Source organism: Rattus norvegicus, chromosome 3 (genome assembly GCF_036323735.1).
Source record: "Rattus norvegicus strain BN/NHsdMcwi chromosome 3, GRCr8, whole genome shotgun sequence".
Classification (NCBI taxonomy): domain Eukaryota; kingdom Metazoa; phylum Chordata; class Mammalia; order Rodentia; family Muridae; genus Rattus; species Rattus norvegicus.
This window is the reverse complement of record NC_086021.1, coordinates 92,493,290-92,637,468: the sequence shown is the minus strand read 5'-3', so window position 1 is coordinate 92,637,468 and position 144,179 is coordinate 92,493,290. Positions and strand designations below refer to the sequence as shown.

The window sequence follows — 144,179 nt, the reverse complement described above, 5'->3', positions numbered from 1 at the left end:
CTAACTCTTTGAAGAATTGGATTGGTATTTTGATGGGGATTGCATTGAATCTGTAGATTGCTTTTGGTAAAATGGCCATTTTTACTATATTAATCCTGCCAATCCATGAGCATGGGAGATCTTTCCATCTTCTGAGGTCTTCTTCAATTTCTTTCCTCAGTGTCTTGAAGTTCTTATTGTACAGATCTTTTACTTGCTTGGTTAAAGTCACACCAAGGTACTTTATATTATTTGGGTCTATTATGAAGGGTGTCGTTTCCCTAATTTCTTTCTCGGCTTGTTTCTCTTTTGTATAGAGTAAGGCAACTGATTTATTTGAGTTAATTTTATACCCAGCCACTTTGCTGAAGTTGTTTATCAGCTTTAGTAGTTCTCTGGTGGAACTTTTGGGATCACTTAAATATACTATCATGTCATCTGCAAATAGTGATATTTTGACCTCTTCTTTTCCGATCTGTATCCCCTTGATCTCCTTTTGTTGTCTGATTGCTCTGGCTAGAACTTCAAGAACTATATTGAATAAGTAGGGAGAGAGTGGGCAGCCTTGTCTAGTCCCTGATTTTAGTGGGATTGCTTCAAGTTTCTCTCCATTTAGTTTAATGTTAGCAACTGGTTTGCTGTATATGGCTTTTACTATGTTTAGGTATGGGCCTTGAATTCCTATTCTTTCCAGGACTTTTATCATGAAGGGGTGTTGAATTTTGTCAAATGCTTTCTCAGCATCTAATGAAATGATCATGTGGTTCTGTTCTTTCAGTTTGTTCATATAATGGATCACGTTGATGGTTTTCCGTATATTAAACCATCCCTGCATGCCTGGGATGAAGCCTACTTGATCATGGTGGATGATTGTTTTGATGTGCTCTTGAATTCGGTTTGCCAGAATTTTATTGAGTATTTTTGCGTCGATATTCATAAGGGAAATTGGTCTGAAGTTCTCTTTCTTTGTTGTGTCTTTGTGTGGTTTAGGTATAAGAGTAATTGTGGCTTCGTTGAAGGAATTCGGTAGGGCTCCATCTGTTTCAATTTTGTGGAATAGTTTGGATAATATTGGTATGAGGTCTTCTATGAAGGTTTGATAGAATTCTGCACTAAACCCATCTGGACCTGGGCTCTTTTTGGTTGGGAGACCTTTAATGACTGCTTCTATTTCCTTAGGAGTTATGGGGTTGTTTAACTGGTTTATCTGTTCCTGATTTAACTTCGATACCTGGTATCTGTCTAGGAAATTATCCATTTCCTGAAGATTTTCAAATTTTGTTGAATATAGGTTTTTATAGTAAGATCTGATGATTTTTTGAATTTCCTCTGAATCTGTAGTTATGTCTCCCTTTTCATTTCTGATTTTGTTATTTTGGACGCACTCTCTGTGTCCTCTCGTTAGTCTGGCTAAGGGCTTATCTATCTTGTTGATTTTCTCAAAGAACCAACTTTTGGTTCTGTTGATTCTTTCTATGGTCCTTTTTGTTTCTACTTGGTTGATTTGAGCTCTGAGTTTGATTATTTCCTGCCTTCTACTACTCCTGGGTGTATTTGCTTCTTTTTGTTCTAGAGCTTTTAGGTGTGCTGTCAAGCTGCTGACATATGCTCTTTCCAGTTTCTTTCTGCAGGCACTCAGCGCTATGAGTTTTCCTCTTAGCACAGCTTTCATTGTGTCCCATAAGTTTGAGTATGTTGTATCTTCATTTTCATTAAATTCTAAAAAGTTTTTAATTTCTTTCTTTATTTCTTCCTTGACGAGGTTATCATTGAGTAGAGCATTGTTCAATTTCCATGTATAAGTGGGCATTCTTCCCTTATTGTTATTGAAGACCAGTTTTAGGCCGTGGTGTTCCGATAGCACCCATGGGATTATTTCTATCTTTCTGTACCTGTTGAGGCCCGTTTTTTGACCAATTATATGGTCAATTTTGGAGAAAGTACCATGAGGAGCTGAGAAGAAGGTATATCCTTTTGCTTTAGGATAGAATGTTCTATAAATATCCGTTAAGTCCATTTGGCTCATGACTTCTCTTAGTCTGTCGACATCACTGTTTAATTTCTGTTTCCATGATCTGTCCATTGATGAGAGTGGGGTGTTGAAATCTCCCACTATTATTGTGTGAGGTGCAATGTGTGTTTTGAGCTTTAGTAAGGTTACTTTTACGTATGTAGGTGCCCTTGTATTTGGGGCATAGATATTTAGGATTGAGAGTTCATCTTGGTGGATTTTTCCTTTGATGAATATGAAGTGTCCTTCCTTATCTTTTTTGATGACTTTTAGTTGGAAATTGATTTTATTTGATATTAGAATGGCTACTCCAGCTTGCTTCTTCTGACCATTTGCTTGGAAAGTTGTTTTCCAGCCTTTCACTCTGAGGTAGTGTCTGTCTTTGTCTCTGAGGTGTGTTTCCTGTAGGCAGCAGAATGCAGGGTCCTCGTTGCGTATCCAGTTTGTTAATCTATGTCTTTTTATTGGGGAGTTGAGGCCATTGATATTGAGAGATATTAAGGAATAGTGATTATTGTTTCCCTTTATATTCATATTTGGATGTGAGGTTATGTTTGTGTGCTTTCATTCTCTTTGTTTTGTTGCCAAGACGATTAGTTTCTTGCTTCTTCTAGGGTATAGCTTGCCTCCTTATGTTGGGCTTTACCATTTATTATCCTTTGTAGTGCTGGATTTGTAGAAAGATATTGTGTAAATTTGGTTTTGTCATGGAATATCTTGGTTTCTCCATCAATGTTAATTGAGAGTTTTGCTGGATACAGTAACCTGGGCTGGCATTTGTGTTCTCTTAGGGTCTGTATAACATCAGTCCAGGATCTTCTGGCCTTCATAGTTTCTGGCGAGAAGTCTGGTGTGATTCTGATAGGTCTCCCTTTATATGTTACTTGACCTTTTTCCCTTACTGCTTTTAATATTCTTTCTTTATTTTGTGCGTTTGGTGTTTTGACAATTATGTGACGGGAGGTGTTTCTTTTCTGGTCCAATCTATTCGGAGTTCTGTAGGCTTCTTGTATGTCTATGGGTATCTCTTTTTTTAGGTTAGGGAAGTTTTCTTCTATGATTTTGTTGAAGATATTTACTGGTCCTTTGAGCTGGGAGTCTTCACTCTCTTCTATACCTATTATCCTTAGGTTTGATCTTCTCATTGAGTCCTGGATTTCCTGTATGTTTTGGACCAGTAGCTTTTTCCGCTTTACATTATCTTTGACAGTTGAGTCAATGATTTCTATGGAATCTTCTGCTCCTGAGATTCTCTCTTCCATCTCTTGTATTCTGTTGGTGAAGCTTGTATCTACAGCTCCTTGTCTCTTCTTTTGGTTTTCTATATCCAGGGTTGTTTCCATGTGTTCTTTCTTGATTGCTTCTATTTCCATTTTTAATCCCTTCAACTGTTTGATTGTGTTTTCCTGGAATTCTTTCAGGGATTTTTGCGATTCCTCTCTGTAGGCTTTTACTTGTTTATTAATGTTTTCCTGTGCTTCCCTAAGTATTTTCATGTCTTTCTTGAAGTCCTGCAGCATCATGATCAAATATGATTTTGAAACTAGATCTTGCTTTTCTGGTGTGTTTGGATATTCCGTGTTTGCTTTGGTGGGAGAATTGGGCTCCGATGATGCCATGTAGTCTTGGTTTCTGTTGCTTGGATTCCTGCGCTTGCCTCTCGCCATCAGATTATCTCTAGTGTTACTTTGTTCTGCTATTTCTGACAGTGGCTAGACTGTCCTATAAGCCTGTGTGTCCGGAGTGCTGTAGACCTGTTTTCCTCTCTTTCAGTCAGTTATGGGGACAGAGTGTTCTGCTTTCGGGCGTGTAGTTTTTCCTCTCTACAGGTCTTCAGCTGTTCCTGTGGGCCTGTGTCTTGAGTTCACCAGGCAGCTTTCTTGCAGCAGAAAATTTGGTCTTACCTGTGGTCCTGAGGCTCAAGTTTGCTCATGGGGTGCTGCCCACGGGCTCTCTGCAGCGGCAGCAATCAGGAAGACCTGTGCCGCCCCTTCCGGGAGCTTCAGTGCACCAGGGTTCCAGATGGTCTTTGGCTTTTTCCTCTGGCGTCCGAGATGTGTGTGCAGGGAGCAGTCTCTTCTGGTTTCCCAGGCTTGTCTGCCTCTCTGAAGGTTTAGCTCTCCCTCCCACGGGATTTGGGTGCAGAGAACTGTTTATCCGGTCTGTTTCCTTCAGGGTCCGGCGGTGTCTCTGGCAGGGGTCCTGCCGCTCCTGGGCCCTCCCCCACGGGAGCCCAGAGGCCTTATACAGTTTCCTCTTGGGCCAGGGATGTGGGCAGGGGTGAGCAGTGTTGGTGGTCTCTTCTGCTCTGCAGCCTCAGGAGTGCCCACCTGACCAGGCGGTTGGGTCTCTCTCTCACCGGGTCTGGGAGCAGAGAGCTGCTGCGGGCCGGGATCCGCGGGTGTGGGACTTCTGCTATACACAGAATGTGCCCAGTCCTAGAGAAATTCTGCTTCCGTGTGTCCCAAGCTCGCCAGGCAGCTTTCTTGCAGCAGAAATTTTGGTCTTACCTGTTGTCCTGAGGCTCAGGTTCGCTCGTGGGGTGCTGCCCAGGGGCTCTCTGCAGTGGCAGCAACCAGGCGGTCATTACTTTCTTAATTCCATTTTATATCTTCAAACAGGATTTAGTTCCATTACATATTCTGGTGTCCCTTTAATCCTTTAATCCTTTTTTTTTTTTTACACTCCAGATTTTATACCCCTCCTGGTCTATTCTCTGACTCTTCCACATCCTGTACCTCCTCCCCCAACCCCTATCTGCACCAGGATGTCCCCACTCCACCCACCCCACCAGCCCTCCCTACTCCCTGGGGCCTCCAGTCCCTTGAGGGTTAGGTGCATCTTCTCTGACTCTACTCATACCCCGAAGTCCTTTGCTGTATATGTGTTGGGCGCCTTGTATCAGCTGCTCTATGCTGCTTGTTTGGTGGTCCAGTGTCTGAGATATCTCTGGGGTCCAGGTTAGTTGAGACTGCTAGTCTTCTTAGAGGTATCCCTCCTCAGCTTCTTCCAGCTTTTTCCTAATTCAACCACAGGGGTGAGCAGCTTCCCTTCATTAGTTGGGTATAAATATCTGTATCTGATTCTTTCAGCTGCTTGGTGAGTCTTTTGTAGGGCAGTCATGTTGGTCCCCTTTTTGTGAATACTCGATAGCCTCAGTAATACTATCAGGCCTTGGGACCTCCCCTTGAGTTGGATCTCACTTTGGGTCTGTCACTGGACCTTCTTTTCCTCAGGCTATTCTCCATTTTTTTCCTCAGGCTATTCTTTCACACAGGAACAATTCTAGGTCAGAGTTTTTGACTATAGGATGGCAACCCCATCCCTCACTTGATGCCCTGTATTGTGCTGGAGTTGGGCTCTACTAGTCCCCTCTCACTACTGTAGAGCATTTCATGTAAGGTCCCTCCCTTTGAGTCCTGAGATTCACTCACCATGCTTGAACAATGCATCTTATAGTTTTCTTCCTAAGCTTGCTAAGGTTGATCAAAATGATCTTCATAATAGTGGACCACAGGACATATTCTATGCTGGACTTTTCCTTTATCAATGCAATTAATCTAAATTTCTTTAATTTAACCTCAGCAGGCTCTTCAGAGAAGGGCAAAAATAGCCTTGTTCTTCACTGCAATATCACAAGAAAGATTTCGAGTCAACATACAAAAGTTCTTCCATAATACCTCTTGTTCTAGGTATGCCCCACAGTTTAAATCACTGTCAGCACCACTGTCTTCCATAGTATTACTAGGATGGCTATTAAGCGGTGCTTAACACATTCTATTGCTTTCTAAATCAAAACTCCCAAGTCCACATTCTTCCAAACAAAACCATTGTCAGACCTATTATAATGATACCCTATTCCATGGTACCAATTTCTACCATGGAAAGTTTTATTGCTATGAAGAGACATTTTGCAAAGGGTAATTCTGAACTCATATAAAGGGAAACATTTGATTAACATACACAAAACTATTTGCAATAAACTGCTTGAAAATTCAAGAAGACATCAAAAAGTTATCCACCATGATCAAGCCTATGTCATTCTAGGATGTTGTCATAGACAGGGTTTGTACTCTAGCACAAAACATCATAATCAAGAAGCAAGTTGGGGAGGAAAGGGTTTATTCAGCTTACACTGCTGTTCATCAGCAAAGGAAGCCAAGACTGGAACTCAAGCAGGTCTGAAAGCAGGGGCTGATGCAGAGGTCGTGAAGGGATATTACTGCTTCCCCTGGCTTGCTTAGCTTGCTTTCTTGTAGAACCCAAAACTACCAGGGGTAGCACACTCACGATGGGCCCTCCCACCCTTTATCACTAATTGAGAAAATACCTTACAATTGGATCTCATGGAGGCATTCTCTCAAGGGAGGCTCCTTTCTCTGAGATAACTCCAGCTTTTTTCACGTTGACCCAAAAACCATCCAGTACAATTGACCGCTTGTCAACTTGACACACAAACACATCACTATTAAGCTTCAATTCTTATTTTCTTATTCATCCCCTAGATCTAAATATCTTTAAAAGTCCCACAGTCTTTACATATTCTTACATATTAGAATGCCATTCCCTTTAAAATATACAATCTCTTTTAAAATTCAAATTCTTTTTATTATTCAAAGTATCTTAACTGTGCGCTCCACTAAAATACTTTCTTATTTCAAGTGGGAAAAATATCAGGGCACAGTCACAATCAAAAGCAAAACCAAACTCAATGTGTGGAATGCACTCAAGATCTTCTGGGCTCTTCCAAAAAGCTGCTGTCACTTCTTCAGCTCTGCACTCTGTAGTACTCTAAGCTCAGTTTGATCCACTCCACTGACACTTCTCTTCTACATGATCATCTTATGATACTGGCATCTCTAAAACACTGGAGACCTTTGCTCTAAGAAGGCTGAACCAACAGCTGCTCATAGGTACTCTTCATGGTACCACCCTCAATACTTTGCATAACCCCTTTGGTCCTGGACTATTAACTAGAATTGAGGATGGATCTTTACCAATGGCATTCACTGAAATCTCACAGTGCCAAGACTCAGTTGCTATTTAGGACCCCTTCAAGTCCTCAACACCAGTACTATGTGAGTGATTATTTCTCATTACCTAGTCCAGTTGCTATCTCGAGAACACAGCTTCTTTGTGCTGTCAGAAAATAATATTTCATCTTAGTGATGCTGTTCTCTCCTTAATCACTGCTAATTTTTTAACCCCAGCTAACCAGCAATTATTGTCTCAGTAACACAGAGGTTTCATTTTTGTAGGTCTGGTACCTTGATAATCACACCTGATTCTTCATTCCCAGCTAACCAAAAGCACATAATCTTTACAAACAAAAAAGCAATGGCCCCGATAAGTGTCTTTAAGCATCCCTCTGAAGTTGTGAAAGCCAGGCCTCCATCTTCTGCACTGTTCTCAATATTGTTTTCCAAGCTCCTACAGAACATCCCACATAGCTCTTAATACGCAGTGGCACGTCTAGCCCAAAGTTTCAAAGTCATTCCACAATCCTCCCCAAAACACAGTCAGGCTGTCACAGGAATACCCCACTATGCTGGTACCAATTTGTCTTAGTCAGGGTTTGTATTCCTGCACAAAACATCATGACCAAGAAGCAAGTTGGGGAGGAAAGCATTTGTTCAGCTAACATTTCCACATAGCTGTTCATAACCTAAGGAAGTCAGGACTGAAACTCAAACAGGTCAGAAACCAGGAGCTGATGCAGATGTCATGGAGGAATATTAATTACTGGCTTGATTCCCCTGGCTTACTAAGTTATTTTTATTTTATTGGATAGGTTATGTATTTACATTTCAAATGTTATCCCCTTTCCTGGTTTCCGATTCTCCCATTCCCCCTCCCTGTGCTTCAAGGAGGTTGCTCTTCCTCACACACACCCACCTATTCCCCCATCACCACGATGTCATTCCTCTACATTGGGGAAATGAGCCTTCAGAGGACCAAGGGCTTCTCTTATTGATGCCAGACAATGTCATCATCTGCTACATAGGCAACTGGAACAATGAGTCCCCCCATGTGAATTCTGTTGATGGAAGTTTAGTCCCTGGTAGCTCAGGGTGTCTGGTTGGTTGACAGTTTTGTTCTTCCTATGGGGATGCAAACACCTTCAGCACCTTTAGTCCTTTTACTACTCCACAAGAGTCCCTGTGCACAGTGTGATTGATAGCTGCAAGCATCTTAATCTGTATCAGTAAGGCTCTACTAGAGACTCTCAGGAAACATCCATATCAGGCTACTGTCAGCATGCAGCTCTGGGAATCAGGAATAGTGACTGGGTTTAGTAGCTTCATATGGGATGAATCAACAGGTGGGGAAGTCTCTGGATAGCCTTTCCTTCAATCGGTTCCACTGTAGGTCCCCGTATCTCCTCCCATGAGAATTTTGTTCCCAATTCTAGGAAGGATTGATGCACCCACATTTTGACCTTCCTTCTTCTTGAGCTTCATGGGGTTCATGATTTGGATCATGGGTCCTCAGGTAGTACAATGCCCAATTTTCTGAGGAAACTCTAGACTGACTTCCAGAGTAGTTGTACCAGTTTGCAATCCCACCAACAAAGATGAGTGGTCCTCTTTATTCACATCCTCAAAAGCATCTGCTGTCACCTGAGTTTTTGATCTTAGCCTTTATGACTGGTGTGAGGTGGAATCTCAGGGTTGTTTTGATTTACATTTCCCTGATGACTGAGGATGTTGAACATTTCTTTATGTACTTCTAGACATTTGCTATTTCCTAGCTGAGAATTCTTTGTTTAGCTCTGTACCCCATTTTTAATATGGTTATTTTGCTCTCTGGAGTCTAACTTTTTGAGTCCTTTGTATATATTGGATATTAGCCCTCTATTGGATGTATGATTAGGAAAGATCTTTTCCCTATCTGTTGTTTGCTGTTTTGTCCTAATGAGAGTGTCCTTTACCTACAGAAGCTTTGCAATTTTATGAAGTCCAATTTATCGATTCTTTTTTTTAATGCTAATGCTAAGTTACTCTTTAATACAAAACAAAACATCAACAATTTTTGTTATCCCTTAAGTAAGGGATTTTCATGCATAGCCAATTAAAATTTCCCCAACAATCTTCTAGAGTAACATATTCCCTGGACCTACTAAAGGTTCCACTAATCCAACAAAAAGCAAAACTCCTGTTAAGAGATTCCAAAGCACTACTTAAAAATACTTAATATATTGTTGGATGCTTAAGAAACCAATGTGAGAAAAATGTCATTACAAGGTAGTCATTTTAGCATGATTGTCTTTGAATGGCCTGTCTGAAACTATAGTGCAAAGCAAAAGTCATATCTATCTTGCAAAACACATCAGAATGGGGTAAAAAGAAATCATATCTCATTGGAACATTAGCAACCTGTAATTTTTTTATACAACAGAACAAAATAAAGATTTTTTCTTCTTTTGGAAGATGTTTGCAGATAGAATAAACCCATGGTTTATGTTCTTCCTCAGAATTCCCAGCCTTGTTTTTGGGTTCTGCTTACACACTGCTTCTAGTGCATAAGAAGTGATTGTTCCTTTTCTCACAAACCAGAAATGCCTGGGATTATTAAAGTCATTAATATGCAGTCCAAGATCCACTAAGTGGCAGTTGGGATGTTTTATAGCATCATATAGCAGCTTCACACCAGCATCTTCTAGCTTATTATTTGAAATTTGTAGACCCTTCAGGTTCTGGTTATTCCTTAAGACTTCAGCCTGGTCCTGGCAGCCACTAGAGGTGATGAGACAATGTGTCATACATAGTGACTTCAGAACACAGCTTGGGAGAGTCAGAGCCTTACAGAGAATCTTCAATCCTTTATCCTTCAGGTCATTATTGCTGATATATAGATGGCCCAGAATTTTGTTCTGCCAAAGACCATTAGAACAATTTATCGATTCTTGATCTTAGAACATAAGCCATTGGTGTTCTGTTCAGGAAATTTTCCCCAGTGACCTTGTGTTCGAGACTCTTCCCCACATTTTCTTCTATTAGCTTGACTGTATTTGCTTTTATGTGGAGGTCCTTGATCCACTTGGACTTGGGCTTTGTACAGGGTAATAAGAATGCATTGATGTGCATTCTTCTACATACTAACCTGCAGTTGAACCAGCACCATTTGTTGAACATGCTATCTTCTTTCCACTGGATAGTTTTTGCTCCTTTATCAAAGATCAAGTGACCATAAGTGTGTGGGTTCATTTCTGGGTCTTCAATTCTATTCCACTGATCTACCTGCCTGTCTCTATATCAGTAGAGATACAGAGACAGATGTATAGATGTATAGATGTCTTAGCATCTAATGAGATGATTGTGTCATTTTTTTTCTTTGACTTTGTTTATATAGTGGATTAAGTTGATAGATTTCCGCATATTGAACCATCCCTGCATCACTGGGATGAAACCTACTTGATCATTATGGATAGTCATTTTGATGTGTTCATGGATTTGGTTTGCTAGAATTTTATTGAGTATGTTTTGCATCAATATTCATAAGGAAAATTGGTCTGAAGTTCTCTTTTTTGTTGAGTCTTTCCGTGGTTTAGTTATAAGCATAATTGTGGCTTCAGAGAAGGAATTGGGTAGTGTTCCTTCTCCTTCGATTCTGTGGAATAGTCAGGACAGTATTGATATTAGGTCTTCTATGAAGGTCTGATAGAATTCTGCACTAAACCTATCTGGTCCTGGGTTCTGTTTGGTTGGGAGACTTTTGATAACTTCTACTATTTCCTTAGGAGTTATGGGAATGTTTGGATGGTTTATCTGATTCCGTTTTAACTTTGATACTGGTATCTGACTAGAAATATTCCATTTCCTCCAGATTTTCTAGTTTTGTTGAATATAGGCTTTTGTTGTAGGATCTGATGATTTTTTTTTTTATTTCCTCAGATTCTGTTGTTACATTTCCCTTTTCATTTCTGATTTTGTTAATTTGAGTACTCTCTCTGTACCCTCTGTTGACTCTGGCTTCTATCCTGTTGATTTCTTCAAAGAACCAGCTCCTGGATCTGTTGATCCTTTGTATAGTTCTTTTTGTTTCTACTTGATTAATTTCAGACCTGCATTTGAGTTTTTCCTACCTTTTACTCCTCTTGGGTGTATTAGCTTCTTTTTGTTCTACACCTTTTAGTGGCGCTGTCAAGCTGCTAGTGTATGCTCTCTCCAATTTATTTTTGGAGGCACTCAGAGCTATGAGTTTTCTACTAGCACTGCTTTCATTGTGTCCCATAAGTTTGGGTATGTTGTACCTTCATTTCCATTACATTGTAAAACATCTTTAATTTCTTTCTTTTATTCTTCCTCGACCAAATTATCTTTGAGTAGAATGTCATTCAACTTCCATGTGCCTGTGGACTTTCTGTTGTTTTTATTGTTATTGTAGGCTAGCCTTAGTCCGTGGTGATCTGATAGGATGCATAGGATTAGTGCAATCTTCTTGTACCTGTTGAAGCCTGTTTTGTGATAGATTAAATGGTCAATTTTGGAGAAAGTACCATGAGTTACTGAAAATAATATATATATATATATATATATATAATTTTTAAGGATGAAATGATCTATAGGTATCTGTTAAATTCATTTTGTTCATAACTTCTGTTAATTTCTCTGTCTCTGTGTAGTTTTTGCTTCCATGATCTGCCCATTGCTGAGAATGAGGTGTTGAAAACTCCCATTATTATTGTGTGAGGTGCAATGAATGCTTTGGGCTTTAGTATGGTTTCTTTTATAAATGTAGGTGCGCTTAAATTTGGAGTGTAGATACTCAGGATTGAGAGTTCATCTTGGTGTATTTTTCCTTTAATGAACATGAAGTATCTTTCCTTATCTCTTTTGATACCTTTTGGTTTAAAGTCTATGTCATTTGATATTAGATTGGTTACTCTAGCTTGTTGCTTAGGACCATTTGCTTGTAAAAATTTTTACAGCATTTTCCTCTGAGGTAGATTCTATCTTTGTCACTGAAGAGTGTTTCGTGTAAGCAGCAAAATGCTAGGTCCTCTTTATTTACTCAGTCTGTTAGGCTATGTCTTTTTATTAGGGAATTGAGCTCTCTAATGTTTAGAGATATTAAGTAATAATGATTGTTGTTTCCTGTTATTTTTGATGTTAGAGGTGGAATTCTCTTTCTTTGGCTCTCTTTTTTGAGTTTGTTGCAACAAATTTACTTTCTTGCTTTTTCTATGTGTACTTTTTCTTTTTGTGTATGAATTTTCCAACTATTATCCTTTTTATGGCTGGATTTGTGGAAAGATATTATGTGAATTCTTCCTATAATATCTTGGTTTCTCTATCTATGTTAATTGAGAGTTTTTCTGGATTTAGTAGCTTCGACTGGCATTTCTGTTCGATTAGGGTCTGTAAGACATCTGCCTGGGGTTTTTTGGCTTTCATAGTCTCTGGTGAGAAGTGTGGTATAATTCTTGCAGGTCTGTCTGTATATGTTACTTGATCTTTTTCTCGTACTACTTTTAATATTCTTTGTTTTGTGCATTTGGCTCAAAATACAGGCAGAAACAGGATGCATCTTCTCCCTGACTGCTCCCAGTTTTCTGTATTCAGAGACCTCTAGTCGGGTTCCTCTTGGGTCAGAAATATGAGCAGAAGTGGTGGTCTCTTCTGAGCTCTCAGGATTGTGTGCTCTTCTGAGTGTCTAGCTCTCTCCCCCATTGGATTTGGGTATAGATAGCTGTGAGACCAGAACAGCTCCAGGCATAGCAACACTTTTTCTTTATTTTGTTTATTATATTCTTTAATCTTTTTTTGTGCCTCCATCTTTTCTTTTTCCCCCTTTTTCTTTTACATCTTTATTAACTTGGGTATTTCTTATTTACATTTCGATTGTTATTCCCTTTCCGGTTTCCAGGCCAACATCCCCCTAACCCCTCCCCCTCCCCTTCTATATGGTTGTTCCCCTCCCCATCCTCCCCCCATTACTGCCCTCCCCACAACAATCACGTTCACTGGGTGTTCAGTCTTGGCAGGACCAAGGGCTTCCCCTTCCACTGGTGCCCTTACTAGGCTATTCATTGCTACCTATGAAGTTGGAGCCCAGGGTCAGTCCATGTATAGTCTTTGTGGAGTGGCTTAGTCCCTGGAAGCTCTGGTTGGTTGGCATTTTTCTTCATATGGGGTCTCAAGCCCCTTCAAGCTTTTTCAGTCCTTTCTAGGATTCCTTCAACAGGGGTCCTGTTCTCAATTCAGTGGTTTAATGCTGGCATTTGCCTATGTATTTGCTGTATTCAGGCTGTGTCTCTCAGGAGAGATCTACATCCGGTTCCTGTCAGCCTGCACTTCTTTGCTTCATCCATCTTATCTAGTTTGGTGGCTGTATATGTATGGGCCACATATGGGGCAGGCTCTGAATGGGTGTTTCTTCTGCCTCTGTTCTAAACTTTGCCTCCCTATTCCCTCCCAAGGGTATTCTTGTTCCCCTTTTAAAGAAGGAGTGAAGAAGGTCATCCTTCTTGAGTTTCATGTGTTCTGTGCATCTAGGGTAATTCGAGCATTTGGGCTAATATCTACTTACCAATGAGTGCATACCATGTTTGTTTTTCTGTGATTGGGTTACCTCACTCAAGATGGTATTTTCCAGTTCCATCCATTTGGCTATGAATTTCATAAAGTCATTGTTTTTGATCGCTGAGTAATATTCCATTGTGTAGATGTACCACATTTTCTGTATCCATTCCTCTGTTGAAGGACATCTGGGTTCTTTACAGTCCAGTTCTTACCTACTTCAGATTTTTCCTCTGAAAGTTCCTCATTCTAATCCTCCTACCTCATCTGAAAGAGGATATCATCACAAACCACATCCACTTCCACCATCTCCCAACCAGTTCTTCCTACTCTCTGTGACCTCAAGTTTCTCCAGGCTTAGGTACATCCTCTCTCACTGAGGCCTGACCAGGCAGACATCTGCTGTACATGTGTCTGGGACCTCATAACGGGTAGTGTATGCTGTCAGGTTGGCTCACTGTCTTAGTGATCTTAGGGGTCTAGGTTAATTGAGACTGTTAGTATTCCTATGGGACCCCCCTCCTCCTCAGCTTCTTTCAGCCTTTCCATAATTCAACTACACGGGTCCTTGGCTTCTATCTCTTAGTTGGATATAAGTATTTGCTTCTGAATCAGCTGCTTATTTAGCCTCTCAGAGGGCAGTCATGATAGGCCCCTTTCGGTGAGCACACAATAACATTAGTAATAGTGTCAAGCCTTGGGACCTCCCCTTGAGCCGGATTCCAGTTTGGACCTGTCACTGGACCTGCTTTTCCTCGTTTTTTTTTCTCCATTTTTATCTTTCCATTTCATTCAGACTAGAACAATTATGTGTCAGAGTTTTTGACTGTGCGATGGCAACCCATACCTCCAATCGATGTTCTGAATCTTTACTAGAGATAGGCTCTACAAGTTCAATCTCCCTACTGTAGGTCATTTCATATAAGTCCCTCCCTTTGAGTTCTGAGCATCTCTTACTTCTTAGGACTCTGGTACATTCTACAGTGTTACCTCACTCCTACCTTCTGAGGTTGCCTGTTTCCTTCCTTTTTTGAGGGACTCTAAGTTCTTGTATACAGAGTTTTCATTTGTATCATTAGAATAACCCCAGGATATTTTATATTATTTGTGACTATTTTGAAGGGTGTTCTTTTCCTAATTTCTTGCTCGGGCAGTTTATCATTCAAATAAAGAAAAGACACTGATATGTTTGACTTAATTTTATATCCAGCCACTTTGTTGAAGTTCTTTATCAGCTGTAGTTCTCTGGTAGACTTTTTGAGCTTGCTTATGTGCACTATCATATCATCTGCCAATAGCAGTACCTTGACATTTCTTTGTCAATTTGTATCCCCTTGATTTATTTTTATTGTATCATTGCTGTAGCTAGAACTTCTAGTACGATATTGAATAGATAAGGAGGGAGTGGGCATCCTTGTCTTGTCCTCAATTTTAATGGGATTGCTTCAAGTATCTGTGCATTTAATTTGATATCAGTGTATACTGCTTTTATTATGTTTAGATATGAGTATTGAATTCCTGATCTCTCTAACACTTTTTTTATTTATTATTTTGATTTTACAAAATTTATTATGGTATAGTCAATAAATAGAACTACATTCTTAGGTAAGAAAGGCATTTGCTAAAACAACTTAATTTCCTTCTTTTCTTCCTTCCTTCCTTCTTCCCTGCCTTCTTTCCTTTCTTCCTGTTTCTTTTTCTTTTCTAAATAATTCTATTTTTCTTGGATACTTATATATATATATATATATATATATATATATATATATATATATATATATATTTCAAATGTTATCACCTCTCCCTCCCCCTCCTTCTGTGAAAATGCTCCCGTTCCCACCACCTCACTCCAAACTCAACACCCTGGGATTACCCTACATTGGAGAAACAAGCCTTCACATGACCAAAAGCTTTTTCTCCCATTGATGCTGGACATTGTCATCCTCTGCCACATATGTGACTGGAGTCATGGGTCCCTCCATGTGTACTCATTAATTGGTAGTTAGTCCCAGGGAGTACTGATAGGGTTTGGTTGGTTGATACTGTTTTTCATACTATGGTGTTTAAAACCCCATCTGCTCCTTCAGTCATCTCTTTATCTCCTCCATTGGAGTCCCCTTGTTCAGCGCAATGGATAGCAGCAAGCACCTTTATCTGTGTCATTGCTTTTAATAGCTGAGTAGTACTCCATTGTGTGAATATAACAAAATTTCTGTATCCATTCCTCTGTTGAAGAACATCTGAGCTCTTTCCAGATTCTGGCTATTATAAATAAGGCTACTAGGAACGTAGAGGAATATATGTCCTTGTTATATGTTGGAGAACCTTTTGGTATATGCCCAGGATGGTGTAACTATATTCTACTCAGGTAATACTATGTTCAACTTTCTGAAGAAGTGGTAGATTGATTTCCAAAGTGGTTGGACCAGTTTGCAATCCCACCACAATGGAGCAGTGTTCCCCTTTCCTACTTCCTTGCCAGCATCTGCTGTCACATGAGTTTTTGATCTTAGCCATTCTGACTTGTGTGAGGTGGAATCTCAGAGTTGTTTTGATTTACATTTCCTGGATGTTGAACATTTCTTTAGGTACTTCTCATCTATTCTCTATTCCTCAGCTCAGAATTCTTTGTTTAACTCTGTATCCCATATTTTAATAGGGTTATTTGAATTTCTAGAGTCTAACTTCTAGAGTTCTTTGTATATATTAGGTATTAGCCCTTTGTTGGATGTAGGATTGCTAAAGATCTTTACCAATCTGTTTGTTGTCATTTTGTCTAGTTGACAGTGTCCTTTGCCTTACAGAAACTTTGCAATTTTATGAAGTCCTATTTGTTGATTCTTAATCTTAGAGCATAAGCCATTGGTATGTTGTTCAGGAAATTTTCCCCTGTGCTCATGTGCTCAGGGCTCTTCCCCACTTTCTCTTCTATTAGTTTGAGTATATCTGGTTTTATGTGGAGGTCTTTGAACCACTTGGACTTGAGCTTTCTACAATGAGGTGAGAATGGCTTAATTTGTAATCCTTTATAACCTGACCTCCAGTTGAACCAGCACCATTTGTTGAATACACTATCTTTTTTCAGTTGGATAGTTTTTGCTCCTTTTTCAAAGATCAAGTGACCATAGGTGTGTGGGTTCATTTCTGGGTCTTCAATTCCTTTCTATTGATTTACCTGCCTGTCTCTGTACCAATACCGTACAGTCATTATCATGATTTCTCTGTAATACAGTTTGAGGTCAGGGATGGTAATTCCCCTAGAAGTTCTTTAATTTTTGAGGATAGTTTTCACTATCCTGGGTTTTTTGCTTTTCCAAATGAATCTGAAAATTGGTCTTTATAATTCTATGAAGAATTGAGTTGGAACTTTGATTGGGGATTGCATTGATCTGTAGACTGCTTTTGGCAAGATGGTCATGATTACTATATTAATCCTGCCAATCTCTGAGCATGGGAGTTCTTTTCACCTTCTGAGACCTTCAATTTCTTTCTTCAGAGACTTGAAGTTCTTGTCACACAGACCTTTTACTTGCTTGATTAGTCACACACCCAAGGTATTTTATATTATTTCTGGCTATTTCGAAGGGTATCCGTTCCCTAATTTCTTTCCCAGCTTGTTTATCCTTTGAGTAGAAGATGGGTACTGATTTGTCTGAATTAATTTTATATCCAAACACTTTGCTGAAGTTATTTATCAGCTGTAGGAATTCTCTGGTAGAAGTTTGGAGTTTCTTAAGTATACTATCATAGCTTCTCCAAATAGTGATATTTTGACTTCTTCCTTTTTGCTTTGTATACCTTTGACCTCTTTTTTGTCTAATTGATCTGGCTAGGACTTCCAGTACAATATTGAATAAATAGGGAGAGAATGGGCAGCCCTGTCTATTTCCTAAATTTAGTGGGATTGCTTCAAGTTTCTCTCCATTTAGCTTGATGTCGGCTACTGGCTTACTTTTACTATTTTTATGTTTGAATTCTTGTTCTTCCCAGGACTTTTATCATGAAGGCGTGGTGTATTTTGTCAAATGCTTTTTCAGGATCTAATGAGATGATCATATGATATTTTCTTTGATTTTATTTAATAGTGGATTACATTAATGAATTTTCATATATTGGACCAACCTTGTTTCCCTGTGATGAATCCCATTATTTGTGGAGAATGATCGTTTTGATGTATTCTTGGATTTGGTTTGTGAATATTTTATTGAGTATTGTAGCAGCAATATTCATAAGGAAAATTGATCTGAAGTTCTCTTTGAGTGACTTAGGTTTCAGAGAAATTGTGGCTTCATAGAATGCATCAGGTTGTATTCCTTCTGTTTCTATTTTATGGAATATTTTGAGTTTTGGTATTAGCTCTTCTTTGAAGGTCTGATAGCATTCTGTACTAAAACCATTTCTTCTGAACTCTTTTTTGGTTGGGAGGCTTTCATCCCTTCTATTTTCTTAGGGGATATGGGCCTGTTTATGTAGTTTACTTGGTCTTGATTTAAATTTGTTACAAGTTATCTGTCTAGAAAATTATCAATTTCATCTAGATTATCCATTTTTGTTGAGAATAGCCTTTTGTAGTAGGATCTAATTTTTTTTAATTTCTTCATTTTCTGTTGTTATGTCTCCCTTTCTTTCCTTTTTGATTTTGTTAATTTGGATACTGTGACTTTGCCCTTACCCTAATTTGGCTAGGGGTTTATCTATCTTGTTGATTTTCTCAAAGAACCAGTTATTGGTTTTGTTGATTTCTTTGTATCTTTTCTTTGTTTATATTTGGTTGCTTTCAGTCCTGATTTTGACTATTTTCTGCTGTCTACTATTCATGTGTGCTTGCTTCATTTTCGTCTAGGGATTTTTGTTGTGCTATTCAATGGCTAGTGTAGGATCTTTCCAATTTCTTTCACAGGTTACTTAGTGCAATCAATTTTTATCTTAACTCTTTGTTCATTGTATCCCATAAGTTTAAGTATGCTGTGTCATCATTTTCTTTGAATTCCAGGAAGCCTTTAATTTCTTACCTCACCAGGCTATCATTGAATCAAGGGTTGTTCAGTTTTCATAGGTATGTGGTTTTTCTGTTGTTTTTGTTGTTATTGAAATCTAGCCTTAGTCTGTGATCTGATAGGATTTTTTCACCCTTTTTGTATCACTTGAGGTTTGTTTTCTAACTGATTTTATATGATCAGTTTTGAAGAAGGTACCATGAAATGCTGAGAAGAAAGTTTATTCTTTCGTTCTAGGGTGAAATATTCTATACATATCTGCTAATTCCATTTTGTTAATTACTTCTCTTCATTTCATTGAGTCTCTGTTTAGTTTCTGTTTCAATGACCAGCCCATTGGTGAAAGTGGGGTGTTGAAGTCTCCTACTATGACTGTGTGACATTCAGTGTGTGTTTTGAGCTTTAGTCAAGTTTCCTTTATGAATTCAGTTGCCCTTGCCTTTGGGACACATATGTTCACAACAAAGACATTCTGACAGCAGACTTTTCTTTTGATAAATATGAAGTTTTCTTCCCCATCTCAATTGATAACATTTGGTTGAAAGTCTATTTTATTGTATATTTGGATATCATCTCTAGCTTGTATCTTGGGACCATATGCTTGGAAGACCTTTTTCTAGCCTTTTACTCTGAGATAATTTCGGTCTTTGTTATTGAGGTATGTTTCTCATATGCTGGAAAATGCTGGATCTTTTTTGTGTATCCGGTGTGTTGGCTTATATGTTTTTATTTGGGAATTCACTCTGTTGATGTTGAGAGATATCATAGACAGGTAAGTGTTAGTTCCTCCTATGAGATTTTAGGTGGCATTATTTGCATGTGATTCTCTCCTTTTGGCTTTGTTGTGATATGATAAAGATTTTGTATTTTCTTTGGTATTTGTACCCTCCTTTTGTTGGAGTTTTGCTTCTACAATCTTTTGTAGAACTAAGTTGGTAAATAGATAATTGTTTACATTTGGTTTTGTTCTGTAATAATCTTGTTTTTTTCCATCGATGCTTATTGAGGTTTGCTGATTAAGGTAGCCTAGGCTGGCATTTTTGTTCTCTTAGCGTCTGCATCATCTCTGTCCAGGATTTTCTGGCTTTTTAGAGTGACTGTTGAAAAGTCTGGTGTAATTGTGATAGGTCTGCCTTTATATGTTAATTGTACTTTTTTCCTTGTAGCTTTTTATATTCTTTCTTTCATCTGTACATTTTGAGTTTTATTATTATGTGATGAGAGGAATTTTTTTTCAGGTCCATTTTATTTGGCAATCTATAGGCTTCTTGTACTTTTAGGGCCATCTCTTTCTTTAGCTTAAGGAAGTTTTCTTCTATGATTTAGTTGAAAGAGTCTTTAGGTCCTTTGACCTGAGACTCTTCCTTCTCATCAATTCCTAACATTCTTAGATTTTGTCTTTTCCTTGTGTCATGTATTTCCTGAATGTTTTGGGCTAGGAGGTTTGTTTTATTTTTATTTTGTTTATGTGTTGACTGTTTTGTTAATATCTTATAAACTACCTTCTACACTTGATATTCTCTCTTTTATTTCTTGTATTCTGTTTGTGGTACTTACATCTTTATATCCTGACCTCTTTACTAAGTTTTCCACATCCAGGGTTGTCTCCATTTATGTTTTCTTTCCTGTTTCTATTTTCACTTTAAGGTCTTGGACTACTTTGCTCAGTTCCGTTACCTGTTTCTGTTTTCCAGTATTTAAGGTATTTATTTGTTTGCTTTTTAAGGTCTTCTACATGTTTACCTGTGTTTTCTGATATTTATTTTAGTGAGTTATTTATATCCTCCTTAAGGGACTCTTCTTTCTTCATGAGATAATATTTTAGGTCAGCACCCTGATTTTCAGGTGTATTGGTGTCTCCAGAGCTTGCTGTGGTGAGAGTATTGGGTTATAATGATGTCAAAGTATATTGGCCTTGTTGCTTATATTCTTATGCTTGCCTCTCACCATCTGGTTATCTCTGTTGTTAGCTGGCCTGAGTATTTGTGTCTGGACCATGCCTCCTGTGTCTCTGGGTTGCTGAAGATCTTGTGGAGTCAGCCTTGTGGCTCTGGCTATAGCAGCCCTCCTGTGAGGCCTTCAGACCATAGGGTGTTCAGAGAGGCAGCCAAGCTGTTACCCTTAGTGCAGCAGAACTCCTGGGAGACCTTCAGACTCTTGAGCTTGTTGCCTTGTATGGGGCAAAACTCCTCAGACTGTTGGATCCTCTGAGGAGCAGACAAGCTGGAGATCTGCCCCAGAGGAAGACTCAGGCCAAAAGGAGAGTGGAGTTTGGTGTGAGGGTATGGGCCTGAGGGGTGTGGGTCTTAAGTTCACTGGGCTCCTAGGGGTTCCCAGCTGCTGCTTTTGTTTGAGAGAATACTTTACCAGTTGCCCTGCATGCAGCAAAACTCCTGGGAGTCCTTCAGACTGTGGAGTCTTTAGATGAGTAGACAAGCTGGTGATCCTCTCAGGTGGAAGGCCTAGTACACACTAAAATGAATTCTAATAAAGCGGCAAACATTGTGAAGGATATAGACTCAGGTCTATAGAGGGCAGACAAGCTGGTAATCTGCCCTAGAGGAAGGTGCAGGCTGGAAAGGGAGTGAGGTCCAGGTTGACTGGGGATGGCTGGGGGAATGAGGGGTCACACGTGATCTGGGCTCCTCAGCGCTCCCTGATGCTGCAGTTATTTGGGAGGATACCTTATCTTTTGCCCTGCATGCAGCAGAACACCTGGGAGTCCTTCAGACTGGGGACTTTAGAGGAGTAATCTTCCCAGGTAGAAGGTCTAAACACACTAAAATGAATTCTAAAACAGAGGAAAACATTCTGAAGGATTAGGGAAAGATTTGATAGAATGAGTCAGAGATAAGTTATTACCAGTTTTTATTAGGAAAGAGAGGTAACTTAGAAACCAATGAGGGAGGGGAGTCAGTCAATTCAGTTCAGTTGAATCTTATTGACCTCAGAGCAGTTGAGATGAATTGAAATCAGTTCATTTAGGAGAGTTAAAGTAAGTTCAGTTTGGTTTGGAGAAATTCAATTAATATAATTCAGAGCCAGTTTTTCCAAGCAGAGAGATTCAGTCAGAAGATGAGAGAAGCCAACTTGAATTAGTGAGCTTGGATAGCAATTTGGGCCAGAAAAGCTGAGTTGAAACAGCCAGCCAAAGTTCGGAAAGAAGTAGAAAAGGTGAATTTATATAGCAGTAAGTCTCAGAAGCTGACATATTATATGTCTAGGTTAGTAGAAACATCCAAGGACAAGCTTACAGAAGATTACGTTGTTTAGAGGCAAGAAGCTTCTAGGCCTTGGCCTAGGAATATTAAGTCTAAGTACTCTGGGTTCAGGCCATGTATTCATAAAGCTGTGTACAGCAGTCTCTCATTCCTTCAACTGAGGAAATAAAAGTGACACTTGCAATTACAGAAGATAATTCTAAAGATTTTTTAATATACTTAATATATTACCTACTAAAAATATATAGCATTGCTCTGATAAACATTCATCAGATAAATTATTTATCTGATTACTAAATTACATTTCATCAAACACAGAATGCCACATTTCCTAAAAGTGTTCTACATCTACTACGAGGGTTCTATAAGTAGATTAAGTAATCTGTTCTAACTCACAGTATTACCAAAGTCCATTGCCAAAAATTTGTCAGTGCTTTTTGTTGATTTGTTTGTTTGTTTCTGACTCAATTCATATAATAGATTTCTTAGATTACACAGTCATTTTCCTGTCTTGTATTTCCTATTGTCCATAGCTGGGATTACATTATAAAATACTTCCCATTGTTAGCTTTTAATATACGTAAGAGGACATTAATTCTTATTTGGTAAAAATGGCTATACATTTTTCATTCATACATATTCATTCAGATATATGAATATATATTATACATATATGAAGAGAGAGAGAGAGAGAGAGAGAGAGAGAGAGAGAGAGAGAGAGGGAGAGAGAGAGAGAAAGAGATGTACGTGAAGCACTATATTCAAATTCTGGATTAAGGTGATTGAAGATGAGAAATAAATACAAATTTGAGCATAGTAGGTACACGGTAGATAAGGAAACCACTAAGGCAACTAAATACCTGGCTATGCCTTTACTTGAAGTGATTTTTTTGTCATCCAATGAAGTCAAATATGAATGTACTTTATCCTGTCCTTCTATGCTGATGATAGCTCAGGGTCTTTTGGTATTTCTATTTGTATCTTTGGTTTATGATTACTTGTTTTGTTCAGAAACTATGCGTGCTTTTTTAAAAACTATATTATTGTTCATTACAAAACCTGGGAAAAGTAAGATCTTGAGGGATCCATTAATTGGTAGAGATTTTCTTAATTCCCTAGAGAAATGCAAAGAAACTTAATAATGAGCATATTACAATTTGAGTCAGAAATTTACTCTAGGGATGAATCATTTTTAATCAAGGCTAATATATAACAGAATGTGTTATATCAATCTGTCTTCTGACATGAATTTAATGTTTTATCTCATATTGACATTGCAAGGGCTTTATGCATTTTATTCTTTTATATGTACTGATAAGTTTCAATATCATCCCTTCTACATATCACTACTGTCATTTGCTGAATTTTTGCATCATTTCAAAAGTAAGAGACATTAGTATTTGCTTTTATTTATAGAATGTTACATACTGAATTATAGTAAAATCAAACAACAGGAGGTCGTAATGTTCCTAAATGTGTTGATGCATAATTATTATTTTATTAATAAGGAAAATTTTCTTATTTGGTAATTAAATACATAATTTTATGATTAAATTACTGATTTAGTGATTAAGAAAATATGTTCAAATTTTAAACTGATAAACTTTGCAACAAAAATAAAGAAATTAAGTTGTAAGTTACTCATTTAACTTCTTGTACAGAGATTTTCCTTTTACTACCTAAATATTATTTTTGCCTTGCAACCTCCAGTGATAAGATAAAGGACAAATGCAATCTACAGTATTTTTAAATCTAAAACTACCATTTGAATATCACTATAATCTAGTTTTGATATAATTATCTTGTGTGTCTTTTTCAAAAAAATTTACTGCGCTCACAGACAGTACATTTTCTGAGTATTATATATACTCTAAATTACAGTACTACACAATGAACAAATGATGAAGCCAGAGGTAGGAAGAGGCAGTTAAGTTCAATGGGTTCCTTCATTCTGGAAAAATTGATGAGAACTTTCTGGGTTGGTCTATATGACATAGTTTCAAAATATGGTGTGATTACTGCACTTAAGTGACAACACTCTCTCATGACACTGTTTCTAAATAAAGAAGATAGAGATAATAACAAAGTGCCACAATATTTGAGTTCATTTTAAGGTAGTACAAGGAAGTCACCCTACACATATTTCTGTGGACAAATGTACAGAATATGATTTAGTAAGTGTCACATGGCATGCTCATTTCTTTCTCATATTGTACATGACAGTTAAAATAAGAATCTCAACTATGTTAGCTAACAAAATGAAATTTATTTCTTATAACACATGTCTAATATGCACTTCATAGTCTATGGATTGGCAATGTAAGCGTAAAATAAAGTTAAATGTTTCACAGAAAGTACTGTATTTTTATGTAATAAAATTCTCCTTACTCTAGAAACTGGGTTGGTTTTCATAGCAAAGTCAATTTACTAATAATTATTGTAAGTGTTTAAATTCAAGAGTTAAAACCGATACCAAGTACACTAAAAATATATCTATTGAAAGTAATCAGCAATTTGAGTGGTTTCAAAATACTTTATATTTCACATCATATACACCCTTTAAAAGCACTCCCTGAAATACCTTTCAAACTGTCTAAGCATTATTATAGCAATCTTTTGTTTCTAGGTACTGTCAGTTTATAACAGGTAAACTCACATTCATGCATGCATGCCACTTGTATATACTCTTAAATAAATCATTTAGATGGCTCAATAGTACAAGGCTTAAATATCATGAACAAAAACCATTATTCAATAGCCATAAAAACAAACAGACAAACAAACAAAACCACATGAACAAACATTTGCTTATACAGGTAGAATAGGTAATGATTTTGAGGTCTTAAACAGAATGCAATCAAAAGACGAGAGAGAGAGAGAGAGAGAGAGAGAGAGAGAGAGCGCAAGAACAACAGAGAAAGAGAGAGTGAGCAAGAAAGAAAGAGCCCAATTGAGAGAGACAGAGAGAGCAAGAGAGAGAGAGAGAGAGAGAGAGAGAGAGAGAGAGAGAGAGAGAGAGAGAGAGAGAGTATGCATGTGTACAAGGTCTTGGGCTTTTTACTAAAGTGCACCTCTGTGACCTAACACTTCATGAGGGACTCTATTTTGTAAAAATAATTTTATTTCCCAGAAATGATTGTTTCCTAGGAGGCTTGTTACTGAATAAACTCATTCTTTCCACCATTTTCTGAACTTTGGATGGGTGGATCAACTTACCTGTTCTGGCCCAAACTCCTCTCTGAACTGACTGATTCAAACTGGCTCTTTTAGGCCTCTGACTAAATTGCTATCTTTAGCATCAAACTAACTCTGGCAATCTGTTTTAATCTTCTGGCTTCTTATTTTCTACTTTGTTCTGTCTTTACCTGTGTCTATCTTGTTCTCTTTCCAAACGGTCTCTATAAAAGATTCTCATTAAAACTCTCTCTCTCTCTCTCTCTCTCTCTCTCTCTCTCTCTCTCTCTCTCTCTCTCTCTCTCCCCCCCCGTTTGCTCCCTATGTCACCACTCTTTCAGTTCTGTTTTCAAGGGAATTGGAAAGATACCATCTCTGACTCATTCTGTCAAATTATTCTCTGATTTATCCCTTTCTCTGGTGCTCAACTAGATTTCACATTCAAACATGGCTGATTCTTTCCACAAACTAACTTCACCTTCATTGTTTATGATTAAAGGTGTATACTAAGGGAGTGTTCGTATTCCAGCTAGAGGGATTGAAGGTGTCTTAATACAGCCTGGTCACACAGGCTTAGAAGTCTTTGCATGTGTTATCTTGCCAGGGTAGTAATATTGCTAGACTAAATTCCTCAACAATATTTTATAAATTGTGGGTCTTTGTATATTTCACACCAGCTGCTTTAACATGATCAAAAAGTATTAAAAATACTTCAATGTAAACATAGATTATATTTCCACCATCAGTTCTTATGATCTTATAAACTAGAATTATAAATATTATACTTAAAGATAGCATTCTGCTAATAATTTAGCAGTTTTTTACTAATGGAACTTAATATTAAAAATCAAATGAACAGTGGTTTTAAAAAATCTGGACTTTTAATCTGTATGCTTATAAGCAGGACAATCAGGATAGAGAGTTTTACAGTTCACTAGTTGCAGATATTCTAATATTACTACAGATTTATCTGAATCTCCTATCATTAGCAGGTACCAAGGCATACAATTCCATGGCAAATGTCAACTTCACATTTGTTACTGAGTTTATCCTTTTGGGACTGACTGATCGTGGTGAAATCAAGGTGTTTCTCTTTATATTGTTCCTTTTGATCTACGTCATTTCCTTGGTGGGAAATCTGGGACTGTTTATGCTGATCCACATAACTCCCAAACTCCATACACCTATGTACCACTTCCTTCGCTCTCTGTCATTTGTTGATGCCTGTTATTCATCAGTATTTGCACCCACATTACTACTGAACTTCTTTGTTGAAAGAGAGAGAATCTCATTCTCTGCTTGCATCCTGCAATATTTCTTGTTTGCATCACTGCTTACTACAGAGGGCTTTCTCCTGGCCGCAATGGCTTTTGACCGTTACATGGCCATTGCAAACCCTCTAACTTACACAGTGGCTATGACAAAATTGATATGTGTTCTACTAGTGCTGGGTTCATGCTTAGGAGGGACTATCACATCATTAACACATACAATTGGCTTAATGAATCTGTGCTTTTGTGGCCCTAATGTCATCAGTCATTTCTTCTGTGACCTTCCTCCCCTGTTGAAGCTGTCCTGTTCTGACACCTCCATGAATGAACTGCTGCTTTTGGTATTCTCTGGAGTCATTGCCATGACTACACTTTTGACTGTGGTTCTCTCTTATATCTTCATTGTTGCTGCTATTCTGAGGATCCGTTCAGCAGCAGGCAGACACAAAGCCTTCTCTACCTGTGCATCCCATCTAACAGCTGTCACTTTATTTTATGGTTCTATCAGCTTCAGTTACATTCAACCAAGTTCTCAGTACTCCTTAGAGCAAGAGAAGGTGGTATCCATATTTTATACCCTGGTGATTCCTATGTTGAATCCACTGATTTACAGTTTAAGGAACAAAGATGTAAAAGATGCTGTGAAAAGAGTTATAGAGATCAAACATTCTCTGCATTAAAATATCACAGTGTGTTCCTGAGAATAGGACATGGGAAACTGATTCATGTAAGAATCCTTTTGATGATCAAATAAAGTTTCAAACAGGAACTATGGGTTTTGTTCACTTTCAGTACTGTTTGGTAATGATAAAAATATATATCAAAGAGCAATGTTTCATGATTACCGAAAGTGTATTGTATTTTCAATAAACCATATACTAAGACCTAAGTAAATTACTGAAACATTGGTAATATTTTATTCCTTTATGTGAAGTGAAATTGTATATAAACATAGAGAGACATCTATACATTTCTAAATAACCAATAAAATCAGAATAATTAATTTGAGAAAATGAACATGACTCTCAGCTTGTCCTTTCTTTGATGAATATAAACAAAGTATTCCTCAAAACAAAATTATCTGGGACTCTCATATTCAGCAAATGGATAAGCATGAGTTTACTTATTGGGGTAAATACACCTAATAGTTTAGATCTACTTTAGGCCCATTTTAAGAAATTTTGGCACTGAATCATGTAAATCTTTTTCTTGTTCAATTTCAGATATATTCCATTTAAATGATTTTAAACAGCTATATAATTTTGATATCTATAATGTACAAATCATTATTTAAAAATTAATGAGTTTGTGATAGCTATTCCTTATTGTTAACTTGATTGCATGTAGAATGAACTACAATCCACAAATGGAGGACACACCTGTGTTCTGATCTTGAGGCTGCAAGACCAGCTTATGACCTTGAGCTTGACCTGAAGTTCTTGTGTCATAGTGGCTGTGAAATGTTAGGCCCAGGCAAGGTAGTTGATGCCTTTAGTTGGAAGAGACTGAGACAAGCTGATCTCTGAGTTCAAGGTCAGCCTGGGACAAAGCAAGTTTTAGATCCATACCTGGATGGTGGTACATACCTTTCACCAGAGCCACAGTTTCTGCTGGAGGCCTATATAAAGATATTAGAAGGCAGATTTGCTCTTCTTCAACTGCTTGCACTTATTGCCAAAACCTCTGTAGGAAGCCACTCCTCCAGAAGATCTGCTTATGCTACTAGCCTTGTGGGACTGAGCAGCTACTAGATTCTTGGACTTCCCATTCACAGCTGCCCACTGTTGCATTAGTTGGGGTACAGACTCTAAGTCATTACAATAAGTTACCTTAACATATAGAGGCATTCTGTAAGTTCTCTGACTCTAGAAAACCCTAATACAAAGTTTCTATGTACTTGTGGTGAATGTAGCTGTGTGTGCATGTATGTCAGCAAACACCATTGGATACTAGAATTACCTTATAAAGCTTATGAATAAATACTAGTAGGAGGAACATAGCCAAGCAGGCCCAGCTGTTATGCTGGCATATGTGCCGCTGATATTTCCTCCTTGAACCAACCTAGAATTAGACAGCGCAGCTAGAGACCTCTGATGCTGGATCAAGTGATAGAGCAAACCACTGATTAAAAGACAACTTCATATCTGGCTACTTGAGCGCCAATGTTATGCTGGGAGTGAAGTATTAATGCTTATCCAGTTCCTGTAAAACAGTTTGCCTTTGCCATTTGCCCAGCTCCTGGAGACTGTGTTGTTGAATCTGTGCTTTCTTATCCCCTGTCCCCAATGGTCTTGGGGTCTCAAGTAACAAATATTTGTTTAAAGTCTTACAGAAATAATGAGAAAAATATGAAAATATACTTGGAATTAAAAGATATCTTGCAGCACATGCTAGAAATAGAATAATGAACTAGTTACTGTTTCTTTATATGACAATACACAAAACCAAAACTTTAGCAATCACTTCTTTCTTAGAAAGGGGAGCAACATATTCATAAGAGGAGACATGGAGACAAAGTTTGGACCAGAGACTGAAGGAAAGGCCATTCGGAGACTGCCCATCCTGGGAATCTAGCCCATATACATACAGCCACCAAATCCAAGAAGTGCCAAGAAGTGCATGCTGATAGGAGCCTAAAGCAGCTGTCTTCTGAGTGGATCTGCCAGGACATGTCAACTACAGAGGCGGAAGCTCACAGCCAACCTTTAAACTGAGAATAGGGTCCCTATTGGAAGAGTTAGAGAAAGGATTGAAGGAGCTGAAGGGGTTTGCAACACCATAAAAACAACAATAGCAACCAAAGCTCACAGGGACTGAACCACCATCCAAAGAAGACAGACCCATGGCTCCAGCTGCATAAGTAACAGAGAATGGTCTTGTAGGGCACTAATGGGAGGAGAAGCCCTTGGTCCTGCCAAAGCTCAACCACCCCAGTGTAGGGGAATGTCAGGGCAGGGAGGTTGGAAGGAGTGTATGAATGGGTGCAGGACTACCCTCATAGAAGAAGGGGAAAGAGGATTGGGATAGGAGGATTATGAATGGGAAACTGGGAAAGGTGATTTGAAATGTAAATAAAAATATCTAAAAAAAGAAATAGAATCAATGAAAATGAGAGATTAGTGTCAATGAATTGCAAAATTTCATTCTTCATCTTGTTTACAAAAGAATTACAGAATTGATTCTATGTTATCATGTGCTCCTATAATTATATCTGTTTTACTCCTTTCCTTGGCTGTATATACACTCTGCACAAAAGCTACACTTTCTAAGAGTAGATAGCAAAAAAAAATAGCACAAAAATAACTCACACCAGTATTTATAATGGTTTATTTTCATCTTCTTAATAGGTTGGAGGTTTCGATATTTAAAGAAGCAGACACAGGAGAGTTTTCCATATGTTTTGATTTGTATACCAGTGGGTTTAGTCAAATTTATATTAAGACAGTCTAAAAATTAAACACTACACTAAACATCAGTTATGCACACAAACAATTCTTCCTGTCATAATTTCTTTAACACTACAACCACTTGCAGTAGATAGGCATGGTCCCCAGTAGAGGGAGGGAGCCACTCATCCATCTCCAAGTTTTAAAACCAGAAATGTTCCTGCAAACAAAAGACAGGGACAAAAAATGAAGCAGATACTGAAGGAACACCCATCCTGGGACTGCCCCACCTGGGGATCCATCCTGCCATTATGTTCTTGACAGTGCTTTAAGTCCCTGAAGAAACAAAGAGAAACTTTTAGTATCTAGTACATTATAGTCTTTGAATACAAAGTTTACTCCAGGAATGGTTCCATTTTCTCCAAGGCAAATATATAACAAATTAAAATTATCTGAATTTGTCTCATAACACTATATTAATGATCCCACTCATATTTTCATTTAAGGGACTCTGTGACTGTGGTTTTCTTATATGTAAGGATAGATTTCAGTTTCAACCTTGCTACTTGAGATCTTTGTCATTTACTGAATTCAGGCATCATTTTAAATATAAGAACTTCTAGTGTTCTGTTTTAATTTTTGTTTGAGATAGTGATAGAGAAGCAATGGAATACATAATCCTAGGTCCTTACATGGGTTGAGATGTTGAATTGTTTTTTCTTCTTTTACGTGTAAGCTAAATTTACTTATCTGATTATTATATATACAATTCTATAGTTCAGATACAATTTTAAGAATTAAGATTATATGTTGAGATTTTAATCTGCTTGACTTATCAAATGGCAGAGGGAAGATAAGTTTTAAATTACCATCTACTTCTTTGCTTTAAGTACATTTTTTCTCTTTCTCTATATAAACATCAAATATGTTTTACAGTTACAAACACACACACACATATGCATGGACTCACACACATGAACTGCTCACACAACACACACACACACACACACACACACACACAAACCCCTGATGTGTTAAATTACATCTAATCTGCATTAAGGTCAATTCATATCATTAAGTAATAATTACTGTTTGAATAGAAATAGTTACTGTTTATAATTACATTATAGTTCATTGTAATATAGATATGATATAATCTATTTTAATTGTTTAATCCTCTTAAACTGTGGCACTTGTCTGAGTTTTAATCATAAGTGACAGGAACTGCAATATGATGACAGCAGTGTTCAAAATTAATTGCACTTTACATGATGTTATCAAGTTATCTACAAGAAGGACTACTAAGGTCCAATGAAATTTACTGTGTCACTTATGAAATACACCCTCTGCTCTGATAGAAATTGGTGAGAACAGCAGGGTTCAACTCCACCTGTGACTGGTATTTTTGCATAATTCCCTTTTTTGTAGTTTTATGGTTTCTAAATAAGCAAGATAAAAAAGACATAAATAAGTTAAACCAAAATTATATGTTGGAATTACTGGGACCCACTGTACTCAAAACATCACTTGCATTATAAATCCTGCAGAACAATTAATGGGAGACACTTGAATCAATTTTAAGACGTGTAAGGAAACAATCTATACATCCTACTATGGGATCAATAGTATGGAATGTCATTTAGAATAACTATAATGGCATATTTATTTGAATCTTCAAATTATACATAATACTTAAGACTATAATCTGCATTGTGGATATAGAAGTGTAAACAATCCAAAACAATCATCCAATCAACCAACCAAATCAAACCCAAGAATATTAAAGAGTATTCTTGATAATAAACAGCTAATACTTTATTTTATATATCTTTGTATTTGTGAGGTATACAGGAAGAAAAATTAAGTTTCATAGAAACACTGAACTAATTGTTCAAAATGTATTTGTAAAAATAATTGAGGCTTTTCCTATTGTAAAAATTTGGTTGCACAATAAATAAAGTTTGTAAAAATTGTGTTCAAATTTTAAGTATTTGAGTTAGTTTTAAACATTTATTTTGATATGAAAAATGAAAGTTCCTCAACATCAGAATCCTGAGTCTGTGTGTAAGAATGATTGCATACATGCTGAGTTCTAGATGTCTGCCTTTGACACAGTTAAAAGGGAAACAAACAAGTTCAAGGGACTTTGTAAAAGACTTAATTATCATTCACAAGGCACACAAACACACAGATATACATACAGGCGTGCATGTGTGCACACCTGCATGTGCACATATATATACACAAAGACAGAGAGACAGAGAGATTGAGACAGGGAAAGAGACAGACATAGAGAAGGAATTATTTATGAAAATCTAAGATTAATGTCGTTATAGGCAATACATCATTGAGTAAGCTTCATAATGATTGCAAACACGTTATTCCACTCAGCTTCTATCTGACTAAAATCTCTCACTTTTTGACATATAGTACGGTTATATGTATATTTTTGTTTAAGCCTATTAATGTCTATTAAAATGATAAGATGGGAATACCAAAATGGAAACCAGGATTAAATTTCCAAGATCACTTATTCATTTTTTACACAAGGCACTAACTCTCCTTAGTGGGAACTTTTCCTTAGTTTTTCTGTGACTAAAAATTGCATTTTAAGTATATTTAGCTAAAACACCTGCATTTACTTTATCTAATAATGGGTATTATTAACAGAAAGCAAACTTACAGCTTATTAAACACTATAAACTTTTAAACTTTATTTACATGGCAGATGTCAACATCACATTTGTTACTGATTTTTATCTTTTTGGGACTGACAGATCATGATGAACCCAAGATATTTCTATTTATATTGTTTCTTTTGACCCATATGATTTCATCATTGGATAATATATGAATGTTCTTTCTTATTCACACAACACACAAACTCCACATACTTATGTACCACTTTCTTAGCTGTTTGCCATTTGCTGATGCTTACTGTTTTCAGTATTTGCACCCAAATGCTACTGAACTTTTTTCATAAAAGAGAGATTACCACATCCTCTGCATTCACACTGCAATAATTTCTGTTTTTATCACTGCTTACAGAAAAGGGATTTTGCTTGTTGCAATGGCTTCTAACCAGTGTTTAGCCATCATGAATCAATTTCTCTATAGAGTGGCTATGGCTAAAATAATTTGGGTTGGGCTGGTGTTAGATTCGTGCAAAGAAAGTGTAATCAATTCAGTACACATACAATTGGTTTAATGAAGCTATTCTTCTGTGGGCCAAATATCATCAGGAACTTCTGCGATATTTCTCCACTGCTGAAGCTGTCCTGTTCACACCTCCATTAATTGTTGCTTTTGGTCTTCATGACCATAATTGTTATGAGTACATTCTTGACTGTGATGATCTCTTGCATCTTCATTGTTGCTGCTGTCCTGTGAATCCACTCAGCAGCAGGTGGAAACAAAGACTTCTCTCCCTGTGCCTCCCATCTTACAGCTGGGAATTTGCTCTATGGCTCTATCAGCTTCAGTTGCATTCAATTAAATTTTTGCTACACCTTAGAACAAGAGATGGCAGTGTCACTCTAGTGATTCCTATGTTGAACCAACTGATTTATAGATTTAGGATCAAGGAAGCAAATGACACTCTAAAATGGCTTGTGTTGATTTATAACAATGAGACAGAAAAAACTGATTTAAATAATATCGTTTATAAAAAATCAGTAAGGCTAAAAATAATGTATTTTAGTGTTTCTAGAAGTGTAATTCTATGTGCAAAATATATATTCAATAATATTATAGCATAAATGTATGGGTGGTATTTTGTTGTCTAACACTAAACTCTGACCTAGGGCACTTCTCCGAGATAATTGGTAATAGTTTCATTCTCCCACATGAATTCAAATTCATAAAAATATGTATATTTCTGATATATATACATACATATGCAATCATGTAAATATTCAGACATATTAGTAAGGATACTATAAAAGAAAACATAAAAATGAAAAATTACATTTACAAGAGCTATAGCATATTTACTTTTTGAAAAATATAATTTTCACACACCCAAAGTGTTGATATTTGATTTATCTAGAACATAACCAGATATGTGTTTAAAATCTTTCCTTGATTATTTATAGTCTAATATTTAAAGTAAATATGCTGCCTTAAAAGTACCTTCAAGATCCAAAGGCCATCTGATAAAACACTCAGTATCACACATAAAAAGCTATAGGATGATGTCATTATTCAGGTGAAGGCAGGTACAGGATAGAATGAGGTCTATCATTGGACGAGAAGGAAGGATGGGCAGAAGAAAAGTTTTAGAGGAGGAGGAGACTGGAGCGAGAAGAGGAGGAGGAGAAACCAAGAGAACTTGGAGGTAGACATTAAGATTTCTCTCTTCAGATTTATAGGTTGATATAAATATTCTTAAGAGATGGATATGTACAGGATTTTGTATATCTAGACAAGCCAACTGTATCTTACCTAGGTGGGCAATTATATCTTATCAACTGGATCAGAGGTTATTGTGTTTTATGTTCTTTCATGTGGCAATTTAATTGAGTTTAAGAGAGTGTGGTGGTTGGACATACTGGGCCACCATAGAATTGGGATGTTTATGTCTGGCATGGTGGCAACCTGCCTTTGGGACTAGATGGGTAGAGAGATTGTTGCTGGACTCAGAGAGTCACCATTAGCAGTGTGATATGATATGGATCTTAGTGGGTTAGATGCTTTCTTGACTGAAATGAAAATATCTAACAGATGCCATGTGACACTATGGTATGGCTCTAGTGCGAGTTAAAAGAAGTTTGGTGTGTGTGTGTGTGTGTGTGTGTGTGTGTGTGTGTGTGTGTCTGTCTGTCTGTCTGTCTGTCTGTGTATGTGTGTGTTTTACCACAACAAGAGGCTCTCTTTTGAGTTGTTGGCCAGAGCTTTCTAGAGGACACCCAAAACATCAATCCTATTGCTGTTGCTCTTGGTAATGGTCCAGAGGGACCTCTATATTGCTAAGGATTCAATAAACTTTAGGAACAGAATCCAAAGAGTTCTGAAATATAAGTGAACTGACTGCTTTTGCCTAAGGAATTGCTCCATGGTATCAAAGGCATTACGCATGCATCTATAGGGGGAGACACTAACAGTCTGATCTAACTAGGATGCTCATGAACCACATTGACAACAAGCATGGTACGGTAACCTTATACATCCAGTAATGGCTCAGAAAATTTGACAGTAACAGACATCCTTATACTGGACGTAATATCTCTTTAGTAAGAGAGATAAGTGCTTGATACTGGAAGCCTAATCATTCAGTAGTGGTATAATCATGGTTATTAGAAGAGAATATACAATGACTACTTTACTAAACTAATATAATGTCTAACAAAAATCTATTTAAGAGTTAAGTATAATCTTTAGCCCTCATCAAGGAAACTTCTCTTTGCAACAAAGGTAGATTGCTACAGAAAACCACAGCCAATCAATATGCAGAATTGTTGAGCCAAGTCCCAGTGGAACGTTGGGCAAGAATGCACAGAAAGTTTGTAAAAATCAGTGGATCAGAAATTTTGCTGAAATATTTTGTTTCCTAGGGGTCAGATGCTCCACCCATAAAATCTCAGTAATACGACTGCCTAAACATGAAAATAACAAGGACATTACTAATAAACATGCTGATCTGGTTGGAGAAACACCCATGATTCCTCAAATCAAAACAATTATTAGCAACTGAGAAAAGCTAGAGAGGGAGATATGGTCTAATGCTTTGAAGGGCACATCGATGAGTCTTCCACTACCAAATAGTCAGCCATGAAAACATACATAAAAATAACAATATATGGACTCACCAGGTGATATTTGAAAATATATATACATACATATATGTTTGTATGTATGTAAGTATTATAACAACAACAACTAATGGAAAAATAACAATAAAGGTGAAGGAGATCAGGGAAAGATGAAAAGGGAAAAGATGAAGTTTGTGAAGTAAGGAAAGGAAATGGAGTGATGTAATTTAAATATTAAAATAAAAATATGACAATTAAATTATATGGTGATTAAGGTCCTGTCCTTGAGATCACAGAATATTGCGAGCATTTATTAAATAAATAATTTTCCAGAAAAATACTGTATAACATTTTCCCTTGAAAATAATTATTTTAGCAAAACTGGTCATAATATGTATCTTATATTAATATGTTTAAATAATTATAGATATCGAAGTTGTTATTCTATTTTACTACACCTGCAGACCCTAAAATATACAGGTTAGCTTCTCTTTCCCAACCCATCTTGCCTGCTTGCTGAGCCCCTGGGAGAAGTCAAGCTGCCCTAAGTACCGTGCTATCAAGGGAGACCTACATTCTCCTGCCATCTCTCTTCTACCTTCATAAGACTCCTGAAATTTACAGGAAAGCTTCCTTTCTCCCATTTACAACTTCAATGATTTCTGAGTCTTCTGGGCCAAGGCCAAGCTGCTCTCAGTAGCCTGCTATCCCATAGTGACTTCCATTCTCCAACCACTTCTCTCTTCACCTTTATCAGACTTATTGCACCAGAACCATATAGACCTGCCATACTTGTCTCAAACATCCAAATACCAAAGCAATCCAAATAGCTAAAGGCCCTTGAAAGAACATAATCAGTGAAAGCAATGGCAACATATCACCTTCAGAACACAGGTATCAGACTACAGCATGCCCTAACACAACTGAAGAACAATTAAGTGATCTTAAATTCAATCTTACAAAGATGATAGAGGACTTTAATGAAGAAACAAATAAATGCCTTAAAGATGTACAAAGAAATATGATTAAAAGGTGACGGTGATAATTAAAACCACAAGACCTGAAAGTAGAAATAGAAGGAATAAAGAAAACACAAACTGAGTAAATTCTAGAGAAGAAAATCCAAGAGAAGAGAACAGGAACAACAGATACAAATATCACCAACAGAATACTGAAGATGGAAGAGAGAATCTCAGGTGTAGAAGATACAATAAAGAAATTGATGCATCCATCAACAAACTGATAAACCTCAAAAATTCCTGACATAAAGCATCCAGAAAATCTGGAATGTTATGAAAAGAACTAACCAAAGAATAATGGGATTAGAAGAAGGTGAAGGCCAGTTCCAAGGCCCAGGAAATATTTTCAACAAAATAGTAGAAGAAAATTTTACAAACTTAAAGAAAGATATGCCTATGGACATATAAGAAGCTTATAGAAAACCAATTAGAATGACCCAGAGAAGAAAGTCCTCCCTCAAATAACAATTAAAATACTAAATTTACATAACAAAGAATATTAAAATCAGCTAGGGAAAAAGGACAGGTAACATGTAAAGGGAGACCTATCAGAGTTACACCCTACATTTCAACAGACTATAAAAGCTAAAAGGGCCTGGATAGATATCTTGCAACCAATAAAAAACTCAGATGCCAACACAGACTACTCTGCTCATCAAAACTCTCAATCACCATAGATGGAAACACAAGATATTTCAAGACAAATCCAAATACAAACAATATCTATCCACAAATGCAGGTCTATAGAAAATACTAGAGGGAAAACTCTAACCAAAGATAGATTACTATATCTAAAAAGACACAGTAAATAAGTAAATAATTAATTACATACCAGCAAAATACGGGAAGCACACACAATTGAGCGTCTGACTGCTAACCACAAGTGCACACATGTGTACATACACACACACATACACACACACACACACACACACACACACACACACACACACACACACATCTCCAGCATAAACATAAGAGGAAATAACAATCATTGGTCATTAATACCTCTCAACATCAGTGAACTCAATTCCCCAATAGAAAGGCACAGACTAACAGAATGGATGGAAAAAGGCGATTCATCATTATTCTGCATACAGGAAGGACATTACAGCAAAAATGTAGCTATTACCTCAGAGTAAGGGTGTAGAAAAAATTTTTCCAAACAAATGGACCCAAGATGGAATCTGGAGTTGCCATTCTAATATCAATAAAACTGACTTTCAACCAAAATTAACCAAAGAGACAGGGAAAGACACTGCATACTTTTCAAAGGAAAAATCCACCAAGATGTTATCTCAATTCTAAATATCTATGTCATAAACACAGGGACATTCACATTTACAACAGAAACAATGTCAAAGTGAGATAGCAGGTCAAATCTCAAATATTAGTAGTCAGAGTATTCCACACCCACTATTACCAACTGACAGGTCACATAGACAAACACCAAACATAGAAATAATAAAACTAACACACATCAATCAAATGGACCTAATAAACATGTATAACATATTTCACCAAAAGACAAAAGAGTATACACTATTCTTAGTACCTCATGGATCCATCTAAAAAAGTGTCCATATACTTGCTCACAAATCAATCTTTGCAAATATGAATTAACCAAGACAAATCAAAATGAAGTTAATATTTTTAATTATTTATTTATTTTTACAACTCCAGATTTTATTCCCCTCCCGATTCACCGTTTGATTGTTCCACATTCTATAGCTCCTCCCTCCCACCCCCATCTCCACAAGGATGTCCTCACCCCACCAGACCTCTAAATTCCTGGGTCCTCCAATCTCTTGAGGTTTAGATGCAGCTTCTCTGACTGAACTCAGATCTAGAGGTCCTCTGATGTATATGTGTCAGGGGCCTTATCTCAGCTGGTGTATGTTGCTGGTTGGTGATCCAGTGTCTGAGAGATTTCAAGAGTCCAGTTTTATTGAGACTACTGGTCCTCCTACAGTATTGCCCTTCTCAGCTTCCTCCAACTTTTCCCTATTTCAACAGAGGAGTCAGCAGCTTCTGTTTATTGGTTGGGTGCACATATCTGCATTTGACTCTTTCAGCTGCTTGGTGGGTCTTTTTGAGGGCAGTCATGCTAGGTCCATTTTTGTGAGTACCATATAGTCTCAGTAGTGGTGTCAGGTCTTGGGGCCTCCAGCAGAAAGATAGGGCACTGAGTGAGGGATGGGGTTGCTCTCCCACAGTCAAAAGTCTGACTCATAATTCTCCCTGTCTGAAGAAAATTCAGGGATGGAAATGGAGAGGAGCCTGAGGAAAAGAAGGCCATGTGACAGGCCCAAAGTGGGATCCAGATCAAGAAAAACACTTTTTCAGTAGCTCTATCACCCCTAAAGAAATAGAAGCAGTCATTAAAAGTCTTCCGAGAGTAAAGATTCCAGGACCAGATGGGTTTAGTGAAAAATACTACCAGACTATTAAAGAATGGCTAATATCAATATTCCTCAAATTATTACAGAAAATGAAAACAAAAGGAAAATTACCAAACTCATTCTATGAAGCCACAATCACCCTGATACTTAAACCACCAAAAAGGAACAAAGAAGCAGAATTTCTATTTTTCTTGTGAATAATGATACAAAAAACTTAATAAAATTCTTGCAAACTGAGTCCAAGAACGTGTCAAAAACATAATACATAAAAATCAAGTAGACTTCCTGCCAGGAATGAAGAGATGGTACAATGGAAATCCATCAATATAATCCACTATATGAACAGAGTAAAGAAAAAAAATACATGATCACCTCATTAGTTGCTGAAAAAGCCTTTGACAAAGTCTAACATCACTTCATGTTAAAAGCAATAGAAAGATCAGGGTTACAAGGCACATATCTAAACATAATCAAAGCAATAAACATCAAGTCAATACCCAACATCAAATTAAATGGAGAGGAGCTTATAGCAATTCCACTAAAATCAGGGATAAAACTACCCATATACTATGTATTCAGTATACCACTTGAAGTTCGAGCCTGACCGATAGGAAAACTAAAGAAAATCAAGTGGATACAATTTGGAAAGGAAGAACTCAAAGTATTACTATTTGTAGACAATATGATAGTATACACAAGCTACCATCAAATATTTACCATTGCACTCCCCTAGTTGAAAAATATCTTCAGCAAAGTGGCTGTATACAAAATTAACTCAAATAAATCAGTAGCCCTGACAAAGGGTTAAAAAAGAAATTAGGGGAAACAAACCCTTTAAAATAGCCACAAATAATATAAAATATCTTGGTTTGATGCTAACCAAGCAAGTGAAAGAACTATATGATAAGAACTTCAAGTCTCTGAAGAAAGAAATTGAAGAAGACCTCAGAAAATGAAAAAATTTTCCATGCTCATGGATCAGCAAGATTAAGATAGTGAAAATGTCCAACTTAACAAAAGCAATCTACATATTCTATGCCAGCCCCATCAAAATTCCAAGTAAATTTTTTATAGATCTTGAAATAGCATTTAATGTCGTATGAAAAAAAAAAAACAAAACCGTATACTCAAGACAATCCTGTACAATAAAAGAAATTCATTAAGAATTAAGATCCCTTAGCTAAAACTATCCTCAACAATAAAAGGACTTCAGGGGGAATCACTATCCCTGAACTCAAGCAGTATTACAGAGCAACAGTGATAAAAACTGCATGGTATTGGTACAGAGACAGACAGATAGTCAAATGGAACAGAAGTGAAAACCCAGAAATGAACCCACACGCCTATGGGCACTTGATTTTTGACAAAGGAGCCAAAACATCAAATGGAAAAAAGATAGCATTTTCAGCAAATGGTGCTGGTTCAACTGGAGGTCAACATGTAGAAGAATGCAGATTGATCCATGCTTATCACCCTGTAAAAAGCTTAAGTCCAAGTGGATCAAGGACCTCCACATCAAACCAGATACACTCAAACTAATAGAAGAAAAACTAGGGAAGCATTTGGAGCAGATGGGCACTGGAAAAAAAATTCCTGTACAAAACACCAATGGCTTACGCTCTAAGATGAAGAATCGACAAATGGGATCTCATAAAACTGCAAAGCTTCTGTAAGGCAAAGGACACTGTGGTTAGGACAAAACGGCAACCAACAGATTGGGAAAAGATCTTTACCAATCCTACAACAGATAGAGGCCTTATATCCAAAATATACAAAGAACTCAAGAAGTTAGACCGCAGGGAGACAAATAATCCTATTAAAAAATGGGCTTGAGAGCTAAACAAAGAATTCACAGCTGAGGAATGCCAAATGGTTGAGAAACACCTAAAGAAATGTTCAACATCTTTAGTCATAAAGGAAATGCAAATCAAAACAACCCTGAGATTTCACCTCACACCAGTGAGAATGGCTAAGATCAAAAACTCAGGTGACAACAAATGCTGGCGAGGATGTGGAGAAAGAGAAACACTCCTCCATTGTTTGTGGGATTGCAGACTGGTACAAATATCCTGGAAATCAGTCGGGAGGTTCCTCAGAAAATTGGACATTGAACTGCCCCAGGATCCAGCTATACCTCTCTTGGGCATATACCCAAAAGATGCCCCAACATATAAAAAAGACACATGCTCCACTATGTTCATTGCAGCCTTATTTATAATAGCCAGAAGCTGGAAAGAACCCAGATGCCCTTCAACAGAGGAATGGATACAGAAAATTTGGTACATCTACACAACGGAATATTACTCAGCTATCAAAAACAATGACTTTACGAAATTCGTAGGCAAATGGTTGGAACTGGAAAATATCATCTTGAGTGAGGTAACCCAATCACAGAAAAACACACATTGTATGCACTCATTGATAAGTGGCTATTAGCCCAAATGCTTGAATTACCCTAGATGCCTAGAACAAATGAAACTCAAGACGGATGATCAAAATGTGAACGCTTCACTCCTTCTTTAAAAGGGGAACAAGAATACCCTTGGCAGCGAATAGAGAGGCAAAGATTAAAACAGACACAGAAGTAACACCCATTCAGAGCCTGCCCCACATGTGGCCCATACATATACAGCCATCCAATTAGACAAGATGGATGAAGCAAAGAAGTGCAGGCTGACAGGAGCCGGATGTAGATTGCTTCTGAGAGACACAGCCAGAATACAGCAAATACAGAGGCGAATGCCAGCAGCAAACCACTGAACTGAGAATAGGACCCCGTTGAAGGAATCAGAGAAAGAACTGGAAGAGCTTGAAGGGGCTCGAGACCCCATATGTACAGCAATGCCAAGCAACCAGAGCTTCCTGGGACTAAGCCACTACCTAAAGACTATACATGGACTGACCCTGGACTCTGACCTCATATGTAGCAATGAATATCCTAGTAAGATCACCAGTGGAAGGGGAAGCCCTGGGTCCTGCTAAGACTGAACCCCCAGTGAACTAGATTGTTGGGGGGAGGGCGGCATTGGGGGGAGGGTGGGGAGGGGAACACCCATAAAGAAGGAGAGGGGGAGGGATTAGGGGAATGTTTGCCCGGAAACCGGGAAAGGGAATAACACTCGAAATGTATATAAGAAATACTCAAATTAATAAAAAAAAAAAGAATTACCATCCCTGACCTTATTCAGTACTACAGAGCAATAGTGATAAAAACTGCATGGAAATGGTACAGAAACAGACATGTTGATCAATAAAACCAAAGACCCAGAAATAAACCCACCAAACTATGAACACTGAGTTTTCAATAAAGAAGCCAAAACCATACAATGAAAAACAGAAATCATCTTCAAAAAGTGGTGCTGGTATAACTGGATATCTAAATTCAAATAGATTTCATATTTATATCCCTGCACAAAAATCAAGTCTGAATGTGTCAACGACATAAACATAAAACCAGATACATTAAATCTCATTCAAGACAAACTGGAAAATAGTCTTGAATGCATTGGTATAGTATATAATTTCCTGTGTAGAACAGCAGCGCCTCAGGCTCAAAGATCAACAATTGATGAAACAACCTCATGAAGCTGACAGACTTCTGTAAGGCAACAGACACTCTCAATCAGACAAACTAGCAGGGTAAAAACTGGGAAGGAATCTTCACAGATCTGACAGAGGACTAATATCCAAAATTTATAAAGAAGTGAAGATGATAGACACTAACAACCCAAATAATCCAAATTAAAAAGGATGTACAGCTTCCAGTTTTCATTTGCACCTTAGAAATGAACCTGTGCCATAGCTATCCACACCCCTACTTCACCCAGAGAGAGCATGTCTCCCAGGATTTCTGACAAACCAAGACCACAGGCACATAGGCCCTCAGAGGGAAAAGTTCCTGATAAAAGTACAAGCTAACAACAGATAACCAGATAGTGAGAGGCAAGCACAAGAAACTAAGGAACAGAAAACAAGGCAACATGGCAACATCAGAACCCAGTTCTTCCAACACAGTAAGCCCTGAATATCACAGCAGATCTGAAAAACAAGATTGTGATTTAAAATCATATCTCATGATGAGAATAGAGGACTTTAAGAAGGACATAGATAACTCCCTTAAAGAAATACAGGAGAACACAGGTAAAAAGGTAGAAGCCCTCAAAGAAGAAACACATAAGCACCTTAAAGCAATTCAGGAAAACATAACCAAACAGGTGAAGGAATTGAAGAGAACTGTTCATGATCTAAAAATGGAAATAGAAAAAGTAAAGAAATCACAAAGGAAGATAACCCTAGATATCGAAAACCTAGAAAAGAAATCAGGAGTCATACATGCAAACAACACCAATAGAATTCAAGAGATAAAAGAGAGAATCTCAGGCATACAAGATACCATAGAAAACATTGACACAACAATCAAAGAAAATGCAAAATTCAAAAAAACTCATAACCTAAAACATTTAGAAAATCCACAATGAAAAGACCAAACCTAAGAATAATAGGCAATGAGGAGAGCAAATATTCCCAAGTAACAGGACTAGTAAACATTTTCAACAAAATTTTAAAAAAAAGTTCCCTAACCTAAAGAAAGAGATGCCCATAAACAAAGAAGAAGCTTACAGGACTCCAAATAAATTGGAGCAGAAAAGAAATTCCTTCCACACATAATAATCAAAACACCAAGTATACAAAACATGAAAGAATATTAAAAACAACATGTGAACAAAGGTTATGAAACATATAAAGTCAGACCTATGAGAATTACACCAGAGTTCTCAACAGACTCTAAAAGACAGAAGATCCTAGGCCGATATCATATGGACGCTAAGAGAACACAAATCCTAGCCCAGGCTACTATATGGAGCAGTACTCTCAATTACTATAGCACAACTAAAATCTTTACAACAAAAAGAAGCAAATACAAGATTAGACGGCAGGAAACAATCAAAACCAGGGATGAAAACAAACAAATAGAAACAAAGAGAACTATTCAAAGAATCAACAAAAGCAGGAGCTGGTTCTTTGAGAAAGTCAACAAAATAGACAAACCCTTAGTCAAATTAACCAGAGGGCACATAAATAGCATCCAAATTAATAAAAATCAGAAATGAAAAGTGAGACATGACAACTGATACCAAAGAAATTTATAAAAGAATTGAGATCCTATTACAAAAGCCTATAGTCAACAAAACTGGAAGATCTGGATGAAATGAATAATTTTCTAGACAGATACCATGCACCAAAGTTAAATCAGGATCAGATAAATGATCTAAACAGTCCCATATCCCCTAATGAAATAGAAGCAGTCATTGAAAGTCTCCTATCAAAAAAAAAATCCAGGACCAGATGGTTTTAGTGCAGATTTCTATCAGACCTTCAAAGAAGCTTCAATACCAATACTCTTCAAAATATTCCACAAAAGAGAAACAGAAGGAACACTACCTAATTCTTTTTATGAAGCCACAATTTTGCTGGTACCAAAATAACACAAAGACCCAAGAAAGAAAAAGAACTTCAGATGAATTTCCCTTATGAATATTGATGCAAAAATACTCAATAAAATTCCAGGAACTAAATCCAAGAATACATCAAAACCATCATTTACCATGATCAAGCAGGCTTTATTTAAGGGATACAGATATTGTCCAATATAGGGAAACCCATCAAAGTAATTCATTATATAAACAAACTCAAAGAAAAAAATAATTGTTTTATAAACGATTAAAAAGTATTTAACAAAATTCAATACTCCTTCATGGAAGAAGTCTTAGAAAGAACAGGAATTCAATTCCCATATCTAAACATAGTAAAAGTAATATTCAGCTAACCAGGAGTCAACATCAAACTAAATGGAAAGAAACTTGAAGTAATCCCACTAAAATCAGTGACTAGACAAGGCTACCTTCCACTCCCTACTTATTCAATGTGGTACTTTAAACCAGAGCAATTAGGCAACAAAAGGAGGCCAGTGGGATACAAATTGGACATGAAGAAGTCAAAATATCACTATTTGCGGATGATATTATAGAATACTTTAGTGACCCCAAAAATTCTACTGGAGAACTACTTCAGTTGAAAACTTTCAGCAAATTGACTGGATATAAAATTAACTCTAACAAAATGGTAACCTTCCTCCACTCAAAGGATTAACAGGTTGACAAAATATTAAGAAAACAACACTATTCACAATAGTCAAAAATAATATAAAAAATCTTGTTGTGACTCTAAACAAGCAAGTTAAAGATCTGTATGACAAGAACTTCAAGTCTCTGAAGAAAGAAACTGAAGATCTAAGAAGATGGAAAGATCTACCATGCTCATGGATTGGTATGATAAACATAGTAAAAATGACCATCTTACCCAAAACAATCTATAGATTCAATGCAATCTGCATCAAAATTCCAATTCACATCTTCACAGAAATAGAAAGAGTAATTCTCAAATGTATTTGGAACAACATACAATCCAGAATAGCAAAAGCCATTCTCAAGAAAAAATTAACCTCTAGGGGAATCATCATCCCTGAGCTCAAACTATACTACAGAGAAATAGTGATTAAAAACAACAACAAAAACCACGCGGTATTAGTACAGAGACAGGCAGGTAGATCAATGGAATAGAATTGAAAACCTAGGAAGGAACCCAAGTATTTATGGTCACTAGATCTTTGACAAAGAAACTAAAACCATCCAGTGGAAAAGAGACAATATGTTCAACAAATGCTGGCTTAAGTGGTGGTCAGCATGTATAAGAATGCAAATCCAACAATTGCTATCTCCTTATATAAGGATCAGGTCCATGTGAATCAAAGATCTCCAAATAAAACCAGACACACTGAATCTATTAGAAGAGTAAATATGAAAGATCCTGGAACATATTGGCACAGGTGAAAACTTCCTCAACAGAACACCAATGGCTAAGACTCTAAGATAAACTACCTCCAAATAGGATCTCTTAAAATTGCAAAAGCTTCTGTAAGACAAAGAACACTGTAAATATAACAAAATGGAAACCTACAGAATCAGAAAAGATCTTTACCAATTCTTCATCTGATAAAGGGCTAATATCCAGTATATACAAAAAACTCAAGAAGTTAGACTCCAGAGAATCAAATAACCATATTAAAAATGGAGTACAGAGATAAACAAAGAATTCTCAACTGGGGAATACCAAATGTCTGAGAAGCACCAAAGAAATGTTCAACACTCTTAGTCATCAGGAAAATGCAAATCAAAACGACCCTGAGATTCCTCCTCACTCTAGTCAGAATGGCTAACATCAAGAACTCAGGTAACAGCAGATGTTTGTGAGGATGTGGAGAAAGAAATAAGCTCCTCCATTGCTGGTGGGATTGCAAACTGGTACACCCTCTCTGGAAATCAGTCTCATGGTTCCTCAGAAAATTGGGCTTTGTACTTTTACTACCTGAGGACTCAGCTATACCAATCCTAGGCGTATACCCAAAAGATGTTCCAACATATAACAAGGACACATGATCCACTATGTTTATAGCAGCCTTGTATTTTAAGACAGAAGCTGAAACCCAGATGTCTTTCAACAAAGAAATGGATACAGAAAATATGGTACATTTACACAATTTAGTACTACTCAGCTATCAAAAACAATGACTCATGAAATTTATAGGCAAATGAATAGAATTAGAAAATATCATCCTGAGTGAGGTAACACAGATACAAAAGAACACACATGGTATGTACTTACTGATAATTGGATATTAGCCCTAAAACTCGGATTACTCAAGATTAAATCCACAGACCACATGAAGCTTCAAAAGAAGAAAGATCAAAGTGTGGATGCTTCAATCCTACTTATAAGGAGGAACAAAATAATCATGGGAGGTAGAGGGCATCAGGGATTTGTGAGGAAGAGAGGAGTGGGAGAGAAAAAAGGGGGGCAGGATCTAGTATGGGAAGAGACAAGATTGTTATACAGAGCGTTAGGAAATTCAACAGGGGTGTTTAGCAGTGGGGCAGGGGGAACCGGGGATAACTACCAGAAAGTTCCATATGCCAGAACACAAGAGGCTCCCAGCACCCAACATGGATGACACTAACTGAAATCCCCAACAAAGGGGAGAAAGAACCTGTAGAGACCGTACTCAGAGGTTTGGCACTGCTCCCATTTGAGGAATGGGCCCACCCACACTTCTTAAAATTTTAACCCAGAATTGATACTGTCTAAAGGAAATATAGGGACAAAGAGTGGATCAGAATCTGAAGAAAAGGCTGTCCAGAGACTGCCCGACCTTGAAGGAACTCCAGTGGAACAACTGGGACACAAACCCACCCACAGAAATTTTGAACCAAAATTAATGGTGTCTAAAACAAAAACAGGATGGGTGGTGGAACAGAAAGTAAAGGATAGCCCATCAATAACTGGCCTAACATGAGTCTATCCCATGGGCAATCACCAATTCCTGACTCTATTAATGTTACTCTGTTATACTTTCAGATAGAAGTTTAGGCTTTTCTGTGAGAGGCTCTACCCAGCAGCTGACTCAGACACATGCAGACACCCACATATAAGCAGTGGAGGGAATTTGGAAGAATGGGGGAAGGATTTCAGACTCCAATGAGGATAGGAACTCCTTAGGAAGACCAACAGTATCAACTAAGCTAGACCCTTGGGGCTTTCAGAGACTGAACCACCAATTAAAGAACATCCACAGACTGGCCCTAGGCCTCTGAACATACAGCATATGTGCAGTTTGGCCTCCATGTGGATCCAGAACAACTGAAATGTGGATTATCCTTAAAGCTGTTCCGTACATGTGGGATATGTTCTTCCAGGTGAGCTGCCTTGTCTGGCCTCATTGGGAGTGGACACATCTAGGCTCACAAAGACTTAAAGTATCACGGTCGGCAGATGTATCTAGCCTTGCAAAAGCATGAATTACCAAGGTAGGGGGAATACTCTGGAAGCCCCCACTTGCTCAGAGGAGAAGGGGAGGGAGGAGTGGGAAGAATGGTGAGAGAGGTTAGCTGGGAGGGTGCAGTGAGTGGGATATAAAGTGAGAAATTAAAAAAGAAAAATATATGCAAGTGACCCCTTTAGCCATATTACCAATACCACACACTATCTAGTGTATGCCTATATGCAGATGAAGATAAGTACACATATAGACTTCAAATTAAATCACCTCCATGTTTGTGTTTTCACTATATATATATGTATATATATATATATAATTATTACAAATAACAAATAACAATATAGTTATAGAATGAGTTTTCAGTAGGTGATATACACTAAAATCATGTATAACACATATAAAAGGATAAATAAATCAATGTTAAAATAGAAAATAATTTGATAGAAAATACATTTTCTTTCCATTATAGTATTTCATTTTGGAAGTACACCAAGGTCCTTAATTTCCTCAGGGCTAACTGTAGCATTTTTAATGAATCCCAGCATTTACAGTGCCCTGGAGATTCTATTCCCCCAAAGGCAAAAAGCCAAATATAAACTCAACAGTAAGGAAATTTAGACACAGACCAACTCTGATTCTTCACATCAGGTAGGCATCCTGCTTGTAGATTGCAACACAGCATTTATTAATATAATTGACTTCCCACGTCTTCAAACTGATCAATGTCCCTAAGCAGTAAAATAATGTGATGCAAAGTGTTGTCATTCTGAGCATGCAATTCAGGAAACGGATTCAGACAAATATCTCGGTCTGTGTTCACTTCGATGGCACACTGTAAGCTTATTCTACATTTCCTCAGACAGCTATGCTTAATGGTGTTTATCTTTCTTATTTGAAAGTTAAAAAGGGAATTTAGTGGAAGATATCATTTCTAATCAGGAAGGTTTCCTATTAACTACTTTTTTTTTCTGAATTTGAATAAGGAAACCATAAAATAAAATTTAGCTTCATTAGATCAACTAAGTATTAGACTGGGATTTTCATTTATTGAAATAAACTTACTCTAAGCAAAAGAAAAGAAAAAAACATAGTCCAGACAAAATAGAAATTTTGTAAATTAAATTATCCATTATGAAATCACTGAAATTGAACAAAACCAGAAAATATCACAAATTCAGTTTCCTTAAAATAAATCTCAATAAGGACAAATGCTGAAAACCATTAAACCAAAATTTATTTTAAAATACATTAATCTAAAATGTGATTGTGAAGTTACTCATCACACATTTATTTTGGATTTATTTTCCATAATTTTAGTCTTAGACCAGGAATGTATATGTTAAGTGTGACAGGTTTTCAGGATGCTTCCAGGTAAATCTACAACTTCCCTTTGTTTGAACAGAAAGCTGCTTAGTTGTAAAAGATGCAGAGAGCTTTGGTAGAAATAATCCATCATTATAGACTTGTGTTTTCAATAAAGTATAGAAAGTGAATACTAATTTGCAATATTTTACTAGTTATTTAATAGCTACAGAGAAATTTGAGCCTCTAATCATCCTTTACTATAAAGGTCAGGGAAATGTCTTTCTCAGGGTAATTCAGGTACATTGATTGTGAAATATTATATTTATTGTTGTTCAGCTAAAATGAAGTTTCCTGTCAAACTTACGTGAAATTCTCTAAATTCTCTAAATTTATCTTATTAAATCTCTGCTAGGCCAGCATATTATATATTCCTAGAATTATTTCATTTAGAATATTTCGTAAACATTAATTTCTCACGTATTTTTGAAATGTTACAAAAAGCCAGTGACACTGCATATTTGAGGCTATATTTTAAAATCAAGTTAGGCTAATGTTCTGTCTTTTGTGAACTGAAAGATGGATCTGAAAGTCATCAAGTACGTCAATAGAGTACACATTCTTGCTTAAATATATTTGTAGCAATTATTTCAGAGGTCAAAGGACAGAAGATAAAATCAGCACATTATAAAAATATCTGGTGCAGGCTAACCCACACTTAAAGAGTAAACGCTGTAGCAAATCAGAGCATTTATGGTAAGTTCTATTTATTGCATGAAAGCCAATTTTGTCCAGCACTGGAGCAAGATAATTTAAAGAGATAAAATTCATGGAAATTCCTTTTTATTTCATAGTGCTGATTCCCTGAATGTTATTTTCTTTTATTATATACTACAAATTGAATCACATTTTCTATATGTCTGTATATTTATGAAAACATACTTATGATTACAATCTACTTAATATATTTATATTATGTTTTACTCTTTAACTTTTCTAAATATGATACTGGATATTTTAGATGATTTTTATATTTAATATTTTAAATTTTATAAATTAAAAGGAAAGAAGTACAATTTCAGTCAAAAATACTATCTTAGTTACTTTTCTATTGCTGTGAGGAGACACCTGTCCAAGAGAACATTTTTAAAATTTTTTTTTCATATATTATATGCAGATCATGGCTCTCTTCCTTCCAATTCTCCAAATTGTTAATTGACAAGAGAACTTTTGTTTATTTGGATGTTTTATTCTTCACAGTAAATGTCCACTACTGGAAGGTGAAGTTCTTCTGACTTATTCTTGTAATTTAGAATATTCTCATATCAAGACACACTGGCTTAACTTTCTACCAGGAAACAAATTAGACTTGATTATTACTGTGTCTAACAAAGAGTGTTGCAGTTTCTGCAAGAATTTTCATTCATATAAGACACAATCCTATTTCCTTGATGTGAGCCAAGAAAAAAGTTTTTAAGAGCCAACTTTTCACACTTGGGTAATTTAAATATAATTTGGATTGTTTTATTTAATGATGAAAGCTTTGCAGATTTAAAAGATGCTAATTGAATGATTTCATGTCTATAAACTGTAATCTTTGGACATTTTTTCCCTCTTGTTACAGATCTCTTATAAAGGAGTCACATTAATGGCTGACAGAAATTTGACTGTGATAACTGAGTTTATCCTACTGGGCCTGACTGAGGACCCTCTACTGAATACTGTACTCTCTGTGCTGTTTCTCTTAATTTATGTCATTACTGTAGCAGGCAATTTCTGGATTATTGTGATAATTTTAGCTACTGCCCAGCTTCATTCCCCCAAATACTTTTTCCTTAGTCACTTGGCTTTCTTGGATTTCTCCTACTCATCAGTCTTTCTTCCCAAAATGCTGATAAACTACTTGGTAGGGCAAAACAGCATCTCGTACCAAGGCTGTCTTCTACAGTATTCCTGTGTCAACATGTTCCTGACTGCAGAATGCTTCCTCTTAGCTGCAATGGCCTATGATAGGTATCTTGCCATCTGCAGTCCACTTCACTACAGAGGTCTTATGACTCCCACGTTTTGCATCTACCTTGTATCAGCCTCTTATCTGCTAGGGTGTGCCAACTCCCTTACCCACTTGAGGAGCCTTCTCAATTTGACTTTTTGTGGGCCCAATGTCATTGACCATTATTTCTGTGACATTCCATTGCTCTTTCAGCTCTCCTGCTCTGATACCTATGCCAGTGAGGTTTTATTCGTTGTTCTTTCTGGTGCTACATCCATAACTACTTTTCTGATAGTAGTTAGTTCCTATTTGGGAATTCTTATCACTGTCCTAAAAACAAATTCTGCCAGGGGAAGTTATAAGGCCTTATCCACATGTGCCTCCCACCTAACTGTAGTAACTCTCTTCTATGGAACAGTGATATCTACTTACCTGGGAACCAGCTCAAGCTTCCCACAAGATACAGAAAAAATCTTATCTGTGTTTTACACACTTTTGCTGCCAGTACTGAATCTTTTAATATACAGTGTGAGAAACAAAGAGGCCAAAGAAGCCATGAGAAGGATGATTAAGAGAAAAATACTGTCTCAGTAAAATGGAGCTTATATGTTTAAGTCAAATTTATTAATTCTATAGACTATGTGTTTAAATGCCTAAATCAAGGTATTTTAAAAGACTTTTATGTTTAAACACACATTCATGTTAGAATTTTAATTTTAATGTTATTGAAAATATTATGTATTCACTATAATATTCATTATCACATATATTTGTGACATATATGCCACAATATATTATATATTATATTAATCTATTATAAATAATATATAATATTAAGTGATTGCAATTTCCTACTACATCCCTCAGCTACATTTCCTAGCTAGATCCCTCAGTTTGAAAGTTATTTTGAGGGCAGATTCAAATCACAAAAATTGCATTAATGTTACTGATGGAACATAGGTGAGGGCTTAAGTATGTCAAAAGAATATTGATGGAATAGAAAGCCAAGTTTGTTAATATTCATTGTGATCACATAAAGGATCCACTTTCTTAACAGTTACAGACACAATTACATATGTCTGTATATATAGTTTAATAGTAGAAGGGGAGACAGGGTAAATTTGCACAAAAAACAAATGATGTTTACTGAAAAACTAAAAGCAGATAGGAAGCATGCAGAGTGGTTGAATCATGCTACAGTGAGTTAGCGTTCCTGTCTTGTTCTCTAAAAACAGTAAAACTCCACATAGGAAGAATCATGGTACGTTCTCTTCTTTCTAGTGTGAAGATATCAAAAAGAGTGTATTATTGCCATATCTGTTTTCACAGACTTCTGTCTTAGGTACACATAAGGGTACTCTGACAGAAGTTTTTTGTGTTTTGTTTTTACTTTTGATTGCTGTTTGCCCTTCAGAATCTCATAAGTCTTCTTTTTTTAAACTAATTTCATGTTACTGATATCTACATTTCATATTTGTAATGCTCAAATTATGATTCTGAAAAATATAGTGTCCTTTATAAAAGATTGTTTCCTGGTTGGTGATCACCAACCAGGTAGCATACACCAGCTGCTATGAGGCCCCCAACAAATACACAATAGAGGATTGCCAGGTCTGGGTTCAATCAGAGAAGATGCTCCTAACCCACAAGAGACTGGAGGCCCCAGGGAGTTTACAGGTCTGGTGGAGTGGAGTGGGGACATCCTTGTGGAGACAGAGGTGTGAACAGGGAGAAGGTATGGGATGTGGACCAAGAGGGGAATAAAATCTGGAGTGTTCTGCTGTTCTGTCTAAACAAGGAAGCAAACACTAAACATGCTATCAGACATATTTTAATATTAGTAATGTGATTGCAAAATAAAAGTTGTGTTCATATGTCAAGAATAATAAATATAATCTCAAGTATTAGTGTATACAGATAAATAAACATCAAGTTTCAATTATGCCTATGAATTTTCATTTTTCATACAGCAAAAGTATAGACTTTTATGTAATATAAGTTAAATAATCTTTATTTTATTGTTTCTACATATACCACAGTTTATTTCAGAATAGTTACATAGAAAACATTTGCATCACATCTCACCAAAATGCATGTTTGTAAGTTTACCCTGTAATAAATTTTCAAAAACAAATTAAAATAGTTCTCAGGTTACCCAAAGAGCCTTCTGAATAACAGCTCATCATTACACATCTTAAGTTGACTCATATATACACTCCATTTTAAATATTGAGTAGATAAGACTTTTAACCTGCAAAATGATAATCAAATGATAATGAAAGTTTGTACATGATGATATATCTCTCCTGGTTATTTTCTGTTAACTTGACATAGCCAAAGCCATGAGAAAGTGGCCTTCATTGAGAAAATGCCTCTAAAAGATTGTGGTATAGGAAAGCTTTTGGGGTATTTTCTTAATTAGTGACTGATGGGAGAGGCCCCAGCCCATTATGGTCTGGGTATCCCCTAGGCTGGTGGTCCTAGTTTCTATAGAAACAGGGTTAATATTCAATGGTGAGCAAGCCAGTGAGCAGCATCACTCATGGCCTCTGCAGCAGCTCCTGTCCCCAGATTCCTTCCCCAATTGTGTGCTGGTCCCGACTTCCTTTGATGATAAGGAATGTTATGGAAATGTAAGCCCAATTAGCCCATTCTTCCCAGTGTTGCATTGATAAATGTATTTTACGAACAGAATAGTAACTCAAACTAAGATAATACTCTAATTTTTACATATATTTTTCCTGTGGATTTAGTTACTCAAGAAGACATATAACAGAAGAAAATATTTAAAGAGTGAAATTACATTCTGTTTGAGAAGGAGAGTATATCAGCTGAATTTTATAACAGTTATCCATGCAAGGAAAGGTCAATACAGCTGGTCCTTCATATAGCTGTTCCATGAAAACCTTCCAGAGATTGAAATCAAGAAAAACAAAGTAAAAATAATAACAAATATACAAGTAAATTACAGGATAGCAACAATAAACATATAATTAGGTTTGTTAAATTGCATGAAATATTAAGGGCAACAGAAAGTTGGGGGGGCATATTCTACAAACATTATATAGAGATATGGTACCACTATGTGAAGTCTCAAACACCATGCATTTTAGAATCTATGATGTATCTTAGGATTCATCCCCTGTGAATAACAAAAGTTTTAGAGAAAATACTTATATATTTTCATTAAGCTTCCTTACCCATTAGAAATTCCAAGTTCTAGACCATTTTTAAGTTTATGTTTTAAAGTGGTGAGAACTGAGAACAGGACACCCTTGGGGGGAATTAGAGGAAGTATTGAAAGAGTTGAAAGAGCTTGCAACCCCATAAAAACAACAAGGTCAAACAACCAGAGCTTCTAGGGACTAAAACACTAACGAAAGACTATACATGGATTGGCCCAGGGTGCCAACTGCATATGTAGCAGAGAATAGCCTTGTTGGGGCACCAGTGGAAGGGGAAGCCCTTGGTCCTGCCAAGGTTGAACCCCCAGTGCGGGGGATTATGGGGGGCTAATAAGGGGAATGTATGGGGGGAGTACCTGTATGGGGGATGGGGAGGGGAGGAGATGGGGGCTTATGGACAGGAAACCGGGAAGGGGAATAACATTTGAAATATAAGTAAAGAAATATATCTAATAAAAAATTTTAAAAAAAGAAGATACCGTTGCCCTTCCTTTGGAAAAAAATAAACACGTGGTGAAGTAGTATTTTGTTCCTCAGTATAACTAAGACATCCAAAAAAATGCCTGAGTAGGGCCACATTCACATTTTCACTGGACCTTTGGCTCTGTTACCCTGTCTCTTTCCTCTACAATGACAAAGTAACTTTGCTCAATGCCTGTAGAAGGGGAAGCGCTTGGTCCTGCCAAGGTTGGACCCCCCAGTCCAGGGGAAAGTCGGGGGGGGGGGTTGGTTAAGGGGAGGTGGATGTGGGAAAACACCATGTGGGGGAGGGGGAGGGGATGGGGGCGCTTATGGACAGGAAAATAGGAAAGGGAATAACATTTGAAATGTAAGTAAAGAAATATATCTAATAAAAACGTGGAAAAAAAAGAAATCTCCAACACACTTTTAATCTCAGGACTAAGGAAGCAGAGGCAGGCAGATTTCTGTGAGTTGAAGGTCAGCCTGGTCTACAAAATGAGCTCCAGGACAGCGGGAGCTGTTAAACAGAGAAAACCAAAAACCACAATTAAAAACCAAAACCCCCAAACAAAAGTCCAAAAAAAAAAAATCAACCACTTTCACAGGTATTCCCCATTATTACGTTTATGCATTCTGAAATAGTTCCATAAAAATTGTGTCATGGACAAAGTCAGCCTAAGCACATCTCTGTCTCTGAACATTCATTGGTGAGTCTTTCTCCCAGTTGCTCCTCGCATGGGTTTCTTGTTCATTATTCATCTTTCTCCTTTCTTTTGAAATCCACCGGAGCAGAAAGCCATTAATCACTAAAAGATTTCTACTTTTGTTCTTTCAGCTCTGCATGACCCTTATATTTTGTCTTTATATTTTTACTTCAGAGTCAAATTTCTAGGATACATGCTGCACCTTGCCTCACCTTTAATAAAGATTTCTCTAATTACTTATTTTTTCTTAAAATATCTAGCTTTTGTTATATCCTGTTATTGTGGATTTCATTTTATTTGATCACTTGATGTTTTTTCTCTCCTTTATAGTCATTGTTCTTAATGACAAACTTCAAAGATTTTTATTTCTCTAATAATATTCTTGGTAATGTTCCTCAAAATATTGGATTGCTTATAGCATTTCTTCAATCATATAAGTTTCTATTTTTAACAATCTCATGCAAGTATATAATTCATCATAGTATTATTCAATATTCCATTACCTTCTTTTATTCTTTTTTTACCATTACTTATTCATAGTTTAATAAAGTAGGAAATCATAGATTAGGGTCTTGAACATTGCTTTTGTGTATTTAGCTTAGAAGCAATAATTTTAAATCTGTACAATGCTTCACTTTATAATTGACAAAAACTGTATTTTTTCCTTGAAAAATATAAATATTTCACCAAGGAAAGACACATTGGCAAAAAACTAATATATACCAATAGACATTACCCCAAATTCATGTTTTATAAAAATTATATTATCCAAGATATTCTATTTTTGCATTATTTCATATTATATTATGTAAAATCTTAAAATTAACAAAAATTATGAATTTGTGAATACAAATAGGATAATTAAAGATAAAATATAAAGTCAGTAATTGAAATATTACAGTGTTGCTCAATCCTGGGTTTTAAATGCAACAGACAGACCAGTAATACCACAATTTCATGCAGTGATAATGTCTTCATTGGAGACATTTTCTTGCAATTTAGGTATAGACCTTAGAGTATAATTAAAGACAAACCTCAAGAGATCAAATATGGCAGCTGGAAAACTTCTTTATTAGGTGATTTTAAGATTATGGAGAGGTCTGTGTTTCAGTGTCTGCATACCACAGATTGTTGGAGACAATCCTTTGTTGTGCAGCCTCTATAAATATGCTGGCAAGGGATCATTTTCAACACGGATACAGGATTGAGGGAAAATAGGAGTTCTAATATGCACAAAATAATTGACTTAGTTAATTTACCTATTCTTTCTAATTCATCATGGTAAGGTAAATTAACAGCTATCAATATCATGATATATACAATGGTACACAATAGAGGAAAATAACTGTGTTAAGTAACACCATCAACAGCAAGACTGATAATCATGGATCCAATTCACTGTGTCAGTGAATCATGGTACTTAGAGCTTCAAAGGAGGTAAAAGCTATTATTATCGAGGTAAATGTAAGGTTGCAGAAAGAGAAATATACTTTCTATGTAAGTCTTGTAAGCATCATAATCTTTTCATAACTCATGGGCAATTTTCTGTAGATATATCTATAAAATTTTGTCTATGATTTTCACACTAGATGTCCTTTTCCTTTTACAAATATGCATGTTTCCTAAGAAATTTAGTTCATCACTTTATAGAATTATTAATTGGCTATTATCTCTATAAAGCCAACTGTTAAGCACAGCACTTGGATATTCTGAATAACTTCTCAAAGCTGAGAATTTAATTGTAGAGTATTTGTCAGGCTCCTTCAGTCAGGCTACGTGGGTAGTTATGCTGTGGACTCGGAAATTAATTTTTGCTAAGAAGAAGAAATGACAGTGTGAAGGTCATTTTAATGTAACTGGCATACAGGTTGCAAAGCAGTTGGGAGGCAGGCTAATGTAGAGGTCTCCTGGTGACAACATCCTAAATGTCAGCTTTGGAGATATTGAGGACAGAATAATTTCTATTTGCCTCTCCCGTGATTGAGACTTTTAGAGTATGGATATAGACTCTGAGATTGTTCACTGGACAAAGAAATCTACCCCCTGTACTCTGAGACATGAGGATTAACCCATCTTTAGATTAGAAGACTATATTTTTTGGGGGGGGGCGAGCAGGCCAGAACCAGAACTAGTTGACTTATACTGAAAGATGTGATTAGGTCTACACAGCCAGAGGTGATCAGGTCCATGCAGCTGGAGGCAGAAACAACAGATTTCTGGCAGGTCTTATTTCCCAAGTATCCTTTTCCTTCAACTTTTTTTGGTGAATCGGTCCTCCATTTAGGGGAATGACTTAAGTCTGAGTCTCCTGTTATGTAAGTGTGTTGTAAATTTAGCATATTCTAATCAACCTTTCAGAGTCATTTTTATATAACTGATTTGGATACTACTTTACAGTAAAAATCTCTTAAGTAAACTTTGTTTTGCTTTTCTTGCTTTAGGCTTAATTTTGACAACATATAACATACTGTATGATGTCAGATAAAATCGCTCAAAAATCAGCTTTTCCCTGAAAAAATTACATTTGTACTGAAAATGACTGACCATTAACTTGTATATCTTAATTATTTTTAATATGTTACAACAATGATATCTTTTGTAAGATTAGGGTTTTGAAATTTTATCCTTGCTATATTTGATCTTTATAGAAAGTACTTGAATTTTATTTTATAGATATTTTAAAATACAATTGATTTTATAGATATTTTAAACTATTTTAAAGTTATTTTAGTATCAAAATAAACTTTATACCAGCGCACTGAGGCTGGGTACCTCGTTTTTCTCATTCCTTTATAATATGCTTCTATTAAATATCATTTTATATGTGAGTACATTTTACTAAATAGCTAAGTAATATCCCAAGCCCTTGTAATCTTCAGGAGAAATGACTTAATTAAAGGAGCTTCTTTTTAACCTAGGATCACCTGTCATGTTTTGATAATATATTCTAATTTTGATCAGATAGCGAACTTCAGGGACACCACATATGTGCTTACCTTGAAGTCTACACAGAGTACACAGAGGCGTTGGAGGTGATACTTTGGTTGTTTTCTGAGAATTTCCAAAGCCAGTGTTTGTTTAAACTCACTTAATTTGGTTATCTTGCTTTACATATTATTTCTGAACAATGTATCCATTTTTAAATAGAATGATATTAAATAATGTGTTCACAGCTGTTAGTATGTGGTGGCAGAGAGACCTTTCCATAGATGAAAGCACTGGAGTTAGTATTACTCTTCTTTGTCAGTTCAGTCCATTATATAACAATTGATGTGTAAATCATTACAGATCTAGCATGACTGATTTCTTTCACCTTTCATCTCTTGACCGAGGCTATGGAATGTGAATGTAGAGATTTTTAAAGGTGGGTTAATAGAGTAAATTTTAGAGAATGTTTTGGTTGTTCACTCTAAACTTTGTGAAATGAATCATCTATTCCTGTCATGGTAGTCCCTGGCTCAGGTAGTAACTTAGGGAGTCCAGAAAGGTTTCTGTTGAGAAAAAAGAAAGGCAGTCTCTGCCACTAAGAATATTTTTAAATTATTGTAATATAAAACTAAATTTTCTCTTTATGTAGCCTAACGTAATGAAGTATAATTTTGTATATAATTTTGTATATAAAGATAAAAATTTGATGTTAACAAAATGTGTATTGTTAACATTGTTTCTAACAAAAAATATTCAGTGAAAAACAAGTAAATACACTGTCATTGATCAATTTCTCTATAATAAATAAATAGGAATATTTGGGGGCATGAGGCACATTAAATGATCACTTGATTATACAAGATTCAAGTACCTTTGGTATGATGTGTTGTATATAAAAACAGATTTGCTTCATATGCATGGTAGTTTCACTTTTTCTTATGTGTTTGTAAAAGCATTGAAAACGTAAGGTCTCCCATTTTCATGAGACCACTTTCTAACTCTTTGGTTTAAATGTTTGTTTTCAGCATTTTCCTCACAGTTTTGGGAACCACTTTTGAACAATGAACTTATTTTCTGATTTCATGTGTGCTGTAATTGGATATTTTCTTGACCCCTACCTTCATAGTTGAAAGTATTGGAATTATGTTTTAAATGAAAATCTGCAGCAGGACTTAAATCATCAATGGACAAAATGTACAAGTGACAGAAAATAGAGAAACATGAAGAAATTTTTATGTGAATACAATTTGAGCTACATGTTTATAGTTTTCCAATATAAAAAGTAACAGACATATACTGATTCTGAGACTATATTGGATGTTGTCATTTTGTCTACAACTTAATTTAAGGTTGTTATATGACATTATAATTAAATGAATTAGTTATAGTTTCTTTCTTCAAGTTTCTTTTTAAAAGCTTTATATTTCCTAAGGCTACAATACAATTGATTCCAATAAATAAATTCATAGGAATAAAATTTTGTCTCAGTAAGAGAGTTGGATAGAATATAGTGAAACTTAGCAGAAGTATCTTGTAATTATTCTGGACACTTTGTCTTGATATTTTGAAGCATTAAAATATTCTACATAAGAATTCATTGCAATATCCAATAGAATCTGTCATCTTCTTTAAAATAAGTCAGAAGCTGGAGATGTGGCTTAGAGGTTAAGTGAACCTAATGCTTCTTCAGAGGACCAGAGTTGTGGAACACCACACATATCAGGCAGCTCCTCAAAATATGAAAATTCAGCATCCAAATTTCCAACAACCCCTTCTAATATTTTCAAGGATTTTCATTCAGGTAAAACACAGATATGCACACAAGTAAAAAATTGTTAAGTAATTAAAATTAATAAGAACTTCATAACATCATCTTTGAGCATTTACTACCTATCCATTTTGCTGTCAATGCTGGAGGACAAGTAGTCACTGATTGTTGGATCTTTTCTCTTTAGTGTGCCTTTAATTTTTTACTGTTTATTCAAGTTTAAGTCAGTGATTACATCATAAAAAATGACAGAGAATAATTTCACAAAAGTGACAGTCTTCATGCTTAGTGGATTTTCAGATCACCCGGAATTACAAGTCAGTCTGTTCTTAATATTCCTTTTCATCTACTTATTCACTGTGTGGGGCAACATTGGGTTGATCATGTTAATTAGAATTGACTCCCAGCTTCATACTCCTATGTACTTTTTCCTTAGCAATTTAGCATTCATTGACATATTTTATTCCTCCACTGTGACACCCAAGGCACTAGTTGATTTCCAGTCCACACAGAAATCAATATCATTTGTAGGCTGCTTTGTTCAGATGTACTTCTTTGTCGGTTTAGTGTGCAGTGAGTGTTTCCTTCTGGGATCCATGGCTTATGATCGCTATGTAGCAATCTGCAATCCCTTACTATATTCTGTGATTATGTCCCAGAAGGTGTGCAACTGGCTGGCAGTAATACCATACATGATAGGCTTCACAAATTCTCTGATATCCATCTGTGTGATAAGCAGTTTGCCTCTCTGTGATCCCTATATTAATCATTTCTTTTGTGACACCACAGCTCTTTTAGCCCTGTCCTGTGTAGATGCCTTCAACACAGAATTGGTGATCTTTGTTCTAGCTGGTTTCACACTCCTCAGTTCTCTTCTCATCATTACTTTCACTTATCTGACCATCATCTCAGCCATCCTTAAGATTCAGTCAGCAGCTGGCAGGTGCAAGGCTTTTTCTACATGTGCCTCTCACCTCACAGGTGTCACTGTCTTCTATGGCTCCTTGATTTTCACCTATTTGCAACCTGATAACACATCATCCCTCACCCAAGCTCAGGTAGCCTCTGTATTCTACACCATTGTCATTCCCATGCTGAACCCACTGATCTACAGTCTGAGAAACAAAGATGTGAAAAATGCTCTTCTGAGAGTCATTGACAGAAAACTCTTTTTGTAACAAACCATGTCACTGCAAGTTAAAAAGAACTTGATGATTTCAAATAGTTGATTTAATAGTTAGGAAATAGAGTAACTTCAAAAAATATAACACAAACTTATTGATACTATACTATCTTAGAATTTGAAATGTGAACCAATATTTGTTTATGGGTTATACTAAATTATTAAAAGGTCATTTCAGAGGGGTTGAGGATTTAGCTCAGTGGTAGAGCGCTTGCCTAGCAAGAGCAAGGCCCTGGGTTCGGTCCCCAGCTCCGAAAAAAAAAAAGGTCATTTCAGTTCATAAATTGCTCATCTAATAAAAATATATAAGGCAATTAAAAAATCTGCGCACATTTCAATGGCATATCATAACACAAAGTATAAATATTCTTCTGTACAGATTCTTTTCTATATGAATGATTTAGATAATTGTATATATGTACAACATTCATGTGTGCCTGGTGCACATGTAGACCAGAAAAAGACATTCTGTCTTCTGACACTTGAGTTATAAATGGTTGTTGGCTACCACTTGGGTGCTAGAGCCAACTTGGTTTTGCAGGAGCAGGCTATTGATCCACTTAACCATAAGCGGTCCAGTTTTATGCCACTTAAATGTAAATCATGCTTTGAGATGTAAATTTACCGACTCATGCTCAGCTGTCTTGTAAGATTTCCACTTTATTGAATCTAGTGTAATAAACAATCAGTGTAATTTAATCTATATTTATTTTTATATTTATTTGGTGTTTAAAAAGTAATGATTTTAAATTTCTACAACATTTTTAAGTGGGTTAAAAATTTGTTTCTTCTATTGTTTTTCCTTTGTGAATGTTTAGGATGAGGAAATGAATGTGAAAGATTTATAGACTCTGTTTATGACACTACCTAATTATATTCACCTGGTTTGTTTTTACCATCTCTTTACATTTTAAATAAACATCTCATGAAGAGAACCAGTCTTCGTTCTTTTATGTTTTTTGTTGTTTTATTGGTTATTTGATTTATTTACATTTCAAATGTTATCTTTCTGGTTTCCCCTTGGCAAACATCCTATGACATCCTCCCTCCTCCTGCTTCTGTGAGAGTGTTCCCCCACCCACCCACCCACCCACCCACCCGCTTCTGCCTCACTGCCCTAGCATTCCCTTACACTGGGGCAACAAGACTTCACAGGACCAAAGACCTTCCCTCCCAATGATGGCATATAAGGCCATCCTCTGCTACATATGTAGCTGGAGCCAAGGGTCTCTCCATGTGTATTCTTTGGTTGGTGGTTTAGTCCCTGGAAGCTCTGGGGAGCCTGGTTGGTTGATATTGTTGTTCTTCCTATGGGGTTGCAGACCCTTTCAGCACCTCAATCCTCCCCTAACTCCTTCATTGTGGTTCGCATGCCCAGTTCAATGGTTGGCTGCAAGCATTCACATCTGTATTGGTCAGGCTCTGGCAAGAGACAGCTACACCAGGCTCCAGTCTGCAAGTTCTTCTTAGTATCAGCAATAATGTCTGGGTTTGGTGGCAGCAAATGGGATGGATCCCCAGGTGGGTCAGTCTCTGGATGGCCTTTCCTCCAGTCTCTGCTCCTCTTGTTGTCCTTGTATTTTCTTTAGACAGGAGCAATTCTAAAATTTTTGAGATGAGTGGGTGGCCCCTATCCCTCAACTGGGGGCAATGTCTAAACTTCATACTGTCTCTAAAGGTTCTCTCTCTTCTTTGTTGGGCATTTCCACTCATGTTATCCCCACTAGTTCTTGGGAGCCTCTTGCTTTCTTAGCACCTGGGACTTTCTGGTGGCTACTCCCTGTTCCACATCCCCCACTACACACCTCCCTTCAATTTCCTGACCCTCTGTACATGTCCCTAGTTTTAGAGGTCCTGAGTTCAATGCCCAGCCAACACAGCCATCTATAATGGTATGTGATGTCTTCTGGCATGCAGAGGTACATGCTGCAAAGATGCTATTTCAATCTTCATTCTAATGAAAGAAGATGCAGGCATTCATGTGTGAATTCTTGCCTTATTCCATAAATAATTTCAAATATTAATACTAATTTTTATCAATAAATTTTCACATCTGATTATCCTGCTTATGATTATTTGCTTCTTGTGATTGATATATAACCTGTATGTACCTAGCTGTGAAAATAACAGTGCTTTTATTCCTTTTCATGAGAGTGACAGGTTCCATTTGCCAAAAAATATATAAACATCTATACATGCTACTTTAAGATATTTTCCTTCTTTAACCACACACACACACACACACACACACACACACACACTCACACACAAACACAAACACACACGTGAGAGTGTCTGTTTCTATTCTTCCATCATTTCTTTTGCTTGGCTGCTCCAGATTTTATCTTCTTTCTCATACTAGATGATAAAGGACATAATCTTTATACTCTATGTTCCACCATTGGAATGTTAGATATCTTCCATGTGTTGGAAGGTGAGAAAAGGCACTAGATTCAAATGCATTGCATCACTCTTTAAAACACTGTCACTTTTCCAGTCAGTGTGCTAGGTGATGAGTAGCTTGGTAATATCTTTCCAGTTTTTTTGGAGTTTGCATTCTTTTTCACCATCTTTAAAGTATATTTTTATGTAAAATAAAAGTAATACTTTTAAAATTTTCTACAATTCAAGAAAATAATTCATGCATTGCAGAAGAAATGAATATCAACAAAATGAAAAGAAATTAAGTGAAGATTCTTCTGATCACATACATTATGATAAATCTATGTACTTTACATATCTATATAATAATGTGACATAATTGCAAAATGTTGAATGTAGCTTGAGAACAAATTGAAATGATAAAAATTTAAGGCTATTATAGTGATCCTAATTTAATTACTTTCTAATATATTAATAAATTTATATTTGACATTAGACTTAATCTATATTCATAAATATTCCATGCTACACAAAGTCTCATTACATTTTCTAATTTCTTTTTGTAATATTAAATATAAATTAAGGATATAATGTTGACTATAGTAAACAAAATTAGAAAAATATATGTGCTCAAGTAATTGTTAGGTACAAACAAAGGGAAGAAATTTGAGGAAAAATAAAATATTGTTAGCAAAATATCAGGAATAAGTTTTAATTTATTTTATTTACTTTTTGAAATCTGTTATACTTTACCCTTTTCTTTGATTAGCATATCTTCTTCTTTGAGATAAAATCCTTTTAAATACTGACACTAATGGAATTATTTTTAATCTTAATGAAATGAGCATTAAAATACCTAAATATGTTTCTGAACATTACTTTTTAGCCTAGGAAGTGACCTGATGCATTTTAATATAATAATAGGTCATTTCAAATCAAATAGTTATTTTTAATATGAAGCGTAATTAAAAAAAGACCCAGTGCCTGGTAAAGATTCTCAGAGAACATGTCATTGCTCATTTGCCCTTGAACATTTGACCTTGAATGAGTGCCAAGTGTACTCTCCTGGAATCAGTTCCCTAAAGACAGGATCATCAGTGGTTGTATGTGAAACATGTGCTTCATCAGGATAAGAGGCAATGTACTCTACTACACTGACGAACCTTAAATATTTGATATAGTTTGGGGACTGGATTTCTTATTAAAATTTTCATGTAACCTAGAAACAAACAAAATTTTGTGGTAGATTGTTTTCATTGAGAATTAAAATAAAATGAATGTACAAAAATCTAAAAATAACCACTCCAAGGAAAATAATGTTATAAAAATGTACAAGTTATCTAAAAGCTTTCATACTTTATACACTCATAAAATTTACTGTTAGAACAATAAAAAACTATATTTCTGGAAGAAGTATCGTCATACTCCTTGCCTCACAGTAAGTATGTTAAACATTATTTGGATTGTTTTATATCAATTTTTGTGTGTCTTAACATGAACAGTGTCAATATTTGCAGAAATAAAAACGAAACATTGCAGAAGTCAAGGTCTACATTCAATATAAGTATATTGAAGCACTTTTTAAATTAGGTTTAGTTTGGTCAAGTATTAAATTCTGTAATTCTAATTTACTACAATACAGTGACTAATGATTTAAATTATATTGAGATTTAAGAGGAACTAAATATTATGTTGTTTATATTTTTTAGTATTTTTGATTAATTATATAACCTGACTTGATTCATTGAAAATGCTGTAAATTCTGGAATTGAGAGTATGGGAAGAATCATAGTGCTTTAATTGTTCTTCTTTTAGATAAGTTTCCTTAACTTTACTTAGTTTCTTTTATTTTTCATTAAATACATAGGTCACTGAAATGCCTGTAGTATTATGTACTCATAAATATTAAAGGTGTTCAAGAAGCAAAGAACTGAACAAAAAGCTTTCTTAATCTAATATTTTGTGGCATCATATTTGCACTCAAAAATGCTTAATACAAACTCTTAGCTTTACCTCCATATAAATTCTTATTAAAAATTTAAATAAGATGATAAAGAGATAGCTCAGAGGGTAGGAGCACTGACTATTCTTTGAGAGGATAAGTGTTCAATTCAGAGCACACATCTGGCAGCTCACCAGTGACTATTACTAAAATGCCAAGAAATATGACTCCCACTTCTGTCTTAGCTTAAATACACTCTTCAAGTACATGATGCACAGACAGACATTCAGTAAAAATATTCATAAACATAAAGCAAAAACAAATATTTCAGTTAATTTACTACATTGACAAACAAATAGTATGGCCTATGTTAAATGTCTATAAACTGACATAGTCCTTTGTAATTGATTTTATTTTAAAACTTCACATTTCTCAGCTTTATAATGTGAAAATTAATTTAAGACTATTATAGTGATCCTAATTTAATTACTTTCTAAAAATGTTTGCATGATAATAATAATAATAATAAGAGGAAGAATAAGAATAAGAATATAATAGAACAGCATTTATAAGTTATAAATTCACTAGGTAGAAATTATTTTTTGTAATATTTTCAATTTAATCCTAACTTTAAATCTACTTTTAATTCAAAGCAAGCAGAACAAGGATGATGAAGTGAAATGCCATATTTTATGATACTATGCCTTAAATGAATATTAAATATTCATTCTGAAACATTATAAAATAAAATTAGTGTTGATTACAAGAAATGCAAATCTTGTTTTTACTGTCCTCACATTGTAATGTGTATGACTATAAAACTAATGTTCTATTGTCTCATCTCAACACACATTGTAAAAATTTTGTGTACACCAAAGTTCTGATGTTTTTTAGGAATTTTAAGTAGCTGTGCACTCTTTGCCTTCCTTCATTTCCTTGGCAGGGATCATTTTAAGCAAACCAGTATTGAAAGACTGCAAGGTTAAATCTTTGCCAATAGGAAAAAGATCAGAAACCCCTTGCCTTAGTGCACTTTCTGCTTTGAGGTGGTTTGTTCCTCCAAGCACAGTCTCTTGAATAGGAGAATAATCCTGGCATGATCAGAAAATTCATTTGGAGTAAAGTTGCTTTCTTTGTGACCCTGAATGATTTTTTTTAGCATTTGAAAATACTAACTCATATATGCAACAATACCAGATAAATTATCTTTTATTTTCTATAAATTGTGCATTCCTTGGGAATAAAAGTCTAACTACATGCTCCTTTGAGAAAACTATACAGGAAACACTAAAGAGGAAGCATTTATTTGAACTCAGTTCTGAAAAGTGATTATTGGACATTTTTAGATTCTTCTTTTAAAATGGATGCATACCAGTATTACTGAGAGCCAAATATTTGATAATAATTGAGGTGTTATTAAAGAGAATCATTCAGAATACTCCCATTGCAATTAAAACCATGAATTATGCCACCTTTTACTGTGTTCTAGTCAAATATGACTTTTTTACCTCTATCTACCCTCAATATTTATTGATCCTTATACTGAAAAGAAATATTAATACTAAGCCAACCAAACCAACAAACATACCAGCATGTACCTTCAAAGATTAGTCTTTTTATTAAAGTTAAAAAGTTGAGTATTTGATTTTTTTCTGCTTTAGGGTTATTCACTATGAACCGTTTGAATATCACAAAAGAGTATGACTTTATCCTTATGGGGCTGACAGATTCCAAAGAGATACAGCTGGTCCTCTCTGTGCTGTTTCTGCTGATATACCTGGTCACTCTGATGGGAAACACAGGCATGATGCTGATCATCTGTCTAGATGCTCGGCTTCACACTCCAATGTATTTCTTCCTAACCCATCTGTCATTCCTTGACCTCTGTTACTCAACTGTCATCACACCTAAAACCTTCGAGAACCTCTTCACCTCCATCAAGAATATTTCCTTCATTGGTTGCTTTATCCAGCTGTACTTTTTTGTTCTGTTTGGTGGTGCTGAATGTTTTCTTCTCTCCTCTATGGCCTATGACCGCTATGTAGCTATATGCAGTCCTCTGCACTACCCAGTTGTTATGTCCAGAAGACGATGCCATGCCCTCCTCACTGGTTCCTACCTGATGGGAGCTCTAGATTCTTCTATCAATATGCTTTGTCTAAGCAGGGTGAATTTCTGTGGCTCTCATGTCATCAATCACTTTTTCTGTGACACACCAGCAATCTTAGCCCTGTCCTGCAGTGACACATATGTCATTGAACTCATAATAATCATTGTCTCTGGTTCAACTCTAATGGTGTCCCTTCTCACCATATCAGTGTCTTATGCATCCATTCTCTCTAGCATCTTGAAAATTGGTTCTACTTCTGGAAAGCGAAAAGCCTTTTCCACTTGTGCCTCCCATCTTCTGGCAGTAACCATATTTTATAGTACTATGATCTTCACTTACTTGAAACCAAAGAGATCGTACTCCTTGGGAAAGGATCAAGTGGCTTCTGTTTTCTATACTATTGTGATCCCCATGCTGAACCCACTCATTTATAGTCTCAGAAACAAAGAAGTAAAAAATGCTGTCAATAGGGTTGTAAAGAAAAGGGAGAACTCCAGGCAGTAAAGATAGGAGTGGTACTCGTCACTTGGACTTTTTCTATTTTTCTAGTTAGATCTTTCCTTGATCTATCTCTAAAACATATTGTATGTTTTATTTAAATCTGTGTGGAGCTGTTCTTTGCATATTATAACTTGATCTTAAGTCTTAAAATACTATTGTATACATGATGTAATTTTAGAGAATTATAAAGTGCATGAGATTGTATAATGAGAATAAGGACCTTTAGTTTTAATATCAAGAAGGAATAGCAAATGTTTAAGTGGTCTTGTTTCTGAAACATGAAATATGAGTTTGTGAGTCTAGATTTAGTACGTTTTAGGTTTAGGTTATTAAGGTACTAATGTTTAAGGCTATTTCCTTGGCGATTAAAGGCTCAGCAACTAGTAACACACACTACGAAAGTAAAGGATTCAAGGTCAGTTTCCAGCACCAGCATCAGGTAGCACACAACCTAATTTCTTATAACTCCAGTTCCAGAGGATCCAAGGCCCTCTTAGAGGCTCGTGATCTCACATGCATTTAGTTACACACACACACACACACACACACACACACACACACACACACACACAAACACACACACGCGCACAGGCACACACAGACACGCACACAGACAAACACACACACAGACACACACACATACACAAAAACACATACATATGCACACAGACACATACACGCACACACGTATGCAGACACACACACACACACAAACAGGAACTCAGACATGTAAATTAAGTTTTAAAGAGACTATTTCTTTACTTGTACAAGATACAGAAAAGCTTTAAGTTCATCTGATTAGGTAATATGTGTTGGGATGTAAGATGATAATAAGGAAACAGCATTGTCATTGGAGAGTTTATAATCCTACAATATTTTCAATGTGTTTTGCATTTTTTAAGGAAAAATTTCTGGTGTCTTACAATCTTATGATAATAGAAAGTGCATAAAGAACCAAAAATAAAAGTAAAATGCATTTTCAGCTTACATTTTGCAAAGTATAATAAAATGTAAGAAATTATATATTTTAATATTAGAACCAAAGTGGGATATATTAAACATCATTAAGGAGAAGGTGTTTTTAATTTTTGGCATTCCGTGCATGTTTTACTATATCATCTATAGTATTATGTCTATATATGACTTTTAGAAAAAAATTGTTTTATTTGCTCTAAGCTGTTTTACAGCTTTCTTTTTATTTATTGATTGATTGATTATATTTAATCTATTGTTATAGTCCAGTAATTAACCCCCTCTGTGTTGTTTTCTTGATTTAATTCTGATCAAATCTTTCATTAAAAAATAAATTCATTATCATAAACATTGTTACTGATTCTGTTGCCGGTTTTGTATTCTATTTATCTTTATCAGAAAAACAGGTTTTCTGATGGAGGCATGAGAATTTTTCTACAGAGTTAAAACTTTATTTTGTTAAGTATATTGCCATTATCCAGTATAAACACAGTAAAGTGATCCCTTTTGGAAAAAGCTTCATTTCATAAAATGAAATAAAAATACATATCATTCTTAATACTTCTTTATGTAAACTAATTTTGGAATAAAAATAAATATAGAAGTAAAGATGCCTCAGGTCCACTAGGGAGGGAGAAGAAAGCAACCGCAAGGGGGGGGCAGGGGAGGACAAAGAGATAGGGTGGGGAGAGAGGGCAATATGATCTGGTATTAGGTGGCTGTGGGGGGTAGGATTGAAGCCCTGAGCACCAGCACAAAGAATGGAAGCAGGCTACCTCAGGAGGAAGGAGACTGGGATGACCCTCCAGAACATACCAGAGACCTGGGAAGTGAGAAACTCTCAGGACTCAGTGGGTGGGGCTGGATGAAAGGCTCTGCAGTGTGAAGAGGGAACTTACTGAATCCACCTCGAGTGAAAAGACAGGGCATCAACTGCTGAATGGGGTTGCTATCCTACAGCCAAAGCTCTGACCCATAATTCTTCCTGTCTGAAAGAACTTCAGGGATAGAAATGGAGAAGAACCTGAGGAAAAGAAGGTTCAGAGACAGGCTCAAAGTGGGATACATCTCAAGAGGAAGCCCTAAGACCTGACACCATTACTGAGCTTATGGGTCATTCACAAAAAGGACCAATCATTACAGCTCTCTAAAAGTCCCAACAAGCAGATGAAAGAGTCAGATAGGTGCACGCTACCAATGGACAGAAGCTGCTGACCCCTCTGGTTGAATTAAGGAAAATCTGGAGGAAGCTAAGTAGGAGGGCCACCCTGTAGGAAGACCAGTAATCTCAATTAACATGGACCCCTGAGATCTCCTAGACATTGGATCACCATCCAAGCAGCATACACCAGCTAAGATGAGGCCTCCAACACATACACAGCAGGGGACTCCTGGGTCTCGGTTCAATCAGAGAAGATGCATCTAACCCTCAAGAGACTGGGGGCCCCAGGAAGTTTAGAAGTCTAGTGGGGTGGGTGAGGCGGTAACATCCTTGTGGAGATAAGGGCAGGTTCCTGGTTGGAGGTAATGGGATGTGGAACTCTTAGGGCGGGATACATGAACCGGGAGGGGAATGAAATCTGGATTGTAATATATATATATACATTTTTTTCTAATATAAAAGAAAGAAAAATATGTGTACTTGAATTAAAGTCAATATTTTCTTGATATTATAGAGCTTTTATTGGTATGAATGTTTTATGAAATTATAACAAATGCAAGATCATACCTTACACCTGTAGTGGAATATAGGTTTCGGAAGTGATCAAGAACTTTGAGCATAAAACAAATTACTATTTCATTAAATCAGGCGAATCGTATAGACACAGAAACCAATTTAAGATGATACTTTTAATCTAAACTTCCATTTTGTATGACTAATGTATGGAAATGCACCTATAACATTACCAAATAGTCTCAGCACTAGTTTTGAAGTTTTCATTCCATCTATGTAATTTCATAGTTGAAAGGAAAGATTATAATAGAACAATTCTATGATTTAAAATCAATAGTACCAAATAATGTACAAAGGAAGAGTGATATATGTATATATATATATATGTGTGTGTGTGTGTGTGTGTGTGTGTGTGTGTGTGTGTGTAATATGATGGTTCAGCAACATTTTAAGTTTATATTGTTTTCAAAACCTAATCCTTATGAAAAATAGCAAGCTAAATATTCCTAACATAAATTATTTCTGACACCAAACAAAACAGAATAATTGGAAGAAAAACAATAGGATCATATATATATATATATATATCAAAAATTAACTGATATATATCATTTAAACATAATGCAGACATATAAATCATATGTTCACATTCCTACACACTACATTCAACATTAATTGGTATTTTGGGAAATGTTAGCTATATACTGTTCACGATATTCATATATGATGTACAGATAAGTTACCATGAGTTTAAGGTTTACTCTAATCAGTTTTAAAAAGTGTTTCATTCATGAACCAACTTTTTCTTGAGTAACTTTCTCATTGCTTCTTTTACATCTTTGTTTCTCAAGCTGTAGATGATGGGATTTAGCATGGGAATTACAATGGTATAAAATGTTGACACCACCATGTCATGTTCAAGTGTGTAGTTGGAACTTGGTCTCACATACATGAAAAGGATTGTCCCATGAAAAATGGACACTCCTGTTAGGTGAGCTCCACATGTAGAAAATACTTTCTTCCTCCCTTCAGCCAATTTAATCTTCAGAATAGCCAACAAGATAAATCCGTAAGAGACCAGAACAATGAGGATAGTGATTAGTTCAATGGAGCCTGCACAGTAGAAGAGCAGAAGTTGATTTAAGTGGGTGTCAGAACAAGAAAGTGCAAGCAATGGAGGAATATCGCAAAAGACGTCTAATTTCATTAGATCCACAGAAAGGCAGGTTAAAAGTAGCCACTGTGTGTATTGTAGCATGTAAAATTCCACCAGTATAGGAAGCAATAATGAGTGGTACATACACTTTTGGTGACATCTTTACTGCATACAGAAGTGGGCTGTAGATTGCCAAGTAGCGGTCATAAGCCATTGCTGCTAAAAGAAAGCATTCTGTTGTTCCAAATGTAACAAAGAGAAGCATCTGTGTTGCACATCCAACAAGTGAAATGGATTTGTTTTTTGAAAGAAAATTGACCAACATTTTGGCAGTCAGTACTGTAGAAAAGCAGGCATCCAATAATGACAAAACAGTCAGAAAATAATACATGGGGTTATGGAGTCGTAAATCCTCAATGACCAATACAACCAATCCCAGATTTCCAATCAAAGTTACAACATATATTGCAAGAAATAATATAAATAAAAATATGTTCATGTCAACATCATCTGTGAATCCCAGTAGTATAAAGACAGTGATTTCACTCACATTATTCACCTGGCTAATTTCTGCATTCATATCTGATGGAGTCATTGTATTGCTTGTTTTACTTACATAATATGAAGACAACAGCCTGTCATCTTAAAGTCAACTCAACTATACCCTCATCATATTTTGAAACATCATTGTTATTGGTGAGACTGTCAGTAAAGTGAATCTGAGCAGAGGCATTATTCTGTTTAAATAAATTGAAGAAAGATTATTTTTCAGTTGAATATATTTCAAAGGTTAAAAATAGCCAGTGCAGCTATGTTAACTCCCATTCTCCCCAGAGTTCAAACATAACTGTTCTCAGTTAACTAGAAGTGAGATAGTTTATGTTCACAGTTCCACAAGAAATTTGTGACATGCTTTGTCACAAAAGCATATTCATACAGTTTTCAGACACTTATCCCTTCCCACAATCATGTAAGTCTCAGGGATGGTTGAGATAAGTTGAATATTCTTTGGATTCTGTAAAAGAAAAAGGTTTTTCTTAGCTGTGACTTATTTTTGTTCTGCTTATTACTTTTTTATTTTAAATGCAATCATCATCAATTGTTAATTTATGGATTCTTGATATTTCACTCTCTTACATTTTTCTGGCTTTCAAGTTAATACTAGTGTGAGATTTATTGGATAATATGCTAATTATTAATAAGAAGTCATTAAAAGAATTTGGGTGAAAATTAATTCACAGCCACATCACGAGAATTATATGGCTCTAATGGCATATCTCATAATACTGTGAATAATCTGTTATTCAATGAATACCAAAAGATTTGCTTGCACATAGTGATTTTTTTCTATAAAAAGTAAAACAAAATATATGGCACAATCTTTTTACCACCAAAATGTTCAATAATTATTCTATGCAAGAGTACATTTGTGAAACGAAGATAGTAGATGTTGTTTTTCTGACAAGTTTTCCAAATCAAGACTAATAATACATGTCAGTATTGTGATCAATCAATATTCACAAAGCCCAGATGCACTTTCTCATGCAACTAACTATACTGGCATAAAGAAGATATTCTGAAGAGATGTTTCTGTTTTTCAATCTATTATCAGTCTACTGAAAAGATGGATCTCAGTGAAAAGTGAATGTCGCTAGTGCTGGGAGAAGGAAAAGTTACTAACCAGAGGGAAAACCTTTACCACAATTCTAACAAGTCTTTGGTCCATGGAGCCCTGGCAATGATGGATCCACACTCTATGGGGACATCATAGATGTGAGTGTTCTTCTGGTTCACTGTTTAACTTACATCAGGACTCTGAAGGTAGACAAAAGGGTGTTACAGAGGTTACAGGCTCTCTTTGCTCTTCTTCCCAATATAGTCACATTCAGAGCACTTTTTTTTTTACTCTTTACTATTAGGGCTATTCAGAATTGGTAGCTGATTCTCTTTTTTTTCCCAGAGCTGAGGACCGAACCCAGGGCCTTGCACTTGCTAGGCAAGCGCTCTACCACTGAGCTAAATCCCCAACCCTTGGTAGCTGAATTTTACTTCTTCGCTTACTGTAATAACAAAATTGGTAACACTAGTTCTGAAAAGGAAAATCAAGTGTTCAGCATTGAGAGACTGTTGTTCTTCTAGCAGCACTTGTACTAACCTACATTTATCAGAAGGAAATATCTGGTGTGTCATGAGTTAAATTCATTTCCATTCAATACTGGACAACGTTTATTTTGTCATATGGAAGCTTCAAATGGAAAAGAAAACAGTTAATATAGCCATTGAAAATTATGCTTTGTTTCTAAAGAATGTTCTTTCTTTTAGTGGAAGATTTTTCTAATACACAGAATCAAAAGATTTGTAAGTATGGAATTAAAAATGAGCAAATAAAACATTGTTTCTCCATAAACTTTGAGAATTCTTAACTTTAAAATGTAAGCTAATTTTCATTGTCATGGTAAATGAACACGATTCATGTGTTGTACGCAAGGATATAGAGCAATGAGAAATTGATTTTTAAATATATATATTATTTTGTTTATAAAGTTTATTTGTATATTTATTTTTATCTTTACTGTATGTATCTCTGTGAGCATGAACCAGATGTGGACAGATAACCAGAGTAGCCAACATTGTATCTCTTGAAGCTAGAGTTATAAGTGGTTGTGAGATAACTGTATTGGGGCTATTGATTGGAGTTGAACCCTCTCAGTAAGTAATCGAAACATGGAGTCATCTCAACATATACTGAAGGACTGGTTCAAGATAGTATTTATATGGTTCATCTAAATACGCACGTGTATGATTCTTATTAAAAATTATACTTGTTCACACTTTATCTTTAAAAATTGTAAAATATATGATATTTTTGGAAAACCTAGAATATAATATGAATTAGGTAAATTATAAACACAAGAAAATAAAAACTATGCATCTAATTTTTAAGTATCCTTCAGTCGATCAGTGTCTAACTGGGTGGAAATCTTTATCAAATATTCTCGGACATGTTGATTGATATTCAGAGCAATATTTTCTAATATAGCAACAGTCTTTAATTTTCTTACCTCTCAGAGAACTAATTATTTTGGAAAGTGTCTCACTGTAGCAACTATGTAATTCCCTGTGAGACACAGGAGGGAGCCAGGCCTTATATTAATTGGGAAATTCAGACACTTTCTCCAAGGGTTCTCGAATACAAACAAAACAGTTTCCAGCAAATATTTTAGGAAGTTTGAACTAATTCTGTGTGCACATGAGCCTGTGAGTATGCATGCATATGTGCGTGTTTGACATATTTGACATGGGAGTGAACAATGAAGATTTTGAAGTTTTTTTTTTTCACAAAATGTAATAAATTGCAAAACACAAAACACCGGACATATGCAAATATAGTATTCTTAGGCAGAGACCATGAGGGGAAAAGTCATGACAACTATTATATAATTAGCTGTTGGTAAAGAAAAGACATGTAAAGTACATTTTCTTATGTATACTTTAAATATAGAAAAAACGTGCTAAAGAAATGATTCAATATTATTTAATTAATGAGAAAAGTTTTACAAGTCTAGTCTAAAAACCTAATGTGGTCATAGAGTTGACAGCAAAGTTAAGATTCATGCCCAGTTTTTCTGTAAACACACTTAGCCATATCAATAAATGGAAATACTATTTCTCTAGAAACAACATAAAATAAAATTTCTAATTTTCAAATTATTTCATACACTAGTCTTTGATTTCATTAATTTCCATGTAAGACAATAAATCCACACTATATAAAGCCTCAATAATGCCTAAATGATAAGTAACTATGGACTAGTTTGTAGTTTTTCTAATATATATAATATATATAAATATATAAATAATATATATAATAAATATATAAATTATATATAAATTTTGAATAATTTCCTCTTATTGTGCTATGCTTTCTCAAGTGTATTAAAGGAAATTCTTAACTTAGGTATGTGTGATCAATATATGTGGGACATTCTACCTTTTTTTGTGGCGACATTCCTCAACACAGCCTTCTATTGGTATTTCACTAATAGTACACAGACTTTTTCATTTTAAACAAAAGTTTCAGTCTTCTAAATATTTCATGTGCATTGGGAAGTTTTTTTCTTACCTTTAGAAAATAAATTTTAGTCAATGGAGGAAAGGTATAAATGTTACCTATTCCCTCCCTCCTTATACTAGGCCCTGAGCACCCGAGAAGTCCTCAGAGACTCCTCAAGGTAGAACACACTGAAACTCATTAGGGAAAGAACAGTACCAGTGTGCCATTGTTTCCCCCACAGTAAGCAAGTGAATAATTTTCAAAAATGCAGTTTCATTGAAAATTAAACAAATGGTTATAAAAATAAAAATTAGACATTGCTACCAATTAACCCTCAATAAAAAAGCATACGCCAGTGCCTAAAAACAAATATAATGATTAAAAGCATAATTCTAGTTCTAATTCTGTGTCATAGATTTAATAAATCCAAAAATCCAGCTTCCTCTATTAAAATATAATATTTATTACAAAGAATCCTGTACGCATATACAAATAAAGATGTTATAAAAACATAGCTTATGAGAGAATGTAAAATCTTTCAGTAAAGATTACTAAGTGTATAAATTTAAAAGCATTATACTTTTAATTCATATGAGAGAAATGTAAACCAAGGGAAATGTTTCTAGAAGTACAAATGCAGCATCTATTTATGAGGATGTTTGTTTTTCCCACCCTCTTCGCATAGTGTTATGTAAATCAGCCATCCTGATGGTATCTCTTGGCCAGATGATTGTCAGGCCTATTCAAATTAAGTCTTAGAGGGAACAATAACAGATAGTGTTCTAATTTTTGAACTAGTTCACAATGTCATGTCTCAATTTATGGCGAAAGGTAGTTTCTAATCTCTGATCCAGAGGAAATAACATTTTCTTAGAATATCTCAATTTAGCACTCATGACCATTCTGAATGGCATGAAAAAGTACTGTTACTAAATAAATTTTATAAGAATCATGTAAAAAGAAGACATAAACAGGGTAAAATTACTATTATCAAAAGTCATATTAATTAAAGGCTGATTTTCCAAAACACAGAATTAGCATTTGAAACCCACCAGTAGCAAAATAAACTTCATAAATAAAATATGAATGGAGCCAACTATCCATTGACTGCCCCAAGTTGGAATCCATCCCATGGGCAGGCACCAAACCCTGACCTTATCACTGATTCCTTGTGCTTTCAGGAGCCTAGCATAGCTGTTCTCTGAGAGGATCTACCAGTAGCTAACTGAGACAGATGTAGATACTTACAGCCAACAGTCGGACTGAAGTTGGAGACCCCTATGGAAGTATTAGAGGAAAAATCGAAGGAGCAGAAGGGTGCTGTAAACCCAAAGGAATAACAACAGTATCAACTATTCCAGACCCCTCAGAGTTCCCAGAGATTAAGCCACCAACCAAAGAGAATGAATGGGGTGGTCCATGGCCACTGGAACATATATAACAGAGGACTACATTGTCTAGTGAAAGTATGCTTCAAATTCTGTAGAAAATTGATGCCTAAGGAAGGGGGATGGTGTGGGAAGTGAAATGAGACTGAACAAGTATGTGGATAAGGGAGCACCCTTTCAGAGGCAAGGGGGTTTGGGAGAACAGAACTCTGGGAGGGAGGACTGAAAAGGGGAGCAAATTTGGAATAAAAGTAAATAAAATAATTTAATAAAAATAAAGATCAGGAGGAAAATGCCGACCTTAGAGAAATAAAAAAGAAACCCCAAAAAACCAAAAATATATATAAATAAACTTTCATTATGTCTGAGAAAATGACTTAGAGCATTGTATTCTTACAGCCTGATCTTCTGGAGGGATCTTCTCAATTGAGGTTTTCTACTGTCAGATGATTATAGAATGTCCCAAGTTTACATAAAATCGATTACAAAAAAAAAAAACAAAACAAAACAAAATAAACTATAAAATAAAACTAGCCAAATACAGTTTACATCCATGTAAATCATGGACTCAGTTACTATAGTACCTTTATTTCCATTGACTAAAAGCTGTAATGGGGACCTGGCTTAGTGGCTAAACACTTGCTGAGTACACATGATCCACTTCTGTGGGAGGACATACATGTGTGTGAGGAAGCATATAGGTGTGTCTGCAAGTATGACTAATACTTCAGATAAGTAGACAAAAAGTAGCATAATGCTTGACATATCACACTTAACAAAGCTTTCAGGATTGTTATCTTGGTTTTGTCTACTCAATATTTCTAGCATTTTAATTTGTTATTTTTGTTTTATAAGACAGGCTTTTTTTTGGTAGTCGCAGCTGTCATATAACTTTCTCTAACACCAAGGCTGGCCTTAAGCTCAACAGAGATCTGCCTGCCTCTCTTATAAAGATTATGCCATTACAGTCTGGGAACTAGAATTTTTATTTCCCTTTTACGTGGATGGAAAAATCCTCTGACATTCTCAAATTTTAGTTTTTGTTCATTTTTAAAATAGGAATTTTAATTCAGCAGAATGTAAAGGCTCCAAATGACTCTAATCATCTCAGCTAGATTTTGCAAGAAATGTTGTGATTATATGTTAATATAGATCATCGTAATCACTGACCTAGTGCAATGTAAAAAGCCTAGACAATGACCATGCAGCAGGAAACAAATTATGACTCATTATCAAAGCTCTGTTGTAAGATTTAATCTTTTATTTTAAGATTTCTTACTTCATACTAAAAATATTTATTTTCCTAATTCATCATTTTTGACAATTATTTTCTTTTTATGACCTATAACTTGTCTGCATGTGTTATATTGTTTGCCAGCCACTTATTTTTTTCCATTGATAAATTATCACATTGATTACTGAAGTAGAATAAAATTAGAACTTCCCATGAGAATTTCCTGTGGGTTTCATGGCAAAGTCAGCAAATATAAACAATCTCAGAGAACCATGTTTGTCTGGTAATTAAACCTGTATTTGATCTTCCACAGGTAGGAAACATTTCTAAGCCCAGACTTAGAACATTTTAGAAAACCTAAAATTCAATATAAAATAGGCTATTGTGTACTTAGCAATTTTATTATTAAATATTGAGGATCAATGTGGTATAGAACCTATTGAAACAATGACTATAATGTATTTACTCCAATCTTGTTTATGCAGAATTCTGTCTTTGTCAATGTGAGCACCAACCAGGAAACACACAAGGAAAATTTTAAATGTATCATTTATGCTTATAGTGGTAAATAGGATATGTGCTTTATTTTTAAGATGAAGCAGGATGCCATGTTGAAGCATAATTAGCGAGGAACTTCCCACAAAAGAGAAAACAGATTTACCAGAAGATATTTTGAGAGACATGTAACATGTAAAAACTAGTATGTTTTTCCAGTTAGATACACAGTTTTGAAGTCACTCCTATCACTGCTGATTCATGCTGGTTTTGTTTGTTTGTTTGTTTGCTTGCTTGCTTTTCACCACAGTGGGTGATATTGAAAGTGTTCCATATAGAATAGCAGTTGTGGTCTTAGTTCAGACAATGAATAATTGTCAAAAGATCATGTAAGACAGAGAGACATGAGGTTGATCTTCAGGCCCTGCGCTATGTTCAAAATCAATACAGAAACCCATTCCTGTCCAAAGTGCTTAGAAGTTCCTCTACTGTCTCCTCCCCTCTGCAAACTCTATGAGTCAATATCAAACATAAAATTCTGACGTTCTAGATGGATCTGCTCAAACTGTAGCAACAATAACCAAAATAATAGAAATGAAAATTTATGGAGACTTATTTCTTAATTCAAATTAAGTTTATGTGGAATGTCATATTTATTCAACAAGTTTATTTTACATTATTTTGTTTGTGGATTATTGTTGTTTTCTATTAATTTCCGTGACATTTTTTCTGTAGACAAACATGTGCATTAGTTATACATACTTTCTTTCCTCCCTTGGGGTAAACTAGTGATATGAAATGTAAAAAAAAAGAATTGATCTGAAATCATAACAGTGATCACTAGAGTTCTTGGAGGAAATATTAGGTTTGTGACAGGAGTTTCAATTTCATTTAAGTGCACTGTATATCTATACAGAGGAATAACCCAGGAACCACTGTTAGAAAATACTCATGTGAAATGAAAGTCTTAATATCATAGGACTCATCTAAATCTTTCATATCTGACAAGATGAGAACCACTATTATATGTATATATGGTAATAACACAACTATTACCATATGATGCAATTTTAAAAACTACTATTTTTTACATTATGGGGGAATAAAGCCTGGAAAAAAAGTATTAGAGATCTCTTCATGGATAAGGCTGTTTCCCATGGCACATGCCAAACTGGGTTCAATTCCTAGGATGCAAGTGATGTACCCACTGACTTCTCTCTGCATGTACAAATACACACATAAGATAAATAAATGTAATTAGTATAAATATTCCCAAATTATTCCAGACACAACTCAGTTATGTTATGAAAGGATACATTCTGAATCTACCACAATACAAATATTTCCATTTGGGTAAAGATAAAAGGAGAGGTTGGCTAGAATAACTACTAAATTGCAGAGCACTTGTTTAGGGTGTACAAAGCTATGCACTATGAAAAGAGTAAAAAAAAAAATAAAAAATAGAACCACACATAGTCAAAATGTCCTGGTCATAAACATTTTAAATATTCTGATATAATACAATTTTTGACCCAATATTTTAAAATAAAAATTACAAAAAAAGTTTAACTAGATATTAATCCTACAGCACAAACTTACATTTTAAAATAAATTATATTGTGTATATATATATATATATATATATATATCTGAATATTTAACTCTTCTCCCTGGTTATATTCAGTCTTAATATATTGAAGAAAACTCTTCGGGATGAAATCCTAATAGCACACAGCTTTTTAAAAAAATTCTATGATGCTCAAGAAGTTTCAGATTCAAAATCAATTTTCATATCTGGAACTTGAAAAGTCATGTCTTATTTGTGAGTCATGATTTATTTGTAGTCGTTTTTCTACGTGTAAATCATAATCACTTTAAAATTTGGGTACACTTCAACTTATTCAAACATAACTTGTTTCTTTTATTTTGTTTATGCAAAGTATAATACATAAAAGTATAGCTGATTTTCCCTATTTGCATTGTTTCACATTTAATTTATACTTGCTATAGAAATTCATGATTTATGAAATTGAAACATTTGAGCCCTTTTCTTCTTATCAATTTTATTTTCAACATTAGGTATCCTTTTCTCCAAGTAACTACTTACATGAGATTTGTCACTTATTACATAGGTATATATCCATTAAATGTTTCTACTGTAGTTGCTCCAATGTGGTAAAGGGAAAGAGTGAGTAATGGAAGCAAAACTGGGAGGGAAAGGAAAGAAAAGTAGCAATATAAGGAAGAATAGACAAAGGAATTAGAGGAGGAGAATGAGAGAGAAAGTGAGGGAAGAACAGAAGAAGAGAATAGAGATCAGTAATTTGTTTTTATCATAATTTCTTTTATATTTCTAAAAATACAAACAATATTTTTCAGTTCTTTCAGGCAACCTGTAATTCTATTCCAGAGCTTGTTAATATGTGACTTCATTGTTTTTTTCACTAAATAAGATCAAAAGCCTCTTCTGCCATAGATGATGTCTGTACTTTGAGATGGACCTTCGGAAAGTCTAACTTTTTGATTATCACTGATAACAGATAATGTGCCAAGGATTTAAGAGGTTTGATATATTGTCATGTAATCATCATGTTTCATTTTCTTCTTCAATTATTTATCAGTTTTTTAATTTATCTATATAAACTACACGTATTTTGTTGTATTTTTAGGGGAATGCATCATGAATGGGGCTAGTCGTGAATATGGAGATGAGAGGAAAACAAAATGTTTGATTCTTTTCTTGCAGCATGTGAATTGTCAGAAATTAAACCCAAGTTTTCAGTTTGGCAGTAAGGACTTTATTCTGTGAGCTATCTCATCAGCTACCATGTTTATCAACCTAAAAGAGATAAAATTACTTTAAAATATTGTGTACAATATTGTAAAGTACTACTTTTCTCTCTGCATGTTATATAACTAAAATAGCTACATTCTACAACAATGCTCTTAACATGTTTTTCTCAGTGTTTATACTTATGTTTTGAAATCAATTTCACAATCTGTAGGAGAGAAGATTATAAAAAACCATTTTTCCAAATAGCTGAAAGACCAAGATAACTACTCTTAGATCCTGTGCACTGTTACTAATAGAAAGTTTGATTGTCTGGAATGTTAGAGAAACTTTTATCGTTTCAATTTATTTCCTTGTTTACTTTGACAGTCTCATGTGCTTCAAACTGTTCTCATATTTGTGAGGATGGCTTTCAGGTTCCTACAGTCTTCTACCTCCCCAGCTTATACTACTACTTTTGGTTCTGAGCTTGGATTTTAATTCAATTTAAAAATGAAAATAAGTAATTGAATGCAGGGATGAACTGACTGTTACAGCTGATGGCTTTAAGCAGAACATGCATTCACCAGCACATGAACACATACCTTCCACTGAATTCTGTATTTGCACTTGGGCATTTATACCATTGTATGATAAATGAAAGGATGCACGTCCTACTTTGACTCCAAGAATTTGTGCTATTTTCTTAATACTATGAATGGTTACCTTGTGAATGACTTTGAAATAATCTGTCTGAGAGTATAGCATGGAGAATGTCACTTATGTGTCTCTCTTCATTCTGAGGGGCCTCACAGGCAACACTGAACTTCAGATCATTCTTTTTTTCCTATTTCTAATGATTTATCTTTTTACACTCATGGGAAACATAGGACTTATTGCAGTAGTCATTGGGAATCCTCAGCTCCACAACCCAATGTACTATTTTCTAGGTGTTTTATCATTCATAGACACTTGCTTTTCTACCATTATCACTCCCAAAATGTTAATAGATTTTATGTCAAAGAAGAAAGTCATTTCATTCCTTGGATGTACAGCACAGATGTTCCTTGCTGTTAGCTGTGGAACAACAGAGTGTTTTCTCTTGGCTGCAATGGCTTATGACCGCTATGTAGCTATTTACAACCCACTTCTATATGCAGTGAGCATGTCACCCAGAGTCTATGTGTCACTCATCATTGCCTCCAATGTTGGTGGAATTCTTCATGCATCTATCCATACAGCAGCCACTGCTAGTCTCTCCTTTTGTAACTCCAATGAAATTAAGCATTTTTTCTGTGATATTCCTCCTCTATTGGCTATTTCTTGCTCTGACACTAAAATGAATGAACTTCTGCTCTTCGTCTTTGTGAGCTCCATTGAGGTACTCACTATCTTGGTCATCATCATCTCTTACAGTTTCATCTTGTTTGCCATTTTGAAGATGCATTCTGCTGAGGGGAGACAAAAAGTGTTCTCTACATGTGGTTCTCACCTCACTGGAGTGTCCATATATTATGGAACAATCCTCTTCATGTATATGAGACCAAGTTCTAGCTATGCCTTGGAACATGACATGGTAGTGTCCACATTTTATGCCATTGTGATTCCCATGTTGAATCCTATCATCTATAGTCTTAGGAACAAAGAGGTAAAGGAGGCAATGAAAAGACTTTTAGGAAAAGTGTTTATGAATGTAAAATAAAACTTACTTTAACCACTCAACAAAACAAAGATTCAGTTTCAGTGTCTTCTTTTATTATTATTAATTTTTACACTTCAGATATTATTCCCCACCCAGTCCACCTTCCAACTGTTCCATATCCCATACTTCCCCTACCATCTCAATGAGGATGTCCCCACTCCACCCATCCCACACACCCCACACACCCCAACAGCCCTAACACCCCAGCAGAGCTCTAAATTCCCTGGGGCCCCCAGTCTCTTGAGGGTTAGGTGCATCTTCTCTGACTGAACCCAGACCTGGCAGTCTTCTGCTGTATGGGACTTGAGGTCCTCATATCAGCTGGTATATGCTGCCTGGTTGGTGATCCAGTGTTTGAGAAATCTCAGGGCTCCAGGTTAATTGAGACTGCTGGTCCTCCTACAAGGTTGTCCTCCAACTTCTCTTCTTCCAGCTTTTCCCTAATTCTATCACAGGGGTCTGCAACTTCTATTCACTGGTTGGGTGCAAATAACTGCATCTGATTCTTTCAGTTGTTTGTTGAGTCTTTTTGAAGGCAGTCATAATAGGTCCCTCTTTTTGAGTGCTCCATAGCCTCAGTAATAGTGTCAGGTCTTAGAACCTCTGCTTGAACTGGATCCCCCCTTTGGGCCTATCGCTGGATGTTCTTCTTTGCAGGTTCTTCTCCATTTCTGTCCCTACAGTTTGTTCAGACAGGAACAATTATGTGTCAGAGTTTTGACTGTGGGATAGCAACCTCATCCCTCACTTGATGCCCTGTCTTTCTGCTTGTGGTAGGCTCTACAAGTTCCCTCTACCCATTCTAAGGCATTTTGTCTAGGTTCTCTCTCTTTGAGTCCTTAGAGTCTCTCACATCCAAGGTAAAGCAAAACTTTTACTTTAACCCCTTTGTAAAACAAAGATTTAGTTTCCGTGTTTTCTTATCACTAATTATGATTGAAATTCCTTATTGAAGTTCAATTGAATTGTTTTTTATTCTGTTAAGATTTTAAAGACATAACATTCTGAATACACTAATATCAATAGAGCAGGCACAAAGGTCAACAAATAATAAATGAGACCTCATGAATCTAAAAAGGTTCTATAAGGCAAAGAGCAACATGGATTGGGAGAAGCGGTATCCTACAGAGTGATAAAAGATTTTTACTAACTCCACATTCAATAAAGTACTAATGTCCAAAATATTTGTAGATTTCAAGAAAGTAGATATAAAAACCAAACCCAACTTAAAAATGGTGTACATATATAAACAGAGAATTCTAAATAGAGGAAACTTAAATGGCTGAAAAATACTTAAAGAAATACTCAGTATCCTTCTTTAGTCATCAGAGAAATACAAGTCCAAACCACTTTAAGATTCTATTTTACACTTTCCACAATGAGGATGATAAGTAATACAGCCATACATTATGTAGAGAGAGAGAGAGAGTCTAAATTGGAGGTCTCAACTCGGATCCCTATCCTTGAGGCTGGGGAACTCCACCAAACGGGAATAAGAAAGATTTTAGGGATCAAAGGGGATAAAGACCTCTAGTGGAACATGCCCACTGATTCTAGTAAGCAAGATTCACATAGGCTCAAAGAGGTTAAAGAAGAAAGGATCAGTTCCCATGGGTCTGTACCAGGTCCTCTGCATATATATTATTATTGTTAGTTTAGTGTCTTGTGAGACTTCTAACAATAGAAGCTAGTGTGTCTCTAGGTTTTTGGCCTGCTTGTAGGACACTTTCCCTCTTATTGGTTTGCCTTGTCCAGATTATGTACAAGTGCTTTTGCCTAGTTTTATTAGGTCTTGTTTTGTTGTGTTTACTTATTGTTTCTTGGAGACTTCCTCTTTTCTCAATGTAAACAGAGGGGGAAAGGGATCTGGGAGAGGGTGGGAGGGAAGGAGAGCTCAGAGGATTGGTAGAAAAAAGAAACTGTGGTTATGATATCTTGTATGAGAGAAGAATCTATTTTCAATAAATATGAGTGTTGATCATAATTATCACTCAACCTATTTCATTTTATAAGTGAAAAAATCATCCACTAATTTTATCTTATTCAGTTCATGTACTCATGTACATCCATGCACACATATTCATTCATGCAGAACTAATATTATTTGCATTGATTTAATCTGCTACAAACTACAAACATGACTTAATCTGGTACAAAATATATGAAACTAAGGGCTTTGGTGATGTCCTCACAAGACAGGCATTGGTACATAAAATTCTAATGGTAAAATATTCAGTATTATGAAAATTTTCAAGTGAGACCAAAACCTTTGCTTGTACACAAATGTACATAATATGACTGAGAAAATGGATATTCATGTTAATTGTATTAATCAGTTGAAGTATTTTGCCCAGTTTTAGGAGGTTAGATATGAAAAATTATATGATGGGAGTTGATTTCTTCTGAGGATTTTCTCCTTGATTTGCAAAGCCATATTATTCTCACTATATCCATATATTCCCATTTTATCACATTGCTTTTTAGAAGTCATATGATTCTGAATACCCTCAAATTCATAGGAAAAACAGAATGATTACACAAATATGAATGTATATGTATAATTTATACACATTTAAGTGCACACTGAGAACAACACATTTACTGAAACTTTAAAGATGTATATAATACTGTTTATCCATAAAATCTAAATTTTATAACACATGTACTTGTCATATATACTATATCATCATATTTTTTCTGCCATACTAATCAAATATAATCAAACTCTAATAAAATACATAAGAAACTAGTCTTACTGTATTTTTTCTTAATCAATGTTGCTCCATTTCCTGCTTCATTCTATCTATGAATTTCAAGTGGCTTAAGTACAGATCAAGATTCTGACACCTCAGATTAGGTGCTCAAACTACTGAGTTTTGTTATCACTGTGTTCATTTTGGAAAATGTATATTTTCATGGTTTACTGCATCATACATTGCATTTACATGAGTAACATTGTTGAACTAGACTCTGGCACAGGCCTTTAATTATCATCACTTAGGAGGCTGAGACAAAAGAATGAATTAGTCTGAAGCCAATTTGGTCTACATGGTTAGACATGTTTTATGAAAATAAATATGGTAACATTCTTTAATTATGTACAAAAGTGTGATATTTACAAATCTGTGTACTTAATTTCATAACACACATACATTCAGAGAGAGAGAGAGAGAAATAAAGAATGGAAGGGTGAAGACAGAGACAGAGAGAGACAGAAACACAGAGAGAGGAAAAGAGTTCTATCATAAGAAGCAGCTCAAGAAGAATGACCTAAGTGTGGATGCTTCAGTCCTTCTTAGAAGGGAAACAAAAATATTAAAAGGAGAAAAAACGGAGACAAAGTTTGGAGCAGAGACTGAAGAAAACGTCATCCAGAGACTTCCCCACTTAGGACTCTGCCTATATACACATAGCCACTAACCCAGAAAATATTGCTGATGACAAGAAGTGCATGCTGACAGGATCCGGATACAGCTGTCTCCTGAGAGGCTCTGCTGGAGCATGACAAATACAAAGGCTAATGAATGCTGCCCACCATTGAACAGAGAACAGGATTCCCATTGGAGGAGTTAGAGAAAGAATTGAAGGAGCTGAAGTGGTGTAAAATCCCCAAAGAACAACCCAGCCAACCACTTAGAGCTCTGACGGACTAAATCTACACCTAAAGAATACACATAGACAGACCCATGGTTCCAGCTGCACATGACGCACAGGGTGTCCTTGGGTATCAATGGGTGGAAAAGCCCTTGGTCATGCCAAGGCTTGACGTCCAAGTATACTGGAATGTCAGGGAAGGAAAGCAGGAAGGGGTGGGTAGGGTAATACTTTCATAGAAGCTGGAGGAGTGGGGATAGAATAGGAGGTTTATAGGTAGGAAACAGGGAAAAAGGATAACATTTGAAATATAAATAAAAATTATCCAATAACAATCATAATAATAAAAAGAAGCTGACTGGAAGCTACAGTACCTTCCCACTGAGATTCCTTCCATCTTTAGAAGATTCTACAAAGAGTTGGATTGTATTCAGTACACAACCTTAAGTTCTATTTTATTTTGATATATGACATGCCACCATCCCTTTGGGTCCAAGCGAAAGAATGAGTTATTTCTACCTATTCAGAGATACTGATTTCATTATAAATCAAAAAAAGAAAACTCACAAGAATCTTTCACTTTGATGATACCTGTAACAATTTCTTTCCGAGAAAAAAAGTTAAACATTTTAAAATCATATTTATGCTTCCATTCTTGTTAAAGAACAAATTTGACTTTATTATGAATATGTGAAATTGACTCTATTTCACCTAGCTGTAGTATTTTTTTAAATATTCTGAACAGACTCCATCTTTATACCTTCGTAGTATGTTTTTAAATAAAAAAGCTAGCATTCACAGAAAAATGAAGCAAATTTTGTAGGTGTCATATTTTGCTAAAAAGAGATAAAATCTAACAGGAAAACAGAACCTCAGTTATCCTCGTGGTACTACAAAAGGCTTAACATGTTGAGAATTTTCAGTGCACTCAGTGAAGACTGATACATACCCAGTGCAAATTACATGAAACTAAGTTCATACTAACATGTTCTCACAGGACATGCCATTGTAAATAAAATTCTAGTGGTAAAATATTTGGTATACAACATAATAATTGTGAAAATATGCAAGAGATATCAAACTCTGCTCTTGTACACAAAACAATATGACTGAGAAAATTCATGTTTATGTTTAAAATAACCTTTTAAGTGGAAATTTCTTATACTGACTAATTACAAGTTTATTAGAGTCTACTGCTTTATTGTATGCATTTTACTCAGAAAAGACTCACACTTTTCAATGTAAAATATCTCTCATGAAAAAATTTGCCATTTCATCCTTAATACTGTCACTGATAAAAGTATTATATATATATATGACTAATTGAATATATATGAATAATTTGTTTTCTTTTCCATAGCACAAAGAAATCATCTGATATGGATGTTGTGATACTTATAACTATCTTCCATAAATAATAACTTTTTGCAGTTTTAACTGTTTATTTAATGTAGATATTAAGTGTAGTCATAAAAATAACACCATGAACATATTCATTGTTTTCATCAGGCTTCTTGGGAAAACCCAAAAGCTTTATTGAATTAGTCATTGAACTTTGGTTTTTGAAAGCATGCCAGATAATCTATTTGGAAAATTGGTCCCTGAGGAAGTCCACGTATTGGTAATACCCATTTGTCCTTAGACGGTAGCAGAGATAAAAGTTCTGTAACTCCTCATCTTATGTCCATAGTAACTCTTTGACATGCTTTCGGATCATATCTGCTCAAGAAATTTTTCATTTTGTCAATACTCAAGAATAATTTCAAGGGTGACAAAAGTCGGAATTTAAAAAATGAATGGACAAATATACAAAGGTATTGATCAATACAATGTATTGCAGTACAGAAATATTTGTGTCTTTAATCATCTTTCACATTTTAGTAATAAGGAAATTAGGAATTATCATAATTTTGGATACATGATATTGAAAAATGCATGTACTTTTATTTGTATGTTTTTCCATTTACAAGCTCTGACTCACAGTAAGTATTTTTAAAACTGGCAAAGTTTGGATCTGTATGGATGAAATATAGGCTTTATTTTAGAAACAAGTAAGTACTTAGAATTTGTGCCTTAACTAAGTAAATGTCAAGATTTGTGCAAACAACCACAAAACATTTAGAGTCTATGAGTTCTGAGTATAATTTTAGAATATATTTTCGGTTTCATTGACAGGAAAATAATGCACACAATCTCCTTAATGTTTATATGTCATCAAGTGCCCTATTTAAATATATCAACACTAAAATATAGCTGTCAATACTTTATATCAAAAATTAATCAACAAAAATAATCATGTAGTTATCTCTTATCATTATTCACAATAGGTAAGAAATTAGGATTAGGTGAGTAGGCATAGAGAGGACACAAATTCATATTCATGCTGCTTTTAGCAAAACTATACAGAAAATTCCAAAGAGGCAACATTCATTTTAGCTCAGTTTTGACAAGTTATTTGATCTTTTAAGATTCTGCATTCTTCCATTCTTTAAAATGGATGCACGCAGTGGTGCCTATACACAAATATCTGACACTAATTATGGAGCTACCAAAGGAAATCATTTATAATAGTATGATAGTAATTAAAAACACAAATTATGACACCTGTTAGCATATCCTGGTTAAATGTGAGTTTTATCTCTATCTTTAATATTTGCTCATTCTCATACTCTATCGATATTGAGCTAGCAAAATCAACAAACATACCAGCATGTACATTTAAATAAAAATCCTTTTCATAGTTAATCAAGCTGAGTATCACCTTTGATTTCTTTTCAGTTTTAGGGTTGTTCACTATGAGCACCTGGAATTACACAAAAGAGTCTGACTTCATCCTCATGGGACTGACAGATTCCAAAGAGTTACAGCTAGTCCTCGCTGTGCTGTTTCTGCTGATATACCTGGTCACTGTGCTGGGAAACACAGGCATGATGCTGATCATCCGTCTAGATGCTCGGCTTCACACTCCAATGTATTTCTTCCTCACCCATCTGTCATTCCTTGACCTCTGTTACTCAACTGTCATCACACCTAAGACTTTACAGAATCTGCTGACTTCCAACAAAATCATTTCCTTTATTGGCTGTTTCACTCAGATGTATGGTTTTGTCCTCTTGGCTGCTGCTGAATGTTTCCTTCTTGCTTCAATGTCCTATGACAGATATGTGGCTATCTGCAACCCTTTACACTACCCAGTTATCATGTCCACAAGGTTCTGCAGTGCCCTTCTCACTGGTTCCTATATGATTGGAACTTTGGATGCCACTGTTAATATACTTTGTATGAATACCTTATACTTCTGCAGACCCAAGGTTATCCATCATTTTTTCTGTGACACGTCCCCAATTTTAGTACTGTCTTGTAATGATACACATAACATTGAAATCATTATATTCATCTTTGCTGGATCCACTCTAATGGTGTCTGTTACCACAATAAGTGCATCCTATATGTCCATACTCTCTACGATTTTGAAGATCAATTCCACTTCAGGAAAGCACAAAGCCTTCTCTACTTGTGCCTCTCATCTCCTAGGAGTCACTGTGTTTTATGGTTCTATGATTTTTACTTATTTGAAACCAAGTAATTCCTACTCCTTGGGAAAGGATCAAGTGGCTTCTGTTTTCTATACTGTTGTGATCCCCATGCTGAACCCACTCATTTATAGTCTCAGAAACAAAGAAGTGAAAAATGCTGTTCATAGAGTTATCAAAAAGCAGGAAAACTCAAGGCTTAAATTCAGAGTGGCACTAAGTAATTAAGCTATCGTTTTCATTCATTCATTCATTCATTCATTCATTCCTTCAGTTTTGTTTTCTTTCTGTAAATGCACCAGACAGCATGATTTCTATCTTTCTGGGGATCTCTTATACAAACACTACATTGCCCATTTACAGCAATGTAGTTTCTAAAATTTTGTAATTTCAGAAATCAGGAAACACCTTAGTTATGGTTTAAATAAGTATGTGTTATTTATTGCATGACCAAATAACTGACACAATAAGATTATCTTCAGAATCATATGTAAATTAATGAGCAAAGTATGAAAAATTAATGATTCTCTGACTGTTTATGCTTCATTTATTTAGATTTATAATATAAATAGTCACTCTATGAGCATGTGACAGAACAGTAAATTATGCTCAAATATAAGCATAGTAAATATTATTAATTATAATTCAGATTTAATTTTTAATACTTTACACTCATGTCTTTTCTTTAAGAATGTCAAAACCAATTACTTCATGAATTTCATAGGCAAATGGATAGAACAGGAAATGTCATCTTGAGTGAGGTAACCCAATCACAAAAAAACACCCATGGTCTGTACTGACTGAAAAATGGATATTAACGCAAATGGTGGAATTTCTCAAGATACAATCCACAGACGACATGAAGTACAAGAAGAAGGATGACCCAAGTGCAGATGCACTTCAGTCCTTAAAAGGGGGAATAAAAAATATTCATAGGAGGAGATATGGAGACCAAGTTTAGAGCAGAGACTGAAGGAATGGTCATTCAGAGATTGCCAGAACTGGGAAAACAGCACTATATATATATATATATATATATATATATATATATATATATATATACTAAACCTAGATAATATTGATGAAGCTAAAGTGTGCATGCTGACAAGAAACAGATATAGATGTCTCCTGAGAGGCATAGCTAGAGCATGTCAAATACAGAGATGAATGCTAGCAGGAAACCACTGAACTGAGAACAGGATCCCTGTTGGAGGAATTAGGGAAAGGATTTAAAGAGCTGAAGAGGCTTTCAACCCCATAAGAACAACAATGCAAATCAATCAGAACTCCTAGAGACTAAACCACTACCCAAAGACTCTACATGGACTGACCCATGGCTCCAATTGCATATGTAGCACAGGAAGGCCTTGTTGGGCACCAAAGAAAGGAAAATTCCCTTGTTCCTGCCAAGGATGGAGCCACAGTGTAGGGGAATGTATGGGGGTGTTTGAAATGGGGGGGTTGTGTGGGGAGCTGGACACCCTTTTAGAAGTAGGTGAGGGAGAGAGGCTAGGGGGCTTATGGACAGGACCCGGAAATGGAATAACATTGGAAATTTAAATAAAAATATATCCAATAAAATTTAAAAAAATAAGAAAGAATTGTGTTGGGATTTTTATGGGGATTGCATTGATTCTGTAGATTGACTTTTGTAGGATGGCCATATTTACTATGTTAATTCTGCCAATCCATGAGCAAAGGAGATCTCTCTATTTTCTGAGCTATTCTTTGATATTTTTTATGAGATACCTGAAGTTATTGTCATAAATATCATTGTTTGGTTAGAATTACCCCAGGAAATTTCATATTATTTCTGTGGCTATTGTTAAGTTCTTTTACAAATAATTTTCCACTTAGCCCAGGAAAACAGTAGAAGGTATATAACTGGCAATTCTCAAATATTGATTTTGTAATAAACATTATATTAGTAAATTATCATGTGTTCTTTTTGTTTTGCACTTAAGTTGACTTTTTAAGTGTGGCTATCTAATTTTATTTCAGAGTCAATGATGCTTGTCTCAAAGAATATGCCAAGGTCTCAAAGGATAATCTCATAACGCTCTGATAGGAATGTAAGAGAATAGGAAGTAGTCACATTGTATCCGTGTGGACCACTAGAACTTTAACTATTTCCAAATTATATTCCTGCTGTTTATACTTTAAAACAAAGGTGTTTGTCACTGGAAGAAGAAACTGAACGCTGGTTCATGGAAAGAGAGTTTATTGGGAACATGGATGACTGTATTAATTTCCTTAGTCTGTTTCTTATTGGTCATATGAGTGTCCGAGAACATGGTATTATATTCATCTGTTGATATCTGTAATTTTATTTGGAAGTCTCACTCAAAAGGCAACTTTATAATCTCTACAATGACCTTCATCTGATTGATACAGATATTCACCCAATTGCTTTAGGCTGGCTGTTTTGAGAAAAGATCTTTCATTAGCCTATTTTTTCTCTATCTAATCTATAGGTCATGTGTCTATTTATCTCTATCTTATATGTATCATCATCATCATCATCATCTATAACTGATATGTCTACCTATCCAGCTATTTTTTTAACGTACTGATACTAGCTGTATACTAAATAAACTCACTCATTTCAAAAAAAAATTACATCTATCATCGAACATTTTCTGGAATGTACAGCAAAATGTGGCATAAGATATTAAAGTAAATTAAGCTAACAAACCTATATCTGCTAGGTTTTGTGACAATTTGGAAGTTGTAAAGATTTAATTAATTCATTAATAAATTCTTAAGAAGTGGCTGCACTAATATCAAACGGGGATCTTTCATTACTTTAGGATTTTTAAATGGTTTTAAAGTAAATTCTCGTTTAAAAAGTTGACCTGCGATTCCAGAGGAAAACACCAAACACCATCTGGAACCCTGGTGCACTGAAGCTCCCGGAAACGGCAGCGCAGATCTTCCTGGTTGCTACTTCCGCAGAGAGCTCGTGGGCAGCAACCCACGAGCAAACTTGAGCATTGGGACCACAGGTAAGACCAACTTTTCTGCTGCAAGTGACCAGCCTGGTGAACTCAAGACACAGGCCCACAGGAACAGCTGAAGACCTGTAGAGAGGAAAAACTACACGCCCGAAAGCAGAACACTCTGTCCCCATAACAGGCTGAAAGAAAACAGGAAAACAGGTCTACAGCACTCCTGACACACAGGCTTATAGGACAGTCTAGCCACTGTCAGAAATAGCAGAACAAAGCAACACTAGAGATAATCTGATGGCGAGAGGCAAGCGCAGGAACCCAAGAAACAGAAACCAAGACTACATGGCATCATCGGAGCCCAATTCTCCCATCAAAACAAATATGGAATATGCAAACACCAGAAAAGCAAGATCTAGTTTCAAAATCATATTTGATCATGATGCTGGAGGACTTCAAGAAAGACGTGAAGAACTCCCTTAGAGAACAAGTAGAAGCCTACAGAGAGGAATCGCAAAAATCCCTGAAAGAATTCCAGGAAATCATAAATAAACAAGTAGAAACCCATAGAGAGGAGTCACAAAAAACCCTGAAAGAATTCCAGGAAATCATAAATAAACAAGTAGAAGCCCATAGAGAGGAGTCACAAAAATCCCTGAAAGAATTCCAGGAAAACACAATCAAACAGCTGAAGAAATTAAAAATGGAAATAGAAGCAATCAAGAAAGAACACATGGAAACAACCCTGGATATAGAAAACCAAAAGAAGTGACAAGGAGCTGTAGATACAAGCTTCACCAACAGAATACAAGAGATGGAAGAGAGAAACTCAGGAGCAGAAGATTCCATAGAAATCATTGACTCAACTGTCAAAGATAATGTAAAGCAGAAAAAGCTACTGGTCCAAAACATACAGGAAATCCAGGACTCAATGAGAAGATCAAACCTAAGGATAATAGGTATAGAAGAGAGTGAAGACTCCCAGCTCAAAGGACCAGAAAATATCTTCAACAAAATCATAGAAGAAAACTTCCCTAACCTAAAAAAAGAGATACCCATAGGCATACAAGAAGCCTACAGAACTCCAAATAGATTGGAACAGAAAAGAAACACCTCCCGTCACATAATAATCAAAACAACAAACGCACAAAATAAAGAATGAATATTAAAAGCAGTAAGGAAAAAAGGTCAAGTAACATATAAAGGCAGACCTATCAGAATCAAATCAGACTTCTCTCCAGAAACTATGAAGGCCAGAAGATCCTGGACTGATGTCATACAGACCCTAAGAGAACACAAATGCCAGCCCAGGTTTCTGTATCCTGCAAAACTCTCAAATAACATAGATGGAGAAACCAAGATATTCCATGACAAAACCAAATTTACACAATATCTTTCTACAAATCCAGCACTACAAAGGATAATAAATGGTAAAGCCCAACATAAGGAGGCAAGCTATACCCTAGAAGAAGCAAGAAACTAATCGTCTTCGCAACAAAACAATGAGAAGAGAAGCACACAAACATAACCTCACATCCAAATATGAATATAACAGGAAGCAATAATCACTATTCCTTAATATCTCTCAACATCAATGGCCTCAACTCCCCAATAAAAAGACATAGATTAACAAACTGGATATGCAATGAGGACCCTGCATTCTGCTGCCTACAGGAAACACACCTCAGAGACAAAGACAGACACTACCTCAGAGTGAAAGGCTGGAAAACAACTTTCCAAGCAAATGGTTGGTAGAAGCAAGCTGGAGTAGCCATTCTAATATCAAATAAAGTCAATTTTCAACTAAAAGTCATCAAAAAAGATAAGGAAGGACACTTCATATTCATCAAAGGAAAAATCCAAAAAGATGAACTCTCAATCCTAAATATCTATGCCCCAAATACAAGGGCACCTACATATGTAAAAGAAACCTTACTAAAGCTCAAAACACACATTGCACCTCACACAATAATAGTAGGAGATTTCAACACCCCACTCTCATCAATGGACAGATCATGGAAACAGAAATTAAACAGAGACGTAGACAGACTAAGAGAAGTCATGAGCCATATCGACTTAACAGATATTTATAGAACATTCTATCCTAAAGCAAAAGGATATACGTTCTTCTCAGCTCCTCATGGTACTTTCTCCAAAATTGACCATATAATTGGTCAAAAAACGGGCCTCAACAGGTACAAAAAGATAGAAATAATCCCATGCGTGCTATCGGACCAACACGGCCTAAAACTGGTCTTCAATAACAATAAGGGAAGAATGCCCACATATACGTGGAAATTGAACAATGCTCTACTCAATGATAACCTGGACAAGGAAGAAATAAAGAAAGAAATTAAAAACTTTTTAGAATTTAATGAAAATGAAGGTACAACATACCCAAACTTATGGGACACAATGAAACCTGTGCTAAGAGGAAAACTCATAGCGCTGAGTGTCTGCAGAAAGAAGCAGGAAAGAGCATATGTCAGCAGCTTGACAGCACACCTAAAAGCTCTAGAACAAAAAGAAGCAAATACACCCAGGAGGAGTAGAAGGCAGGAAATAATCAAACTCAGAGCTGAAATCAACCAAGTAAAAACAAAAAGGACAATAGAAAGAATCAACAGAACCAAAAGTTTGTTCTTTGAGAAAATCAACAAGATAGATAAACTCTTAGCCAGACTAACGGGAGGACAGAGAGTGTGTCCAAATTAACAAAATTAGAAGTGAAAAGAGAGATATAACTACAGAATCAGAGGAAACTCAAAAAATCATCAGATCTTACTATAAAAGCCTATATTCAACAAAACTTGAAAATCTGCAGGAAATGGACAATTTCCTAGACAGATACCAGGTACCGAAGTTAAATCAGGAAAAGATAAACCAGCTAAACAACCCCATAACTCCTAAGGAAATAGAAGCAGTCATTAAAGGTCTCCCAACCAAAAAGAGCCCAGGTCCAGATGGGTTTAGTGCAGAATTCTATCAGACTTTCATAGAAGACCTCATAGCAATATTATCCAAACTATTCCACAAAATTGAAACAGATGGAGCACTACCGAAATCCTTCTATAAAGCTACAATTACTCTTATACCTAAACCACACAAAGACCCAACAAAGAAAGAGAACTTCAGACCAATTTCCCTTATGAATATCGACGCAAAAATATTCAATAAAATTCTGGCAAACCGAATCCAAGAGCACATCAAAACAATCATCCACCATGATCAAGTAGACTTCATCCCTGGCATGCAGAGATGGTTTAATATACGGAAAACCATCAACGTGATCCATTATATGAACAAACTGAAAGAACAAAACCACATGATCATTTCATTAGATGCTGAGAAAGCATTTGAAAAAATTCAACACCCCTTCATGATAAAAGTCCTGGACAGAATAGGAAATCAAGGCCCATACCTAAACATAGTAAAAGCCATATACAGCAAACCAGTTGCTAACATTAAACAAAATGGAGAGAAACTTGAATCAATCCCACTAAAATCAGGGACTAGACAAGGCTGCCCACTCTCTCCCTACTTATTCAATATAGTTCTTGAAGTTCTAGCCAGAGCAATCAGACAACAAAAGGAGGTCAAGGGGATACAGATCAGAAAAGAAGAAGTCAAAATATCACTATTTGCAGATGATATGATAGTATATTTAAGTGATCCCAAAAGTTCCACCAGAGAACTACTAAAGCTGATAAACAACTTCAGCAAAGTGGCTGGGTATAAAATTAACTCATATAAAACAGTTGCCTTCCTCTACACAAAAGAGAAAGTAGCCGAGAAAGAAATTAGGGAAAGGACACCCTTCATAATAGACCCAAATAATATAAAGTACCTCGGTGTGACTTTAACCAAGCAAGTAAATATTTGTACAATAGTAACTTCAAGACACTGAAGAAGGAAATTGAAGAAGACCTCAGAAGATGGAAAGATCTCCCATGCTCATGGATTGGCAGGATTAATATAGTAAAAATGGCCATTTTACCAAAAGCGATCTACAGATTCAATGCAATCCTCATCAAAATACCAATCCAATTCTTCAAAGAGTTAGACAGAACAATTTGCAAATTCATCTGGAATAACAAAAAACCCAGGATAGCTAAAACTATCCTCAACAATAAAAGGACTTCAGGGGGAATCACTATCCCTGAACTCAAGCCGTATTACAGAGCAATAGTGATAAAAACTGCATTGTATTGGCACAGAGACTGACAGATAGACCAATGGAACAGAATTGAAGACCCAGAAATGAACCCACACACCTATGGGCACTTGATTTTTGACAAAGGAGCCAAAACCATCCAATGGAAAAAAGATAGCATTTTCAGCAAATGGTGCTGGTTCAACTGGAGGGCAACATGTAGAAGAATGCAGATCGATCCATGCTTATCACCCTGTACAAAGCTTAAGTCCAAGTGGATCAAGGACCTCCACATCAAACCAGACACACTCAAACCAATAGAAGAAAAACTAGGGAAGCATCTGGAACACATGCGCACTGGAAAAAATTTCCTGAACAAAACACCAATGGCTTATGCTCTAATATCAAGAATCGACAAATGGGATCTCATAAAACTGCAAAGCTTCTGTAAGGCAAAGGACACTGTGGTTAGGACAAAACGGCAACCAACAGATTGGGAAAAGATCTTTACCAATCCTACAACAGATAGAGGCCTTATATCCAAAATATACAAAGAACTCAAGAAGTTAGACCGAAGGGAGACAAATAACCCTTTTAAAAAATGGCGTTCAGAGCTAAACAAAGAATTCACAGCTGAGGAATGCCGAATGGCTGAGAAACACCTAAAGAAATGTTCAACATCTTTAGTCATAAGGGAAAAGCAAATCAAAACAACCCTGAGATTTCACCTCACACCAGTGAGAATGGCTAAGATCAAAAACTCAGGTGACAGCAAATGCTGGCAAGGATGTGGAGAAAGAGGAACACTCCTCCATTGTTGGTGGAGTTGCAGACTGGTACAACCATTCTGGAAATCAGTCTGGAGGTTCCTCAGAAAATTGGACATTGAGCTGCCTGAGGATCCAGCTATACCACTCTTGGGCATATACCCAAAAGATGCCCCAACATATAAAAAAGACACATGCTCCACTATGTTCATCGCAGCCTTATTTATAATAGCCAGAATCTAGAAAGAACCCAGATGCCCTTCAACAGAGGAATGGATACAGAAAATGTGGTACATCTACACAATGGAATATTACTCAGCTATCAAAAACAATGACTTCATGAAATTCGTAGGCAAATGGTTGGAACTGGAAAATATCATCCTGAGTGAGCTAACCCAATCACAGAAAGACATACATGGTATCCACTCATTGATAAGTGGCTATTAGCACAAATGCTTGAATTACCCTAGATGCCTAGAAAAAATGAAACTCAAGACAGATGATCAAAATGTGAATGCTTCACTCCTTCTTTAAATGAGGAAAAAGAATACCCTTGGCAGGGAAGGGAGAGGCAAAGATTAAAACAGAGACTGAAGGAACACCCATTCAGAGCCTATGTTTAGGTATGTGCCTTGATTTCCTATTCTGTCCAGGACTTTTATCATGAAGGGGTGTTGAATTTTGTCAAATGCTTTCTCAGCATCTAATGAAAGGATCATGTGGTTTTGTTCTTTCAGTTTGTTCATATAATGGATCACATTGATGGTTTTCCGTATATTAAACCATCCCTGCATGCCTGGGATGAAGCCTACTTGAACATGGTGGATGATTGTTTTGATGTGCTCTTGGATTCGGTTTGCCAGAATTTTATTGAATATTTTTGCGTCGATATTCATAAGGGAAATTGGTCTGAAGTTCTCTTTCTTTGTTGGGTCTTTGTGTGGATTAGGTATAAGAGTAATTGTGGCTTCATAGAAGGAATTCGGTAGGGCTCCATCTGTTTCAATTTTGTGGAATAGTTTGGATAATATTGGTATGAGGTCTTCTATGAAGGTTTGATAGAATTCTGCACTAAACCCATCTGGACCTGGGCTCTTTTTGTTTGGGAGACCTTTAATGATTGCTTCTATTTCCTTAGGAGTTATGGGGTTGTTTAACTGGTTTATCTGTTCCTGATTTAACTTCGATACCTGGTATCTGTCTAGGAAAATGTCCATTTCCTGCAGATTTTCAAGTTTTGTTGAATATAGGTTTTTATAGTAAGATCTGATGATTTTTTGAATTTCCTCTGAATCTGTAGTTATGTCTCCCTTTTCATTTCTGATTTTGTTAATTTGGACGCACTCTCTGTGTCCTTTCGTTAGTCTGGCTAAGGGTTTATCTATCTTGTTGATTTTCTCAAAGAACAAACTTTTGGTTCTGTTGATTCTTTCTATGGTCCTTTTTGTTTTTACTTGGTTGATTTCAGCTCTGAGTTTGATTATTTCCTGCCTTCTACTCCTCCTGGGTGTATTTGCTTCTTTTTGTTCTAGAGCTTTTAGGTGTGCTGTCAAGCTGCTGACATGTGCTCTTTCCTGTTTCATTCTGCAGGCACTCAGCGCTATGAGTTTTCCTCTTAGCACAGCTTTCATTGTGTCCCATAAGTTTGGGTATGTTGTACCTTCATTTTCATTAAATTCTAAAAAGTTTTTAATTTCTTTCTTTATTTCTTCCTTGTCCAGGTTATCATTGAGTAGAGCATTGTTCAATTTCCACGTATATGTGGGCATTCTTCCCTTATTGTTATTGAAGACCAGTTTTAGGCCGTGTTGGTCCGATAGCACGCATGGGATTATTTCTATCTTTTTGTACCTGTTGAGGCCCGTTTTTTGACCAATTATATGGTCAATTTTGGAGAAAGTACCATGAGGAGCTGAGAAGAAGGTGTATCCTTTTGCTTTAGGATAGAATGTTCTATAAATATCCGTTAAGTCGATTTGGCTCATGACTTCTCTTAGTCTGTCGACATCACTGTTTAATTTCTGTTTCCATGATCTGTCCATTGATGAGAGTGGGGTGTTGAAATCTCCCACTATTATTGTGTGAGGTGCAATGTGTGTTTTGAGCTTTAGTAAGGTTTCTTTTACGTATGTAGGTGCCCTTGTATTTGGGGCATAGATATTTAGGATTGAGAGTTCATCTTTTTGGATTTTTCCTTTGATGAATATGAAGTGTCCTTGCTTATCTTTTTTGATGACTTTTAGTTGAAAATTGATTTTATTTGATATTAGAATGGCTACTCCAGCTTGCTTCTTCTGACCATTTGCTTGGAAAGTTGTTTTCCAGCCTTTCACTCTGAGGTAGTGTCTGTCTTTGTCTCTGAGGTGTGTTTCCTGTAGGCAGCAGAATGCAGGGTCCTCGTTGCGTATCCAGTTTGTTAATCTATGTCTTTTTATTGGGGAGTTGAGGCCAATGATATTGAGAGATATTAAGGTCATGATTATTGCTTCCCGTTATATTCATATTTGGATGTGAGGTTATGTTTGTGTGCTTTCATTCTCTTTGTTTTGTTGCGAAGACGATTAGTTTCTTGCTTCTTCTAGGGTATAGCTTGCCTCCTTATGTTGGGCTTTAACATTTATTGTCCTTTGTAGTGCTGGATTTGTTGAAAGATATTGTGTAAATTTGTTTTGTCATGAAATATCTTGGTTTCTCCATCAATGTTAATTGAGAGTTTTGCTGGATACAGTAACCTGGGCTGGCATTTGTGTTCTCTTAGGGTCTGTATGACATCAGTCCAGGGTCTTCTGGCCTTCATAGTTTCTGGCGAGAAGTCTGGTGTGATTCTGATAGGTCTGCCTTTATATGTTACTTGACCTTTTTCCCTTATTGCTTTTAATATTCTTTCTTTATTTTGTGCATTTGGTGTTTTGACAATTATGTGACGGGAGGTGTTTCTTTTCTGGTCCAATCTATTTGGAGTTCTGTAGGCTTCTTGTATGTCTATGGGTATCTCTTTTTTTAGGTTAGGGAAGTTTTCTTCTATGATTTTGTTGAGGATATTTACTGGTCCTTTGAGCTGGGAGTCTTCACTCTCTTCTATACCTATTATCCTTAGCTTTGCTCTTCTCATTGAGTCCTGGATTTCCTGTATGTTTTGGACCAGTAGCTTTTTCTGCTTTACATTATCTTTGACAGTTGAGTCAATGATTTCTATGGAATCTTCGGCTCCGGAGATTCTCTCTTCCATCTCTTATATTCTGTTGGTGAAGCTTGTATCTACAGCTCCTTGTCTCTTCTTTTGGTTTTCTATATCCATGGTTGTTTCCATGTGTTCTTTCTTGATTGCTTCTATTTCCATTTTAATTCCTTCAACTGTTTGATTGTGTTTTCCTGGAATTCTTTCAGGGATTTTTGTGTCTCCTCTCTATGGGCTTCTACTTGTTTATTTATGTTTTCCTGGAATTCTTTCAGGGATTTTTGTGTCTCCTCTCTATGGGCTTCTACTTGTTTACTTATGTTTTCCTGGAATTCTTTCAGGCATTTTTGCGATTTCTCTCTGTAGGCTTCTACTTGTTCTCTAAGGGAGTTCTTCATGTCTTTCTTGAAGTCCTCCAGCATCATGATCAAAAATGATTTTGAAACTAGATCTTGCTTTTCTGGTGTGTTTGGATATTCCATGTTTGTTTTGATGGGAGAATTGGGCTCTGATGGTGCCATGTAGTATTGGTTTCTGTTGCTTGGGTTCCTGCGCTTGCCTCTCGCCATCAGATTATCTCTAGTGTTAATTTGTTCTGCTATTTCTGACAGTGGCTAGACTGTCCTATAAGCCTGTGTGTCAGGAGTGCTGTAGACCTGTTTTCCTCTCTTTCAGTCAGTTATGGGGACAGAGTGTTCTGCTTTCGGGCGTGTAGTTTTTCCTCTCTACAAGTCTTCAGCTGTTCCTGTGGGCCTGTGTCTTGAGTTCACCAGGCACCTTTCTTGCAGCAGAAAATTTGGTCTTATCTGTGGTCCCGAGGCTCAAGTTCGCTCGTGGGGTGCTGCCCACGGGTTCTCTGCAGCGGCAGCAACCAGGAAGACCTGTGACGCCCCTTCCTGGAGCTTCAGTTCACCAGGGTTCCAGATGGTCTTTGGCTTTTTCCTCTGGCGTCTGAGATGTGTGTGCAGAGAGCAGTCTCTTCTGGTTTCCCAGGCTTGTCTGCCTCTCTGAAGGTTTAGCTCTCCCTCCCACGGGATTTGGGTGCAGAGAACTGTTTATCTGGTCTGTTTCCTTCAGGTTCTGGCGGTGTCTCAGGTAGGGGTCCTGCCACTCCTGGCCCTCCCCCACGGGAGCCCAGAGGCCTTATACAGTTTCCTCTTGGGCCAAGGATGTGGGCAGGTGTGAGCAGTGTTGGTGGTCTCTTCCGCTCTGCAGCCTCAGGAGTGCCCACTTGACCTGGCGGTTGGGTCTCCCTCTCACGGGGTCTCGCTTCACTCCTTCTTTAAAAGGGGAACAAGAATACCCTTGGCAGGGAAGAGAGAGGCAAAGATTAAAACAGAGACTGAAGGAACACCCATTCAGAGCCTACCCCACATGTGGCCCATACATATACAGCCACCCATATAGACAAGATGGATGAAGCAAAGAAGTGCAGGCTGACAGGAGCCGGATGTAGATCGCTCCTGAGAAACACAGCCAGAATACAGCAAATACAGAGGCGAATTCCAGCAGCAAACCACGGAACTGAGAATAGGACCCCCATTGAAGGAATCAGAGAAAGAACTGGAAGAGCTTGAAGGGGCTCGAGACCCCATATGTACAACAATGCCAAGCAACCAGAGCTTCCAGGGACTAAGCCACTACCTAAAGACTATACATGGACTGACCCTGGACTCTGACCTCATAGGTAGCAATGAATATCCTAGTAAGAGCACCAGTGGAAGGGGAAGCCCTGGATCCTGCTAAGACTGAACCCCCAGTGAACTAGACTGTTGGGGGGAGGGCGGCAATGGGGGGGAGGGGGGGAGGGGAACACCCATAAGGAAGGGGAGGGGGGAGGGGGATGTTTGCCCGGAAACCGGGAAAGGGAATAACACTCGAAATGTATATATGAAATACTCAAGTTAATAAAAAAAAAAAAGCATCTGAAAAAAAAAGTTGACCTGCTATTTATGTTTATATTTTACAAAAGAAACACATGAAAGCAAATAATTGATGAGTAGATATTTTTATGTGGATCTCCAATATATGTATTGTGTACCTACAGTTCGAATTGGCTTCCTTCTTTTTAAACATACAGTTCACTTTCTAATTGTTTGTCTTCTCAAACTTGTTTTATTTTTACACACACAAATATATATATATATACATATATAATGTTTTATTCAACCCATATTACCCACTTTTATTCCTTTCTCTATCTTACTTGCTCCATCTCTCTGTCTCTCTGTCTCTGTCTCTGTCTCTGTCTCTCTCTCTTTCTGTCTGTCTGTCTCTCTCTTTCTCTCTCAATTTGGGTGTTATTCTAATATTTTCTAGGACCTACTTTGGTTTGTTATGGTTGTTTATGGGAACATAAGTAAAATATTATGGGCAAGTCATCAAAGGTTATATCAGTGAAAAGAGAATGACAAACTGCTCCTGGCAATCTTTTACTGATCAAAATGAGGAGTAGGGTTTCCGAGCCACCAGCTTCATAAATGGCAGAAATTCAGAGGTCTAAGGAACTTCCTACATATAAATGTATCTGCTTTGTTGTCTTTATGATCACAATACCCAAGTCTTGACTGCGATTTCAGTGCTCCACAGAATGCAGAATTTTCCCTTATCTTCTTAGTCTTGCCTTCCTTCTAATCTGTCTTCTGTATAGTTCCCTCTTTTTGGAGTGATTGACATGTATTTCATTTACATATGTCTGCAGTAGTCAATTTTTCTAGGTGGTTTTACGACATATGAGCCTCTGACTTTGCAGTTTCCTATTGCAAAAGTGAGCTTCTTATTCAATCATTAAAGCAGTGTTAGCCTATGGATGTAGGCATATATATTTTAAGGCAGTGTGATATCATGTGCTGTCATCAATATGATGTCAGCATGTTCCTCTATTGAACTTGTGATCTTCCACACTGTACTCTTTTTACCAGAAGATATCAAATGTAATATAGGGATGGTTTGTTACTTCCAAAATATCTATCCCACTGCCCTAAAAGTGGACATATCTTGTCTAAAAGTTGAGTATTATAGAATACAATGTCCACAACTGGCTGAGATTACTCATGAGATTTCTATGCATAGAAGCATGAATAGTCCCTTCAAGCTCTTTGTACACTAATGAATGGCAAGGAATAAACTTGTTCTATAAGTTCAGCTTGATTTTCCTTTATCCTTTAGTTAAAATCCATACTAACTTCAACAATATTTTTTACTATCTAATTCAGGCTATCATATAATCCACAGCCGTAATAACAATATATACTATCATTTATGTTGGCTTAGCTAAGCTATGTTTCTAAATTCCTGTCAAAATTAGTACTGGAATTATTTATTTTATTTTATTTTACTTGTTGTTGTTATCTATTAATTTATGTTGTCAGTTTAGTTCTGGGTGGCAACTCTCCCATCCTACCAGCCTGCTTACGTATAGTTTCTTCCCTCTTCTCCCCATTACTTCTCCTCTGATAAGCTGGGAATCCTTACCTGCAGCTCCTAGTATCAACATACCCAGGCATATCAAGTCAATGAAGAACTAGGCACATTCTTTCCTACTAAGGCCAGACTGGGACCACAGTTAGAGAAATAAGATCCACAGGAAGACAATATAGTCAAGGACAGCCCATACTCCATTTGTTCAGGAATACACATGAAGACAAAGCTAAACATCTGTTACATACGTGCAGGGGACATAGCTCTAGTTCATGTAAGCTTTTGGTTGGTGGTTCAATCTTTGAAAGCCCCACCTTTCCAAGTTAGTTGACTCTCTTGGTATTCTTGTGGAGAATCTCTCATCTCCAGGCCCTCAACTGTTCCTCCAACTCTTCCACATGACTCACAAGTCTCTGTTTAATGCTTGAATGTGGTTCTCTTCATTGGTTTTGATCAGGTGCTGAGTGCTGCCTTTCAGAGGCAGGCCCCTGTGTGAGCATAACAGAGTACCATTGATAGTGTCAGAGATTAGTTCTTGCTCATGACATGGGTCTCAAAGTGGGGCAGTAAATGGTTGGCCATTCCCTCAAATCTGGTCTCTTTGTCCCTGAGCTTCTCATATGCATTTGGAGCATAGATATTCAGGACTGAATATATAAAGCATTACCATTTTAGTTATGTGTTTTTTCTTTCTTTATCTATCTATATATTTTTGATTTCGTCAATCTTCTAACCCTTTTTAACATGTTTTTATCTTGCAATTAACTATGTTTATTTCTAAGGTTTATTTCTACTATTTTCTTGAGTTACCAATGAAGGGCAACAAAAATCTATTAACAAGCAGCAGCTCTCTGCTCCCATACCCGGTGAGAGAGAGACCCAACCGCCTGGTCAGGTGGGCACTCCTGAGGCTGCAGAGCGGAAGAGACCACCAACTCTGCTCACCCCTGCCCACATCCCTGGCCCAAGAGGAAACTGTATAAGGCCTCTGGGCTCCCGTGGGGGAGGGCCCAGGAGCGGCAGGACACCTGCCTGAGACACCGCCGGAACCTGAAAGAAACAGACCAGATAAACAGTTCTCTGCACCCAAATCCCGTGGGAGGGAGAGCTAAACCTTCAGAGAGGCAGACAAGCCTGGGAAACCAGAAGAGACTGCTCCCTGCACACACATCTCGGACGCCAGAGGAAAAAGCCAAAGACCATCTGGAACCCTGGTGCACTGAAGCTCCCGGAAGGGGCGGCACAGGTCTTCCTGGTTGCTCCCGCTGCAGAGAGCCCCTGGGCAGCACCCCACGAGCGAACTTGAGCCTCAGGACCACAGGTAAGACCAAGTTTTCTGCTGCAAGAAAGCTGCCTGGTGAACTCAAGACACAGGCCCACAGGAACAGCTGAAGACCTGTAGAGAGGAAAAACTACACGCCCGAAAGCAGAACACTCTGTCCCCATAACTGACTGAAAGAGAGGAAAACAGGTCTACAGCACTCCTGACAGTTAAGAAGCTGTGGTGTGCTTCTGAAATGTCTCCATCCATGACTTCTGTGGGCAGTCCCTGTCATGATATGCTGTCCCCAACAAAATTCTATCTTTTTTCTTCATTAATTACTTTCATTCTTCACTATGCCCTTAACATCCTGTTCATACACCCCTCCTTCTATTCCTACCCTCACAATCCCTCCTCGCATTAATCCTCTTTTTCTCCTCAGATAATGGGAAGCTCCCTTTGGGTACCAGCCTGACCTGGAACATCAAGTTGCAGCAGAACTAAGTGCATCTTCTCTTTCTGAGGCCCAACCAGTCAGTTGATGTAGGGGAGTGGTATCTAATTACAGACAAAAGAGACAGAGACCCTTCATAACAATTGTTAACAAATCCATAGGGGGACAGGCACTACATGATCTTTGGTTGGCATTTCAGTCTCTGTGGGCCTTCATAGGTCCAAGATAGTTAACTATGTAGATCTTCTTGTGGTTTTCCTGACCTCTCTCTCTGGCTTGCTATCTCTGGCTTACTCAATCCTATTCCCTACTCTTCCTCAAGACTCCACAAGATCCAACTGATGTTTGGTTGTAGGTCTCTGGATCTGTTTCCATTGCTGTTGGATCAATACTTTTAGGAGACAGATATGTTAGGCATGACAGTTATGTATCAGGGGTCAGCTCATTCCCATAGGATAGGTGTCAGTTTGGGCCAATCATTGGTTGTCCATTCAGACAGCCTCTGCTCCATGTTTATCCCTGTATCTCATAGGCTGGATGGATTTTGTATCAAAGCTCTTCTGAAAGAGTTGATGTTCCTTCTCTCCACTGGAAGTCCTGCTGGCTACAGAAATGGCCATTTTAGTCTCCATATACCCAAATGCTAGGATTCTCAACTATGTTAATCTCCCAGCCCTTATGAATTTTCCAGCTCATCCCAGATATATACTATCAGAAGGGCTAAGATCAAAAACTTAAGGGATAGTTCATGCTGAGAAAATTGAGCAAAGTTAATGTTCCTTCATTGTTAATGGGAGTGCACACTTGTACAACCATTTGAGAAATCTACTTACTGATTTCTTTAAAAAATGGAATAGATTCACCTCAAGGCCCAGCTACACTACTCTGAGGCATATTTCCAAAGATGGTCAAACATACAATTCACTTGGTTAACTATGTTCATAGCAGCTTTGTTTATTTATTCATTTGTTTGTTTGTTTTATGTAAGTACACTGTATATTGTCATTGTCTTAAGATACACCAGGAGAGAGCATCAGATCTCATTACAGATGGTTGAGAACCATCATGTGGTTGCTGGGATTGAACTCAGGACCTCTGGAAGGGCAGTCAGTGGTCTTAACTATTGAGCCATCTCTCCAGCCCAGCAGCTTTATTTGTAATAGGCAGACAGTGGAATCAACCTAAATGTCCCTCTACCACCACCATCAACAACAAAAAGGTATAAAATCATGTGCTACTTTTACACAATGGAGGGTTTCTTACTCAGCTATTAAAATGAATGACATCAATAAAAATCTAGGCAAGTGAATGGAAGAAGAAAAGAAATCATCCTGAATATGGTAACCCAGATCCAGAAAGACAATGATGGTATGTGCTCATAAGTTTATATTAACCATATTAGTCATAAGAATGCTACAATCCACAGACAAAAATTATCTATGTAACTGGGAAAGCTGAAAGGAGATTCATGAATATCATTTTGTTGAAGAAATAGAAGAGGTGGTGGAGTATAAATGTAAAAGTTACTTTTACTTTTTTTTTTCTCAGAGTAATTGATGAGTTTAGATTCCTATCCAAGCTGTACAAACATATGGCTTGGTCTGAGCCCAGAACATTTCCTTCTGTGTTCTAATTATCCTTGGTCCTAGGCACAGAGGCTTCTGTCCTTTATACAATCCGATATTCTATCAGCCCGGATCTTGAAGGTTTCAACTCCAAGCCTGCATTTATTTACCTATGCCTAGAATGTTTCAGCCTCTGTGACATCCAGTTGAATATATTCCCTCTTTTTAGTTTCTTTTGAACTCCTGCTGTCTGACTTAATTCATGTTTAGGCTCAAATGCCTCTCAAAGATGACTGTTGCAAACTGGCTTCCCTTGGCCAGACTGAATTGCACTGCTTGGAAAAACTGGCTTTGTACTCAGGAACAAACCTGCTCTGAACTTGCCTACTCTGCTCCTAAGTGAACAGAGCTCAACTGCACTCAACTGAACTGCATGCTGCCAACTAATTCCTGTCTATGAATTCAAACTGACTCTCCCTCACTATTCTTTAAGTGTCTCCTTTTTCTGGTCTATTCACATGTAAGTCGAAAATATCCTATATCTAACTCCTTCTGTCAAATCTTTTGCTGATTTTTTTCTGCCACTCCATTAGATGCCATTGGGACTAAGGTTGTGTACTAAAGACTTGTCTGTAGACCTGCCAGAGGGATCAAGTATGTGTAGTAAGGGTGTGTCTGTATTGCAGCCTCAGAGATTAAAGATGTTTGTCCTGCCTACCAGATGTAAAAGGATAAAAGTAAAAAAAAAAAAAATGAGGCCATAGCCATGCAATAATTGGTCTAGCTTGATACTCTTGCCATGAGTGGGAGTCTACTTCAGACACTGTTTATGATATTCTGACCTATTTGTAGACAGGAGTCTAGTGTAATAACCATCAGAGAGGCTCTAAAGATCAACTCATGGGAGCATATGCAGAGATCCACAGGCAAACATTAGCCACAGCTTGGGAAAAAAGGATTGTAGAAGCCAGAGGGGTTCAAAGGCACAACCAAGAAAAAACATACAGGGTCAAGTAAGTTCATCACTTAGGGACTCACAGAGACTGAACTAACTGTGAGCATGCATAGGACACTCCTACTGCTTCTGCATATATGTATTAGTTGTATAGCTTGGTATTCATGTAGGACTTTTATCAGTGGTAGCTGACTCTGTCCCTGTTGCCTGACATAGGACCTTTAACCCCCACTGGACTCCCTCATGTAGCCTCAGTAGGAAAAGTTCTGTCTAGTCTTATTGAAACTTGGAATGTGTATTAGTCTGGGTTCTCTAGAGTCACAGAACTTATGGATAGTGTCTATATTGTACGGGTATTTGTTATGATGACTTACAGTCTATAATCTCACTGTCCAACAATGGTCAGCTGTGAATTGGGAATTCAAGTATTTAGTAATTGCTCAGTCCCAGAAGGCTAGTAGATTCTAACAATCAGTGGCAAGTAAATGCAAGCAGATGAAGAAGAATGAATTTCCCTTCTTCCACTTATACAGGTCTCCAGCAGTAGATGTAGCCTAGATTAAAGGTGTGTTCTACCATGCCAGAATGTGGGATTTGTTTTCCCCAAGGTTGACACTGAACTCAGAGATCTACTTGCCTTAGTATCCTGAGATTCTTAGCCACTGTGCCTCAAGGACTCCATGCCAAGATCCAGGTCAGAAAATTGTATCTCCCAGCCTCAAGATCTGGATCACAGGTAAGCCTCCCAATTCTGGATTAAAATTCATTCCAGATATAGTCAAGTTGACAACCAGAAATACCCATTAGAGTATGCCAAGGCTGAGCGATATTCATGGAATACCTCCAATATTCGGAATAGAAAGGGAGGAGGAGTAGCTAAGAATGATGATGGAAAAAGACTAGGAGAAAAGACGGACAAAGAAACTGAGCAGAATGCAAATTCATTGATTGATTGACTGATTAAAATTTAAAACATGTATGTGCAAAGAATTAAGAAAATTAATACTAAGAAAATTGGCAAATAGTTTTATAAGGACTACTAACAACTTTTCTGTTTAGATATAAAATACATTAAATTATTGACCGATTTTAAATAAATTTTAAATAAAACAGTGTGTTTCTTTTAATAAAAACAACAACCCATCTGCATTGCATAGCCTTGGATGTATGAAAGAAGATAAGATCATCAACATGTATTATGTCTGTGTTAGTACCAGTGTTCTTCTTAATCTCAGTTTAATTTACTGATAGATTGGTCCAGATATTTGGCTACACAGGGAAAACTGTCAAACACAATCATACATGAACATACGCCCCTATCCCCACAAACAAACACACACACACACACACACACACACACACACACACGTATATTGTTGCAAATTTCTGATACTTCTTTCAATGTGTTATTATTCTTAATTATAACAAACTGAAAATAAAAGTCAGAATGTGCTAAAGGAGTATTTATTTCAGTTTCATTTTATTTTTCTCATTTAATTTATATAATCTTTTGCTTAACTTCTTGAGTGGAAGAACAAAAATTTTCTTGAATTAGAATGTAGCATAGGGAAGGAATGTATTCCCAGGGTAGAGATCATTTCCTACATAATCAGCATTTGTGTTTGACAGTACATTAAATGCTTGAAAGTGGTTTGCTTGTTACAGATAAAATTACTTAAGCTTTAAAAACAAACTTACTTAACACACTCTTTTACAAATTAATAGAGGTAAGAATAAGACTTAACTTGACATAAGCTCAAACTAAATTTGAATTATATATTTAGAACTTTTCTTTTTAAATATCCATTGAAAGTGAATTGAACAATTGAAAAGTCTTATATCTAGTGTTTTTCATTTCAAATATTGTTTTTTTCCTTTGTCACACTTTATGACATAGATGAAAGAACAAAATGAAAACTATATTTTATATAAAGAGTCAATATATAAAAGAAAATATCCATATGGGCATTTTCAATTGTGTTAACTTGTATCAACAAGTTTGGATATTTCATTCATTAAAAGGTATTATTTTTCTTTTATCAAGACTTCATTTCAGTGATTCACATATTTATCTGCTTTATAGGAATAAGTTGGAGATCATAGACATTACAATATATGAATGAGCATCATTAAAATATATCTGCAATATACTGCAGTCAGAGGTATAACTAGTGGTTAAGAATTAAATCTGGTAAGTTAATATGAAAATATAACACAATTATTAGCATATGTTTGTCTTATTATTTTTGGCCAAAAAAAAACTTCTCTGAATTCATGTAATCAAACCAGATTTCCAGCCTTTCTCTTCTGTTTTTATAAATTTAATGGGAAAAGAATAAGCCCTGTGCACATTTTAATGTTAAATGCATTACTTAAAATGAGAGTAACTATAGGAAAGGAACCATTCAGTTAAAGGAAAGGACAGATAAATAAGTAAAAAGTAATAGAATAAAAATAAATGCCTGTATTTTTTAAAAAAATGCTAGTGGCTAGTTTGAGAAGTAATTTTGTTTTCTAAACATTTTAATTAGACAGAAACATTAGCCATAGTGGCAGACATCCTAGATACACGTAAGTAGAAGCATTCCATCTAAAGAACAGATTAATTATTAAAATATTGATAAGCAGTGAGTGCCTATGTGGTTTAAAAGTAGACCAGGGCCTTCTCTCAAACCCCACAAACTACACAACATTTCTTGTCTTAGAAAATATATAGGACTATTTTTTATGCTTTTTAAAAAAAATGATCATTACTTTTTAAAAAAATGATGCATATACAAGGCATATCATTTTTCTCAAGAGCAATGGAAATGGTGAAAGGTTGTTATGATTACATTATACATAAAAACATAAATCCAAGGACAAGACAATTCTTTTTACTTTTCTTTGAATTGTCCCTACAGATGAAATTGCCAGAAATCAGGGCAGAGGACAATGCTACCACTGTGACACAGTTTCTCCTGCTGGGATTTTCAGACCTTCCCAACCTGCAAGGGTTTCTGTTTGGGATGTTTTCCATTATTTACATAATCATCTTGATTGGAAATAGTTTCATAATTGTCATAACTAGAATTGATCCTGCACTACAAAAGCCCATGTATTTTTTCCTGGCAAATTTTTCTTCTCTGGAAATCTGTTATGTATCAGTCACACTTCCTAGGATTCTGTTTAACATTGCTGCTCAAGACAGACATATTTCTGTCCTTAGGTGTGCCACACAAATGTGTTTCTTCCTTATACTGGGAGCCACTGAGTGTTTCCTGCTGGCTGTGATGTCCTATGACCGCTATGTGGCCATCTGCAACCCTCTGCACTATCCTCTGGTCATGAACCCAACAAAGTGCACTCAGCTGGCAGCAGGCTCCTGGCTGGGAGGTATCCCTGTCCAGATAGGACAAACCTGTCAGATATTCTCTCTACATTTTTGCAATTCTAACAAAATCAACCACTTCTTCTGTGACATACCTCCCATTCTCAAGCTGGCCTGTGGAGACACTTCTATTAATGAGCTGTCTGTCTATTTAGTGGCTATACTCTTTGCTGCAGTCCCTTTTATGTTGATACTTGCTTCTTACAGCAAAATCATTGCCACCATTCTGAAGTTGCCAACAGCCACCGGACGGGCAAAAGCATTCTCAACATGTTCTTCCCATTTGCTTGTTGTGTTTTTGTTTTTTGGATCAGCTACTGTTACCTACTTGAGGCCTAAGTCCAACCATTCTCCAGGAACTGACAAATTGTTCTCTCTATTTTACACTATTGTGACTCCCATGTTAAATCCACTGATATACAGCCTTAGAAACAAGGAGGTGATCGCTGCACTGAGAAAGCTGCTACCTATAAAGTAGTGCTTGGAGCTCTGGAACAAAAGACAGAATGACTGCTTCTTACACAGGTACTGAAGAAATAGGTCATATTTTATTCATTTCACTGAAGTATAATCAGTTTATCCTTCTAAAATGCTTCTGCTACTTTGAATAATAGCCTGACACATATTCTCTTTTGAATCATATACATACTAATCTGTCTGTAGTCAATGAAATGTAATGAAAGAACAGTATATCTTGATATGGATAAAATACATTTTGACCACAGTTTCTATAGGAAAATATATTTTGAGACTTGTGACATAAATTCACAGGTAGATATCTTAACAAGTTAACCAGTTATTCTTTCATTTAGCATTATACAAACTTAACAGAAGTACTTTAATATCAGTGTGTATTGAGTCAATTGCTGAATGAATTAATGAGATAGTTATAGTAATATATTGTGTCTCAGAGTTATGGCAACTCCTGTATATGTCACAACATAAATATGAAAGAAATATTTCTACCTATTATTAATCCGTACATCATTCTGCCATAATATTGACTGTAATAAATCTGCTTAGGTGTTCCCAACTGCTTTTTTTCAGCACACAAGTTCCTTGATCATTATTTACTGCATTTAACTTCTATCAGTTGCTTCCAATATCCAGGCATTTCAAGAGATATTTTTTGATAAAGTTCATACTCTTGAATCTGATACACAAGTATATAAAATAATAAAACAAAGTGATAATGAGCAGTTGATAAGATGGTTCAACGGATTAGAAAGCTTTCAATTCAATCATATAACCTCGGTTTTAAAACTGACCACCTATGTTAAAATATCATATATGTTACTGTAGCCTCAATACTCCAGGATCAATATAGACCCATTGATGGATCTCCTCTGTGGCCAGTTTAGTTTCAGAAAAAAGAATAATGTTATAACACACACACACACACACACACACACACACACACACACGGAGTGTGAAGATGTACATGGAAGAAAATCTGATATGCTGCTTCGGCCATAGGAGCACAGGTGTGAACTTCCATATGCACGCGTTGTTCACCTCTCATATGAATGTGAACATATGTGTACACATGCACACACACAAACATACAGATTTACAAACACACAAAAAACATAATGTTTTAGTTTAGATTATTGGGAGAGTACATTTCTACATATCATGAGGCACCTGTGAACACAGGTTGGAGCTCTTGAACTCACATATTAATATAAACACAGTAGAATTTGAGAACTAAATACCAAATTTTTATCTGAAATATACTGTCATATCAAACATCATTAAACAGTTTATGATGACTTAAAACAGAGCAAATGAAATGCATTGAAGTTATTCAGCCTGCCTCTATGGAACATTTTATAACCCATTAGAGTTTCTTAATGGTCTGAAGTCATTTGTATGGATATGTGAATAAAATTGTAGTTGTTAAATAAGTTAATTTTACTGGTGCATAAATGATAGTTCATGAATCATAATTAATTTTCATAATAATTAAACTAGGAATATTGAAGGGAATGCCAATAAGAATAGGCAATTACAAATAAGGACGGAAACTGAGACATAAGGAATTAAGTTACAGTTTTTGATTGGGCAATATGGTTAAAGGATGACTGGTAATTGTACTGAACTGACATTTTTTTCTTTTCCTTTTCCTTTTCTTTTTTTAAATTTTTTTTATTATTTTTGAAAAGAGTTAAGTCACTTTTTGCTCTAAAAATGCAGAATTCTTTTTTTTTTTTTTGGTTCTTTTTTTTTTTCGGAGCTGGGGACCGAACCCAGGGCCTTGCGCTTCCTAGGTAAGCGTTCTACCACTGAGCTAAATCCCCACCCCCAAAATGCAGAATTCTTAAAATGCCAACTAACCAGAGCTTCCAGGGTCTAAACTACTACCGAAAGACTATACATGGACTGACTCAGGTCTCCAACTGCATATGTTGCAGAGAATAACCTTGTTTGGACAACAGTGAAAGGGGAAGCCCTTGGTCCTGCCAAGGTTGGAACCCCAGTGTAGGGAAATATGGGGCGGGGCAATAAGGGGGATGTATAGCGGGAATACCCGTATGGGGGACGGGGAGGGGAGCAAATTGGGACTTATGGACAAGAAACCAGGAAGGGGAATAACATGTGAAATGTAAGTAAAGAAATATATCTAATAAAAAACATTGAAAAATGCAGAATTCTTATAATACCACTGAGGATATAAATTGATCATGCGTGTAGCTTCCAGAGAGAAGTGCTGCTCTGCTCACATCTCTTGTTTGATTCAAGGACACATGTACTTTCAACATGATTATCAGTGGGATAGAGAAACATTGTGCGCTGTTGTCCAACAACTTTAACTTTAAAACTACAAAACTACGAAAGTCCACCCTAAATAAATGTAGTCCTCAAAACCTCATTATTAAATAAAACAATAATCTAATAAGATTGTGTGAAACTCATGAGTATATATTTCTATGACATTAATATGGTTTATAGATATATGCATGAAAAAGTTCAACACTTTAGTATTAAAGAAAAACATATGATAATACGTTGTGGTGTCATTATTTCCCTCTTTTAATGACTACATCAAAAATATGAAAGGCAGAGCAAGGGAAGGTTTTGTTTTGCAGAAACAGTCTATCATTTGAAACATATACTGCTCTTCTGGACACCTAAATTGAAAACCTGCCACCCATGCAGGTTGCCCACCATTACCTGTAATTAGAAACAAGCAGTGCTTGCTGTTTCTGGCCTCTTTTTGCAATAACACTCTAGTGCACATAATCACACACAAACACACCAGCAAACACACATAATAATTTAAGAAGAGACTGGAGTTACTGACAAAACAACTAAGCAGATAAAGATATTTGTTGTGTAAGCTTTGTGATTTGAGTTCCTAGAACACATAAAAATGTAGAAGTAGAGATTCAAGTCCATAAAATTTTTCTCTGACTGCCATGTGAATGACACAAATATCATTCAAATATTAACAATGATGTAAATTTAAAAATGAGTGAAGATTAAATGTAATGGATGGGATTAGGGGATAAATGAATTTTTGATAATTTATGAAATATAAATTACAGTAGCTATTATATAAAAATGTGTGAGTTCCTCAAATTATGAAAAGAAGAATATCATGTTTTATCAACTGTACCATTAATTATGTACCCTACTGGTAACAAGCCAATATTCTTATGTGATGCTTGAGCAGTGTTGTTCATGTTGATATAAATCATAACAGATAGGTATTTCATGAATCTAAGTGTCCTTTAGCACCTAAGTGGATAGAGAAAAACTTAGTTTAGGTGTAGTTTTTTTTAAAAAAAAAGTCTTGTCATATGTAGCAAAGGTAAAAATGTGGAGGACATTGAATTAGGAGATACAATCTAGTTACAGATTGTGAAAACAACATGATCACCCTGAGTAGCAACATCCACAAAACAGAAAATGATAGTGGAATGACAGGTTCTGGGGTTGGGAGTGGCAATGCACTTCAAAGATTGGCAACAAACACTGAAGCAGAGGGATTTAGAACTCAACAGGGCAAGTTACAGAAACAAAATAGATTTCCTTAAGTGTTAGAGTTCAAGTTTGATAAATATAAGTTTCTATAAATAGAAAAACTCATATGTATTTAGAAGGGGTTTTTCTTCCTTTTGATGTACATTGTACCATTTAGTTGATGCCAAGTTTATAAGCCATAAGCCCAGATAAGGAAAATACAAATCTCACAATGTCAAATGAGAGGACTCACAAGAGAAACCAATCTGTGTAACTTTGACTTTTCTTCCCTATCAATAGTGCCTTCATGCTTTATTATCTAGAGTCTTTTTAACCTGTATTATTTCAGAGTGCTTTCTGGCTTATTAAGTAAGTATTATCTATAAAACTTCAAAAATTTAATGTGCTTGATGTTACACAATTTTATAATGCAATCAGCAAAGGTCATAGTATATAAACAATTTGAAAATCAAGTATTTTTGCTTATCATTATAAGAATATTCTGAAAGCCAGTCACCAGGAGCACTGACAAACCTGAGAGCAGAGGTAAGGCCAACTCTTCTGATCTAAGCAACCTGCATGCAGGCCTCAGGACAGACAAACCTAGGAGCTGTCATGGACAGGATTCTATGTTCTGTCTGTGAGATTTCTTACTGATTTGGTGTCCTTCATCAACTGATTTTTTTTTGTAAACCAAAATTCTTTACTTTAATCCAGATACTTTTTTACTGGATGACAAAATGACAAGTGCCTTGTATGACAAATGATGTAAAATAATTTGCATCAAAGTGACTTCTTACACTGTTACTCAGAGATGAGTGAGTAAATTTTCCACTTCCAAATTACTTTTTTTTTCTGGCTCTGGGAGTCGAACTCAAGGTTTGCACATAGTAGGCAATTGTTCTACCTGGAAGCCTTAGCCTAATACCCTAATTCTTTAATTAATTATTCAGTTTATATTTCAGTCACTGCCCCACCTCTCTCATTCTGGACCTCACACTGTCCTTCCCTCCCCTCACTTGTCTTCTCCTCTTAGAAGGTGGAGTCATGCCCTGTGTATTCAATAACCCTGGCGTTTAAAATCTACTGCAAGTCTAGGTACATACTCTCCCACTGAAGCAAGACAAGGCAGCCTGGTTAGGGAACTGGGATACAGTGACAGGAATAGCTTTAGTGAAAGCCCGTGCTCCAATTGTTAGGGAATCACAAAAGGACACCACTGCACATCTGCTACATATATGTGTGATAATAGATAGAGCTCCTGTAGGCTCATTGCTTGGTGGTTGAGTTTCTGAAAGCCTTTAAGTATCCAAGTTAGCTGACTGTTGGTCTTCCTGTCGAGTTCTTATGCTTTTAGGGAACTCAATCCTTCTTTCAAATCTTCCTGATTTCCCTGATATCTGTCCAATATTTAGCTGCAAGCTTCCTCATTTGTTTCATTCAGCTGCTGGGTGAAGCCTCTCAGAGAAGAGTTATGCAAGTCTCCTATCTCGAAGTAACACAGAGTATCATTACCAGTGACAGGGATTGGTGTTTGCCCTTGGGAAGGGTTTCAAGTTGAGGCAGTTACTGGATGGCCATTACCTCAGGCTCTCATCCATTTTTGCAAGGGCACTTCTTTTTTTTTTTTTATTAACTTGAGTATTTCTTATATACATTTCAAGTGTTATTCCCTTTCCCGGTTTCCGGGCAAACATCCCCCTCCCCCCTCCCCTTCCTTATGGGTGTTCCCCTCCCAACCCTCCCCCCATTGCCGCCCTCCCCCCATAGTCTAGTTAAGGGCACTTCTTATAAACAGGACAAATTTTGTTTTGAGAGTTTTGCAGTGTTCTTTTCCCTTTACTGGAGGAACTGTAAGAGGTGGCCACTTCAGTATCCATATGCCCACTAGTAGGAGTCTCAGCTAGAATCACCTTTATAGATGCCTGGGAGGTCTAAGCCAGGTCTCTGCCCCATTCTAAAGTTGCATCTTAAACCCCTCCACCCTCATGAATTGTAAATTCCTTTTCATTCTCCTGACCATCTGGCAGTCTCTTTTATCTCTCCTTAAACAATTCTGAATCCCCCTCACATTCGAATTCCTATCCCCTCTCCCACCAAGTTCCCTCACTCCATCTGCCTTCTATGACTATTATATTCCCTCTTCCCAGTGAGTTTCAACCATCTTCCCTTGGGTCTGCCTTTTAATTTAGCCTATTTGTGTCTGTGGACTGTACCATGGGTGTCCAGTACATTTTGTCTAATATCTTTTTAAAAGTGAGCACATATCACGCCTGGTGTTTTGGGTCTGGATTTTCTCATTCAGGATGGTATTTTCTAGTTCTATCCATTTGCCTGCAAAATTCCAGATGTCTGTTTTTAATAGCTGATTAATATTCCATTTTGTAAACAAACTACATTGTCTCTACCCATTATTTAGTTGAGGGGCATCTGGATTGCTTTCAGTTTCTGGATATTATGAGTAAAGTTCCTATGAACATAGTTGAGCAAGTGTTCTTATGGGATTTTGGAGCATCTTTGGCTATATGCCAAGGAGTGTTATAGTTGGGTAGAACTATACCCAATTTTCTCAGAAACTACTAAATTGATTTCTATACTGATTGCACAAGTTTTCACTGCTACCGTATTCTTTTCATCATGGAATATTCCTTGAAGTTTTAGATTTTAGCCCTTCTAATAAGTGTGTCTCAGTAAAGGTTTTACTGCTGTTAACAGACACCATGAGCAATCCAAGTCTTATAAAAGACAACATTTAATTGGGGCTGGCTTACAGCTTGAGACTTTCATTCCAGTATCATCACGACTGGAACATGGCAACATCCAGATAGGAATGGTGCAGTAGAAGCTGAAAGTTCTATATCTTCATCTGAAGGCTGCTAGTGGAAGACTGACTTCCAGGCAGCTAGGGTGAGGGTCTTAAGCCCATGCCCACAATGAAACACCTACTCCAACAAAGTCACACTTGCTAGTGGTGACACTCCCTGGACCAAGCATATACAAACCATCACAATCCGTAAGGTGGAATCTCACACCATTTTGATTAGCATTTTCCTGATAACTAAGAGCTTTGAACATTTCTTTAAGTGTTTTTAAGACATAAGAAATTCCTCTCATGATAATTTTCTGTTTAGCTCTGTATCCCAATTTTTAATGGCTTTATTTGAGTTGTTAGCGTCTAACTTTTTGAGTTCCTTATATATTTTGTATATTAGCCATCTCTCAGATGTAGTATTGATAAAGATCTTTCCTCAATTCATGGGCTGTTATTTTGACCTATTTACATTGTCCTTGAAACTTTTTAATGTCATGAAGTCCTGTTTCTCAATTGTTGATCTTTGTGCATGAGCCATTGGTGTTCTGTTCAGGGGATTTCTCCTGTATCAATTATTTCAAGACTATTTCCCACATCCTTTTCTATTAGATGAAATATATACGGTTTTACATTGAAGTCTTTGATCCAATTGGACTTAAGTTTAGTGCAAAGTAAGAAATATGGGTCTATTTGCATTCTTATAAATAGAGATTTCCAGTTAGATCAGCACTAGTTGAAAATGTTTTTTGCATGGTTTTTGTCTCCTTTGATAAAAATCAAATATCCATAGATATGTGAGTTTATTTATTTGATTTGATTCCATTATTCAACCTTTTTTTTGAATGTCTCAATCAGGCAAAATTAATTCCATGCATTTTTATCTCTATTGCTATATAGTATATCTTAAATTCAGGGATGGTGATAACTCCAGAAGTTCATTTATTATACAGGAATGTTTTAGCTATCCTGCCAGCATGCATGTCTTTCATGCTCCTTGGGGGCTGGAGCTCTGCCAGCATGCTGCTCAGAGAAGGCAGAAGAAATCTGTAATGGGAGTACCATATTTTCCCATAATGCAAAAAAAATTGCTGGGGTTTCAAGTGTCCTCTCTAAGTAGGCACTGCTGATGTACCACTGGGAGTCAGAATTGGAATCCCAGCTCATTCTGCTCCTCAGGGTGACCATGCACCAGTAAGAAAGAGGAAGGCAGGGTTAGAACCTGGTTTGACTCCAAATGATTGCCAAGAGTAATGATGAGGTGGAAGAGAGATTTAGGTATAGATCTTTACAAGAAGGTTTCCCTACAGTGTCGATCCTTGATCAAGAAAAGGTCCTTACTCATTAAAACTTTTATCTCATGGCAGATGTGAACGCCTATATCTTACTCAGGACAAAACAAAACTGAAATAGCATTTGCAGGAAGGAATGCCCAGGAAAGGAAGCTCATTGGCTGCACACTAGAGGGGAATATCTAGATAACTCATTATCATGGAGAACCCCAGGTTATTATACTATATGACTGATTGCCATAATTCTGAGTGGAGTCTTGTGATTACATGTTCCCCAGCAAGTAGATATATGGAGAGTGGCTCCTTCATAGTGTGAGCTCACTAAATCTTACCAGTTCTATCTCATGACATGGTACACTTACTCCACACTGTATTGGAAGTTTTGTTTTCCCATAAGAAGTTCATTCAAGCTCTGCAAATAATTGTGTTGTAATCTTGGTGGGAATTGGATTAAATCTGTAGAATTTTTTTTCCTATGATGGCCATCTTCACTATGTTAATCCTACCAATCAATCTGCATGGGAGATCTTTCTGATATCATCCTCATTTTTTCTTCAGGGATATAAAGTTCTTGTCATGCAGATTTTTCACTTTGTTAGAGTCAGGGCAATATATTTTATATTATTTTTGGCTATTATGAAGAATGTTGTTTCTTATTTTTTTCAGCCCATTTATCATTTGTATAGAAGGTGGCTACTGATCTTTTAGAGTAAATTTTAAATCCAGCCACTTTGCTGATGTTTATTAGTTGTAGGAGTTATTTCATAAAGTCTTGTGGATCATTTTTATATATTATATCTTCCATGAATAGCAATGCTTTGACTTCTTCCGTTCTAATTTTTCCCCTTGCTTCTTTTAGTTTTCTTATATTTTTGGTTGTGAACCTAACCTTTAATGGCTGAGCCATCTGTCCAGTCCTTCTTTTAGTTTTCTTATTGCTCTAACTACACCTTCATGTGCATAATGAAGAGATAAGTGGAAGGTGGACAGCATTGCTTTGTCCCTGTTTTTAATGGAATTGCTTTTAATTTTCTCTCCATTTAATTTAATTTTGGCTATTGGCTTGCTGATCGTTGTCTTTTCTATGTTTAGGTATATAATTTGTACTCCTTATCTTTCAAAGGTTTTAATATGAAGGGACGTTGGATTTTATCAAAGGCTTTTTCTAATGAGAAGATCATATACTAGCTTTTTTTTTTTTTTTTTTTGGTTCTTTTTTTTTCGGAGCTGGGGACTGAACCCAGGGCCTTGCGCTTCCTAGGTAAGCGCTCTACCACTGAGCTAAATCCCCAGCCCCCATATACTAGCTTTTATTTTCCTTTAAGTTTGATCATTTGGTGGATCACATTGATGAGTATTTGTATATTGAACTACTCCTGCATCCCTGGAATGAACCCTATTTGATCATGCTTAATGATGTGTTTTATGTATTCCTTGGATCTTGTTTGCAAGTATTTTATTGAGTAATTTTGCTTCAATGTTAATATGGGAGATTGTTTTGGATTTTTTCTTTCTTTGTTTTGTCCTTATGTGGCATAGGTATCAGAGTGACTGTGGCATCATAGAATGAGTTCAGCAATGCTCCTGTTTCTATTTTGTGAAATAGTTTGAGAAGGATTTTTATTTGTTCTTCTGTGAAAGTCTCATATAATTCTTTATTAAAACCATCTAGCATAGGTATTTTTTTGGTTGAGAAATTTCTACTGACTGCTTTTTATTTCCTTAGGAGTTATAAGACAGGTTAATTTTTCAAACTGATCTTTTTTTAACTTTTAAGTGGCATGTATGAAGAAAATTATGCATTTCATATTCTAGATTTTTCAGTTTTGTGGAGTGCAGGCTTTAAAAATAAGACACGATGTTTCTTTAGATTTTCTTAGTCTCTGTAGTTATGTTTCTTGTACATTTTTGAGTTTGTTAATTTGGCTACTGTCTCTGTGACTTTTAGTCATTTTTGATAATGGTTCGTTCACTTTGTTGATTCTCTCAAGGAACCATTTCTGTGTTTTGGTGATTATTTGATTCTATTTGGTTCATTTTAGTTCTGAGTTTGATTATTTCCTGAAATTTACTCTTCTTGAGTATGTTTGACTCTCTTTTGCTCTAAAGGTTTCAGTAGTACTTTTAAATTATTAATATAAGAATTCTCTGATTTCTTTATGAAGGCACTTAATGTTATGACCTTTCTTCTTTTATTATGTCCCATAAGTTTAAGAATATTGTGCCTTCGTTTTCATTGAATTCTAGAAAGTCTTTGATTTCTTTCTTTATTTCTTCTTTGACCCAGTGGTCACTAAGTAGAGAGTTGTTCACTTTCCATGGGTTTGTAGGATTTTTGTTGTTTCTGTTATTGAAGTTAATATTTAGTTTGAACCTGTGGTAGTATCATAATATGAATGTGTTTATTTTAGTCTTCTTGTATCTGTTCAGGAGTACTTTCTGACCTAGTACATGGTCAGTTTGGGAAGTTTCCATGAAGCATTGAGAAGAAAATATATTCTTTTCTGTTTGGGTGAAATATTCTATGATTATTTCTTAGGTCCATTTGATTCACAACTTCTGTTACTTTTATTATTTCTCCATTTAGTGTCTGTTTGGATGGCATATCCATTGGTGACTGTGGAGTGTTAAAGTCTCCCACTAAGAATGTGTGGGGTTCAATGTGTGATTTAAGCTTTATTAATGTTTCTTTTTGAATGTGGATCCCCTTGTATTTGGGACATAGATGTTCACAATTGAATGTCATCTTAGTGGATTTCTTTTTGGATTTTCTTTTTGAATATGCACTGTCATTTTCTAACTGATTGATGGCTTTTGGTTGAAAGTTTATTTTATTCGATATTAGAATGGCTACTTCAGCTTATTTCTTGGGTCTGTTTACTTAGAAAATCTTTTTTTCTATCCCTTTACTCTGATGTAGTAACTTTCATTGTGGCTGAGTTGTGTTTCTTGTATACAGCATAATAATGGATCCTGTTTAAATATCTACTCTGTTAGCCTGGGTCTATTTTACTAGGGAATGAATCCACTGAAGAGAAGAAATATTAATTAACAATGATTTTAGTTCCTGTTATTTTGATGTTTATGGTGTTAGGCTGTGTGTGTGTGTGTGTGTGTGTGTGTGTGTGTGTGTGTGTGTGTCTGGAGAAAGGAGAGAGAGAGAGAGAGAGAGAGAGAGAGAGAGAGAGAGAGAGAGAGAGACATAGAGACAAAGACATAGATAGACAGAGAGACAGGGAATCTTTTTTTTTCTTTTTTCTTTTTTTCGGAGCTGGGGACCGAACCCAGGGCCTTGCGCTTGCTAGGGAAGCGCTCTACTACTGAGTTAAATCCCCAACCCGACAGGGAATCTTTTATGATTATCACCTGTCAATAAAACAGCCAGCAACCAATGAGCAGACGCAATAAATAGGAGATAGGACAATGGCAGAAAAAGAAGGGATTCTTTGAAATATTGAGTGTAAAAAAAGTTAGAAGAGTAGGAGCAGTGATGAGAAAGAAGACAAAGCACAATGGATCCAGAACACAGATATAAACTAGTAGGTGGCAGAATTCAACATATAATTAATAGAGATGCTAGGGAGACTTGGAAAAGACTGGAAGAAAGAAGGAGGTCAGGAAAGAAGAGGTAACTAACCAAAAGTTAGATATAGAATAATTTAAATAATTAAATAAGTTATGAGCTAGTCAGGGAAAGTTTGTTAAAGCTTATGTTCTAATCATTTAATAATAAATACTTAGTCTCAGAGTAGCTGATGTTGTTAACTAAGTGGTTGAGTGGGGCACACATGCACACACATGGATGAAATTCTCTTCTTTTAGATTTAATGGTGTGCAATTATTTATTTATAGTGTTTTCTTGTGTGTAGTTAATCTAATTGGGTTGTAGTTTTCCTTCTAGTATCCTTTGCTGGGCTGGGTTAGTAGAAAGATGTTGTTTAAATTTAGGTTTTACATGGAATATCTTGGTGTCTAGATCTATGGTGATTGAGAGTTTTGCTGGGTATAGTAGTATCTATTTGTATCTGTGGTCTCTAAGGGTCTACAAGGTATCTGTCCAGGAACTTCTAGCTTCAGATTGGGTGAATGTCAAGGCTGCTGGGCTTGCTTGGAGCCCAGCAACCAGAGGAATGTGGGACGGAATTTCACCTGATTGTCTTGGCTATCAGAAGGATTCCTGAGAAGCATGGAATGCCGATCCAGTATTTCAGGTAAAGGTGTGTACAGGAAGACAGAGCACTGGGAATAAAAGTTGGAGCACATTATATCATTTATTCTATTATAAAAATATATCAGTTTCGAGGTCAGAAAAAATGACATAGAAATAATGAAAATGGTAGGAAAATAAACTCAAAACATCACATAACAAATATATTGCTCTAATATTTATCACAAAAGAGCAAATCTTAGTGATTATGGTCAAGTTACAATTGAAAGTCCTAAAATATATATCATGAGATTCCTTATGATAAAGTTTGAAGTGAACTTATAAGCATATATATGTTTGATTACATTCTGCTCTCTACTCTTTTGAATGTATTTGCTTCTTTTTGTTTTAGAACTTCCAGATATGCTGATAAGATTCTAACCTATGCTCTTTCCAATTACTTCACAGTGGCACTCAGAGCTATGTGTTTTCCTTTTAGCACTGCTTTTATTGTGTCCGATAAGTTTGTATATGTTGTGCCTTCATTTTCATTAAATTCTAAAAAAGTCTTTAATTTCTTTCTTTATTTCTTCCATGACCAAGTTAAGATTGAGTAGAGAATTGTTCAGCTTCCATTTGTATGTTTGTTTCCAGTTTGTTTTGCAGTTAGTGAAGACCAACTTTAGTCTGAAGTGAACCTGTAGTATGCATGGGAATAATTCAATGTTCTTGTATCTATTGAGACTTTTTTGTCTGTTCATATAATCCAATTTGGAGAAGGTGTCATGATGTGCTGAGTTGAACGTATATTCTTTTGTTTTGTGGTAAAATGTTCTGTAGATATCTAATAAAAACTATAATCAAATTGAGGACTGAAATCATTCAAGTAGAAATGAAGAGAAAAATACACGAATCAACAAAACCAGGATGTGGTTCTCCAGTCAAATCAACAAGACAGATTAACACTTAACCAAAATAACTAGAGGGCACAGAGACAATATCCAAATTAACAAAATCACAAATGAAAAGGGAGACATAACAGCAGAAATTGGAGAAATTTAAAAAATCATCAAATCCTACCTTAAAAGATGATACTCAATGAATCTGGAAAATTTAGACAGATACCAGGCACAACAGTTAAACCAGAATCACATAAATCATCTAAACAATCTCCATAACTCCTAATAAAATAAAAGGAATCATTAAAAGTCTCTCAACCAAAAAACCCACAGGACCAGATGGTTTTAGTGCAGAATTCTATCAGACCTTCAAAGAAGACTTAATACCAATACTTCACAAACTATTGCATAGAATATAAACATAAGGAACATTAATATGTTCTATGAATCCATAGTTACACTGATACCTAAACCACACAAAGACCCAAAGAGGAAAAATAGAATTTTATACCAATTTGTCTCATTAATATTTATGCAAAAACACTCAATTAAATTTTTGCAAACAGAATTATACCAGAGAACTGCTAGATAATGAATTTCAGCAAAGTGGCTGAATATAAAATTAATTCAAATAAATCAATAACATTCCTCTACTCAAAGGATAAACAGACTGAGAAAGAAATTAGGGAAAGGCCACCTTTCACAATAGACACAAATCGTATAAAGTATCTTCATGTGACTCTTACAAAGTAACTGAAAGAACTGTATGACAAGAAATTCCAGTTTCTAAAGAAATAAATTGAAAAAACATCAGCAGATGGAAAGAAATCCCATGCTTATGAATCTGAAGGATTAATATAGTAAAAATGGCCATTTTACCATAAGCAATCTATAGATTTAATGCAATTCAAATAAAAATTCCAACTCAATTCTTCACAGAGATAGAAAAAGAAATTCTTAAATTCATTTATAATAGCTAAAAACCAAAACCCAGGATAGCAAAAACTATTCTCAACAATAAAAGAACCTGTGAGCAATCACAATTCCTGACCTGAACTGTACTGCCATGCGAGAGTGATAAAAATCACATGGTATTAGCATAGAGACAGGCAGGTAGATCAATGGAATAGAATAGAAGACCCAGAAATGAACCCATACACCTATGATCACTTGATCTTTGAAAAAAAGCCAAAATTATCAAGTAGAAAAAGGACAGCATTTTCAATAAACAGTGCTAGTTCAACCTGCAGTGTGAATGTAGGAAAATGCAAAATGATCCATTCTAATGTCCTTGTACAAAGCTGAAGTTCAAGTGGATCAAGAACTTCCACATAAAACCAGATATGCTAATCCAATAGAAGTGAATGTGGGAAAGATTCTTTAATACATTTGACGAGGTGAAAATTTCCTGAACAAAGCACCAATGGTTCATGCTCTAAGATTAACAATTGACAAAACAGACCTCATAAAATTGAAAAGATTCTGTAAGGCAAAGAGGTCACTGTCAACAGAACAAAATGGCAACTCACAGATTGAGAAAAGACCTTTACTTTCCCTACAATCCCATAGAGGTCTAATATCCGATATACACAAAGAACTCAAAAAGTTAGACTCCAGAATAAAACAAATAACCCTATTTAAAAATAGGTTTTTAAATTCTTTCTCAGAACTAAACAAAGATTTCTCAACTGAGGAATCTTGAATGGCTGAGTAACACCTAAAGAAATGTGCTAAATTTTTAGTGATTAGGGAAATAGAAGTCAAAAGAAACCTGGGGTTCCACCTCAGCCAATCAGAATGGCTAAGATCAAAAACTGAGATGAAAGCAGATGCTGGAGAGGATGTAGAAAAAGAGGAATACTTCTCCATTGCTGATGGGACTGGAAGCTGTAAAACCACTTTGGAAGTCAACCTGGAAAAACGGAAAGAGTTCTACCTGAAGACCCAGCTATACCACTACTGGGAATATACACAACAGAGGCACCAACATATAACAAGGACACATGCACCATTATGTTTATACCAGCCTTATTTATAATAGTCAGAAATTAGAAACAACCCAAATACCCCTCAATAATGAATACAGAAAATGTACATTTACACAATTGAGTACTACTCAGCTACTAGAAACAATGACCTCATGGAATTTTACAAGCAAATGGATGGAATTAAAAAAATCATCTTGAGTGAGGTAACCCATACACAAAAGAACACTCATGGTATGGCTAAAATCACTGATAAGTGGATTTTAGCCCAAAAGCTCAGAATGCACATGATATAACCTATAAAACATATACAGCTTATGAAGAAGGAAGACCAATGGGCAGATGCTTCAATCCTATATAGAATAAGTATAACAATAACAGGAACTAGAGGGAGGGAACTACCCAGAGTGGGAGAGAGAAGGGGGAGGGAATATGGAGTACAGAAATAAGTATTCGAATGGACAGGAGAGAAATACCGAGTATCTGGAAATTGAATAAAAGCATGCAGTAGATGGGGATAGGGGACTGGTAGAGCCACTAGAAAGTTTCCAGGGAAATAAGAGGGTTACAGGAGACAATAACAATGACTTTAACTGAAATGCCCAACAAAGGAGAGATACAAGCTGTAGAATACCACTGCAATAGATATACAAGGCCTCCAGATGAGGATTGGGGTTACCTATGCATCTCAAAATTGTTAACGCAGAAATGTTCCTCCCCAAAGGAAAGAAAGGGATAAAACATGGAACAGAGACTGAAGAATAGGTCATTCAGAGATTGCATCACCTAGGGATCCATCCCATCTGCAGACACCAGCCCCTGACCCCCACTATTGCTAATGCCAGAAGTGCTTGCTAACAGAAGTCTGATATGGCTGTTCCCTGAATGGTTCTATGAGCACCTGACCAATACTGAAGCAAATACTTACAGCCAACTATCAACCTAAGCCTAGGGACCACAATGGGAGAGCTAGAAAGATTGAAGGAGCTGAAGGGGATTGTAACCCTTTAAAAAGCAGAAATGAATGGACATTCAGAGCCTGTCCCACATGTGGCCTATAAATATATAGCCACCAAAATTAGGTAAGATTGATGAAGCTAAAAAGTGCATGCTGAAATTGACCACATATAGATCTCTCCTGAGAGACACATCCAGAGCATGTCCAATACAGAGGTCAATGCTAGAAGCCAACCACCAAACTGAGAACAGGACCCCTTTGTGGGAATTAAAAGAAGTATTGAAAGAGCTGAAGGAGCTTGCAACTCCATAAGAACAACAATGCCAACCAACTAGAGTTTTCAGGTACTAAAACACTAACGAAAGATTATACATGGACTGACCCAGGGCTCCAAATGCATATGTAGCAGAGAATGGCTTTTTGGGGCACCAGTGGAAGGGGAAGCCCTTGTTCCTGCCAAGGTTGGATCCCCAGTGTAGGGGAATGTCAGGGGGGGTAAGGAGGGTGAGTGGGAGGAATACCCATATAGGGGAGGGGGAGGGGAAGGAATGTGGACTTGTGGACAGGAAACCAGTAAGAGGAATAACATTTAAAATGTAAGTAAAGAAATATATCTAATAAATATTTAAGAAAATATTTGTTTCTGTAGAACTCTATTTGTCAGCTATTTGGGTGTGATTTTATGTACCTATAATCCTATCAGGAAGTAGGTTATGATGAAATAATTGGCATATATAAAAAAATTGGGCAACATTTGAATATCAGGTCAACATAGGGTATATAAAAATACCCTGTTTCAAAAAATGTGGAATAAACAATACTTTGTTTGGTGTTTCTACTTAACTATGTTCTATAAAGATTAAGTACACACACACACACACACACACACACACACACACATACACACACACACATTCTTTTTCCCCTGAACTTCTCCCGAAGCCTCTCTTTTTCTATTCACCCAGCTTAAGGTTCTTGTTCCTCTCTGAGAACAAAATACATTCTGAGAGAGGAAAAATTAATTTTCTTCTGTGGGATGACACTGTGTCTACCTATCATAGTTCATGCAGTTAGGACCATGCTCAGGAACCGATTTACTTTGTGTTTTGGTATAGGGTCTTCTATAAGTGAGAGTGGTTTTGTGGTCTCTAACTAACTGTGTTGTCAAGATAACTTTGGACTACCAAGATTCATTCTAAGTACTGGCTGTGCAAATTCTATACAAGGCCAGAGTAAGAGGATAAGGGACAATTCTGTGGAACACTGAAAACACAGTCAAGTCCTGGGCATTATGAGTATAAAGACAACAAGGCAGGTAAAGATATATGTAGGAGGTTCTGAGAACTTCAAATTTCTGCCATTTGTGTGGGTAGTGGCTTTGAAGTGTATTTCTCCTGATTATGATCAGTAAATGATTGCCAGGAGAAAGTTGTTATTCTCTTTTCACTAATATAATCTTTTCTGACTTGCCCATAATCTTTTACTTATGTTACCATTAACAATCGTAGTTAACCAAAATAGACCCAAGAAAAATTAGAATAACATCCTAATTTCGAGAGAAAGAGCGAGACAGACAGAAAGACAGACAAACACACAGAGACAAAGAAATGGAGTAACAGAGACAGAGAGAAAAAATAGAAGTGGGTGATGTGGGTTGAATATATATTTCAGTGTGTGTAAAAAGAAAAAAGTTTGGAAAGGTAAATTAAACAATTGGAAAGTGGACTGTATGTTTAAAAAGAGGGAAGCCAATTCAAACATAGGTACATAATATATACATACAATTTTAAAAATAATTACAACAAATTTTGAGATCGACATAAAAATATCTACTTGTCAAATATTTGCTTTCGTTTGTTTTTTGTAAAATGTAAATGTAAAAAGGAGATCAACTTTTTAAATAAGAAATTACTTTCATTCGTCTAAAAACACTAAAGTAACAAGATAAAAGACAGTGAGAAAGTATGCCAGAGACATTTGATATATCAGAGAATTAAGTGTTTTTCAAAGGTACAGTATGTTCTAGCAAAAAGGACACTTTTACAAAGTATCAATACACTTACAATATAAAATTAGAAGCCTGATTTTTTTTTTCTCCTACATGGAAAATTTTCATTCTACATAACGGAATGGCAATATGAGAGGTTTTTTTTTATGTCATTATTTTTTTAACTTTTTTATTAGATATATTTCTTTATTTATATTTCAAATGTTAATTACTCTCCCAGTTTCTTGTCCATAAGCCCCCATTCCTCCCCCCTCCCCCTTAAGGGTGTTTTCCCCCCATCCACATCCTTACAGCCCCCACTCCCGAATCCCCTGCACTGTGTGTCCAACCTTGTCAGAACCAAGAGCTTCCACTTGCACTGGTGCCCCAACAAGGTTATTCTCTGCTACATATGCAGTTAGAGCCCTGGGTCAGTTCATGTATAGTCTTTTGGTAGTGATTTAGTCCCTCCAAGTTATGGATGGTTGGCATTGTTGTTCTTAGGGGGTTGCAAGCCCCTTCGGCTCTTTCAATCCTTCTTCAAATTCCACCAAAGGGGGTCCCAGTCTCAGTTCAGTGGTTTGAGTTTTTCTTTTTAAAAACTAGCACTTTTATTAATTTTTTTTGTTTATTTATTGGACCTTTTTACAAAATGCTTTCTTGATTCAATATATAAAACTAAACAGCAGAAAGGAAATTTTCAAATTTTCAAATTTTCAAAAACCAATATGTATCAAAAATGTAACGGAATAACAAGATTTTGTTTCTCCATTTCTTACATAGACATGCTTCCACAATCATTGTTTTTTGAATATCATGCACATGGTTTTCTATGTTTGTTACAGTGTTCTATTCTTTAAAAATCTCAATGGGTAGAGGGAACTTGTAGAGCCCACTTCGAGCAGAAAGAAAGGGCAAGAAGTGAAGGATGGGTTTGCTATCCCACAGTCAAAACTCGGACCCATAACGGTTTCTGTCTGAAAGAACTACAGGGATGGAAGTGGAGAAGAGCCTGAGGAAAAGAAGGTCCAGGAACAGACCCAAAGGGGGATCCAGCTCAAGGGAAGGCTCCAAGACCTGATACCATTACTCAGGTTATGGGACATTCACCAAAAGGGACCTATCATGACTGCCCTCAAAATGACCCAACAAACAGCTGAGTCAGATGCAGATATGTGCACTCAACCAATGAATAGAAGCTGCTGACCCATCTGGTTGAATTAGGGAAAAGCTGGAGGAAACTGAGGAGAATGGCAGCTATGTAGGACGACAAGCAGGCTCATTTAACGTGGACCCCCAAGATCTCTCAGACACAGGAACACCAACCAGGCAGCATAAAGCAGCTGAGATGAGACCTCCAACACATATACAGCAGAGTACTCCTGGGTCTGGGTTCAGTCAGAGAAGATGCACCTAACACTCAAGAGACTGGAGGCCTCAGGAAGTTTGGAGGCCTTGTCTGGTGGGTGGGGTGGGGACATAATTGTGGAGAAGGGGGTTTGTGGGGAGGAGGTATGTGGTATGGAACAGTAAGGGGGTAGACCGGGAGGGGAATAAAATCTGGAGTGCAAAAATAATTGATTAAAAAATAAACAATAGATATTGTTAAAGAAAAGACATGACTATGAAATATTAAAAATTAAATCTTAATTATAATTCATAACATTGTATTTACTATGCTTATATTTGAGAATATTTAATTTATTTTTCCATCACATGTTCCTGTAATTACTATTTATTTTATGAATCTAAATAAATTCAGCATAAACAGAAACATTAATCATTTCCTTTATAGGTCATTACTTCATATACTATTAAAATGATTCTGAAGATATTGTTATAGTGTCAGTTAGCTTTTCTTGCTAAAAATAACATAGTTATTTAAACCATCACTAATGTCTTTCTTCATTTCCAAAAATACAAAACTTTAGACAGCACATTACCATATAGGGCCAAGGTACTGTTGTATAAGAGAAACTCCACAAAGATAGAAATCATGCTATCTGGTGCAGTTAGAGAGAAAAACCAAGGAATATTTCAATATATATAACAGAAAGAAAACAATATCTTAATTACTAAGTGTCACTCTGATCTGAAGCCTTGAGCCTTCCTGCTTTTTGATAACTCTATGAACAGCATTTTTCACTTCTTTGTTTCTGAGACTATAAATGAGTGGGTTCAGCATGGGGATCACAATAGTATAGAAAACAGAAGCCACTTGATCCTTTCCCAAGGAGTAGGAATTACTTGGTTTCAAATAAGTAAAAATAATATTACTATAAAGCACAGTGACTCCTAGGAGATGAGAGGCACAAGTGGAGAAGGCTTTGTGCTTTCCTGAAGTGGAATTGATCTTCAAAATCGTAGACAGAATGGACATATAGGAGGAAGATATTGTGATAAGAGACACCATTAGAGTAGAACCAGCAAAGATGAATATAATGATTTCAATGTTATGCGTATCATTACAAGACAGTACTAAAATTGGGGACGTGTCACAGAAAAAATGATGGATAACCTTGGGTCTGCAGAAGTATAAGGTATTCATACAAAGTATATTAACAGTGGCATCCAAAGTTCCAATCATATAGGAACCAGTGAGAAGGGCACTGCAGAACCTTGTGGACATGATAACTGGGTAGTGTAAAGGGTTGCAGATAGCCACATATCTGTCATAGGACATTGAAGCAAGAAGGAAACATTCAGCAGCAGCCAAGAGGACAAAACCATACATCTGAGTGAAACAGCCAATAAAGGAAATGATTTTGTTGGAAGTCAGCAGATTCTGTAAAGTCTTAGGTGTGATGACAGTTGAGTAACAGAGGTCAAGGAATGACAGATGGGTGAGGAAGAAATACATTGGAGTGTGAAGCCGAGCATCTAGACGGATGATCAGCATCATGCCTGTGTTTCCCAGCACAGTGACCAGGTACATCAGCAGAAACAGAACAGGGAGGACTAGCTGTAACTCTTTGGAATCTGTCAGCCCCATGAGGATGAAGTCAGACTCTTTTGTGTAATTCCAGGTGCTCATAGTGAACAACCCTAAAACTGAAAAGAAATCAAAGGTGATACTCAGCTTGATTAACTATGAAAAGGATTTTTATGTAAATGTATGTGCTAGTATTTTTTTATTTTTGTTAGCACAATATTGATAGATTATGAGGATGAATAGATATTGAAGGTAGATAGATGTAAAAAACCCTCATATTTGACTAGGATACCCTAACAGGTTGCATAATTCGTGTTTGTACTTACCATAGTAATTTTATAAATAATTTCCTTTAATCGCACCATAATTAGTGTCAGATATTTGTGTATAGGCACCACTGGCATGCATCCATTTTAAATAAAGAATCTAGAAAGGACAAATAACTTTTCATAATTGAGTTAAAATGAAGCCTGCTCTTTGGGATTTTCTGAATTGTGTTGCTCAAAGGAGGATGAATATGAATTTTTGTCCTCTATATGCCTACTCATCTAATCCTAATTTCTTACCTATCATGAATAATTAGAAGATAAAACTACCTGATTATTTTTTATTTATTAAATTTTGATATCAATAAAGCTAACTATAAATAGATTTCAGTTTTGATATAGTTAAATAGGGTACATGATGACATAAAACATTAATGGATTTTGTGTGCATTATTTTCCTGTCAACAAAATCTAAAATATATTCTAAAATTACACTATTCACTCATAGACTCTTAATCAATGTTGTGTGGCTGTTTGTACAAATATTGACATTCATTTAGTTAATAAACAAATGCTAAGTACTTACTTCTTTCTAAAGTAAAGTCAAAGAGATCCAAATTTTGCCAGTTTTAACAATACTCAGTATGAATCAGAGCTTGTAAATGGAAAACAATACAAATAAAAGTACATGAACGAATCTTTCAATATGCTAATTCCTAAGTTTTCTTATGACTAAAATATGAAATATAATTAACCACACAAATATTTCTTCACTGTAGAACATACATTGTATTAATCAATACTTTTGTCTATTTGTCCTTTCATTTTTTTAAATTCAGAGTCATGTCAACCTAGAAATTATTCTTGAGTATTGACAAAATGGAAAATTTCTTAAGCAGATATGATCCGAAAGCATGTCAAAAAGTTACTGTGGACGTAAGCTGAGGAGTTACAGTACTTTTATCTCTGCCACCATCTAAGGACAAATGGGTATCACCAATATATGGACTCCCTCAGGGACCAATTTTCCAGAAAGATTATCTACGTGCTTTCAAAAACCAAAGTTCAATGACTAATTCAGTAGAGCTTTTGGGTTTTCCCAAGAAGGCTGATGAAAACAATGAATATGTTCACGGTGTTATTTTTATGACTACACTTAATATCTATATTAAGTAAGCAGTCAAAAGCTGCCAAAAGGTATGTATTTATGGAAGATAATTATAAGCATGACAATGTCCACATCAGATAATTTCTTAGTGCTCTGAAAAAGAAAATATATTATTCATATATACATATCTGTTGTGTACCTTTATCAGTAACAGAATTAAGGATGAAGTGGCAAATTTTTTCATGAGAGATATTTTAAATTGAAAATGGAGAGTATTTTCTAAGTAAAATGTTTTAAATAAGAGCAGTAGGCTCTAATGAACTTGGCATTTGGCAGTAGAGGCAATCACCACTTAAATGATATTTTTAAACATAAACATGAGTTTTCTCAATCATATTATTTTGTGTAAAAGAGCAGATTTTGGTATCACTTGCATATTTCAACAATTTTCATATTGTATATTAAATATTTTACTAATAGAATTTTATGTACAATGTCCTGACATGTGAGGACACTTTAAAAAGGCGTTAGTTACATGTATTTTGCATTGGATGTATATCTGTCCTCACTCACTAAGTGTACTGAACATTCTCGATCTGACGAGCCTGTTGTAGTGTCCCAAGAATGAAAGACGCTCTGTTTTCTTGTTGGATTTTATCTTTTTTAGCAAATATGACACCTACACAATTTGCTTCGTTTTTCTGTGAACGTTAGCTTTATTTTCTTTAAAAACACACTATGAAAATATAAAGCTGGAGTCTGTTGGAATATAATAAAAATCCTACAATTAGAAGAAATAAAGTTAATTTCATATATTCACAATAAAGACACACGGGCTCTTTAGCAAGAATAAAAACAGGTAAATAGGATTTTTAAAATAGTTAAATTTTTTTTTCTGGAAAAGAAATCATTACAGGTATAATCAAAATGAAAGATTCTCATCTTTTTTTATTGATTTACAATGAAATTAATATTCCAGAATTGGTAGAAATGACTCCCTTTTTGGTTTGGCCCCCAAGGGATGGAGTCCTGTACAACATGTCATATGTGAAAATAAAGTAGAACTTAAGGCTGTGTAGTGAATAGAATCCAACTATTTGTAGAATCTTCTAAAGATGGAAGGATCCACAGTCTGAGAAGATACTACATCTTCCAGTCAGTTGCTTCTTTCTTTTATTGGATACTTTTATTTATTCACATTTCAAATGTTATCCTGTTTCCTCTTTTCCTGTTCATAAAGTCCCTATTCCATCTCCTCTTCCCTTGCTTCTACGAGGGTGTTCCACCACCCATCTACCTGCCACTTTCTCTCCTCCCCGCCCTGACATTAACCTACCCTGAGGTATTGAGCCTTGGAAAGACCAAGGGCTTCTCCTCCCGTTGATACTCAACAATGCCATCCTATGCTACAGATGCAGTTGGAGATGGGTCTGTTTATGTGTACTCTTTGGATGGTGGTTTAGTCCCTGGGAGCTCTGGCTCATTGGTATTGTCTTGCTTATAAGGTTGCTAATCCCTTCAGCTCCTTCAATCCTTTCTCTAACTCCTCTAGTGGGGACCTCATTCTCAATTTAATGGTTGACTGTGATCATTGCCCTCTATTTGTCATGCTCTGGCAAAGCCTCTTATGTTACACCTATAGCAGACTCCTGTCAGCATGCTCTTCTTGGAATCAGCAATATTGTCTGGTTTGGAGGTTGTATATGGGTTGGACCCCAGGTGGGGTAGTCTCTGGATGGGCTTTCCTTCAGTCTTTGCTTGTAACTTGTTCCCATACTTCCTCCTATTAATAATTTTCCCCCTTCTAAGAAGGTCCAAAGCACTGACACTTTGGTCTTTCTTCTTTTTGAGCTTCATGTGGTTTGTGAATTGTATCTTGAGTATTCTAAGATTTTGGGCTATTATCTTCTTATCAGTGAGTGGATACTATGTGTGTCCTTTTGTGATTGGGTTACCTCACTTAGCATGATGTTTTCAGGTTCCATGTATTTGCCTAATAATTTATGAAGCCATTTTTAATAGCTGAGTAGTACTCTATTCTGCAAATTTACTACATGTTCTGTATTCATTCCTTTGTTGAAGAATATCTAGGTTCTTTACAGCTTAGAGCTATTATAAATAAGGCTGCTATGAACATACTGGAGCATGTGTCCTTACATGTTGGAGCATCTTTTGGGTATTTTCCCAGGAGTGGTATAGCTGGGTCTACTTATAGTATTCTATCCAATTTTCTGAGGAACCTGCAGACTCATTGTACCAGCTTGAAATCCCACCAACAATGGAGGAATGTTCCTCTTTCTCCACATCCTTGCCAGCATCTGCTGTCACCTGAGTTTTTGATCTTAGCCATTCTCACTGGTATGAGGTGGAATCTCAGGGTTGTTTTGATTTGCATTTCCCTAATGACTATGCAAGGTGTTTCTTGGCTATTTGATGTTCCTCACCTGAGAATTCTTTGTTTAGCTGTGTACCTTATTTTTAATAGGGTCATTTGACTATCTGGAGTCCAAGTTCTTGGATTATTTGTATATTTTGGATTTTAGCCCTCTATTGGATGTAGGGTTGGTAAAGATCTTTTCCTGATCCTTTGGTTACCTATGGTCACTTGATCTTTGATAAAGGAGCTAAAACCATCCAGTGAGAAAAAAGATAGCATTTTCAATATATGGTGCTAGTTCAATTGGCAGTCATCATGTAGATGGATGCAAATTGATCCATTCTTATCTCCTTGTGCAAAGATCAAGTCCATAAACTTGTGTGGATCTTGGACCTCCACATAGTCAAATACACTGAAACTAAAAGAAGAGACAGTAGGTATGAGCCTCAAACAAATGGATGCAGGGAAAAATTTCCTGAACAGAAAACCAATGACTTTTTTGCTCTAAGAACAAGAATGGCTAAATAGGTCCCATAAAATTGCACAGCTTCTGTAAGGCAAAGGACACTGTTTATAGGACAAAACAGCAATATATACATACATATATATATATATATATAATATATATATATTATATGTACATGTTATTATCTAATAATTGCATGTCTCCAAGTATCAGTAATAGTGTTCCTTGTTTCAGTCCTAATATCTATTGTACTTATTTTCTGTTAACAGTAATGACATCATAAGTAGAGATTCAGTTTAGGGGCAAGGGATTCAGCAGATTAAAGCACTCGCTGCTATTACCACAAGCCAGTCCTTAGTTCTCAGTACCTTTGTGTCTGGTCACAACTGTTTATAACTTTAAATTTAGGGGTTTAATATCTTCTTTTATAATTCTACATACTGTATGTTAATGGTATATATATAAACTGAAATAACAGATTGCATATAAAACTGAATAACTGTTAAAAATAAATTCGTAGTTCATTTGTAGTCTACCTAAAATAATATAGTATATCATTTCATATGACCCATAGCAGCTGAGATACAAATCTTCTTTGATGTGCCAAAATTTACCAATCATTATACAGTTATATACATTTCAACATAACTAGAACTAATAAATTTTAGCTTTATTCATTTATTCTCTATGAGAAATTTAACATATACTATTACACATTGCATGGGTAGGGATAATACCATAACAGGACTTATGCATGTATTATTAACCAATTTTCATAGAGGGATTAAACATTTGTTCACATGGATGAGGCTATTGTGAGAAATTTTGATTCCCTTATTTATTTTTCATTCCATTTGTAATTTGTGTGTAGGAAGGCTACATATTTGAGTTGATCTCAACCAAGCTATTTTGCTGAAAGTATTTAGCAGTTGTAGGTAGTCCCTGCCAGAAATTTTAGTGTCAGATATGTGTACTATTATATCATCTGAAAATAAAGATACTTTGCTTTCTTCCTTTCCAGAAGGAGAAGAAGAAGAAGAAGAAGGAGGAGGAGGAGGAGGAGGAGGAGGAGGAGGAGGAGGAGGAGAAGGAGAAGGAGAAGAAGAAGAAGAAGAAGAAGAAGAAGAAGAAGAAGAAGAAGAAGAAGAAGAAGAAGAAGAAGAACTTTAACAGAGAAACACATGCTATATATATATATATATATATATATATATATATATATATATATACTCTGACTTTGAGACACATTTTTTTACTTCTTTTTTTCTCTTATTATTAAACAGCCTTATTTAATTGCCAAGATGGGCCTTGAGGTCCTCCAGATTTAACTTTGTACGTTATAAGCGGTATAGTCATTTGTGCATAAAGAAAACCCTCTCCATGAGAAGGGTTGTAAGCGATTTTTTTCCTTTTTCTTTTTTTTTCTTTTTTTTTCGGAGCTGGGGACCGAACCCAGGGCCTTGCGCTTGCTAGGCAAGCACTCTACCACTGAGCTAAATCCCCAACCTGTAAGTGATTTTTATCCAGTTACGCCTACATGTGCTACAAGACTTTCTTGCCTGGCAAGATGTAACTGTGAGTGTAACAGTGCCTTGACTCTTTTGGTATAAGTAGTCATATTCTGATTGTATTCAGGGTTAACTCTTCCTGGTAGAAATAATGACTGCTCCTGTTAATAGTTCTTGGCTCTAAAAGTCATATGCTACTGTATTTGTTTTTGCCAATTGTGCATTATTTACCTGTCTTATAAATACTTCTGTGTATATTCATTTATTGGCTCTTCTGCCAGCTCTGATGAACAAATTAGGACACTTAAAGTGAGTAGATATTTATACTGGGATACATAACTAATCAAAATGTTGAGAATGAAATGAATGTAATTACTCAGTCCTAAATGAGACATCCATATCTCCTTTGCAAAGTTCAAGAAATATACTGGCAATGGATGAAAACAAAGAGTCAGTGCACAGAGGGTAGTGCTATGAAATTTGTTCTTCAGAAATTGACAAGACCATTAGAGTCAAAGAATCACATCAGCTCTGGCTATTTGAATAAAAATCAAATAATGATAAGGAAATCATCACTCTATCATTGCTGGAGAAAGGCATTCATTTTTCTTAACCTGTACTGAACTAAGATTTCTGAAAAAAGTGATTTTTTTGAAATTCAAAACAGTGTTTGATATACATTGTGCTTCGTAACTAAATCCTGAGTACATACAAGTTTATATACTTTACTATTAAGACAATTTGTTTATTGTAAATAAGACATGAAAAGAAACATCTTCAAGTTCCATATTTGACACTTTTAGATTTTCTTGCTTAATTCTTTCTAGAAATTTAATATTAATTTATTTTGTCAATGCATTAAATGCTTTGTTCAGCTATCTGAACTGTACATGTTTTCAAATTCACAGTGATGAAAATATCAGCAAAATCCCTAAATCACAAATTTAAAAATAGATCAACTGAAATGAGCATTTATCTATATTATATCATTCTATCAGTTAGTAAACACTTTATCTAAATTTTATCATATATATTTATATGAAACAAGATTAAGCGGCAGGATCTTTAGATTTAGGTTGAATTAGGGAAACATTGGAAGAAGCTGGGGAGGAGGGTGACCTGTAAGAAGATCAGCAGTATAAATTAACCTGGACCCCGAGATCTCTCAGACACTGGATCACCAGGCAGCATACACGAGCTGATATGAGGCCCCCAACACATATACAGCAGAGGACTGCCAGGTCTGGGTTAAGTCAGAGAAGATGTACCTAACCCTCAAGAGACTGGAGGCCCCAAGTTGTTTAGATGTTTGGTAGAGTGGGCAGGGTGGGGACACTCTCATGGAGACAGGGGCAGGAGGAGTTGGTATGGGATGTGGAAGAGTTGGAGGGTGGGACAGGGATAGGAATAAAATCTAGTGTGTAAAATAATTAAAAATAATAAAAATAAAAGAGAATAATTGTTAAGCTATGAGTGTTTATTTTTATAAAAATATGTTTGTCTTACACTAATTCCTCCTTACAAAAGTCTTTCCTTAAAGTGGCAAATTATTAAAGTACAGAGTCATAGTAAATAAAATACTGAGAATAAATTAGTTTTCAGTCCTCAGACATAAATGGGATTTCTTTATTATCTCCTCCAGGGTTCAGAGAATGTTGAGAAAGAGAATGGAATATGTAAGGGCCAGAGAATGAGAAGTCCTATGGAAATTTGAGCAGGACATGGCTCTTGCACTCAAAAGGTCACTCTGATAGTGACTGTCTTCACAAGACTGAGCCCATCAATATCTACCTAATCATGGAGGTGGGGGAAGTGTCCATGAGACTACATCCCTCACTAAAGATCTACAGAAAATATATATTTGATAGAGACTGGGAAATCATATTCCTCAGTAGTAGCCATCAAGAAATTTCCCTTGCTTAAATAAATAAGCCCAAACCATTCTCTTGAATGTAATTCTAATTAAATATGCTGGATCACAACAAATCAGAAGCAAACAGAAGAAGGGCATGCTAAGAACAAATGCTTATTAGAGAGTGAGAAAAGAGAGCATAATAAAGGATAATACAATCAAAATATGTGTGCCTGTAATAAAATATAAAATAATTTAAAAAATGTATGAGAATATATGAATAATAAAAGAATTACCACCTTATTCAATGATAACATCCCATATTGACACTTGTGAAAATCACAGGTATTGTAAATAAGAAATAGCTAAACACTTATGCTATAACTCTTAAATTATAGTGAAGCCTTGCATCATGCTGGCTCTCAACAACAGATAAGTTGAAAAAGAAAGTCTGGCATTGATGCACAATAAGCTATTCTACAGATATGATGCAGACCAAGACTTCTTGCTTATTGCTAATATAAAGTACATGGTAAGGAAGATAATCATGTCATGTGAAATAAGCCAAATTCAGAAAGTAGTATATTTTTAATTTTTTTATTATATATATTTTTTTACTTACATTTCAAACATTATTCCCATTCCTGGTTTCCTGTCCATAAGCTCCCATTCCCTCCCCTCCCCCTCTCTCATATGGGTATTCCCACTATACAATTTACACCCATATGTAAATTTGAGAGAAAAACACAGAGATTCTTGATTAAGAAAATAACCAGAAGCATGGGAGTGTGGATAAGCACAAAGTATTTAAGAAGAAAAAGTTAAGATGATCATCTCATATACAAACCATCACATCATAATACACATCATTGTTTATATAATATTCACTAATACAATTAATTGAAAAAGTAAGTAAAATGTGAAAAATAAAGCTTATTCTCTAATGAACTAAATATGTAGGAAATATAAATAGTAAAATTAACTCAAGGAAAATGAAGTGGTAGATATGGGGCTTAGCAAACTGTATTATTATATAAACTGAAATGGTATAAGTTCTGACCACATTGACATGATATTGGTCTTGCTCAAATGATCTGGACTGCATTCAATCACTACTGGCATAAATGTCAATAAAAATGTCTAAAATATTTTCAAGTGATCTGGCAATAATAATGTATACTGATGTGAGATTCATAAGGAAAGCCTACCTTAACTTCACAGTTATTTGAAATCATCAAGGCCACCCATCTGTCAAATAGTTATTCATTCGTTTCTACAAAAAACCTTTTCTGTCACTAATAGCTAAGAGTCATTTGGCAAATAACAAGAGACACACAAACCCCTTTGAAGATGCAATAGATGCAAAATAAGTGACTTTATCCAAAACAGTAAATAATATACTAAAATTCTAGGGTATGTGGATTCCCTTATGAGAGAAACCCTAGTGTATGAACAAGTAATTGATCTCATCACAAATTGATAAAAGGTTACCAGGAGTACTTTAGTCAAATTTTATTGTGGAACATGCCTTTTTCTTCTTTTAATTCTTCACATTGAGAAATTGTCGGCGCCCCATGCCTGCACCTACACGGTACCGAGAATCGGGCGAAAGCCTGCGGGATTAAAGAAACACACACACACACACACACACACACACACACACACACACACACACACACACACACACACACAGGTTATTCGTGTCAAGCCAGAAGAGGAATGGCCCCCTGTAACTTTATTCACCAAACTATATACCCCAAGAACACCAGGTAGAAAATATCTGGGAAGCACAGTGGGAAACCCTTGCTCGAGACTTCTGTAAAAAAAGACTGACTACATGACCTGAATAAACTATGGACATATCCAGGAAGACCAGCCTAAATCTTAAAGACAAAGCCTGAGAAGACAATAGGCAGGAAAGAATTGACCACCCCCCAGGTGTGTGGTTCCAGGCCAGACTGCTCCTTTGTTAGGAACAAAAGGCTTCCACATGCATCAGCAGGGCTCAGCAGGGGTCAAACCCTGCAAGAGACCCAGAGGGTCTTGTTCCAGCTGAAAGCATTCCGTGATTGTTATCTTTTTGTGCCGTTAATTCATGGGAGAGGCTTTTGTCCAACAATCTCAAGACTTTATGGCAGTCATCCTAACTGTGGCCATACAGTCACAAAGCAGCCAGGCCCAAATCCAATATGGCTCCCTACAAGAAATATGTTTAGCTTCATTTCGATTTATTTAAAGTTAAATCAATTTATTCTTATTTAAGAAAGCATTTGACTGGATTCCATAAAAGTGGAATGAGCTTTTCACCACTATCTTTTTTTTTAATTTATTAATCATTTTATTTGTTTACATTTGAAATATAATTCTCTTTCCTGGTCTCCCTTCCATGAACACTACAACTCCCTCCCCTATGTCTCTGAGAGGAGACTGCACCCACCCACTCCTGCCTCCCCCTTCTAACATCCCCCTTCTCTGGGTCATCATGTCTCCACAGGACCAAAAGCCTCCCCTCACGCTGATACTAGATGAGGCTGTCCTCTTTTACATATGTAGTAGGAGCCATGGACTGACCTATGTGTTCTCTTTGGTTGATGTTTTATTCCCTTTGTGCACTGATGGGTCTGGATAATTGATACTGTTGGTCTTCCTATAGAGTTGCAATTGCCTACAGCTCTTTCAGCCCTTCTAATAACTCTTCCAATTTGATCTCCTGGCTTAGTCCAATGGTTGGCTGTGAGTATCTTCACATCTTAATGAGTTGCTGACAGAGCCTCATAAAGGAAACCCATATCAGCTTCCTGTCTTCAAGGATAGCATTTTTAGTAATAGTGTCTGTGTTTGCTGTCTTCAGATAGAGTGGATTGCAAGGTGGGGCAGTTTCTGGATGGTCTATCCTTC

At 36.2% G+C, this 144,179-nt stretch overlaps 8 protein-coding genes and 2 pseudogenes across 9 annotated transcripts; 8 read left to right on the top strand and 2 right to left on the bottom strand.

Moving 5' to 3' along the window:
* The first annotated feature begins 25,916 nt into the window (after nucleotides 1-25,916).
* On the top strand, nucleotides 25,917-26,855 carry Or5j1 (olfactory receptor family 5 subfamily J member 1). Its single transcript, NM_001000320.1, has one exon. It carries the CDS (start codon nucleotides 25,917-25,919, stop codon nucleotides 26,853-26,855), a length of 939 nt encoding a protein of 312 aa, NP_001000320.1.
* On the top strand, nucleotides 32,283-33,202 carry Or5j12-ps1 (olfactory receptor family 5 subfamily J member 12, pseudogene 1; annotated as a pseudogene).
* Or5be3 (olfactory receptor family 5 subfamily BE member 3) lies at nucleotides 50,576-51,514 on the top strand. The gene has a single exon (NM_001000671.1). The coding sequence runs from the start codon at nucleotides 50,576-50,578 to the stop codon at nucleotides 51,512-51,514; it is 939 nt and encodes a 312-aa protein (NP_001000671.1).
* A 3,693-nt stretch (nucleotides 51,515-55,207) lies between these two features.
* Or8h10b (olfactory receptor family 8 subfamily H member 10B) lies at nucleotides 55,208-91,015 on the top strand. Of its 2 annotated transcripts, XM_063284273.1 has the most exons (2): nucleotides 55,208-55,274; nucleotides 89,904-91,015. In XM_063284273.1, exon 2 carries the CDS (start codon nucleotides 89,921-89,923, stop codon nucleotides 90,884-90,886), a length of 966 nt encoding a protein of 321 aa, XP_063140343.1. In that variant the 5' UTR covers nucleotides 55,208-55,274; nucleotides 89,904-89,920; the 3' UTR covers nucleotides 90,887-91,015. The 2 variants fall into 2 exon arrangements, with proteins under 2 accessions (XP_063140343.1, NP_001000563.1); NM_001000563.1 differs by lacking the exon at nucleotides 55,208-55,274 and having other exon boundaries at nucleotides 89,921-90,886.
* On the top strand, nucleotides 60,213-61,145 carry Or8i2 (olfactory receptor family 8 subfamily I member 2). Its single transcript, NM_001000564.1, has one exon. It carries the CDS (start codon nucleotides 60,213-60,215, stop codon nucleotides 61,143-61,145), a length of 933 nt encoding a protein of 310 aa, NP_001000564.1.
* Nucleotides 67,147-68,088, top strand: Or8h11 (olfactory receptor family 8 subfamily H member 11). The gene has a single exon (NM_001000672.1). It carries the CDS (start codon nucleotides 67,147-67,149, stop codon nucleotides 68,086-68,088), a length of 942 nt encoding a protein of 313 aa, NP_001000672.1.
* On the bottom strand, nucleotides 71,517-72,468 carry Or5t17-ps1 (olfactory receptor family 5 subfamily T member 17, pseudogene 1; annotated as a pseudogene).
* On the top strand, nucleotides 82,596-83,531 carry Or5t16 (olfactory receptor family 5 subfamily T member 16). The gene has a single exon (NM_001000673.1). It carries the CDS (start codon nucleotides 82,596-82,598, stop codon nucleotides 83,529-83,531), a length of 936 nt encoding a protein of 311 aa, NP_001000673.1.
* Nucleotides 91,016-112,262: 21,247 nt separating the features above from the next.
* On the top strand, nucleotides 112,263-113,207 carry Or10ag59 (olfactory receptor family 10 subfamily AG member 59). The gene has a single exon (NM_001001051.1). The coding sequence runs from the start codon at nucleotides 112,263-112,265 to the stop codon at nucleotides 113,205-113,207; it is 945 nt and encodes a 314-aa protein (NP_001001051.1).
* Nucleotides 113,208-132,840: 19,633 nt separating this feature from the next.
* Nucleotides 132,841-133,806, bottom strand: Or8h10c (olfactory receptor family 8 subfamily H member 10C). Its single transcript, NM_001001376.1, has one exon. It carries the CDS (start codon nucleotides 133,804-133,806, stop codon nucleotides 132,841-132,843), a length of 966 nt encoding a protein of 321 aa, NP_001001376.1.
* Between the last annotated feature and the right edge of the window lie 10,373 nt (nucleotides 133,807-144,179).

Bases quoted from the DNA above. Each gene is read 5' to 3' on its own strand.
- Or5j1 (NM_001000320.1), top strand. From the start codon at position 25,917: ATGGCAAATGTCAACTTCACATTTGTTACTGAGTTTATCCTTTTGGGA.
- Or5be3 (NM_001000671.1), top strand. From the start codon at position 50,576: ATGGCTGACAGAAATTTGACTGTGATAACTGAGTTTATCCTACTGGGC.
- Or8i2 (NM_001000564.1), top strand. From the start codon at position 60,213: ATGACAGAGAATAATTTCACAAAAGTGACAGTCTTCATGCTTAGTGGA.
- Or8h11 (NM_001000672.1), top strand. From the start codon at position 67,147: ATGAACCGTTTGAATATCACAAAAGAGTATGACTTTATCCTTATGGGG.
- Or5t16 (NM_001000673.1), top strand. From the start codon at position 82,596: ATGGAGAATGTCACTTATGTGTCTCTCTTCATTCTGAGGGGCCTCACA.
- Or8h10b (XM_063284273.1), top strand. From the start codon at position 89,921: ATGAGCACCTGGAATTACACAAAAGAGTCTGACTTCATCCTCATGGGA.
- Or10ag59 (NM_001001051.1), top strand. From the start codon at position 112,263: ATGAAATTGCCAGAAATCAGGGCAGAGGACAATGCTACCACTGTGACA.
- Or8h10c (NM_001001376.1), bottom strand. From the start codon at position 133,806: ATGAGCACCTGGAATTACACAAAAGAGTCTGACTTCATCCTCATGGGG.